This window comes from Cimex lectularius, unplaced genomic scaffold (genome assembly GCF_000648675.2).
Source record: "Cimex lectularius strain Harlan isolate CLEC.00 unplaced genomic scaffold, Clec_2.1 scaffold208, whole genome shotgun sequence".
Taxonomy (NCBI): domain Eukaryota; kingdom Metazoa; phylum Arthropoda; class Insecta; order Hemiptera; family Cimicidae; genus Cimex; species Cimex lectularius.
The window spans coordinates 778,853-901,744 of NW_019392797.1; the positions used below are offsets into that span (position 1 = coordinate 778,853).

Genomic DNA, 122,892 nt, shown 5'->3' on the forward strand with positions numbered 1-122,892 from the left:
GATTCAAAACTAGAGAAGTGATAAAAATTCCTGTATCAACTACCACATCCACCATAAATAGTACTCCAAAATTGGAATTGCGACAAAATTTCACATACTTCAAATATAGCGACATATATTTGGTTGGTCAAAAATTGCTGCAATCACATCGTTGTAACTCAGATTTGGACAGTGAGGTGAAAAATTGGTTGCTTCTGACAACTCCACCAGTCGAGGTAAAAATTGTCTTGCTTGTCCATCATACCCGCCAGTTATTGTGACCTACATTTGCATGGTGAGGTGACAAACTTGCTTTTCAATGGACCATATGTCAGCCATAAAAAGTAATTCTTTATTGTTTGGCGACAGGGGAAAGACGCTGTTACTGAAAATCAGCCAGGAGTGGTAAGAATTGTTAAAAAATTTAGCTGGTTAACCTAAGCAAGCGTCTTGGACCAAGGGCCGACTAAACTATTCAATTTGTATCAATTAACCAAACTCGACGTGGCCGAGGGCGAAATGACGAACGGATCCGATTTCAGACAGGCTAATAAGGTTCAGTGCTGCTGAGGAAGTTTGTGATTAGAGAGGGGCGGCTGTTGACACCTAAGTTTGTCTCCAGAAGTTGATAACTAGTTGAGAGGCGGTCGGCTAACTCGATTTGCCAACGGGTCAACTCTAATGTAAAAGTGGTACGGATTAATTACCTACTTTTCATCAAACATCCATCCACAGACATTTCGCTTTTCCGTAATTGACGATAATATTTAAAATTGCCATAACATCGTAGGAGGGTTTCATTTAAAATTGGAAGGTTTTAAGGCTTACTTTGCAAAAACCTGACAAAAGGGATGATCTTAAGTCGTATTTCTACTATTAATTAACCATATGATTTTTTTTTATACTTATACTTGACCTAAGACATGGACAAAAACAGTAGGGACTTCCCAAATCCTCTTTGGGAGAAAGTGGGTGGGCAGTGGTGTTCAGGATTGCCCAGTCATATTTATTATAATAGATTTAATCTTTTATTGGATTTACAGATTCCTACTAGATTAAAATTCCTCCTCGTATTTTTCTCGGGTGTAGGCGATCATCAGCTAATGGATGATTTGGAGTGGGCGTTCTTCCGCCGCTCTGCACAGTCCACCTATTTCTTCCACACCGGTGATTCACACTCTGAAGGTCTGTCAAGCATAATAATGATTTTCGACCATTTCTTTCCGTTTTCCCACGATTTCCCTCTGAATGGTTAATATAAGGAATTTGTATTTATCTACTACGATTATGTGACGGTGATATCCTTTCTGTTGAGTTCCTTCATCTGTGGAAATAAAGATCTTCCTTCTTCTCTTCCTTTAGACCTGCTGTAGTTAAAATTATCGTGAACCTTTCTCGTTTTGTTGATAAATAGCGCGTAAGGATTGGAAATTGGAATTGGATTCGAGAGAAGATAATTGGATTTTTCTACAAACGACTTTAACGTTCTTTCTGTCAATTTCGTAATTAGTTTCTTTTGTATCTTTTTAATTGAAATTTAATAGATAATAACTTCAGAATGACAGTAAAAAGTAAAAGTATAATAATACTTACTATAATAATAGAGGACAGTTTATCGTCACTACGCGAAGGTGTCACAGACGAGAGTCAAACTATTTTACAATGCATTTGTTATACTATTATCAATTAAAGAGCCATGAGCTTTGCCGGGATTCGAACCCAGAACCGCTAGCGTGGCAAATCGGTCGGACACACTAATCACTCAGCCACCATGAACCCATTGCCTTTTCCATCTAGATAGCTTAGCTGATGCATTTCAACACCAAGTGAACCATTTTCCACTAGCTTAGCGACACGCGGTCGGATGCATAGATGTCGGCCTACTCCTTCGGACTGGGCAAGCGGGAGAGTCACTATAGTCTGTGGATAAGGTGGCTTCCTCACCAAACCTCACAGGATTTACACTGAACCACTTGTGAGCAGAGGTGAGCTCCTATCATGAGAATCTAAACGTGTAATAAGGCCATGTGCCAGGTGCGCACGTTAAACAACTTCATTGTCCTTCTGATGACATTGCGACCCCATGTCACTATATATCACCATTGCTGGTCTTGTTTCTTATGGACCTACATCTTCTGCATCGAACTTGCGAGGGTAACACTCATCCAACAGAGTTGTCTCGCCTCTCACCTCAAAACGTCCGATAACGCCACGAGCTAGGTGCAGACAAAAAGATCCTTACAGTCCTTTTCAAGACTACGAACAGCCAAGGGTGACATTTCACCATACATGTCAGGACGATCTACTGAAATTGCTGTGTATCAGCTTACCAGAGACTTAAAAGAGACATTAGAAGATAAATTATAATAAACTGCGCGTACCTCAACACAGAAGAAACTTTTCATCACGTGCATCAATGAAAGTCTTTCTCGAGAATATACTTATAGACCACATCACATCTCTATGGATTAAGGAAATATGAAATTAGGAAAGCTAAGACAAAGGAAGGAGAAAACATTATCTAGATAAGTACAAAGGATCTCATAGAAAGGAGTATTGCCGCTCCTCCTGTGGATAAACTTGAGTAATTGAATCACAAAGGTATAATATACCAAGGCAATACAGTTGACATAGACGAACTGGGGTTCTAGACCGGCTCGTATGTATCTGTATCTCGGGAGTTATGAGAACATGGCCCACGGCTGGTATGAAGACAATATTGAGGCAAATCCTCCTCTCCAAAATATAAAAAGGACAGCCATGAAAACTTAACATCCATAAATCACAGAAACCTTAAATTAATTTTGAGTGGAAGGAAAAGAACACCAATGACGTACTGCTTCTTGACATCAAAACGGTTAATTCAGCCCACAAATGTTTCAAAATAGATCAAACAAATTTGTCAGTCTGAGAATAAATAAATAGAAAAATAAAGTTTAAAATCCATAAATCTCATATTTAATTGGGGACTAGGAAAATATTTTGCTATCATTTTGACCTCACTACTTAATCTGTTTCTGTAGCAGAAAATTATAGGTTCGTTTAAAAATACTTAAATTATTATTATTTATGGTTTTTTATTTTTGGAAAGAATCCTTTTTTGGATTACCTTTTGTATCAGGGTCAATCAAAATTATTTTAGTATATTAATGTATCCCAAAATTATGAGATATATATTTCTATGAGGGTTGTTGTTTCAATATCATCTTTAATAGGAATATAGAGGTTAAATGACTTTCGTTCATAATATATCTAGTTTCTATAGATTCGAATTGAATTCGACTATTTTATTATTATCAAAATTATATTTGTGGTGATATAAAATTGAAAAACTAATAGGGATTGGCTTGTTAGTGTTATATAATGTTTGAATTTATGTATTTTTTGTAGGATTAGAAACTTCCATCATAAATTTCGTTATAGTTTATTTTAGTATTTATATAATTTAGTATACATTTATTTTTATATTTAGATTATTTTAGTAATAGAAAATAAAATTGTATAAATGATTTAATTAGTATTTTTAAAAATAAGATATAGTAATTCGGCAAATCAAATCCTCGCCTGTTTAACAAAAACATGTCTTTTTGTTTTTTATATAAAGTCAGACCTGCCCAATGAATTTTAAATGGCCGCAGTACTTTAACTGTGCAAAGGTAGCATAATAATTTGTTTTTTAATTGGAAACTAGCATGAATGGTCAAACGAGAGGTCACGATAGCTCAAGTGGTAGAGCAGCGGCGTATCAAGCCGAAGATCGTGGGTTCGAATCCCGCTCGTGCCTTGACTTTTTTATCTCAACTAAAAAACTTAATTAATTATAATATATTAGTTGGTCAAGCGGATCACGAAATTAGTGAATTTAATTATTATTTATGCTAAATATTTAATAATTTACCCTTCATTCGGTCTTTAAACTTTCACAGAAACCAAATATTAAATTTGAATGGAAGGAAAAGAACACTAATGACGAACTGCTTCTTACATCAGAACGGTTAATTCAACCCACAAATGTTTCAAAGTAGATCAAACAAATTTGTCTTTCTGAGAAAAATAAAATAAATAAATAGAAAGTTTAAAATCCGTAAATATTCAAGATCTCATATTTAATTGGGGACTAGGAAAATGTTTTGCTATCATATTGACCTCACTGCTTAAACTTTAGTAGAAAATTATAGGTTTGGTTAAAAATATTTAAATTGTTATTATTAATTATGCTAAATATTTAATAATTTAGCCTTCACTCGGATTTTAAACAGTTTAATCCTCAAACTTATAAAGTTTTATTTAATAATCAAAGTAATAAATAACACGAGATGAAGATGTCTTAAAAGAATGAAAGAAGTAAACGCTCGTCAGGCCATAGGGAACTGTTTTATCAATTACGGCCGCCATTATTTTCATCGAAAAAGTCATTTAAAGATAAGGCGCTTGGAAAATGTTCAATTTGTATAATAATGTTTGGCGTGAAGGAAGCATTTAAGATTCACGAGGGCAAATCACGCAATATTGTCAGCGGCGGGATTTAGATCGGGAAGCGTTAATGAATTTTTTTAATAAGCCAGGTTGGTTACAAACCTTATCTGGATCAAATTTGTAAAATTTTATCAGGCCCATAGAATTTTCCTGGTCCTGATTCCAGTCCCGTGTATCTCGGCTGTAATTTTCATCAAGTGCGATAACTGCCAGGACCAAGAAAATTGTAAGGGGCCTGATAAAATTTTACAAATTTGATCCAGATAATGTTTTTAACCAATCTGGCTTATTTAAAAAAAAATCATTAACGCTTCCCAATCTTAATCCGTTTAGATAAAAATAGAAAAAAATAGAAAATTTCAACTTTCAAAAAATTTTTGGACGAAACCACGACCTATTCACAAGAAGTGGCGGATAGGCGTCCTATATTTTGGAGAGTCGTCCCCTTGTTAGATGAAAATTGTACATCTTAAGTTCAACATCAAGGTTTTTAATAATAATTGAAACGTGCAATTTTATCCATTTGCAGCCTAGAATGAGCTATAAAATCGAATAAACCTTCAAAACCCACAAGTCGTGCGAAATGGTATAACCGACGCCGGATCAAATTTGTAAAATTTTATCAGGCCCCATAGAACTTTCTTGGTCTTGACTCCAGTCCCGTGTTTCATCTAGGCAGTAATTTTCATCATCGTGCGATAAGATCATTTTACTCTTTTAAATTTATCATACCTAAAAGAATTAAAATTAATTTAGATTACCTTCTGATCAATAATAAAGACATATAAGATGGCATATAATTTTTTTTTTAAATCTTATCTCTGTAAGAGAGATCTCAATAGCCATCTCACCATGACTTTCATTCTCCTTCACCGGATTATTTGGTGACAGCATACGATTGAAACGGGTGGGACTGAATATAATTCCACCGCCGTATCCAAAGGCTGAGCCTATTGGAAGATCAATCGGAGGAAATAAGGGCGACTTATTGCATTTCTCAACGCTCCTCGTCATCGGAATGTTAAAGGCTACCAGCTTACTAATACAAGTCGATAGCCACCATCTTTAACATTTCCTCCATAAATTCTTTAGGTTGTCGGCGTATTTCCTCTCTTTATATATATATCAAACTTGGTAGAAATTTGACAATTTTGAATCGCATGCTTACAAGGGGACGACCAGGTTGGTGGGTCACGGATTTGAACCAAAATTTTGTTGGTGATTCTGCACTCCAAAATATCGAATTTGCCACTTCTTGTGATTAGGCCATGGTTTCTCAAAAAAATTTTAAAGTTGAAATATTTCTTTTTTTAATATTTTTATTTCGCCATACTTCCTCAATTCAACTGTGTGAATATATGGTTTAACAGCACTTTTTATGGAGATTGCAATCAAAATATAGTAAAAAAGATCAAAGTTTATCAATAACCAAAACATTTCTAAAATCAAAATATTTTTCCGGTAAATTAGGTCATATTTTTTCTCGCGAAACTAGTGTGAAATTTCGTTTTAGCACTTCTAGAGACCCCTTTTTTTTTAATTTTTGTTTGAATTTCAACTTATTGATTTTTGACTCCTAAAATTTTTCCATTCGTAGCATCATAAATCGTTTTTTAGAGATTAAAAAAATATTGTTTTTGGTCTATTAATTTCATTGTTGGGTAACATCAAAGTAAACATGTTCTACAAATGCGACGCAGAATATTCTAATTTCTTATGATTTCAAAAGATAAATACTGATTTTTCTCAAATTTTAACAAAGATTCTGTAAGTAAAGTCGGTCAGAAAATGGCCCAATTTGGATTTGACTTCATTTTCGTTATTCTACAGTCATGAAACAGTTAGATACTTGCTTTCGCGAAAATCTGTGTAAATTAATTTTTTGGTTGATGATTTCAACATGACTGACGATCATAATTCAAGCTCTAACAGTTTTTCACAATGGGCCGATTTTACCTCAATAGTCATTTTATAACTGAATTAACCAATAAAATCGAACTATTATTTCAATTAAAAAAACGGCATTAAATTCTGATAAATGATTTGGCTATTTTGTGTATTTTCTTATAGAAATATTTTATATATTTTTATGTTACATATGTCGATAAAAAGCTACGTCTCTCTTCTTTCAAATGGTTTTTTGACCTTAAAATCCACTTTTGAATTACTGCCATTTTAAAAATATATTTTGAGAACGACTTCTCAAAAGTCGGAAAATTTTTGATGTGATGTCATCCAGTCCAAAATGCATAAAAGTAAGAGTTTTATAGAAAGTTCACTATTTTTCGTGGTCCGCTTGACCAATTAATTAAGGTTTTAAGTTGAGATAAAAAAAAGTCAGTGTCACGAGCGGGATTCGAACCCACGACCTTCGGCTTGATACGCCGCTACTCTACCACTTGAGCTATCGTGACTTCGATCCCCTCGGGCACAAACTTAAAACCTTAATTAATTGGATGATATTAATTGGTCAAGCGGACCACGAAAAATAGTAAACTTAATGAATTAAAATGAAGTATACTTCACTAAAGCTCTCCGTGGCCATTTCACTTGTCGCCGAGAATCAAATAGATTACACGACATTTGAAAAATGGCAAAAAGGAGGGAAAATTCAAAAGGTGCGGTTGAGATGGGAAGTTGGTTTCTGAGTGGGTCGAGGTCACGATAGCTCAAGTGGTAGAATACCGGCGTTTTAAGCCGAAGGTCGTGGGTTCGAATCCCGTTCGTGACACTGACTTTTTTATCTCAACTTAAAACCTTAATTAATTATTTTACAGAAATTCCCAAGTGCCAATTACACAGTTATTAATAATTATGTAATTTGTTGACAATACAGCAGCTCACTCCAGTGAAACCTGTCAGTTTACAGTAATGAATTTACTGCAGTTTGAATGATGGACTGGAGAAAAAAATTAATTCATCAAAATCATATATTGTGAAATTTTCTCTAAAGAGAAAAGTTAAATTATTCCTATGTTTTACTGATAAAAGTATAGTGATAATGACAATATAGTTTTTAACGCAATTCCTTTTGCAGTCAGTCATTGTTGTATTAGAATTAGGCACTATATTATAATTATCCTCTTACCTCATCATTTATTAGACTTATCACTGGATAAGCACCTGAAAACATTTTCGGAATTTGATATAGATTGTGGACACCCTGTGAATAAAGATTGCAAAAATAAACTGAAAACTAAAAAAGAACCGATCAAAAATATCCTTCAGACTTTTTTTACGAAATTGTATTGAATATGTAATACACAAACCTTGAGAGAAAATATTCAATGTTCAAAAATAGAAAGCCCATATCCCCTGTACTGTTCGAACTTGTGCGCGGGCACGATTTGAATATTTGAATTAAACATCAAAATCGGTGGATTAGTTGTTAGAGCACTAAAATAAGGTGATGGATGGGATTTTGTTTTGAGAAATATGATAATCAATCGGGCGAGATGTACAAAATTTCCCTTTAAACCCAGGCCGACTCGGCCGTGTTTTTGTTCCTTTCACTAATCCACAACTGCCTGTTGCCTGTTATTTTGTTTGCTTTAACTTTAGAACAAATGAATACCTAATAATAATTAATAATAATATGTAAACTAATGGGGAAAATTCCAAAGTTAAATTTTTAAATCGAAGTCAATTTTTTAAACCATCTTGGCCATTATCGTTACTACTGGACATGTTACATTTCAAGAACAGATGTTCAAAATTATGCATGGAATATTTTTAATGTAGAATTTAATTCATAAACCAGACTTAAAAAATAAAAATTGTCACTGTATTTTTTTAATATGTTTTGAGACACATTTTAACATAATTCTGACATACTCTTGTACTTGCTTGACATTGCACCCCCTTGCCAGATAGGGTGTGTGACAAAGTCATGAATGCTAAATTTTCCTGGTGCTATCCTGAGGTGGCACTGGGTGTCTGAGAGATCCCCAGTTTAAAAATCCTCCTGATTCACCAACCTACTTTTCTTATTTTTCAACTAATTAAGGTTTTTAATTGTGATAAAAAAGTCAATGGCACGAGCGGAATTCGAACCCACGATCTTCGGCTTGATACGAGGTGCGGTTGAGATGGGAAGTTGGTGTCCGAGTGGATCGAGGTCACATAGCTCAAGTGGTAGAGCAGCGGCGTATCAAGCCGAAGATCGTGGGTTCGAATCCTGCTTGTGCCATTGACTTTTTTATCTCAACTAAAAACCTTAATTAATTGTAATATATTAATTGGTCAAGCGGACCACGAAATTAGTGAATTTATTTTCAACGTTCACGTGTGTATATCACATGGAGTGTCTACCAGACCTGGTTTACCCTATGTTTCTCCATTATTTAAGTTATTTGCTAATCGAAACAAGGAGGTTCAAATCAGTTCCAACAAGCGGGACCTGCTGCAGTTGGTCCAACTTTGTTGGTCCAGTTTGTTTTAACGAGGGCGCCGGTTATACCATTTTGCACGACTTATAGGTTTTGAAGGTTTATTCGATTTTATAGCTCATTCTAGGCTGCAAATGGATAAAACTGCACGTTTCAATTATTATTAAAAAGCTTGATTTTGAACTTAAGATGAACAATTTTCATCTAACAAGGGGCGACTCTCCAAAATATCGGACGCCTATCCGCCACTTCTTGTGAATAGGTCGTGGTTTCGTCCAAATTTTTTTTGAAAGTTGAAATTTTCTTTTTTTAAATTTTTTTATCTAAAGAGATTAAGATTTGGGTGCGTTAATGAATTTTTTTAAATAAGCCAGGTTGGTTAAAAACCTTATCTGGATCAAATTTGTAAAATTTTATCAGGCCCCATAGAATTTTCTCGGTCCTGACCCCAGTCCCATGTATCTCGGCTGTAATTTTCATCAAGTTATCGCACTTGCAGTCAAGACCAAAAAAGTACTATGGGGCCTGATAAAATTTTACAAATTTGATTCAGATTAGGTTTTTAACCAACCTGGCTTATTAAAAAATTCATTAACGCTTCCCGATCTAAATCCCGCCGCTGACAATATTGCGTGATTTGCCCTCGTGAATCTTAAATGCTTCCTTCACGCCAAACATTATTATGCAAATTGAACATTTTCCAAGCGCCTTATCTTTAAATGACTTTTTCGATGAAAATAATGGCGGCCGTAATTGATAAAACAGTTCCCTATGGCCTGACGAGCGTTTACTTCTTTCATTCTTTTAAGACATCTTCATCTCGTGTTATTTATTACTTTGATTATTAAATAAAACTTTATAAGTTTGAGGATTAAACAGTTTGAAGACCGAGTGAAGGCTAAATTATTAAATATTTAGCATAATTAATAATAACAATTTAAATATTTTTAACCAAACGTATAATGTGTGGTGATTAGTGACCGTTAATCGATATTTATTTAGAAATCGTGAGATGCGGTGTGGTGTGATGTAGGTTTCAGAATGTAAATCCCAGGCCCTGAAGATGATCTCAATAAAGATCGAAACGTTGGCACATAAAGAAAATGTTTTTCTGAAACCTACATCACACCAGACTGCATCTCACGATTTCTAAATAAACAAACTTATAATTTTCTGCTAAAGAAACAGTTAAGCAGTGAGGTCAATATGATAGCAAAACATTTTCAATTTTTTTATTTTTTTATCTAAAGGGATTAAGATTGGGAAGCGTTAATGATTTTTTTTTAAATAAGTCAGGTTGGTTAAAAACCTTATCTGGTTCAAATTTGTAAAATTTTATCACGCCCTTAGAATTTTCTTGGTCCTGGGAGTTATCGCACTTGATGAAAATTACATCCGAGATACACGGGACTGGAGTCAGGACCAAGAAAGTTCTATGGGGCTGATAAAATTTTACAAATATGATACGGCGCCGGTTCTACCATTTTGCACGACTTGTGGGATTTGAAAGTTTATTCGATTTTATAGCTCATTCTAGGTTTCAAATGGATAAATTTGCACGTATCAATTATTATTATTAAAAAGCTTGATTTTTAACTTAAGATGTACAATTTTCATCTAACAAGGGGACGACTCTCCGAAATATCGGACGCCTATCCGCCACTTCTTGTGAATATGTCGTGGTTTCGTCCAAAATGTTTTTTTTGAAAGTTGAAATTTTCTATTTTTTTTATTTCGCTGTTTTTCTTGCTCAAATCAACTATATACATACATCATTTAACAGGATTTTTTATGTATCTTAGATTTCAATAAAAATATTTGTACATAAAAGCTATCAAAGTTTATCAATAATCAAAAAATGTCTAAAAACCAATTTTTTTTTCAAGTAAACTGCCATATTATTTTTTCGTGAAACTAATGTGGAATTTCGTTTTAGCACTTCTAGAGACTCTCTAAATATAAATTTGTGTTTGAATTTACATTTATCGATTTTTTTACGAAGCATAAATCGTTATTTTGCGATTAAAAAATATTCTTTTTGGTCTATTAATTTCATTGTTGGTTAACAAAAAAGATATTCTATGCCGCAGAATATTCTAGTTTAGTATGATTTTAAAAGATAAATCAATAAAGTACTCTTTGTTTTTCCTCCATATTTTAACCAACAGTCTATATATAAGCAAAGTAGGTCAGATAATGGTCAAAACTTGTATTTTTACTTACTTTAACTTGGACAATTTACCTACAGTATCCTGGGTCAGAAGCAACAAAGATAAATCATAGGTTATTGCAACTCATTTAGAATCCGCCTTTACTCCTCATCCAGATATAAATGATGCACCTCGTGCACCTATAATACATAACCTTTATATACCACTTCCTCCTCATTTCCCTCTCAATCTTATACCTCATTCTGAATTTAAGTACTATACATACAAATCCCTGGGCTGTCTTCCATCTGGAATAACTCAGAAAGGTCGATCCTATCAAAATTTTCCTTTCAGTAAAAGTGGAAAAAATAAGCTCTAGAATCGAATTGTACAATAAAAATATGGGATTCTCATTTAAAATAACAAAGTGGAATTTACCATCTAGATGAGAAAGTCACATTAAACGTGTTACCACCAGCGATTCCTAGCTAAAATTGACTTAGACTTTATGAGACCTTATTTGCCTCAAGTTAATCATTTCTGAATTAAATGGGTGGACTATAGAAGTTGATACACCCTGTATATCCTCCAACAGATCTATCAGCCTTCTTCCTACATCCAAAATCCTCGAAAGACACCCTTTAAAATATTTAATACCCGTGCTATATTAATGTTGAAGCATTCCTTCTGATCAGTTAAACTTCATCCAACAAGGTTTAAGAGTTGATGTCTCCGCTCTAGAAAAAAAAAAACTTGAGCCGTTCCTGTGGGTATCCCAGGTTCTTGATAGAGTCCTGCTCCCAGGCTTCTTATATAAACTTTAACGTTGCTTACTCACCCCTTATTACCTTATTCTCGAATTTAACTGACCGCTGCTTCAGAGTGAGTCTTGAATTGATATCAGACCAATATACGCCGGCGTCCCACAAGGGAGCATTCTTAGACCCATACTGTTATCATTGTACTGCTGACTTTTCTTTACATCCCAGCACCATCAATATGACCTCTGCAGATAACATTACAATTATGTCTTCTAGATAGAGATGTTTAGATTTTTTTCCAAACAACCTCCAACATCCAAGAATACCTTGAGGTTATCAAAGACTGGAGCAAAAAGTGGAGTACAACACTGGATGAGGAAAAATGAACCCAGTGTACAATTATACTGATATATAGTCCACTGTACATCAACAAGGAGTTTCCGACTTTCACTCAAGCCAGTTACTTAAGTCACTAGACCTAGACAGCAGACTGACGTGGAATCCCCACACAAGACTTAAGAGAAAACAACTTAATAGAAGACTTGGTCCACTATGAAAACTTTTAGGACATTTTTTGACCTTCAAAACTTAGCTAACTCTACACAAGATATTACTAAAACCACTTTGGACATGCATGGAACTGCAAGCCATCCAATATCCAGTGCATCCAATCCTTTTGATTACAAATCCTCATACAAATTGCTAAAGCTCCTTATTACATCATTATCCTCACTATTCATAGCAACCTCAGTCTTTCTTTTGTAAATGAACTGGGCCAACCTTCTACCAAAAGTTTCACACTAAGCTTTTGATCCATCCTAAAATGTTCAAGCCTTGATATTCTCTCCCATCCTGAGAACCCACAACGTTTTCTTAAATGCCTCTCTCATATTGAGTGCCAGTGTTGGCTGGTTTAACTTAACTTACTTGTCCTGCAAGTATAGTGCTGGCCATAGTGACATTGTTGTTACTGGTTGAAAACAACCCATTTGTAATATAATATACAGGCTATGTTTATTTTAAAAAATTATCATCAACATAATAAAAATTATATGGCATTATTTCCAGAGAGACTTAATGTTCTCTATCAGCGAAACTGGACTCGCCTTGTGACTGAACAGCTGCGTCAGTTAGAAGTCAATGTAATCCAGGCCGTAAGGGCACAGGGAAGAGAGAACACCCTTGATCCTGATCTACAATGGTCTTTCACTGGGTCGCTGCTCTATTCTTTAACTGTAATCACAACAATAGGTAAACATTACAATTTTGAAGTATCTCATGAATTTCTGTCTGATATTTTGCTGATTTTAAGGTTGCGGAAATTTGGGCCCTAAAACAATGGAGGGAAAGCTCGCCACGATGATCTACGCCCTCATTGGCGTACCGCTCATGTTGGTGTGCCTCTCCCACCTCGGCTCTCTGCTGGCCGACATCATCCAAAGTGCCTATTATTACGTTTGCTGCTGTTCAAAGCAGTCTAAGAACAATGGTTTGTTGACATCGTAACATCTTTTTACTGTAAAGAAGTGCTGATTTTTGTCTGTTTGTAGAGAGAATGGAGTACCAGATGGAAGAGAGAGGAGCAAGGATGAGGAGTGTCGAGGTTGTAGGAGGAGGATGCGGACGAGCCGTATGCAGGCTGACCTCATTAGACAGCATGTTAGACTACACTCCAAGATCCAATTCCGTTCACGACAGCGATGACGATGAACTGGAAAACAATAGAGGGTTGACAAATTTTAAATTTCAAGTTTCATATTTTTTTCCTTGTGCTAGAAAGCAAAATATAAAAATATGCGCATGTCATCCCCCTCCATTTTGAGTCATTGGGATTTCTTTTCTCTTTTTGCACTTCAATTTTCAACTATTGTGTTCAATCTCTACTTATGGATTTCCTGGAAGATTTTTATTTCTTTAATGAAGTACAGAATTCTTCTCAGGGGTTTGATATCTAGGTATATATTGCACAGAAATGGCTTGCCCAGATATCAAAGCCTTTTCGTAGCTATTGCTGGGCCGTGGTTACCTGTTGATAATCCCATCTTTTAAGTCGGAATTTACTGTAGCATGTCCAAAAAAATTTACCAGTTATGGTTTTAATTCCGTGCTGTTGGTTGTTTTTGCAAGTAATCTTTTTGATTGTCTCATGTCTTGCTTTCCAGTTCTAACCTAAGACTCCAGCTCTTTAGCTGAAATTCCCTCATGACATGGAACCCATCTTGAAGATGTTGAATATGGAAAATACGAAGTGGATGGTTTTATGTCCCCAAACACTACAGCCTACCTGGCATTCTGTACTTTTCCTGGTTCCTTAGTCCAGTGCAACTGAACCCACCTTAGCATTAGGCTATTTGTAGACCCCAGTTTTTGGGGCAATTTGGCCAGTTCCAAATTAGATTTGAGGTGTACTTGAAGCTTGATAACTTCAATATTATATTTACACCACTGGCTGAAGCCTCATTGCCTTAAATTCCCTCATGACCTGGAACCTACTTAGCATTAGACTACTTATAGATCCCAGGTATTTTCGGTTATTTAGGTTGTTACAGACTAATTTGGAGTTGATCTTGTAGTGTATCTTGACTATTTCATGTTTTGTGTTTATTATTTATTTCATGTGCACATGTTTCTATAGCTAACAGTTTTAATTGATGGATGATTGTGGTGGGGCAGAGGGCCATGTGGTGTTTATAGTTATGCCTCTACCCGTACCATTTCTTATCTTGGAATCATCTATAAACCACTGAACTTTTGTTTTTATTTCCTATTTGCTCTCTTCGCAATAATTATGTTGAATGGTCTGTCAAAGTCTAGTATTTTTTCTGACAAGTCATGTCAATTATTTCAATTATTTTTCTTTGTCGAAAAATTTTCAACTCATATTTGTCATGCTAGCGGTTCTGGGTTCGAATCCCAGCATAGCCCTAGGATTATTATTTGAGAATTAAAAATATATATATATANACTATATAGATAGATAGATAGCAAAGTGGTTCTGATCACTGATCCGTAACACCCAAAATGATAGTTTGGCATTAAGTCCTCCTTTGCAGTAAAACTTCCCTTTTTCTGATCAATTCTTTTAAAAATTTAAAAAATTAACTACTTTTTCTAATTTTTTTGATATTTTAAATTTTTCTCCACTTTTCAAAAGTTTTGTTGCATTAAGTGTACAATTTCTGGAGCAAACGGTATTGGAGAACTAGTCGAAATAGTCGAATACATCAAAACTCAAACTCGCAACTAACACCTCTACCAGTACCTACAAAACTAAAAAGCCAGATAAAACAAATATTTTTTTTCTCTCGATATTTTAGCTGTTTCACCAATTTTCCAAAGTTGTTTTGCTTTATGTGTACAATTTCTGGAGCGAACGGTGGCAGAGATTTAGCAGACATAGTCAAATATATCAAAACTAAGTCTCTAACTCGCAAAGCTGTTGTAGTGGAAAAATATTTTACAGCAATAATTTCGTTGTTTTTCAGAGGAGCGACAAATGACACTCCGAGCCGAATGCCTTTGATATGGAGAGGAGAAAGTCGCCCTGGAACCCCACCACCACCTCCAACTCAAGCACAACCACCTTCGACGAGAACCCGAGTGCCAGCTCTTCTCACACTAGCCATCCTCCTCGGCTACATCTGCCTGGGTGCCTGGTTATACGCAGCTTGGGAGAGGCGTACGTACCTTGAAGGGCTTTATTTCACCTTCACCGCTCTCACAACAATAGGCCTAAGTGACATGGTGCCCGGAAGGGGGATTAAAAGAATAGAAGGCCAGTTGCAGCTTCTGGCCTTCTGCCTATACATATTCTTCGGCCTCGTCCTAGTTGCAACGGCTTTCGCCCTCGTCCAGGAACAAGTAATCACAAAGACGAGGCAGATCGCCATTTCCCTCGGTGTCGTCAAAAGAGAAGAACTCCCCCTATGATACACCGCTCTTACGGCAGTCTAAAGTGTTACTTAAAACAATTGTCGTTCAAATAACATTTTCACCAATCAATGGAGTAATTTTACATTGCTTCCAAAGTTTCAGTAAAAAAGTGTCTTGGCAAGAATGTTTTTTTAAATAATACTGTTTTTGTGGATCAACTGAGGCTGTAAATTTAAATAAAAACAGTGAGTGGATTTAACATATCTTATTTATAATTTATAGGTGAAATAATGTAAATAATAATGTAAATATGTGTGTTGGAATGTTAAAGAGTATAAAATAACAATTTTTGTGAAACTTTTTTTAAGTTTACGTACTTCATATCTGAAAAATAAAAAGTTTTTAAAATAAAGTTAGTAATTAAAATATGTCTGTATAATATGTACTAGTAGGTTTGTATATGGTCGTAATGCCTATAGCACCGCCACTGGAAAGAAATATTTTCAATACTGTCCAAAACAAACTAGTAAACTCTGATTAAAGAACCCTCATCAGAAATGACAAACACATTGCTAAAGTAAGACATAGTAAAATTTAGTGGAGAGATACAGCTACCAGTCACTGGCATCTGTCAAAACACCTACATGGGTATGTTGAATGACGACCCTATTTGTACGTTCTGCAATGAGAGGGAAGAAACTGCCACCCATCTCCAAATGCATAGACATAACCTAGAGTATAGACGTATCGAGAAGCAGCAATGATGACCAATGACCTATTACTTCTTAAGAGATGCATCAAGTCAATTGAACTGATCTAAGAAACTAGTTAAAGTATAAGCCAAAAATCTACAGTGCTTTGGGAATACCAAACCCCCTCTTCCTGGAATCCTTCTCATCACCCAAAGCTTTGAACTCAGGATAGCTACTGGAGCAGTCAAGTCCCATATGCAGAATACACGTCTATTCTGGAAAACGTCCCTTAAATTATATACCCGAACTATTGAACTTGTGATTTTTTCATAAAACTATCTCTTCCCCTTCAAATCTACCTATACAACAGCTGATCTACCAAAATTCCCATGCGGGTGTCCTTACTCAACTAAATACAGATTTATATTCCTCAAGAAGAAAGAAGCAGTTCTAACTATTCCACTGTAGTGCCTAGCAAAAAGTTGTTCTCGCTCTACCTAGACCCAATAAAGCCACTACCCCTGAATATGTATGACTCGTAGACATGAGTTTTTTAATATCAATAGTGGACTCTGTTTGGCTGCTTATGTTTATACAGATAGCTCCAAAAATGTCAACTCAAGTAACTGCTGAAATAATATCAATGAGCAAAGGTTTAAATATAATCCACATAAATGAGGTAATGATGTTCTGATTCCATGTCTCATTGCTATCCGTTAAACACCGTTTTGCAAACAATCTAATAGTACAAAACACAATATTTTCTCTAATACGTCTACTATAAAAGAGAAAAAGTCCTTATTCTTTTGATTACAGGTCACTCCAATATAAAAGAAAACATTGCCAGCTACCAAAGAGCATGGCATTAAACAGAAATCCGACATTAGCAATTAGTCAGCAAGACCCCAGTTGCCTTTTTGAAAGCAGAAATATGGCAATAGTGGCAACAAAATTTGTGTTATGCCCCTCTACAAACTGGCCCACTATAGTGCTCAGAAAGATGACCATCAGTGGTGACCAGTCCCGGGTCATTTATGTCTATCCATGCACTGGTCAATGTTGGGTCATTGTGTGATACGATAGAATTTACTACTCATCTCATTTGCGCAGGGTGGGTACTTCGAATGAGAGAAAACTTTCCAATACCATCCTCCAAAACCATCACACCATCAGCCATGGTGGCTTGTAGTGGCCAACGATGGGCCATTGTGTAGAGACAATGTGTGTGTCCATTATGAGTATAAAATCAATCAAATTTTTTAACTCGTCACTAAGCAAGTCTTGGCCAATGAAAGACAACCAACAACTTCGTAAGCCTGATTTACTTAGAGTGTACAGGAGACAAAATCGAGCCAACAAGCGGTTGGCCTTAATCGTTTGGACTTCAGGCAGTAACTTCAAAAGATTTGACATTGGGTTGGCCCTAAATCCCCCTCACAGTGTAGACTGTAGACCAATCATTCATTGGTTCATTCTTCTTGTGCTGAAAATGCTGGAATGGAGTGGAATAACAAGATTGCAATAAAACTGATCAGATTTTATTGTGTACTGGAATGTTTATGGGACCCTACAAACTGTGAATATAAAAACAAATTGATAAAATTAGACACTTAGAGGGAAATGAGTTAGCTTTAGTGTGAGAAGGTAGTGGGAACAATATGAAAAAGAAATCTTTATTAACATCTTTGTTTCGATATTTTAAAGGTGTACATTCAACTGGCACATGAATCCCCAGTAGCTAATATATCAGTGACCATTAATCTTTCTTCAGGTACAGCTCTTCTAAAAGAGGTGTTTTCTTTGGAAAAATTGGGGCCTACATAATTCTATAAAAATAAAAAATCTGTAGCTTTCATTTGGAAAAAATTGTAAAATAGCCCACATTCAATGCAGCTTTTAGGTTATACATTAATTTTGCCCCACTAGACTGTTCCCTACTTTTGAAAAGAGGTCTGCCAGGGTAGTTTTTTCTTTTTTCTATCAGCTTTTTGCAGTAAAATAATTTAACACACATGCAACTACTGATAAATCCTCTTCTTCTGTCATAACTTCGGCCAGTTCAGTTTTAATTAAAGTGCCACAATATTACCTGTGAATGTATGATTAATAGACAAGTAATACAAAACGGTAGCAATTTTTATGAGTTTTTATAGCCAACTGTGATTCCTCATGGCTGAATCCCTTGGCCACAACCAATTGGTGGTTTGATGAGGGTGAGTCAAGGATGGCCAATATGTGAAGACCAACATTTAGCTGAGATTTATGTGTACCTTATAGGAAAGGTAGAATTGAGAAGGTAATTTGCAGTTCTGGTACAAAGGGTGAGAGCCCGCTCATGCTTTTTTTTTCATTTGTCTATCCATAAATTGAAAAGAGGTGAAAATTTCCTTAAGCAGGTGCTTATTGTTGAGCCATAGGTCTGGGGACACATAGCCTAAACTGCTGAGTGTAACAGGTGCGTCTCATAGATTCACAACTTTTAAGAAATGACAATCTTATACAAAATGGCCGGAAGAAGCTTGAGGCTAGGATGATCTAAAAATACTGTCTGAGATTTATGTGGGTGTCTGACTAGTGTGAAACAAATAGTTGTGGCAAGGCTAGTTATGAAACACCTGTAGTGTTCAGGGTTGATTAAATTTAGTTTTTCTTTAAAAATGAATTTATACCGTGATAGAATTTGTGTAGAATAAGGTGAAAAATCTAGAAAAAGCAGAGGAAGAAGAATTGAATCAGGTGCATCGGTGGCCGCAGTGGTTTAGGTGTTGACACAGTATTCATCACTCTAAGGTAAAGGTCACGGTTGGGTTCGAACCTGACATACTTACAAATGGACTTTTTTTCAAAAACATTGGCATCTTGAGAGTTGTAGAACATCCTAATTGAAATACCTTCATAATAAATAAATAAATAAATTTTTTTTGAAAAAATTGCATCAATGTGAATTCATTCCTTTTCCAAAGTCTATAATCATCACACAAACTAAGGTCTATAATAAATAACTAAATCTAAATAAAAGTCATTAATCAATTTTATTTACATTTTTGATCACAAAATTTAGCAATTATTCCTTTTAAATATATGATTCAATACATATACAACATTCTCATCATTGCTAGTATAAAAAAAATTCAGTAAAATAAAGCCGCGTTTGTCCAGTTTTTACACTTTCTTCACAATCTGAACGACGTCTTCATCGTTGAGGACATGGTCTTTGCCGACTTTTTGAGGTTGGTGCTTGACGGATGAGCCCCATACAAGTGCGCTGTAAACAAATCAAGTTATAGATCTCAGTTTGAATGTTCAAGTCATACACTTACTATTTAAACTCCTTGGCAATTGTACGATGGAGCTTGTTGCAAAAGTCCTCTACACTCCTCCTCTCGGAATGTAAGACTACGGGTGAGTTATAATCAGGAAGCTGCCCCTTGGGTTTTGTGTAGCTGAATAATTTTCAAATTATATAACGATATTTTTTTAACTAACACAACCAACTCACATTCTGGTAAGCTTGAGGTATTCCCACATTTTTTCGAGTAAATCATCAAAGTTCCATTTGTGATGTGCAGAAATGGGCACACAGTGGGGAATTTTGTAAATAATGTCTAATTCCTCAATACTAATTTGATCTGAAATTTCATATTATTTTTCGTTCGTCCGTAGTTGTAATTTTTCTATTTTATTGGCCAAACTTCTCACCTATTTTGTTTAATAGATAAATGCAAGGTACATAAATTCTATTTCCTTCTATTACATCAATAAGATCATCGCTGGTGGCATCGTATCGCAAAGTGATGTCAGCATTATGGATCCTATACTCGGCTAATATACTCTTGACCGTGTCCAAATCAAGCTCCGATTGTTGGACCTAAATATTTTTTTTTTTAAACTGTAATAAATTTATAAAATTTGAGATACAAAAACAGACCATTGTCTGCAAGTTTATCCCTCCTTTATCTTTCTTCCTGAACACAATGTTAGGCGGATCCTTATTCAATCTCAACCCGAAACCCTCGAGCTCATGCTCGATGAGTTTTTTGTGTTGAAGTGGTTTGAGGACATCGAGGACGATGAATATTAGAGAGCAAGTTCTAGCAACGGCAATAACCTGCCTACCTCTACCCTTGCCATCTTTAGCACCTTCAATAATACCAGGCAAGTCTAAAAGCTTAAGAAAAACAAAAATTAATAGCTCAATAATAGAAGAAAAGTTCATATACAACAGCAAACAAGAAAAGAAGGAAAGGGATATACACATAATATTAACAAACCTGAATTTTAGCTCCTTTGTACTTAATGCAACCAGGGACGGTGGTCAGAGTTGTAAATTCGTAAGCGGCAACTTCAGAATAAACACCGGCTAGGGTCGTCAAGAGAGTAGACTTGCCGACAGATGGAAATCCTGATAAACCAGATCTTGAACAAATTGATTTCTTTGTTTGGATCAGTGTTCATTTCTTACCGACAAAGCCTATTCTGGCATCTCCGGTTTTGGCGACGTCGAAACCATCTCCTGGGCCACCACCACCTCCTTTCGGGGTGATGAGTTCTCTTCTCAATTTAGCCAGGCGAGCCTTGAGCAAACCGAGATGGCCAGCTGTGGCCTTGTTCTTTTGCGTCCTGGCCATCTACAATTGTAAAATTGTACTTATAAATGAAAAATGGATTCACACAACTCTAACCTTCCTTAATTTTTTGATATACCAAGTGTCTGTACAATGTCATGTCACGTTGAGTACATGTGATTGGAAACAAAAGTTGGCTTTGGTCTGTACACACCCATATATCGCTCTGATAAACATATCCAGCTGCTATCATATGTGTTGAAACTGCTCAGAGATGTTTCGTATTCTTGAGAGTTATTTTTGACAATCTGAATTTGGTAATAAACAGCAGGACGACGACAACCAAAGTGCTTTGCATCAACCAAATCAAAATACGATTTGTGAACCAAACAAACTACAGACAATCCTTTCTCTTAAAGCATCACCATACATAACATAAACTTTCCTAACAGCCTGAGCTGCGGTTTTCACTTTGCAGTAATTAAAAAAACCATTAAATGACTATGTAATATTTTTCCTCCACTATAATTAGCTGTTCTCAAAAATAAAACAGAATACAGAATTTGAATCTTTAGATACAGGTCATGCGCATGCATGCTTCCTCTAGCAGCATAAACAAAATGGGATGAAAAACTATTCATACACTTGGTTTTTTGACATTTTCTTCTTTAATTTTATTTTCTAATTAAAATCTTCTTTAGACTATAAACTTGATGATTCAACAATACATTTTGTTATAAAAAAATAATTTTTTGAACAAAAAATTATTCGTACACATACAATACTACAAAAAATTAACAATTCACTCTTTTTGACATTTTTAAAATACACCGGTGGACAAAATTAACACACTACCCTTAAATTTTAATGTATTTAGGCTTATTCATATTTTGCATGGCAAAAATAGATTTGGTTGTAAAAATAAGACATTTAAAAACAAAATGTTTACTACTTATTCTTAAAAAAAAAAAAATAGTAAGTAATGTGTGGTGTTTAGTGACCATTAGCCAATGATTAGCCACATCCTACATGTTTTTGTTAAATTTAAACAATGTTTGTAAATCCCAGGCCCTGAAGATGATCTCAATAAAGATCGAAACGTTGGCACAATAAAGAAAATGTTTTTCTGAAACCTACATCACACCAGACTGCATCTCACGATTTCTGAATAATTTAAACAAAGTTTATAAATCCCAGGCCCTGAATATGATCTCAATAAAGATTGAAACATTGGCATGATAAAGAAAATGTTTTTATAATACTTATGTCACACCAGACCGCACCCCACGATCTCCAAATAATTATTGAGTAAAAACAAAACAAAACAAAAAATTTAAAAAAAATAAAAATGTAAAAAAAAACTTTTGTCTCCTTTAATACTTATAATAATTTTCAACTCTGGCATGAATCACGTCAGTTAAATGCCATTGCATTCCTTGGAAAAGATTTCTGGTAAAACCTTGAGCAAGGTCTTTCCCATTCATCAAGAACAGCAGTTTCCAACTCTTCGAGGGAGTTAGGACCTGGGTTTCGCTGTCATATTCATGACGTTAGAAATCTTCCTCGCACAACAACTGATTTAGTTTGGGTTGCCACCCTAGAACATCAATGACCCTCCATACAATAATACCTGATGAAGCAAACAGCATGGGGCGTACGTTTCTTCTGAGCATCTCCATATAAAACTACACCCATCTGAAGATTTGAGGCCAATTCTCACCTCATCTGTAAAGAGAACTCATCCCCAATGTCCAATTCACATGTTCCCGTGCGAATTGAATCCTAGCCATTTTTTGAGAATTCTATCATTATATAAATTCATTTTTTTATCTAAAATTTTCTAGCATTGTATAAATTGATATGTTTTCACATCCTAAATGTATTTAAAATTTTGTTTAAAGTTTAAAAAGTTAAATGTAAACAATGTTTGTAAATCCCCAGCCCTGAAGATGATCTCAATAAAGATTGAAACGTTGGCACGATAAAGAAAATGTTTTTCTGAAACCTACATCACACCAGACTGCATCTCACGATTTCTGAATAATTATCAATTACGGTCACTAATCACCACACATTGTTTAAATTTTACAAATTCATGTAGGATGTGAAAAAAATGAATTTATACAATGCTAGAATTCATTTTTTTAAATCTAAAATTTTCTAGTAGTGTATAAATTTATTTTTTTTTTAATCTAAAATTTTCTAGCATTGTATAAATTCATTTTTTTCACATCCTACATATATTTGTAAAATTTAAATTGTATTACACCAGTCTACACCAGTCCACCAGCGGCATGGGACCCCCCCACAACTTTTGATTTTCCTTTCAACCTACCTCTAATCTGGTAGAGAAACTGGTACAAATAGGGATGATTTGGAAATCATAAGTCAGTCTAGACCAAGGGCTCAAACCAGTGAGTCAAAGACTCACCTCAGACAGGTGAGAAAGACCTCAGAGAAGTAGCCAAGCTCCATTTGGGACTCAGCCAGCCAGAGCCAACGAGTACCAGCCACTCTTCAGTACTAGACGGTCCACATACGAGGGAGGCACTGAGGATGGTGAGGGTACTGATTGCGGCAGGTGTCATTTGGGGTCCCTTTGTTAATAGATTCATCCCAAATTTAGAGTTGTGGCTTACTTGTTAGATTAATTAAGATTCTGTTTGGTTGTGTACATTTAAAAGTCGGAATTGTGTTGAAATAAATGTTTAAGAATAGACTCTCTGGTTTATTGAATTTTATTGAACTAGAACCTTCCCCTACACAAGAATAAGTAGCAAAGCGCTTACTATCAACTACTCTCTTATCGCTTAGAGAAAAGCAAATAAATACAGATTGTTCGGCCGTCGCACTATTACACCGCTTACAATATTTTTATGTAATTCTTTTGTTATATTATTTATATTATTTTAAAATAAGTAATATTAATTTACCATGACAATTTAAAAATTTAAAATGACCCATTTATGCTTAATGGTCTAATTGACCAAATTACTTATTTCATTAATTATACTTTTTATGTAAGGTATTGGTTGAAATGAAAAAGTCGATGTCAAGAGCAGGATTCAAACCCACGACCTTCAGCTCAATACATCGCTGCTCTAACCACTTGAGCTATCGTGACTTTGATCCACTCGGACACCAACTCCCCATCTGACCTACAGCCGTTAGGATTTTCCCTCCTTTTTGCCATTTTTCAAATGTCGTGTAATCTATTTGATTCTCAGCGACTTTTGAAATGGCCATGAGGGCCTGTGAAGTGATATTTCTTTACTTATTAAATATTAATCCTTTTACGGTTAGTGGTCTAATTGTCCAAATTACATATTTCAATTAATTACACCTTTTATGTAAGGTCTTGGTTGAGATGAAAAGTGATGGTTAGACCAGTGGCGTATTGAGCCCAAGGTAGTGGGTTCGAATCCCGCTCGTGACACTAACTTTTTCATCTCAATCAAAACCTTGCATAGAGCATAATTAATTTGAAATTTACAACAACAATGATAAATATGATCTTTTTAGGTATATTTATATAAAACATTTTCTTAAGCTATATTCTTCTCTTTTTTTTTCTTTTGCTTTATCTGGGATATTAAGCCAGACCTGCTTTACATATTGTTTTATACGCAAGAAATTTTTTCCTTTCTTTTCTTAGTTTTGCTTTTATAACATTGTATGTTATATATTGTATACTTCTATATTTAATCATTTTTTAAATTGGATTAATTCCGTAAAATATATTAATAATAACAATAATAAAATAGAAAATGAAAAGCGGTTTTCACCTCGCCTTCGATGGCCGCGATTTTGTCGACGATGGTCGCCATCGCAGGAGGCTCTGCAGTACTTAAGACAAGCGCTGGAATGTGGACGGCGGCGGCAGATGATGGAAATGTGGAAAACTTAAAGGATCACGGATGCCAGAAGCACGCCACGAAATGTGACCAGAAGCACTGTTGCCATAACCTGCCCGGCCCGGCCGCGGTGTCCGCCTGTCCTCTTGAACGCCAACTCAACAATGCTGATGTCGTTAATTACGACATCAATCGGGAATTTAGGCATGGTTAAATGGTGAAAAATAGCTGACCATGATGATCAGAGATGTCCAAGTTACTTATAGACATAAATTGCAATAATTATATAAACAATACTCCTTTTACAATACAACATTGGTTGAATTAAAGTTCATAATAAATAAAGTTACAAAAAAAGTTCATGTTATGACCAGATAACCCTAATTTTTCAATTCGACTTTTTTTAAAGGTTCCTTCATTACTAGATACAAAAAATCTTTATTAAGGGAATTTGAAATTTTTCCTAATGCTATTAAACAATCTTATGCTGTGCTTCCGATCTTAACTCATCATTTTTTCCATTCCTGTTACCTTAAAATACATAACCCACATTTTGAACTTCTCTCCCATCTCATCTTGATTTTCTTCAGCCTGGAAGGAAGCTCTAATGCTTACTTTTCTCAATATTCTTGCTGGTGCCCTATTAATTATTACTTATTATTACTAGCCCTGTTATTATTACTAGTTATCACTGTCTAAAACATTTTATAAGATTTTATTTAAACTAACGTAACTAAATCCTTATTGATTGACTCCCATACCCTGATATCTTCTTTTCAAATCTACCTTCCAAAAAGTGGTGTAAGACAATCTCAATTTCAGCTGGTGTACCCTAAAGCTCTATTCTTGGACCTTTACTCTTTTCCATGTTCCTAAATGATTTAATGATATATTATTAATTTCCTTACCTGATATTATTAAGGAAGGTGAATATTACCTAAATGATTTTTAAGGTTTCCATCTGATATTTATGATATTTATGTCAGACAAAAATTGTTGCTACTGTAAACTGTGAAGAATTTATGTCAGAGGTATATATTGTATTTCAACCACTAGCTATTTTTCGACACGTTTATACCAATAGAAGTAAACACTGGTTTGTTGCAAGTTCAAACTTGTTGCAAAAGTTGGCCATTTGTCTACTTTTCTGCGATTGCAAGTGTCATGTAAACATGAGTTACATAAAAAAGAGTTGTTTAAATTAAAAAAAGGTAAAATTAAAATTTTTATTTAATAATAGTACCTACTTACCAGGTGCCAAAAATTGCACAGCTACAGCAGTCATTCTGCTAAATTAATAGCTTTTCTGAATTTGGTGTCTCGCTTTGGGGGACCAATTTTACAAGCAAGCTTTTCGATTTGAAAATTTGAAAACTGAGTTAGGTCCTCAATACTGAGCTCAGACATAATTCATTGTAGAACCGACTCTCGAACCCATGCATAACGTTTTTTCTTTCTTTTCATCTTTAGAATAATTACTCAGAACACTACATATCCGAGTACACAGGACAAGTGTACACGAAAATATATGTTGCGTAAACAGATTGTATAGTTATTACAAGTTTCACATTTTGAAAACTGTCAGATTCATATCCATGACATAAAATTCTATGTTTAATTTCTATCAGTATGTAAAAGTCAAAAAGATTTTCTGCCCAACACTACATATTTCCAGAAAAAGTGACAGATGTATATGTACCTTTATTTTTTAATTTTTCCCGATTTCATTGCTGATGATATTCAGCTTTACATCCAATGTCCTACGAGCAACATTTCTTCATTTTCCCAATCAATTGTCAAATATATATATATNTATATATATATATATATAAACAAATTATGGATAATAATTTAAATTCACTAATTTCGTGGTCCGCTTGACCAATTAATTAAGGTTTTTTTCTCTCATACAAATTGCCAAAGCTCCTTACTACATCATTATCCCATTATCCTCACTATTCACAGCAACCTCAGTCTTTCTGAACTGTTCCAACCTTCTTCCAAAAATTCACTAATTTCGTGGTCCGCTTGACCAATTACCAATTGAAAAATGGCAAAAAGGAGGGAAAATTCAAAAGGAGCGGTTGAGATGGGAAGTTTGTGTCCGAGTGGATCGAAGTCACGATAACTCAAGTGGTAGAGCAGCGGCGTATCTAGCCGAAGATCGTGGGTTCGAATCCCGCGCGTGCCATTGACTTTTTTATCTCAACTAAAAAAACCTTAATTAATTGTAATATATATATAGCATTTAGATTTAATTTATTTTGTAATTACAACCTTATTTAGACTATAATATTTTACAATTCAACAATACGTTACATGTAATTGTTGTATGCAGTATGCAGAAACACATAGCTAATTTGTAAACATTTTAGCTTTTTCATAAAAAAAATTGTCCCTATGAGATCTAATATCAAAATACAAACTTTGAAAGAATTCAACTAATGGTGTGAACTATTTCATTGTCTCATAAAATGATGTCATTGTGATGACGTTACATCAAATCTTCTAAGTCTCCAGAAAAACTTTTGTCTCTAAGCTTGGATATGTCTATCTATCTATAACCATAACATAAATTGTTATTTCTTTGTGTTTTTCTTTGTAAGTGTTGATCATGTGCTCAACATGAAAATTTGCATAGTGTGCTCAAAAGAGGATTCTTTGTATAAATGCCCAAAGTGTCTGTCTCCATAGTAAGTATACTTATGTTTAACTATAATAATATAATATAAATTATATTGCCAAATTTAATTTTTTTTTTTTTCAGTTGTACATCATGTTGTTTTAAGAAGCACAAGTCGGATGGCTGTGAGGAAGCAAAGAAGATCGTTTGTCCAGAACCACCCAGAAAAAAGTACAAACACTTCACAGAAGACACAGTACCGATTGAAAAACTCGAACTACTGAGTAAGATTTTACCAACTATTTTCCGATAAACGGCTAAACTTGTTTTTACTTGCGCAGAAACCAACAAGAAACTCCTGGAGATATTGGAAAACCATCATCTTAGGCGTATAATGGAAGATATCGACAACGCGAGGAGTACAGAGGACAGCAAGCGTCTCATACAAGACGCAATGGTCGAACCGATTTTCGTCGAGTTCGCCGATGAATGCCTACGAGTCGTCGAGGATGTATGATTTCCCAACACTGAAAGTCTTAAAGTGTGTGATTGTAATTAAGTTTATATATAACTGTGATCATTAGAATTGTATTTGACAAACTTTTTCTGTACAAATAAATGTTTCTTAAATGTCTTCTTTTCATAGATTTGAGCAATGATATCTTAGAAAAAGGGCAGTTTGTGTAAAGGGAAAACGCACTCTGAAATTTAGATATAAAAAATACTTTTTTGCTTTTTTATTCCTTCCAAAATATAAAACATTCAATAAACAAAATAAGCAGAGACCCCACAGCTAATTTTTTATTCATTGTATTAAAAAAAGTATATCCTTAAGGGATGAAATGTCTAAATTTGCTGAATTTCTAAGAAAAATTTGGAATGGAAAAAATATACCTTGAATAATGTGAAACTCCTCCATTGATGGACAAAATAAACGCACTTCCCTAAATTTGAATGAATATAGGTTTATTCATATTTTGCTTACCAAAAGTAGGTCTGGTTGTAAAAATAAGACTTATAAAAAGAAAATGTTTATTAATTAATTCTAAAAAAAGTGGAAAGAACAACAAAAAAGTAAAAAAAAACTTTTTTGTCCCCTTTAATATCGAGTATTTCCACCTCTAGCGCGAAACTGACAATAGTTAACCTATTATTCCTATAGGATGAAATGTCTAAATTTGCTTAATTAAAAAAATAAAAATAAAAATTGGAATGGAAAAATTATACCTTGGATAATGTGAAACTACACAGATATACATAATAAAAGTACAACCTAAATTTGAATGTATTTAGGTTTATTCATATTTTGCGTACCAAAAATAGGTTTGGTTGTAAAAATAAGACATTTAAAAAGAAAATGTTTATTAATTAATTTTGAAAAAATGAGGAAAGGAACAAAAAAGTAAAAAAAAACTTTTTTGTCCCTTTTAATACCGAGTATTTCTACCTCTGGCACGAAACTGACAATAGTTAACCTATTATTCATATGGGATGAAATTTCTAAATTTGCTTAATTTCCAAAAAATGGAATGGATAAATTACCTTGAATAATGTGAAACTACACTGATGAACAAAATAAACGAATCACCCTAAATTTGAATGGATTTAAGTTTATTTATATTTTGCATACCAAAAATAGGTCTGATTGTAAAAATAAGACATTTAAAAAAAAGTTTATTAATTAATTTTGAAAAAAAGAGGAAAAAACAAAAACATCAAAAAGTAAAAAAAAATTTTTTGTCTTTTAATACCAAGTATTTCCACCTCTGGCAACGAAACTGACAATAGTTAACCTATTATTTCTATGAGATGAAATGTCTAAATTTGCTTAATTAAAAAAAAAAAAAATTGGAATGGAAAAATATATTTTGAAAGATGTGAAACTACTTTCTTGGACAAAATAAATGCACCATCCCCCATACTTGAGTTTTCAAAGAGGATTATACCTACATACAGTCGACTCTTGATAATTCAAAGCCCAAGGGACCATAAAATAAATTTAAAAAAGTGGAAATAGATCAACTGGTGAAATGAACATTGTTATGCACAATTTAAAAAAAAAATCATGAAGCTGTTTTGTTTCAATGTGGCTTGACATCCTTTTGTCAAAATGATTTTCCAAAGTGGTCAGTGCTCAGAACACATTGAGAAAACACTGAACTCTGAACATAACATTCGAAGTAACTTTAGGCTGCATGGAAGTAAACAATACCTGGAAATTTAGAGTAACTTTACATGTGAAAATTGGAATTATAGAGAGGACATGGCTCCATTTTGATTTACAAAATACTCTTTCACCCTGTTATGAAAACTATTTCATATTAATCAAAATACACAGATTTTTTTTCTATTTATCAAAGGGATCTGCTGTGGAGATCATGTTATCAATAAAATTCGAATTACCAAGAGTCAACTATACTTAGTTTCTTCAAAGGCTTTGTCTTTTAGGTTGGGTGCTTTTCGATTTAGCTAGGTCCTATCAACCCCTGGAGTGTCGGTGCTTTTGAAAAAGTGCCCATTTGTATGTTAAGTTCGAATTCAGGGCTGCCGGATTCAAGCACAGCACCCTTACCTTAAAATGATAAGCCTTAATCTTTGCAGCCACCATATTTTTCTTGTAGAGGATATTAGAAATATATGTTGTTCTTAAAACTACAATATGATGTTCAGAAAATAGAAATGACTATTTAAAAATGAGTACACAAAAAGAATTTTTTCCCGCTAGAAAGACATATTTTTAGAGCCCTTTGGTAGAATGTTTTTTCTACTCAATAAAAGGTCGCAGCCAAGACGGGCCTAGACCTGCCATTGAAAATTAAATGTTTTTCCATTTGGTGATTCAAATTTAATTAACTATAATAACATGAGAGTGAAGTGAAAAAAGGATGAATTCAGTGAAAATAGGTTTAAGAATAAAATAACTCTCTTCATAAAACAATACATTCAAATTTAATATTTACAAATACAATAATATACAATTAAAACAGTGTTCACTTAAAAAAAAATTAATTAAAACTAAATAAACTGATTTGTCTCATTCCCTTCAGCTTTTTGATTGATCGGTCAGACGACCTGACCATGAAGTTCTTTCCAAGGAAACTCAACTCGTAGTCCCCGAGTCTCAGTTTGAACTCGCAGGACATTTTCGGAATGTCTGAAATTAAACAATATAAATTAAAGTCAGTTTTATACAAATAACAACCTATAAAATATAATTTGTTGGGTTCATGATAAAATATAGTTACTTCTTAAAATGTTGTCCTTTCCGAGTAATTTGAGCATGTTTCTTGTTTCGAAGACAAGAATACCCTCGACACCGACGAGGGACGGGCATGTTGATTTGGAAACTTTGATGTACGCTCCATGATAATCGGCCTTCCACAGCTGCTGCATTGTTTCGTCATAGTTTGGACTCGTAACATCGCCAAACGTGCTGGACACATTTATGAATTGAATAAATTCGAAATTAAATGGATAATTTTGTTTATTTACTTGCTGTCCTTAAGGTGCCTCAGGCCTAAATAGTTTTCCATGTAACTATTCCACATATTGTGCAGAGGGATCAGGTCTTCGTATAAAAGCCCCGTTCTGCTTAAATTGTACAGACCTATCGCTTTCTTCTGAGTATTGCTCAAGCCAGAACTCTTAGCACAACCACGTCTGTGAATACGCTTCTTGAAAACCTGTTGTGCTTTTGAAAGTGGAAAACGCTGCAAAGAAAAAACAAAAAAAGATACATTTACTATTAATACGATTCAAACTATTGAAACATCAAAGTAAAGAAAACCATTTTTTGCAATTTTAACATGACAAAAACCTTATTGTCAACACTGTATCAGGTTGTAAAAAAATAAATCTGTAGCATTTTTGAAATGGTAACTTAATGAAAATTTCTAGTTCTTAAATAAATTTCATTTTATAATTCCGTCCTCTCAGAACTCAGGTTTTTTGGACAAAGAACTTTTTGGTGTGTTTTCTGTAGTCCAGTGTAGTCTGCAATCTTTCACTATTATTAAGTTAAAATCTGAACGGGCAATGTCATGTGAATATGGTTGTTGAGGTTGCACACCTCAGCTCAGTTCCAACAGTTTCTGGAGCGTCTGCAAAGATATGGGGCGAATGTTATCCTGCTGTAAAACAGCCTTGCAATTAGCCAATGCCTGTCGTTTTGGTCAATTGCTGACTTTAATTAGGAGAATGCGGTAGCCAAGTGGTTAGCGTGATAGACCCTTGGCTCATAGATGTTGCCCCTGGTCATTTTTTTTTCAAGCAACCCCCTCTCCTCCCAAAAAAAGAAAGAAAAACATTGCATATATATATATATATCTCATCAAGTTTCTTGGCTAATATGCAAAGTTCATAAGACCACTAAAAAAAAAATTCCTACATTTGTGAGCTATATAGATTAGAATTAACGGTTTGGGAGGCCTTCTGAACCAAGCAAACCACTTACAGTACACTTTCTCTAAAAGCATCACCATATACATCATAAATTTTCCTAGCAGTCTGAGCTGCGGTTTTCTCTTTGCTGTAATAAAACCATTAAATGATGAACATGCACTTTGCACACCTTGTAAAAATACATGATCACAAATGAAACCGACAAATAAAATCATCTTAACCTTTTTGGACTGTGAAAAAAAAAATTAAACTGCCTCAAAACATGATGGTATAAAACCATATTAGCGGAAAACACTACAGACTTGTACAAAACAATACTTCATATGTTACCTTTCTGAGTTCTCCTTCCAATTTAAAGAGGTCTTTCTTGCTCAATTTGTTCTCGAAAAAAGGGCGAACAGATTCAAATTTGTCAATTCTGCCTTCCTTGTCATTATTGCTCTGTGTTGTCGAGCCCTTGACATTTGCCGGGGCCTGAGGTTTAGGTCCTTAACAAACCAGGTAAATTGTTAATTAAACCAATAAAAATGGTAAAAAAATAGTCTCTTTTGATTGATAACTCAAAATAATACAATGAAAATAAAAATATAATGAACAACATAATAAAAAAATAAAATAATGAACAATAGGACAAAATAAACCATTCCGAGCATTTAAATATAAGAAGATTCAATTTCAAGATATTTTCTTACTTTTCATCACGTTTGTCATTTTCTGATAAACTGATCAATACAATTCAAAGGAAAACTGTTATTTAACCATCCGACTGGAAAAAATGTTTGTAATGATTAGCTCTAATTTGGCCTGTTTTAATAAATAAATTGTGAATATAGCAATGATGGACAAATTTAATGCACCACTCAATTTATTTAGTTTATAATACATTATCTTTCTACACTAATTACAGGTAATTAGGAACTATCATAGTCCAAATAAACAATAAATAATGTTTTGTTTGTGTCATTCCTTTAATTTTGTACTGATTAATCTCATTTGCATAAAAAATAGTATTATGGCCTTCCAATCTGCTACGCTTAAATATAGCTTTCAGTTAATCTTTTTCCTTAATTGATTTTGTTAGATATTATGCTTATTACTAAACCTTTTTCAATGGCACCAGTCATGCATTTGAGTGAGTATGACAGTGGCAGGGTGATAAATTATTAGAGGTAGGATACAGCCAGTACGAAGTCGCCAGGAGACTAAATCACTCTATAATTAAATTTGACGCTTCACGCTTGAAGGCCAGGACAGGGTCAACCCAGGTCTATGAACTAGGGAGACTACATATATTTATCCGCCATCAGGATCTACGAACTGCAGCATTACGGGAAATCTGATGACAAATCCAAAATGTTTTGATTTCCTCCAGTACTGTAAGAAGAAGGCTAAATGAAAATAAATTCAGGGCCCGCCACCCAGTTGTGGACCTCTTCTTACCACAGCTCAGAAAATGATCAGGCTTCAATTCAGGGAATATGTGAATTGGACATTGGGCAATTGGGGATGAGTTCTCTTTACAGATGAGGTGAAAGTTGGCCTCAAATCTTCAGATGGGCGTAATTTTATATGGAGATGCTCAGGAGAAAGATACGCTTCATGCTGTATCCTTCCTCAGGTGTTATTCCATGGAGGGTCATTGATGTTCAGGGGTGGCATATCCTAGGACGCCCGAACCAAATTGGTTATTGTCTGAGGAAGATCTCTAACTTCACAGAAGTACTTACAAGACAACATTCGCCGAAAGCTTGGTGAAACACAATAGTGATGTTCTTTATTCACCTGTAATGACCTCAAGAAGATCCAATACAACATCAGTTTAAACTACGTAGGTCGATCAACGTCAACTATAATTGAACGATGTTATTTGGTTAATCGGACCACGAAATTTAATGAATTTCTTCTATGAATTGAAATGAAGTACAAACTATTCCAAAATGTTTTCTTACCTTTCATCGCAGTGTCTGACATTTTCTGCTAAACTGATCAACACAACTCAAAGGATCATAACAAAGTGAATTAGTGAAAGGAACGGAACGCCATAAGTTTGACCATTTGCATTTACAGTTAAGTTACCTTCTTCTTTATCCTTTTTTAGTCACGTGGTATACATTACTTTTACCTGCCAGAAATATATTTTTACTTAAAAAATAATAATAATGATAAATTTTCGTAGGCTTTTAATTATAAAAATGTTAATTTACGATTGAAAAATCTTAACGATTCAAAAATCTAAGATTCTTTAAATTTCCGAATCTTTTAAGTGATAAAACAACTTGGCGTGTCTATAACCGGGGAGGTTAAACGAGTGCTTCATCTCGCTACAGTGTTTATTTTATCCTTTAGTCCTCCCAGTCGGTTAATTCAAAATGCCATTTTGAACAGAGTTTTTACAAATTTTTACAACGAGGAGGAACTTTTCTTGCCAACGGATTAATTTTTAGATGGCTCCGAAAAACGAGGATGATGATCTGACAAGCGACGCCGACTCTGGTGAGTTCAACGGATTCAACAATTATTTTTGTCCTTATCCTTCATATACACAAATGGACAAAATAAACGCACTGCCCTTAAATTTAATGTATTTAGGTTTATTCATACTCTGACGGGCAAAAAATTCCACCCACTTGTAATATAATTTGACTTGTATATTTTTTTAATATATTAATCAGTTTCACGTTTTTTAACGTTTAATAATTGAGTCTTTGTCTAAAAAATAAAAAAGACGGGCAGATAAAATTTATTTTAATTAGATTTTCAATTAATACATCAATATCGCGTATTTCCTCCTCTTGCCTTAATTACATCTCGAAGACGCGTCAGCATATTTTCCACCAGCTGGATATGTATCTTTGCAGGAGTTTGGCCCATTCTTCACGAAGAGTCCGTCCAGGATGGTGGAGTGTATCAGGAAGTGATAGACGTGCTCTTATTCGTCTTTTGAGGCTATCCTGTAAATGCTCGATTGGGGTTCAAGTCTGGAGAATGGGCTGGCCAGGCAAGACCCTGATATTTTGCTGTTGAGTGTACGTTTGTACTATGTGAGCGATATGCAGATGGGCATTATTGTGTATTATTTAACGCGCGATGTTCCAAAATTTCATCCATATAGCAAGTGGACGTCAAAGACCCTCCACGAACAACAACCAACTCTGTGCGAGTCTCCATTGAAATTCCCGCCCACACCATCACTGGGCTACATTGAAAAGGTTGGCTCTCGGAAAAATTACTGGCTTTGTACTTTTCATTTTGCTCTTTCTACACTCTTTCACATCGAAACGAAGAGCAAATCTACACTCATCTGTAAAAAGTACAGCAGACCAATCGTCCAAAGACCAATGGCTGTGTTCTTGAGCAAATGGAAGCTGAGAAACTCCATGTGTTCTGGTCAATTCTGGTTCTTTTATGGGGCAAAAAGCCATCAATCCATACTTATTCAGTGTGTTCAGAAAATTGGACACCTCGAACTTCCTGGAGCTGATGAATCTCTTGAACACCAGAAAGGTGCCGGTTTCGCAAAATTCTCAAAGTAAAAAAACTGGACATCTTGTGGTACTGTTACCTTAGGGCGTCCAGCACCAGGCCTTCTATGGTAGGACCCAGTTTCTCGAAAATGTCTAACGGCGTCTCGCAGAGTTTTGTAGGGAACTCCGATGGCAATAGCCGCATACCCGATGGAACGTCCATCATCAGTAAGTGCCACACCACGCACAACATCCTCAGCATTAAGTTGCATTAAGTTGAAATTAAGAAAACAAAACTGAAAACTAAACAGTTTATTGCGTCAGGTTAGAAATTAAACTAAATAAATATTTAAATTCCGTAAAAAAGTAAACATTAAAAAATCCTTTATCTTTGTTTTTGATTAAGGATTTAGTGTGTTTACGTCTAATTGAGAGTCCCAATTTAAAACATAGCATAAACAAATATTTATTGACAAAAACAATGAGACAATTAAGGGCAGAATTTCCTTTTATTGAGAAAATGAAAAAATCATTTGGGTGGAATTTTTTGCCTGTCAGTGTATTTTGCATACCGAAAATAGGTTTGGTTGGTCTCAAATGTGTACGCTTGGGTTCAAATCTGGACTTCGAGCTGGCCACATCAAGCACTCAGTTCCAACCTCATTCACTCATCATTGAAAGCTCGGCAAAAACTTAAAGAATTGTTCTGTTGTGACCTCACCGAAGATCCTTTTTCCATGTCGATATATAAAATATAGTATAAAATAGCCCATCTAAAGATTTGAGGACATCTCTCACCTCATCTGTAAAGTTAACTCGTCATAAATCAGTTATAAGTTAACTGTCAGTTTACTGGAACGGATTTAAGTAGGACAATGAATGGATGAACAGGAACTACAAGTTCTACCCTATAGGCTCCAAGAGAAAATCCCACAACTAACTTAATTGCTTAAAACAGCTTGAACACTTAACCAAGACTGGATTAAAGCTTAGTATCATCTTCATAAAAAGGAAAGGTGTTTACACTAAGATAAGAAGTTAGTAAGTGGAGAGATTTCCCACGTTCATACTGTAAAGTTGCATTACAGTTGAACCACAAGCCCAAATAAATAAGAATAATTTAAAATCATTAGTAAAATAATTAGTGTTTGTTGTTGTTATACACTTTATTGTCTCAGATCTGACAATTTACTTCGACTTTCTATGTACTTTTTGGTGTGCTTGAGTAGTTTTGTTATTGTGAGTGATTTTTTTTGCAAGTTTGTCAGCCATTTTATTTCTTTCAATTGCACGCACACACCTTAGTTTTCCCAGATCTAAGCTAAATTTATATAAATATATTATTTATGTTTTTATTTGACAGGAAGTGGCTCTGAATCAGACAGTGGAAGTGATTCTGACAAAAGTAGAAGCAGTAGCCCTCAAAGAACAGCTGCACCCGCTCAGCAAGCCTACAGCAGTGATAATGAAAAGGAACCTAACAGTCCTCAGAGCAACCGTTCAGGCAGCCATCCCGGGTCCAGATCTGTATCTAGGAGCCCTCGTCACTCTCGATCGAGGTCAGCCTCAGGAAGTCCGAGAAGATCTACATCCCCAGCTGATTCCAGGTCTCCATCTGGAAGTCCCAGGAGGTCTGCTAGCCCCACTGGCTCTGGCTCGGCCGCTTCACCCGGTTCTAGGAAATCCGTCAGCCCACGAGGATCAAGGTCTCGGTCTGTGAGTCAAGCAAAATCGGGAAGCCGGGGTGGTTCACGGTCTGGTTCGGGCAGCCCGGAAGGTTCCAGGGCTTCGAGGAGCAGGTCTAGGTCTGCATCAGGCAGTCCGAAACGATCTCCAAGCCCAGCAGGTTCGAGATCGGGGTCTGGAAGCCCTCGTAAATCTCGTTCGCCTGAATCGGTCAAATCCGGCAGCCCTAGGAGGTCGCCGAGCCAAGAGTCAGCAAGATCAAGGAGTTCCAGTAATGAAAAATCAAAGTCGGGTAGTCCAAAGTCTGGAAGCGAATCACCTAAAGGTTCGGTGAAATCACATAGGTCAAGGAGTGGATCTCGAAGTAGCAAAGGATCTCATCGGTCAGGAAGTTCGAGGAGTCGCAGTGGCAGTCCTTCTTCTCCAGCTGTCAATGGCGATAAAAGAAGAAGTAGGATTTTATTACTACCATACTTCAGTAGAAATATTTTTAAAGCTAATTTTTAAATATCAAAATTTTAAATTGTTAATATTTACTTTATTATGGAAATTTGCAAATGAAAAATATTAAATAATATTAAACTAGGTGAAGACGAAGAATCAGATGAAGGAAAGTCATCCAGTGCCCAGAAAAGAATCTTGTCGCATAGTGAAGATAGTGGCAGGTATTAAATTATAGTTGGTTTTTGTAAGATTAACATTAATTAATTTTATGTAACAGCAATGTCGATTCACCCAAAGCGAGGAAGAAGAAAACGAAAGCTATAAAATCAGGTAGTGAGGGGAGTGATGATGAAAATAAAGATTCAGGTAAAAATCAATTTTTAAATGTTTAAATCAAGGTCTCTCAATTTAATCTGTCTTATTTGCTATTTTTCAGCAACTGCTGAAGCACTTTTTGGTGATGCTGATGACATCAGTTCTGAAGATGAAGGGAAAAAAGGCAAAACTAGCGACGTTGAAGATATAAGGGATTCTGGAGATGAGAGGCGGGGAAGTGGAGACGAGGAAAAAAGAAGTGATGCCGAGGTAAGCACATTTTTTTATTAATTGATTGATAATTGTGAGTTGATTGATTATTTGGGTTTTTTAAATTTTTTAGGATAAAGAGGAAGAAGAAGAAAAAGAGGATGATCCGACACCAGAAACGAGGATTGATGTCGAAATACCAAGGATAATATGCGATATAGGCCGTGAACTCCATTTTGTCAAACTACCCAATTTTCTTTCTGTCGAGACGAGGCCCTTTGGGGCTGACACTTATGAAGATGAAATAGACGAAGAAGAGACTCTGGACGAGGAAGGGCGTGCTAGGTATAAAATAACATGTCTTTCTGTTTATTTTTCATCCTAATTGTTCTCTACACAATTGTGCTGTACCCAGGCTGAAGTTGAAAGTAGAAAATACGATCAGATGGAGGGAGAACTTGGACAAAGATGGTAACACAATTAAAGAAAGTAATGCCAGAATAGTCAAGTGGTCTGATGGCAGCATGTCTCTCCACCTTGGAGGGGAAATTTTCGATGTCTACAAACAGCCATTACAGGTAAAAAACTAAAACGGAAAAAAAATTTTCTGCTTTACGGAAAAACATTGAATCATGAATGCATGACCTAACCTAATCAGTCCCTAACTTAACCTAGTCAGTCCTTAACTCAACCTAACCCAACATAAGTCCCTAATTCTACCTAACCCCTGTCACTAACTCCACCTAACCTAACCTAACCTGTCCTTAACTCTATCTAACCTAACCTGTCACTAACTCCATCTAACCTAACCTAACCTTAACTCAACCTCACCTAACCTAATTATTCCCTAACTACCTAACCTAACCTGTCACTAACTCCAACTAACCTAACTGTCCTTAACTCTACTTAACCTAACTTGTCACTAACTCACCTAACCTAACCTTTCCTTAACTCAACCTCACCTAACCTAATTATTCCCTAACTCTACCTAATCTAGCCCAATCCATATGCTCTACCCTGTAACACGAAATGACCATACAAACAAATGAGTATCCATCCAAAAACATATACATGTTAAAAAGACAAAATGTAATTTTTGGTTCTTTTTAGGGAGATCATAATCACTTGTTCATCCGACAAGGTACAGGTTTGCAAGGCCAGGCTGTATTCAGAACCAAGCTTACTTTCAGGCCACACTCCACGGAATCTTTTACTCACAAAAAGATGACGCTATCACTTGCTGATAGATCACAAAAATCATCTGGTATCAAAGTCCTCTCTGAGGTCGGACCAGACCCTGACCAGCATAGGGATGTTATGATTAAGGTCAGTTTTTAGCAAAAGAGTGAAAAGTATGACTATGAAATTTATCATTAAATCGGTCAACAGAAAGAAGAAGAAAGACTTCGAGCGACTGTTAAAAGGGAAAGCAAGGCTAAAAGAACACGTGAAAGGGGGACTGGAAGACCTCTTAACACCTCATACCTTGAACCTGACAGGGAAGACGGCTCTGACGATGAAGGGGCTATTTCTCTCAATGCTATTAAAAATAAATACAATCAGAAAGGTACACTTTTTAACAAATCATCACAAATCAAGACTATATGTTTTTCCCTCTCTCTCTTTAGGTGATCATAAAAAACAAAACATTTACTCTTCTGATGATGAAGGATCAGACTTGGAAGCAAGAAGACCTCGGAGGATAGATAAAATAAGAGCATTGAAGGACTCAGATGATGAGGAAGAAGACAATGAAAATGCAAGTGCTGCTTCTGATGAATCTTAAGAATGAATGCTCAACTTTAAAACAGACTAGTTTGTTGTACAGTTTTTATTTCAAGATTATTGTGTTTTTTATATTAAAAACAAATAAATAATTATTTTTATTGATTTCTTAATCATGTTCATACACCTTCGGCCTTACAGTAAAAGAAATTTCCTTCTATCATTAATCAGACTTGTATTTTATGTATATTATTTATATTTAGAATTATTTATATTTGAACTTGTAATGTCTATTTTAAATAAAATGATAAAGTGGATCTCCAGTTTGGTGGATGGGTTTACCTGGAAAATGGATTTTTCATTTTTTTTTACATCAAATTAAAACTAAAGTGATTTTTGTGGCTTGATATGTACTTATAAAAAAAGACTAAATAAAAATAGCAAGCTGGGCCAGACACATCCCTTAAGGTGGCGAAATTCATATAACAGATATATGATCAGAAATGACTAAAATTTTGTAAATGTTTTACATTAAAAATTTTTATAAGGGTATTGGTGGCCGCAATGGTGAACCGTATTAGGACAGTAATTATTTGGCCATTTCTTATTATCCTGGTCTGCTCATTCTCACTGTTTCGTCATCTTAAGTGGTGAATTAGTACAAGAATCTTTCATAAAAAATAAATATTTTAAAATATCTAACATTTTGACCAAAATTACTTAAAATCAACAATAATCAAAAAAGATACATAAACTCATGCAAAAACTTTAAATTGAGAGATTTCCTCTGGAGGTTTGCCGGGTGGTAAACCTTATTTGGTTGTTTCCCAGTTTCTATTTATTTCCAAACTAGTTTTTGTGACAAAATAAAAAATAAGTTTTAGTTTTGGTAGAATAATTAATCGGTTGTTAGGGTAAGGGCAGGGAGAGACCAGCGATCGACCCACTATGGAAGATGATACAAAGACAAAAGTTGACACACCAAAACAAGGATGGGCAGTTCCAATTTGCCAAATAAAATTCAACTTGTTAACAATTAACAAAATTTTAACTGGTTCGACAAAAGTTTCTACCAGATAATAAAGGAATTTCAGGCAAATGTTTATCCTAAATACATCATCATTGGTAATATTTTTATGATCATTAATGTAATACAGCTGCAAAACATCAACAGAAAAGGTAGAATTCTTTATAGACCTGTCATGACAGCAAAAGTCCACCTTTCGGAATCAATATAGGTGTAAAGCAAGGCACCGTGATCAGTCTCTTTCTATTAATGTTATTTTTAAATGGTTTGGAAGACTTCCTGAAGGGATTCAGATTGGATATGTTCATACTAAATTTCTATCGTATGTCGATGACTTGGTAATTCTAGCCTACTGTCTTGAAAACTATAATTGTAATTGAATTGTAAGAATGTAATTTTAAAATTAAACTGAAATAAACCTAATGTTATGATTTTATGCAAGGGAAGGAGGTCTGCAAGGTTAAAAAGTGATGATCACAGATGGCTCCCCAGGCAATGCAGCTTTCTGGCTTATTGTACCTTCCTAGTTTCCTAGTTCAGTACAATTGACTTAATCCTTCTTCTCCATAAAATAAGGTCATTTACTCGCTTCTACAATTTCATCCATTTTTTTGCTTTGTATTCCAGGTTATGTCTCCATTGAGTGGTTGCTTTGCATATGAAGATGATTTACAGGTGGCTGTTTCTTCCCCCTCATTGCATAACCTAGGGTTGAATATGCCCATGTTATCTAGATGTTTGTTCAGATGCTAGTGACTGGTTAATAGTCCTATCACTCTTCTGAGCCTGACTATCCCAAGTATAGGTTCAGGGCATATATCCTCTGGCTGGTATGCCTGCTTTTTCTTTACCCAAAATTACTTTGTGCCCTGCACCCAAGATATCAGGATTTGGAGATTTTGGGTTTATTCACCGACTAGTTTTGTTGTGATTTTTTTACATGCTAATGCTTCTCAATAGCTGCTTGGCAATCTTATAAGGATTTTTTTTACCAGCGTAACACCTTTTTACATTTTCTAGGGCACAAGCATTGATGGCATGTATTTCTGCTTTAAAGTCCGAAGTGTACTTCACTATGAGTTTGAGTGCTCATATTTTGGGCTTGTACAAAGAACACCCAATCCAGTTCCTTGGTTTGTTTTAGAGCTTCTTTTTACAATATCATTGTATCTGACGCTCTACTGAGTTCTTCCTCTCCTCAGCAGAGGCACAGAGCATTCCTTCACATGGGAAACATGGGATTTTATGAAGGTTAAGGCTTCATTAATGGCAATACTAAACAAGATCGCGCTCAGAACACTGCCTTGTGGGAATCCTTCCTCTTGTGACTTTCTCAGGATGCAGATCCACAAAGTACTCTAAAGCTTCTATTATTGAAAAAAATTGTTTATAAAATTGAGAAAATTGCCATTTATTCTGAGCCATAAGAGGGAGTTCAAAATCAAGCTCCTCAACGTACGATCAAAAGGGTTCTAAAAAAAAATCGCCAGGAGTTTGTGTTTTTCATATGTGATTTGATATCTGCATTCCTGTTTAAATAAGTGGGACAATGATGTAACGTGCACCGTTCTACATCTCCGAAACACATTCACTTTTAAGCCCTTGGAATTAAATTATTTACGCAGCCGACCGGCTTTGAATTCGATTCGGTTTGCTAGTAAATAAACTAAAAAATGATGGTGTCAAACAACAAAACGCAACCGAGGTACAAAACCACAGAGAATAAGCAAACATGGAGATGCCACACTTTCTCCTGCGCGAAGAAAAAAAACAAAAACATATTTGCTGAAGATACTGCAAAGGTGTAAAATATAATTACGGAGACCGTTCTTTAAGTCCCACCCAATGACCAATTAGGTAAAAAAGCTCATGTCTTTGGTTTTTTAAACCTGAAAATTACGCAGCAAAGCAGTTTTAAAAGAAAAACCGCCTTATTTCGACGAAAAGAAATAAGATTAAAACATGTAAAATTTGCCAAATTAAAGAAGCATGTGGGCTTCACTCATCAAAAATTCAAACTTCTTAGTGGGGAATGTAACACTTCGAAGGCGTGGATGCTTTTAATCATCTAGGTACTTTCTAGAACTCAAAAGATGAGGTACACGATATAAGCAATAGGCTAGGAGCAGGAAATAGATGATTAGGAGCATCGAGCACATTCCGAAATAGACGATTCTGAGGCCAATAGTCAAATACGGATCGGAAACTGGACCCTCACCGAAGCAGAAGAAAAATAAATTGCCGGCTCTCAAATTTTTTAAAAAGTTTTATTTGTTTTTTAAGATGCCGAATGTCTGACAGACCGATGCGAGGTTAGCGATGGCAAACCAAGATTATTAAGGACCAAATTACTTTTTTTGTTGTTGCCGTAAAATTAATCTGTAAAATTGTTTATACAGTATGTTTCGTTTAATTTAAGGTGTTTTTAGTGAGTATTCAGGAGCAGGTTTTTAGTTCATTGCATGTGTTTTGTTTACAAAATATATTTTTGGAGAACTCTGGTTAGTAGATGGTTTTAGGTACATGTTTGTGTTTCTGTTCATTCTTTAGGGTTTGGTGGCCATGCTAGAATAATTTTATTATAGATATACATATATATTTTTTAATTTACACACGTTCGCGAATTTGAATGTTATGATTAATTAATGAAAGAAAAGTAACTGAACACCTGCTCACTTATGGTTTTGTAAAAACAACCTACACCTTTGGCGATATGGTTGATACGCTTGGGATGAAATTCGTATGGGGCCATCTAAAACCCAACCCGCACAATCTCTGAAAATTTCGTAAAAATTGGTCTCATGGTTTCGGAAATTTGCGGTTACAAATAGACAGACAGACATGCGCGGGCGATACGGTTGATACGATTGCGATGAAATTCATATGGGGCCATCTAAAACCCAACCAGCATAATCTCTAGAAATTTCATGAAAATTGGTCTCATGATTTCGGAAATTTGCGGTTACAAGGAATTGACAGCAGACAGACAGACATGTGCAGGCGATATGGTTGATACGATTGGGTTGAAAATCATATGGGGCTATCTAAAAACCAACCCGCATAATCTCTGAAAATTTCATAAAAATTGGTCTCATGGTTTCGGAAATTTGCCGGTTGCAAGGAATTGATTATACACAGGCACGGAGCCAAATTTATTCAAAAAGATCTGAAACAGAAAATGCAAGTGCAAATTTTGATTTGGGAGGGCAAAAATCTTTGACTTTCCGCATGAATCCTTACCTTCGGGAATTCGGAAACAATAGTAGTATAATAAAAAGAAAAAGAAGGTCATAATCATAGTACAAGATTAGTTTTTATACAGTTTGTATGATGTTCTTGGTTCTGACGATGTAGTCGGACTTTGTCTTCAACACAGTGGATTTTCCGATAGATGGATGATTTTTCTTAATTTATTTTTTGTTTTGACTGAGTTTTGATATCTTTTGCCGCAGTGGGTTGGGAGAGTAATCTTTTTTGTTACGTAGATTGTAATGTTCTAAAAGGGGTCAACGTTTGGTTTTTATTTTTATTTGTTAAAATTTACATACAAATTTTTTCAAATGGGTAAACAAATTCGTGATTATCTTAAACGATATTTTTCAGATATAAGGGGTATCAGCGGAGTGGGGCAGTCCGGTATTTAAATAATAAAAACAAGGTTGTTGGGCAGTGGCAGTTTGAAAGATTGGCTGTAAACATGTTAGCTCGGTGGTCGTTGGGCCTCGTTATCCCTCTGGTCCTGGTCTTCGGCAGACAGGAAACGGATTACCGTCTGCCGAAGGATGTCGATTCGATCCGGTACGAACTTACGCTAAGCCCGGACTTGAACTTGTCGATTTTTGACGGTAAGCTCGGCTTCATTTTCAAGGCGCTTAAGACGACCGACGTGCTCGTTATGAACTGCAAGGATCTTGAATTCGTCAACGGGAGTATAAAGTTAGTGAGCAAAAACGGCGACGAGATGCGACTTGCCTCCGTCGAAGTGAACCCATCACTTGAGAGATTGTACGTCAAGCCCCAGGAGCCATTGATGAAAGGGGAGTTTTACAAACTGGAAGTTGAGTGGGTTGGCAAAATTTACACAGATGGAATAGGTCTTTATTCCATCAACTATCTCGGCGAAGGCAAAAAGAAAAAGTAAGTTTTTTTTACCATTCACCATTCCGCCATTTCTTAGACAGTAGGGATATTGTTTTGGATGTTTATCGACCTGCCGCAAGTTAAGTTTGGGTGATCTTTAGAGGTCATATGGAGCAAGTAAGGACATTAGTATTAGATAAGGTGTAGTGATAATTAACTTAACTCCTTCCTCATGCCCACCTGGTTAAAGGAGAGACTAGATGAGGTCTGGGGTTGTTTTCTTCTTTAAAACTTACTTCCATTTAGGTACTCTAATGAGTCTCCCCTAGCTAGTTTCCCTTTACAATAATGTAGAGGACGCTAGCCTGGATTGAAGCTAATTGTGCATGTGATCTGTGATTGATATTTATGACATTGATTTTTTTTAAATACATATTTACAATTAGATTAGAAAGCTACAACAAAATGGAAGAAAATAACATAACTCGGTCAAAACAAGTGAGAACATATTTTTTGCAAAAGAAAAAGAAAATCGGTCATAACTCAGAAATAGTCGATCCTATCAAAATTTTCCTTTGGCATAAAAAAGCTCGAGAATCGAATTGTACAATAAAAATATGGGATTCTCATTTAAAATAAAAAAGTTAATGTCATTTCCCAGCTAGATGAGAAAGTTATGTAAAATCGGTTACCACCACGCGATTCCTAGCCAAAATTAATTTGGGGTTTGTATAAAACCATTTTTTGCTAAAGTTAATCGTTTCCGAATTAAATGGGTAGACTAAGTAGTTGATACACCCTGTATACAATAAATTAAATAATTACATAAATAATAATAATAATGCTTTATTGAACTTAAGAAAGGAAAAAAAGACAATTTTGATTTCAAAGCAGTTAAGGACATGGATCTTGGATCCGTCTGCCAGAGGTCGTTGATTAAACAATCAGAAACGAAAAAATACACAATAAAATAAGATAAAAGTAAAATAAGATAGAAGTTATAGCATAGGTAATAAAATAAAAAAAGGAGAAATAATAACTGTCAAAATGCGAAAGAGAGACTAGAAAAGCAGGTTATACTACAAATCAAAAATTAAACTCCTTAATTAACTCCTATCTGTAGTTCCATGGATGCCTAGCTTAACGAATTAAGGGCCGCGAATTTGAGCCACTCAAAAACCGTAACAGGTTAGAGTGAAACATCCGATGCAATAACCGAATTGACGGTTTTTTTCAAATTGGGGTTTAGTGCAGAACCAGGGATGAGCACTCCGCCAAGAAGTGGGATACAGTTTCAATAGATCGCGAATTACACAAAGAACAGATTCTCAATTCCCCTCTGATCCAAACAGCCGAGTTTAAGTGCAAAACCTCACTTCTTAGCTTAAATAGCCATCACAACTCATTGAGACAAAGACGGTCAAAATTATCTTCATGAAGGTCGAACAATGCAGGAGAAATTTGTACTTAATTGTAAGTACAAGGACTCATTACTCCTTGTAAAGTGAGAGATGCTAGATGCTTGGGCACGTGACCGGCATTCATCGTGATATTGTTTTTTAATTTGATTAATAAGAACTAAAACATAATTATGCCAGTCACAGAGGTTGTCTAGGGATATGAGGAAGGGCAAGTTGTACTTTTCAAACAAATATTTCCAGCGAACCATGCAATATTAGTCTTTATGACCGCCAACGATGTTATTTTTGTGTATCTAGTATCGGGAGACATCAGGACTTTCACAATATATGAGTTGTGAAGCTTAAGTGTATACACCAAAATTAAATCCATGTTGGTCTCTAAATATAATATATAGTTTGGTGTACCAGATGGCAATGAAAATAATTTTCTTACAAAAAAACGTTGCACTTTTTCTATTGTTTCGAACCTCTGGTAACCCCACACTTGACAGCCATAGTACAGAATTGCACGACTTATCGCCTTAAAAATATTAAACGACTTTAATAGGGATAGTTTTTTTGAGTAGGAAGGCTGACCATGTGTTATTAAGCCTAAATTACCTAATTTAGCCACTGACGCTTTCCAAGAGAAGTGCTTCGTCCAAGAGAGTCTCAGGGGTAAATATAACTCCTAAATATTTGTTTACAATCTCGATGAGATTGCCCCTGAAAAAAAATTACATAAATAACACAATAGGCAGGACTAATTACATGAATAATTCAGTGATAAAAAAACATTTCATACAAAACTACAAAAATCAATAGATAAATGAAAAATAAACTCTAAAATGAATTACGTAAATACTTAAAAATTACGGACGATGCTGTCGTTAAACAACTTGTAAACCCTGAAACAATTTTATAATTGTCTGATCATTTTTTAACCCTGTACGAAGAAAAAAAAGAAGCTTTTCCATAGTACATAGTATCTTACCTGTAAACTGTGTTAGACGAGTTCGCGTGGTAATGTATTTAGTAGCGTGAATGCTTCGCGTACAACCCTGTCATCTTTTACTGACATACTTAGTGTACGGTGATTCAGACTCTGCAGAAGGGATTGCTTAGGAATTAAAATATTGAAAAAAGATTAATGAGCAATGAAATTATTTGGGTTTATAATTTGCGCATGAGTGGGGTTTAAATGACTTGTGACCTCCTGATTAAAAAAAGGCTGGGAGTATGTATGGCCAATTATTCAATTAATTAAGGTTTTTAGTTGAAATGAAAAAAGTTAATGGCACGAGCGGGATTCGAACCCACGATCTTCAGCTAGATACGCCGCTGCTCTACCACTTGAGCTATCGTGACCTCGATCCACTCGGACATCAACTTCCTATCTCAACCCCACCTATGAGTTTTCCCTCCTTTTTTGCCATTTTTCAAATGTCGTGTAATCGGTTTGGATTCTCTAACTTTTTTTCATCTCAACTAAAAACCTTAATTAATTGTAATGATTTAATTGGTCAAGCGAACCACGAAATTAGTGAATGTACAATTAATAATATACAAATAATAATGCATTAGTCAGTTTGTACATTTCTTTCCCTGTATGAATATAATTCATTTAGAGTTAGTTTTAGAGGTGTATTTTTTCACTAGATTATTTATTGTGCTTGCGTTTTAGTCGTTGTTCTGAGTTATGTTTTTATTATTTGTAGTTCGGGTTTGTATTTCTTATTGGTTAGTGGTACTGATTTAAAGACTTATGTAATTTTTTTGTTAACTCATGATATTTCTTCCTACGGTCTGCTGGGTGATGAACCTTGATAGTTTCGATCTTACCGATCAACATTGCCTATCTTCACTGGGTTGGTCTGTCAAGTTTCTGTACAGACACATTGAAGATGGGGAAAAGGTAAAACGCGTTTGTCAGACCAAGCCAGCAAGGATAGGCCGACCAAGATGACCAAATCACAAATTTTTTGAGGTTAGTTGAAATGAACTGCTTGTCGATAGTTCAGGAGACAAAAGAAGGTTAGAAAAGCGTTCAGCAGCATAATTAATAATGTACAAATAATACATTACGTAAAAATATATTTATATAGCTATCGTATTTAAAAGATAAATTTTTAAGGAGGATGTTGGCGAGTCAGTTTCGACCCGTTCACGCTCGAAGAGTCTTCCCGTGCCTCGATGAGCCATCATTCAGGGCGCATGTCATTTTGAAAGTTATCCACAATCCGGACTTCAAGGCGGTGTCAAACATGCCCATCTTGCATACCAAGAGAACACTGTAAGTTTCAAGTAGATAATAATTCCTGTACAGTCCAGTTATCCTCTGCAGTTTCAGCCCTGGCACGCTGACGACAGAATTCGTAAAGACACCGCCGATTCCTGTTTTCCTCGTCGGTCTGATACTTTCACAATTGCCAGAATTCGAAGGGGAAAACGGCTTTTTCGCCATGGCGACTCCGGAAAATTTCGAAGGGATTAAATACAGCGCAGAGATCGGGCCGAAAATGGTCGCGGCCATGGAGAGTCTGACAGGAATCTTATACCCGCTGAACAAAACCCACCAAGTAGCTCTTCCCAAACTCAACCCAGTCGCCATGGAAAACTGGGGCCTTTATAACTTTAAGTAACGAGCCTTATCGACTTAAATATGACAAAAATAATGTAAAATTTCACGTTGTTTAAAAAGGGAGAACAATATACTGTACTTCAGCGGTGAATCGCCGACCATGCAAAAGCAGACTGCGGCTAGGTTTTCCGGTCATGAAATCTGCCATTCATGGATGGGAAACATGGTCTCTCTCGAATGGTGGGACCATCTCTGGATGTCCGAAGTTTTTGCCATGTACTACGAATACCTCTTGCCAGACATGGTTCTACTTCTTTTTATTATTCATGGGGCTTTAACATACAAAGATCTGATTAAAAAAAAAATGTAAGGTCATAGTACTAAACCAATGTATAACGTTTCAGGTGAATCACTGTTGGCGAATGGAAGAGCAGATGGTGATAGACCTACAACAGGCTGGACTTCTGCAAGATTCACTCCCAGTGGATCCGCTTACCACCAAAGTTCTAACACCGGAAGAAGTATCTAATAAATTCTCTGGTGTAACATATACAAAAGGTAAATTTTTGTATAAGAATTTTCTAAGGAGATAAGTGATTTGTCTTCTTATGATAGGGCCTGGAGTTTTGAGGATGGCGATTCATATTTTGGGCTATCAGACATTTCTTCAAGGATTCAGAAAGCTTCTTCATACGCTGTGAGTTTTTAATTTTCCTTTTTATATAAAATAGTATTTCTTGCACATTTTTATTATATTTTAGTAATGAAAGTGATATGTAAATTAGACAAGTGTTTATTATGGTACTTTTTTATATATCTGTTTTAGCGCCTATAACAGTTTGTCAAGTCCAGATGCTCTTTGGCTTTATCTTTCCTCCGAAGCCAAAAATCTTCCAGCAGATATGGCGACAATTATGTCAAACTGGACGGTTTTTCCTGGATATCCTCTGGTGAACGTCGCCGTTACTAAAGAAGGCTTGCTTCTTTCTCAGGTGGGTTTTTGTGTTTGTTTAATGGTTTTAGTTGGTTTATATTCGTTTTGTTTCCATTAGTCGAAGTTCACTCTCGAAGAGGTCGCAGGGTCGGAGCAGACTTGGTGGATTCCGCTTAGTTACACGACAAAAACCGAGTGCGACTTTGTATCTGCTAAGCCGAAAAATTGGTTTAATCCTGAACATAACATGGCACTCATTAAAACCAACTTGAAACAAAACGACTGGGTCATTTTTAACATTCAATCGGCAGGTGAGCTAAACAGTACAGTTTGATCATTTCCTCCGTTCAACCCTTCGCTCACAGGATTCTACAGAGTGAACTACGATCTCAACAACTGGAATTTAATCAAACGGCAGCTTTACGAGGATTCGGAGAAGATCAGCCCTTTGAATAGGGCTCAGTTGATCGACGATAGCTTGAACCTAGCCAGATCGAGTAAGCTTTCTTACGATATGGCCCTTTCCCTTATCGGCTACTTGGCTAACGAAACAGACCTGATCCCTTGGAAATCAGCCATAAGAGGTTTTTCATTTCTCAGAACCGTCCTTCGGGAATCTCCTCACAAGAAAAAGTTTGATGTGATTATATTCTTTTCAATTTTTTTAGAAGATTTTATAGTTTATTTAATGTTTACAGTTATTCTTAAGCCGTCTTGTCGACAAAGCGTTCGAAAAATTCGGTTGGGACGAGGACAAGAGTGCCACCCACGCCTCCAAGATCAACAAGGAACAGATTGTACGCTTTGCCTGTCAGGTTGACCACAAAAAATGCGTTGATAAATCGCTCGAGTTCTCCAACAGCCTGATGTACGGAAATTGGCAAAGGTGAAATCAAAATTTTAACTTTGATGCACATGTTTACTATGTCCAACATCAAAAATTCTTGTTCTTTAATTGATCTGGATAAGTAGATCTCTACTTAAGTCAAAAATACTTAGGACGGAACAGATTCTGTAATACATTTGCTAGTTTTGCTCAATGCCTGGTCATATCAAAGAAAAATAATAACAGAAAGTATTAAAACTCTATTTTGTGAGAAAAACGGAGGGATCTTTTTATAAATAAGATTTTCAATTTTGCAAGGCAAGTAGACATGTTTAGCAAGTGCGTATTTTATAATAAAAAATAAATGTTTTACAAATGGGCAGATATTTTTCAACATGCATCGAAATTTTTAAACATTAATGTACGCTTGATATCAAAAATCTTCATGTTGTCTTGATTTTGGGGTTTGAGGGTGGGGTTGCTGCATTGTTTGCTTAAGTCCAGATTTCTACATCGCCTCTTTATGCTGAATTACTCAAGAGTGAAAGGCATGACTGGTATCCTACCAAAATTAGATCTCGATGACATGACAGACGCCCAGCCATCGTATCCGCAAAATATTTGTACAAAAATTACAAGAGATGAAGGCATCGAAAAATCTTCAGGTCAAAGAAATAGCCTGAATTGTTTAACCAGAGGGTTGCTATACCACAATACCACCAATTAAAGGAAAAAACAAGCAAACAAAAAAATAACGATCTCTTTATAAATACGATAAATAAAACTAGAAAACCAAAGTCAAACAAAAACAGCACGTTCCGGCTTTTCAGTCAAGCCCAAACAAACGAGGGTAGGCAGACCTACAAATAAAAACTTTCAAACATTTTAAACCTAAATCTTCAACAGCTTTCTGACGTGCAGATTTCTAGAAAATATTTTTGAAATGACTCCTTTTTGAAAGGTGCAATGTTATTTTTCCCTCAACATCGAAAAATAATTTTATTTTTTCAAAGTAATTTGATGAATGCATAGAATCGTTTTTGTGGAGAGGGGTCAGAAATTCCTGGGGCGATGAGGGAATCGAACCCTGACGGCGGGATTTACGAGTGAAAGTCTGGCGCTCTAAACCAAATAAAAAACGTTCTGGAGCAGAAATATAAAATTTGAGAAGTAATTTCTTAAACTATTTTTTGAAATATTATAATCTAGCTGTACATTTCATTTTCTTCTAGATTTCGGGACATCATTGTCGAACCCTTCGTACATAATAGGAAAAAATTTAAATTTTTAAAATTCCAACTTTTCCTTTACAGCTTGTCTGTCGACGTGAAGGAGACCGCCTTCTGCACCGGCGTCGAAAAAGGAAGCAGTGATTTTGGTGAAAAGGTCTTCTCGTTTTACAGTGATTCGTCAGGAGCGGAAGCTGCGTTGTACCTTAAAGCGCTTACTTGCTTACCCTCGATCTCTGCAATTGACAGGTTTGTCTTCAAAACTGTGAAATTAAGTTTACTCACCAATTTCATACGGATTATTTCTTATTTTGGATAAGTGATAGTCGAACACGACTTGCTTTCTTTTTTGCTCGTTTTAAATAAATAAGTTGATTATTTCACTACGTAATACCCTAAAACTACAAATTTTTATTCTCAGATTATTTTGATTGTCGAAAAAATAAGCTTGATACGTTTTCAATAGGATACTTATATCACGAGTGGGATTTGCGGACGTATCTACGTGGAATTCCATGTTTTCCAGTTTCGCATCAAGGATGGAAAACGCTGGGAAACTTTTGACACTCCTGAACACGCACCGGTCTAGGATAACAGAAAAGTACTATTCATTAACATAAAATTCTAGTATCCATTGATTATAAAAATTTTTTTTCAGCATCGGCGTTTCACAATTTGTCAACCACTTGAAAAGCTTGGTACCCTTTTTGACAACCGAGTCCCAACGGGAAATCGTAAGGAAAGGATTTTTAAAATTTTTTCCAGAAGGTAATAAAACTTTTTTTTACAGCTTGAAAATTTAAATGTACAATATTCAGGTCTTGAAGATGCCTTGTCTGCCCTGAACAAAACAATATCATGGAGGAATACGTTCCTTCCACGTATAACGTCATTTTTAGACAGAGAAGTATAAAGTTTAAGTGATTAACGTGTAAAAGCATTTTATAAATAAATTGTACATATTTACTTTTGTAAATAATTTTCATTCGTTTATTAATATATTTTAAACAACCTGATTATTAACAAATTTTTTAAATAAAAATTGACTATAAAATGTGATTTTCATTTTCTCTCTATCTCCCTCCCTCTAAACTATTTTTCCGTTTTTCTATTACACTATTGCACACAAAACAAAAAATACACATAAAACACACGCCCACACGAACACAAACGATGTTCTAAAATTTCCATTTTTTAGGGAAATATTATTAATTTTTGTTATATTTGTTAACTTTCTTTCGTGTGTGGTGATTAGTGACCATTAGTCGATGATTATTAGGAAATCGTGAGATGCGGTCTGGTGTGACGTAGGTTTTAGAAAAACATTTCTTTATCGTGCCAACGTTTCGTTATTTATTGAGATCATCTTCAGGGCTCAAAGTGTGTGTTTTCTGTGTAATTGTTCAATTGAGAGTGTGAGAGACTCTCAACACGAAACACAAGTATGGCAAAAACAAAAAGTTGGCACAAACACTTTGAGCTCTGAAGATGATCTGGATAAAGATCGAAACGTTGGCACGATAAAGAAAATGTTTTTGTAAAACCTATTTCACACCAGACAGCATCTCACGATCTCCGAATAATTTCTTTTGTGTTTTGATTCTATTGACTTAAAAAATAAAAATAAAATTTATTAAGGTCTGCATTGCATAAACATCAATAGTCTTTACAAACCAACCTACAGTTTCTGTAATTTGGGTCTAAAACAACGCAAAAGACATTGTTTTTGTTGAATGTATTTTCCTATGTTACCATACTTTTCAATGAATATAAGCTAGTTTCAATAATTTATATTATGTTTTTTTTTCTAGAAAAATATCTCATTTTTGTAAATAAGTTATTTTAATTTAATTATAAATAGTTCAAAAGCAACCTAATTTTTATTTAAAAAATTCCAAATTTAGTTGTTGCATTTTCAATTTGTTTTAATTGTGCAAGAGGGGGTTGTGGCTCCATTGATTAAGGCTTTTTTTAAACGTCCCACACAGGTCTCGGGTTCGAATCTCAGCAGCTCTAATTTCGAAACTAAAGAATTTACAAATAGGCATTTTTCAAAAACACAACCACGGGTGTTGACGACCTCAGCAGTTGTGAACTTGCACTCGTATATTTTCTCCGCTTAATGGAAAAACATTGAATAATTTATATGTAACCAAATCATACATAAGCCTAATATTAAAAATTATCATATCACAGCCCGTCTCTAACCGTAACGCTAACCTTACCCAACCTAACCCTAAACCTACCTTACTTAAAGCGTCGCACAAATTCCCAGTTTAACTCACAATCACAATTACGTCATTTTTGGTTGATAAAATGTAGTTCCTGTGCAGTTTTGCAAGACAATTACTCAGTTATCAGAACTGAGCATCTAGAATCTCTTTTCTGATGGTAAAGTGCATCAAACCTCTTACGAGATTTGATTGAAACCTGACGTTTCCTTTCTTCTGCTCTTTGAGATATAGAAAGTACTTTGTATTCTAATGGATAATAAAAAATATCTTTTCTTTATATTAACTGTATTGTTCTCAAGTAAATAAACCTTATGATAATGAGCGAAAACTGGGGTTAATACCTAACGCTAATAGTAACCTAACCTATCCAACTTAACCTAACCCTACCTAACCTAACCATTCCCTAAGTTTACCTAACCTAACCAAACCCATGCGGAATTGCCGGCAATGCGAAATCGATTCCGCGAAAATGGTCCGCCACAAAAAATTTATTTATATATCCATGTTACAAAATAAATTGTGCGATAAATTAACGTTATGTACGTAATGGGTTTGAATTTGTTAAAATTTGAATCCTTTACTAGACATTGTGGCTTCTGAAACATGTCGGACGAAATATTTTGTTGCACTTATTTTACTTACGAGGTATTGGCAAAAATTGTACAATTCGTAAATACGGTAAATACATAAAAATAGACCGGAAGACTTTAAAAACTTTCCATAGAGTCATTTTGTGCATTTGGTTTTTAAATAATTAACTTTTCACTTCAGCTATCTAAACCACTAGGTCCATAATATTTTATTTTTCGTTTATTCGTTACAGTCTTGGGTTAGTTTAAATCAATATTACTGGTACTGTTTTTCTCCGTTGTTTAACCGTTGTACTTTTGGGATTACTTACTTATGGCCCCCAATGTATATAATATTTATACTATTTTATAATGTACCTAATACTTAACAACTTTTAATGGTTAAAATTTTGTTAATGGTAATAGCGAAGTGTAACGGAAGCTAAGAGATTTTAAAATAGAAAAACCAGACAATAGCAGGACGACGAATATAGACTGGTTTGTATGAAACACTTTGCCAACTCGGATCGTTCTTTTGCTTATGATATAACAAATTCGGTGTTGGGATTGGCTTATAAACATCTTAGGAAAAAAAGGAGTAACTAAGGATACAAAAACATAAAGACAAAAGTTCGATTTCTCCTTTATTGGACTCGATGCAAAGTCCGCATTAACATCGCATGCTTCTTCTAAAACAAAAACAAAAAGAAAACAAGTAATTTCTGAAATTCAGATTGTTGGAAGAAAACAAAAACATGCAACATTCCGATTAATTTATTTTATTATTTATTTAATAATTAACATCCACATTTTTTGCATGGCCAATGTTACGGGCAAGTTTGCCCACATGCGAATTGGCAAATTCGAGCCAGTTTCCCAGTCCGGTTCTTTATAAGAATATTTTATTAAAACCTGTTCCACACTTTATATTATTAACAGCGCCAGTCCAATCGTCCTAGATTTTCATGGCCAGGCTCATTTGGACTTGAAGCGATGCCAACTTGCCAAATTTGATAACTTGACGTGACTTCAGTGTGAACCTGCTGCCATTAAACGCTACAATTTATCCAGTTACGACTAATTAAATGGTTAAAGTAATTACATAATTGTGATAAATATCGACAAACTAGTCTCTTCAGTACGACTTAATTCCTTATATTTCAATACAATCTTTATTTGTACCGCCATATCATTTTAGAAAAAAACACCAAGATGATAATATTACTAGAACAACAATCAAAAATCACATTAAAAAGATTATTTTATTTTCTTTATAACTGAACAGTTATAAAGAAAATAAACTGTTTATTGTATTTTACATAACCAATTAATTTACAAAACATCTACTATTACTACTGAGGACAACTTTTCTACTTTACTAACCACTACCAATCCTCATAATAAACAATTAGATTATTATGTATCTTGAGGACGTGGAAAGATGTTATATCTTCTTTTTCTCGACTTCTTTCGGCATTTGGAAATACGTATTTTTATGAAAAATAAAACGCTGTCCATACATATTTATTTTACTGTGGATCGATTCAGCGAAACAAGATACTCGAAAAAATTTGGCAGCATGCTGAGTTAATTGTAGAGATAATAAAGTCCCTTGGAAATTAGGCCTGATTATATTTAAACGCAGAAACTGTTTCGTACAATCTACAAAATTTTAACGGACTACAAAGTTGAAGGATGTCATAAATCATCTCAATTTTGGTACACCAGGCTGTTTCTGCCTTTCGCTTAAAGACCGAAGTTAAGGAATAATTTTGTGTTATGTCATAATTTTGGGGAAGTGTATCATTACGAAGTTTTTTGTTTTTGCGAGTTTGGCTAAGGCCCGCCTTAAGATAGTTTTGTCGTCTGTGTACTGCTTGAAAGCTTCCGTGAGTAATTTTTGTTATAGTTTTTGTGTGAAACGCGAACGCGGAAGTCAGAAAAAACGAGAGAGCGAAAGAAGGAGGGAGCGTAAGAGGGAAAAAGAGAGAAAGAGAAAGAAGATAGAAAGGAAAGTTGAGAGAGAGAGAGAGAGAGAGAGAGAGAGAGAGAACAGAGTAAAAGTGAGAGTGTGTTTGTGTGTGAGAGAGAGGAGAGAGAGTGACAAATACACAGAAAGACAGAGAAAGCGAGAATGAGAGAGAAATTTAACATTTCATTTACATCAGCTCGCAAAATTAGGTCTCATGAACTTTTCGTTCAGGGAGAGGGAGAGAGAGAGAGAGAGAGAGAGAGAGAGAGAGAGAGAGAGAGAGAATTATGCTTAAATTTTTACAACCCGACTTTCGTGTATAATGTATGTGTAGTAAAAATTCGCCGTGTTTGACAGGATGGCATATAAAAACAATTTTTTGGAATAACTGAAAATTTTAAATAAATACTATATTTAAAAAAAATCTTATTGATAATAAACATACCGTTTAAATATTTAATGTTTCCTTCATAAATTGAAAGACGAATTGTATTTTGTCAATAGTGCATTGATTTTTAATGTAAATATTTTTCTTTTTATCAGGAAACATATAAATAAATATGAAAGTTAGTTTTCAATGAGATCAGTATTCATGGTCGAAGATGCGCTTCCTCCTCAGTTTGTAGTCCCAGTGTGGCCTAGGGATCGACTTCACGTATATATCTACCTCGTCCAAAGGCTCTTTCTCTCCTTGCCTGAGGTAGTCGTAATAGGCGTGGACTGTTCTTTCCTGGCTGTACGTCTCGATGGCGCCCGGCTGCAGAAGACGCACAGACGTGCACGCGTATTCAGGACGCATTTCGTAGAACCTGACCAAGTAACAGGCAGCCATGACTCCGCTTCTGCCACGTCCGAGCCGGCAGTGGACAGCAACTGACTGAGAAAAAAAATGTGTTCAGATTTCCTATGTTGAACTTCTACAAGCTAACAATCAGTGGATATCAACCATTTATAAAATCAATTAAGCTCAATTATTGATTCTACCTGGACTATTTTTTAATATTTTGTTATACGTATGTGGTGTTTAGTTACCGTTAATTAATGATTATTTAGAGATCGTGAGATGCGGTCCGGTGTGATGTAGGTTTATCAATCCCAGGCCCTGAAGATGATCTCAATAAAGATCGAAACGTTGGCACGATAAAGAAAATGTTTTTCTAAACCTACATCACACCATACCGCATCTCAGATCTCTAAATAAAAATTTTGTTATACCTTGATGTCAAATAATGATTCATGCTTTTTTCGTACATATTCAAGTGGATAAAGAATACAAATAAATATATTAAAAATAAAAACAAACTAGAGCAACCCAGAAAGCTCGGCCTTGGCAGTAGACTCAGCACAGTGTAAATAAAATTCGCCTGATAAACCTGGTGCTTTTTTATTATTAGTCAAAATAGTAGAAGGTGTGGGCAGTTTAACATAAAAGGAAATCTTGACTGACCCATCCAAATAAATATAGGAAGAGACGTTTTTAAGAAACACAGAAACTTACAGATGGGCTTTATTGTGCTACATAGATGGATCCAAAACGAAACAGGAGTGACGGTACGAATTATAGACCCAAATTTTGACCTCTAAGCCTCTAAGCCCCACATTGTCACCACAAAGCTGAGATTCATGCTTTAGAACTTTCATGCTATTGAAAGTAATGGCTTAAAAGGTGCATAGTTATACTTATTTTCAGACTAGCTCTCTATTTCTCTCCCTCTATCTCTCTCTCTCTCTCTCTCTCTCTCTCTCTCTCTCTCTCTCTCTCTCTCTCTCTCTCTCTCTCTCTCTCTCTCTCTCTAAATGATAATATAATATTATATTTACAAATATAATGTTGATTTAAAATGTAAATGGTTAAAAAACATATAAAACAATATTATTTATATTAATGTAAAAGTGATAGATTTCATTCTAAAAAAATATCTATCTTAATTAAAAATAAATAATTTATTTACAATTAATTAATCTTTAATTAAGGTTTCTGTTGAGATAAAAAAAGTCAGTGTCACAAGCGGGATTCGAACCCACGACCTTCTGCTAAATACGCCGCTGCTCTTCCTCAATTGGTAGTATTTAGCCGAAGGCCGTGGGTTCGAATCCCGCTTGTGGCACTGACATTTTTATCTCAACCAAAACCTTAATAAAAGAATAATTAATTGAAAATAATTTATTTGGTCAAGCGGACTACGAAACGTAATAAATGTAATAAATCATTTCGTTTAACAAGAGAAATGCTATTTATATTAACTAAAACCGATCGAATTAGACCTACAAGTAAATATAAAAAACTGTATAGTTTAAGAAGAAAAAATAATTCATAACAAAACATATATACATGCATGTTGTTTTTTAATTAATAATTAAAAATATGTCTTAAAAAATCGTCTAAAAAGTATTTTAAAAAATGTTTAATCAATAAAAACAAAAATGTTTATAATAATTATAATGGTAGAGCAGCGGCGTATTTAGCCGAAGGTCGTGGGTTCGAATTCCGCTTGCAACACTTGCTTTTTCATTTCAACCAATACCTTACATAAAAATTCATTAATTGAAAGAAGTTATTTGGTCAATCGGACCACGAAATATAATCGAATTAATTGTAATGATAATACCGATAGAATTATAATAAATGAAAAGGGTTGAATGTAACAAAGAAAAATTGTTAATCATAAAACGGTAATTCTTGTGTTTAGATTTAAAAGTACATATTATTAATAAGAATAAACATAGAAAGATTGGATCAAGTTCAGAAATAAAAAGTAAATCATATTGACACGAAAAAAAAATTTACAATAAAATTTACAAAAGAAGAACAACTAACTTAAAAAATAAATGTTTATATTAATAGTAATAAAAGTGATAACTAATAGTAATTGAACCTGGGTTTAAATATTAATTATAATATGTATTAACATTTTTTTATTATATTAATTGTCAATTGAACACATTTAGTTTATAGGATAATTTTATTTGTATATTATTTCTAACTATTGAATTTAATTAAAAAAGAAATGTTATATCAATTAAAAATAATTGGTATTTATAATGAAACCTATGAGAAACGTTGCGTGCATAATTGTAAGAAAGAACAGTATTGTCCTAAATTTGTGCACATAAAAAAAATAAAAGGTGAGTTAATTTCAATTCAGATCTTTCTGTCTTTCTCTCTCTCTCTCTTTCTTTCTTTCTCTGAATCTATCTATTATCTTTACCTACATATATTACATTCGTACACATCTTTCTTTATATTAATTTGTCAGCCTATAAATTAATATACAAAACTATTTCTATTCTTCACTCTCCCCCTCTCTCTTTCTATATTTTTTCTTTGTTTCGTTCTTTCTTTCTTTCTCTGAATCTATCTATTAATTTGTCTCTACCTACATATATCACATTTTCGTTAGAAAAAGTCTATTTATATTAATTTATCAGCCTATAAAATAATGTACATTACTATTTCTCTCTCTCTCTCTCTCTCTCTCTCTCTCTCTCTCTCTCTCTATTTATCTATCTATCTCTCGCTTTATTTTTCTTTCTTTCTCGGAATCTATCTATTAATTTATCTCTACCTATATATATATATATATATATATATAACTTTTTTGTTAGAAAAATCTATCTGCCTTTGTATTAATTTACCAACCTTTAAATTAATGTACATAACTATTTCTCCCTCTCCCTCTCTCTTTCTTTTTCTTTCTCTCTTTCTTATACTAATTATATTTATTAATTTATCTCCATCTACATATATTACTTTTTTGTTAGAAAAATCTTTCTTTCTTTATATTAATATGTCTACCTATAAATTAATTCTTTCAATTAATTCTTTTTATGTAAGGCCTTGGTTGAGATTAAAAAGTTATTGTCATGAGCGGGATTCGAACCCACGACCTTCGGCTAAATGTGCCGCTGCTCTAACCACTTAAGTTGTCGTGACTTCGATCCTCTTGGACACCAACTCCCCATCTCAACCTACAACCTTTCAAATTTGGCCCCTGCAACCCCCTTTTTGCCATTTTTCAAATGTCGTGTAATCTGGATTCGATTCTCAGCGACTTATCAAGTGGCCAGGGGAGCTGTTAGTGAAGTGATGCTTCTTTTACTTGTTAAATATTAATCCATTTATATTGAGCGGTCTAACTGACCAAATTACTTCTCTCAATTAATTATTCTTTTTATGTGGCCGAAGGTCGTGGGTTCGAATCCCGCTCGTGACACTCACTTTTTCATCTCAACCAAGACCTTACCTCAAAAGAATAGTTAATTGAAAGAAGCAATTTGGTCAATTATACCACTAAACATAAATGGATTAATCTATAAATTAATGTACATAACTATTTCTCTCTCTCTCTCTCTCTCTCTCTCTCTCTCTCTCTCTCTCTCTCTCTCTCTCTCTCTCTTCTTTATAATGACAGACACAGACACACTCTATCTTTTTCATTTTTGACATAAATCAAAATTAGCAGTGCATACCTCCTTGTTAAAATGTGCAGTTTTGCAGATGTTTATGAAGTTTATTATCTGGCTTAACGTCGGCGGTTCGAATTCGAGCACGTCGATCGGCGTCCACCTGAAATGGAACGGAAAATGCTCGAATGGAGGCTGTTTTTCAGGAGACAATGACACCAGATGGGTGATGCCCTGTTGGACCAGATAAAGGATGTTCGCCTCGTTCTTTGGGTAGCCCATGATGACCAGCTCGTTCTTGACGACCCATTTGAAGTTCCAGGGGGGCAAAGGATCCGTCATTTTGACACGGTGTTAACAAGCCGGAGACCCAAAAGAGACTGCAGATCCGCCGAGATAAATCCGACACCTCGGCCATTAGATCAGTGCCAAATTCTCGAGCGCCTGTTCGCACTAACAATAAGTTAATGATGCCTCATTGAATCGTGGACATCTCACCAATTGTCCTTAATTTTAAAACTTTCCTTTATATCTAAAGACTATTAAAACTGTCATAATATTTAAACCTAATTAATTATTAATTAAAATTATATATGTTATCTGAGAATAATAGTTAATAATAATAATAGTTTATTAAATTTGTAAGCAATTTTGTACCGACTTCCTTCCCCACCCCTTCAAAACCAAACATATATAAACATAAAACAGTAAAATCTCACTGGCACTCTCAACACGACACGCAAGGATGGCACAATTACACAGAAGACAAACACTTTGAGCCCTGAAGATGATCTCAATAAAAGATCGAAACGTTGGCACGATAAAGAAAATGTTTTTCTGAAAACTACATCACACCCGACCGCATCTCACGATATCTGAATAATTTCCCCCAAAGTTCTATTAAAGCTTAATTGGATAGTTTTATTTTTTCCGTAACGTTTAACTGTGATGTCAGTGAGACCCCCAAATATTTATATGTTTCAACTATTGCTAACGTTTTATTTTATTTCGATTGGTATTTTATTGATTTAAATATCATAATTTTTGATTTAGCAGTATTACCTTTCCATTAGTCTCAATACATTTCTAAATCTTCTATCATTGTTTGTAACGCCAAACGAGTGTCTGCAATACCACATCATCGGCATACATTAACATTTTCCTATCTCCACCTCCTTATCACTTCGTTAGATCATCTAGAAATACAGCAAACAACGAGGGGGTTGAGGATTGATCCTTGTTTGACTCCAGACGGTGTTGAAAACCATCCCGAAAGTTCTTTTACCATTTCACATTTTGTGCCTTTGTAAAGTCCTTGCAATGCCTTAATTCATTTATAAGATACATCTAGATTACTCAGTTTAAAAAATGGAGCATTCCGATCTACAGAGTCAAAGGCGGCGGAAAAATCAACAAAAAACGTGTTTATTGACGAGAGGACTCTCCGCGAGTGGAGAAAGACCCACTAAGTGACCCTGTGCCGGTTCAACGTGAGTTCAACCAAAACCCCATCACTCTAACACAGCCAGTCAGGATACGTTACTTAAAAGGTACAAAAGATAAAACTTACAACCTGCGAGTGGAGAATGAGTAGGAGAAGTAAGTACCCTGTGCCGGTTCAACATGAGTTCCTTCCTCCTAAAGGTTCCCGTATGTACTCTTTAGCCCTTAAAAGAACATGAGGATCTTTAACGTCCGTACCTAGCCTTTCGCCCCTACCGAACGTTTTCATTCTCAAGATGAGAGATGACGCACCTCCACTCACGCCTGGAGGGGCCGAGACGGACTTCATTCTCCGCTTGTCCATTCCGAGTGGATGGGGCTGCATTAAGCCCCAGACCGTGTGCATACATCAGCTTTGGTCGTCGCGCCGAGCTCCCTAGATAGAGAAGGCAACTCTATCTCCCAGAATATTGGGGCTCCTCCGGCCTTAGAACTACCAGATTCGCTCCGGCCGCGGTTTTGTTTAAAGTGGAATGTCTAACTACCCGATAGAGGAACACTGCCCTCGGAAGGAAACCGATAACAGAACCCACGGACAACAGGTTCACACTAAGTTCTCGCCAGGAGCTTCACCACTAAGCCACTACGATTCCATTCCCATGAAGCAAAGTTTAGACTTGAAACATTTTCTGCTACCCCGTAGTTCAGATGGTTATGCACCCTCCCCCCGCCTATGCAGACAGGATCTGGTACTCTAACCCTAACCCGCCGTCCGCTGCCGATCCGAAGGCCGACACGAATCCAGCTTGTGCTTTAGAGAGGTTGCCACGCTCTCAAGGCTACACTATTATGTTGCGTCTAGATACCCCCCCCCCCTTGTATCCAAGGGTTGGAAGAGGTCTCAAGGAAATTGCCGTAGGACCTGGATTGAGAAAGGGAAGTGACCGAGGACACGAGGCTTACCTTTTAGGGTTGCACCACCCGCCTTGGCCCACTTTGCACCCATTCCCACATTTAATTGGGTATGGCTCCTCCCTGTTGGATAAAAGAGACGAGATGGCCGTTCAAGCGTCGAACGAATCGACCGCCTATTTCGAGACTGTGTGACCGCCCGGCACACGTCGGTTTAAAGTGACGAGTGGATTCTCCGCGAGTGGAGAAAGACCCACTAAGTGACCCTGTGCCGGTTCACACACCGGCTGAGTTGAAAGTTGTCCATTCTCAGATACCTTCTCCACATGGGTGAATTCAGGGGGGAGAGGTGGTCAAGCTCTCGAGGGTGCCTGTGTAGGAGGCTTGGCAGGCCGACCTCCTCAGGTCGAACCCACTCCACCCCCAAAGTCCAGCCGCCTCAGTCAGTCTTTGCAACTTCACTGAATGAACAGTTGCGATCCTCTTTTTGTCCAGTCTCCGAAGAACTTGACAGTGGCGACAAATAGGCAAGAGGGCGCGGGAATGGGATAGGTTGTTAGTTGCACTTCACCGTTCCCCATCCGCTACCCCGTGCGTATTCGAGGGACTCCGTCAGCGTAGTCTCAGCCTCCTCGAACGCTATACGCTTCGGTGGTCCGATCCTTCGTATCCCGCGAGGCCGGGGTTTGCAAAGAAGGTCATACGCACAGGCGTCGGTGGATAGCTGCCTCAACTTGAGTTCAACCAAAACCTGATCAACTCTAACAAAGTCAGTCAGGCTACGCTACTTAAAAAGTACACATGTATGTACATAAAACCAACAACCCGCATCTTGAGAAAGACCCAGTAAGTGTCCCTGTGCCGGTTCAACATGAGTTCACCGACTCTCAGGCCAAAACCTATCATCAACTAACTCTAAAAAACACCAAGTGGGTGAGCAGTTCTTCCTCATATTTTGTACATGGGCATACACATATGTTAATCCGTCTGGAATAAAATTCATAGGGGATCATTTATAAACCAACTAGCACACGCTCTGAAAAGTTCATAAGAACTGGTAACATCGTTTCCGAGTTTTGGCGATAACAAGGAATTGACCACAAACAGACAGGGAACCAAATTCGTTCAAAAAGGTCTGAAGCGTAAAATGCGAGTGGAAATTTTGGATTTGGATGACAAAAATGTTTTAGATGTCCCGCATGAACCTTCGATAGTTTGGAAGCACAATAAAATATCGTACAATGTTAACGAAAGATGTGAGAAGTTATGTAGAACTGTTAACTCTTTAGAAAAAGAATATTATAAAATGAAAAAATATTTCTTTAAATATTTTTTTGTATTTCTATAGTTTCTTAAGAAAAATACAAGAGTAAATGTAGTACATAAAAAGTTAGAAAAAATTTACGTTTCTAATATGGTCAGTGCTTTTTGCATTTATACATCCGCCTGATTTTCTGCACGTCCTGGTGCGAGACGCTCTCCCTCTGGCCCAGTTTGACGCCTGTCTTTTTCGGAACGATGGTCGGCTTCTCGTTGACAGAAAACGCGGTTGCAGAGTAGTGCATGACGCTCGAGTAATCGTACGGGATGCCGAGGTCGTCAGTCTGCGATTGCTGCGCTTTGTCGAAGTTGTTCTTACGTCCTGGAGACACAGAAACCTTTAATTATACCACCTTTTGGATAACAAAAGCAAATTTGAAATTTCGCGTAATTTAAACAAAAAATGATAATCCGATCGACAGACTTGATCATATCTTCCTTCCAGTATTTATACCAAGCTAGTTGTTGGTGTAGTGATGGCAGACCTGTCCTTCCCACATAGTCCTTCGAAAAACCAGCAAATATGAATATTTACTTCATTCATTATTTTTATGAGATTTTAATTACAACTGGTATAATTTTTTTAATAATTTATCTACTAGAGCAAGACGATAAGCAAAAAGGTTATCCGAAGGATTATTTAAATTGAAACATTCATCGATAGAAAGATCTATCGAAAATTATTGTGCAAATAGGGCAGATTATAAAAACCCTATGGGCAGCCGACTGAGTAATTATTCGCGATTAGAACAGTCGACTTTTTCCTATCGCCAGTATTTCCGGACGTTGTCTCACTTATTACCTGGTTCTATGTTTTCAAAGTGGATTGTGACGAAGTTGTCCCTTTCCCAGCGGTTCTGCTCGTGAAGGAATCCGATGGCGTGCATCATCTCGTGCATGACTGTGCCCTTCTGCACGAGGCATCCGGGCGACTGCAGGTTGAGCTCTTGAGCACCGCCGACCCTACCGACGGAAGACCAACAGCCGGTGTTCTCGCTAGTTATCAGGAGATAATCTGCCTCTTTCGTCCTGGGTACAAATCTGAAACAGCGTTATCGACTATGAACTTAACTGGGACAGCATATTAAGGTGTAAGTGTAAACCAAAAATAAGCCAAGTGTAAAATAAAAATAAGTCTAAATCTGGCTTGCACAAAACGAGAACTGAAGAAAACCCTTTGGCTAGCCGAATTTCCGAGTCTAAGCAGCTCATTGAGTATGGATGTACTCTTGTGAACTACGTTAAAAACAGGAATTAACAGCAACGTTACCGAAGTTCGACATTTTGGTCATCCCAAGTTAAAAAGACTTACACTTCCTACATCCTCCAGATGTCTGCCCCAAGCTTATATACAGGGTTGCAACAAGCTCAAATGGCTGCTGCCTGGTAGGCGGAAAAATTGCTAAAGCAGTGGAAGTGGAAACATTCGTTAACCTGGCATTACCTGCAAAGGCTTCTTTCTGCTACTTCAAGTTTATAAATATTCCTCCGGAGTCTGCAGTGTCTGATCCAACTATTATTGAGTCCTAACACGCCCTAGAATTAGCAATGTGCCGTTGCTCTGCAGTGGTTCTTTGATGAACTTTTTCGCATACCTAGTCCTAGAAGCAGAATGCCTAGAACACAGAATGCGCATAGAAGTCCTAGACTATAGAATGCCATAGAACCGAGGACTTAACCCATTGTCTGATGAATCTACGATTTTAGCAGTTTGGTACGCCGCAAAAGGGTTCTGTTCTTATGGTTGTCCTCATCGAACTTATCTTGGGCAATTTATCAGCCTCTTCGTATAATAGTGAGTTTTTGTTTCCCCATTTCCCAATGTCCCAATGTCCAAACTCAGCCTGCGTACGATCTATTATCTTATTTAAGTACGTATGAATTAGTATTCTATGCTGCTATGAACTTTAACAGCAATGTGTTTTTTCGACCTGCCTATCCTGACTGCTAGGGTCTGCGAAATGCGTGTAGGTTTCCCGCGTACCCAAGGGGAAATCTCACGATGTATTAGTAATATTAATAATGTTGAACTGGTTAATTAATTATGTTAATTAATAATGTTAATTAATTATGTTGGTTAATTAATAATGTTGAAATATTTCTTCGTGAAAAACTGGAGATGCCGAAACGTGACTGATGACCAACCAGGAAAGCCAGACCAAAATGATCGGAAACAACCAAACTACTGGATCTCCTACTGGGTCCGTGTACAGTTGTGAATTTCCGTTAGACGGACCATCTCGTCAAGTAGACCCAGTGCCTGTTCAACTGTAATTTTAATTTTTGGGTAAAAAAATCAATGTCATATATGGGATTGCGATTCGAACACGCTCTTTGGAACTATACCCTGAGCGAACAACCCTCACCAAGACTGGCACAATCACTGCTGCAACTGGAGAGGGCTAAACGCAGAGGAATGGTAAGACTACTAACCGGTCACTGGCATCTGAGAAAACATCTACACAACATGGGCATATACAATTATGATCCCAACTGCAGATTAATAATGAGGAGGAAGAAACAGTCACACATATCATCTTCGAATGCGAAGCAACACCTCAATGGAGATTCAACCTAACATACGAAAAAACTTAGGGAATGAAATTAAAGCAGCGACAGTCAATGACCTGATACTTCTCAGGAGAAAGATAGAATCTATTGCCCTGAACTAAAGAACTAGGAAGGTACAATAAGCCAGAAGGCTACAGTGCCTGGGGAGTACAAACCCCGCTTCCTAGTATCCTTATTACCATACCATACCATACTATACAACAAATTAATAAACTAGCAATATTTTATGAATTTTAATATTTATAATGTGCAATTTTTTTCGTTTCTGATCGTCCTAGTTTATTTTGATCTAAACGATTTCAATTTACCAGATTACAGGTATATCCTGCAGAACGACGAAGTTAATATGATAATTTTCTGCAGCAAGATTAGGCGAACGTGATATAGATAGTTAAAATGATTTTACCTGATACAGGTCAATTTGTGGTATTCTTTCATGGCGGCATCGATGGTCGCTCTGTCCTTGGCGTTGAAAGAAGCTCCAAAGACGTACGGGATGACACCTTTTGGCCATCTGGCCGACTTCGCCTTCAGCCCATTCCTGGATTTAGGCGAGGGGAAGAGTATGTCTCCTTCGGCGTAGGCCCCGAGTTCTTCAGGGTTGTTTTTGTGGGATGGGAGCCACCTGGAGACGGCCTCACCCGTTTTGTTGTCGGGCCCTTTCCAGAGGTTGTCACCGAAACCGTTCAGATACTTCATGATCCCAAGATCTTCGTCGTCTTCTCCGCTGTCGCTGATGAAGTTGCTGAAGAAGCCAGGCCGACCGGCTACCAAACTGGCGCCTATCAGTATAACCACGAAACTCCGGTGCATGTGCATGTCTCGTTTGCTGAAACGACTCGACGTCGCCCATTTATAACCGAATTATCTCGCGTGGCCCGTTCGCTTAGATATACCCGAAATATCAACGTCCGGTCGGATCCGGAGAAAAATACAATCACCTGAGTGTTCTCATACATAGTTATCAGGAATCCGATGGAAATTAATAATATGTTTTCTGGTTGACGAATGTCCAGTAAAAATGTTACAGATAAAACTGAAAGACGGGTGTCAACTCCGTTTGCGATATCTTCCTTAGCGTGTGAATAGCCGATACTGACAAACCTGGAATAATCTTTAGATTATACACATCCTGTAATTATAGGAGACAATGTTTTGTTTATATACGCGATAAAAGAGCCAAACACAGGTTTGTGTTGTTTTCAAATAGCTAGCTAGTGTAAAATACTATATTTAATATAGAATTACTAGGTAGGAGTGCTGTACACTTTCGCTTTAATCAGGCTAAACAAATTTTTAGTTAGGTTTCTTGCCTTCCATTAACATGACGACTATTGTTCAATTAATTATCTTTAATGATAACATGATAATTGATATATCATTTGGGATCCTGCATATATTCCCCATACCGTGTTTAGACTTCTAAACCCAGAGGTTTGCCACTACTATGGTGCAGTATGTAAATGAGTACTAAATGAACAAATATTTTTTGTTAAAAAAACTCGAAAATGAAACAAAAAGCTAAAAAAATTGAAAATCAGATGACCAGAAGTATCTGAAATAAATGTTTAAACGTAATAACCACCAGCGTCTTATGCGAGATCATCAACTTCATGAATGAATGAATAATAGTATTTATTTACATGCAATACAACAAACTCAAAATATGTTACAAAATACATGGACAACAGTCCGTCAGCCGGAGTTGATGTGAGCAAACACAGAATAATAATAATAAACATACATGAAATAATTAAATTAAATTAGTCTATGAACATACTAAAAATACTGCGATTAAATTAAACAAACTTACAAAAATTAAATAAATGAATAAATCAAAAATAATAAAAATAAAGCAATACTATAGAAGAAAATCGAAGAAATAGTAATAATAAAAGCTAACAAAATAAAGAGATATTGTAAAACATTAATAATTAAAGTGTTGGACTAGCTCGAATCTGTAAGTCCAAGCATGGCGAGCAAATCTGATGAGAGGACGACACAGACGGCCATCATTTAACATTGCTATGAGTGCGGGCCTGGTCAGCCTCGCCAGGCCAACGTGCAGGTCGCGAATCTTGCAGAATCGAACATTCGGCGACAAAATGAAATGTGTTTTCCACCGCTCTGGAATTACATAGAGGGCACAATTCAACTACTTTTTCCATCCATGAAGTGTAATTTAAGAATAGCAACTCGCACTTCAATTTAAATAGCCAGCGGAGCTCTCTAAACGACAGACCACACGACCGGTCCGCAATCAGGCTGCATATGCCCGCACAATGATCAAGTTCCGGATATAATGTAAAACGGGACGGGACTACAGCTTTTTTCTGAAGCTCCTCATGGTGTGCAGATTTCATTTTACTCAATAAGGTGGCCAATTGGCCACTCCATAATGACATGTCTTCCACAGTCAATTCACAATTATATCTCTGAGCCAGATCAATCCAATTCCTAAACCAGAAAGTTTTGGCTTTTATTATTTCCAAGGCAGAGATTCTTGGCAATCTATGAGGAGGTAAGTATGTAACCTCGCACTAACATGTAATTCTAACATGTTTTCTTCTTTCCTGCTATTTAGTTTTTCTTTTTTCTTTTCTAGAAGTGGCAAGGATAATGAACTCAAAACCTTTTTCTTTTGCTTTTATTCTTCCACTATGCATTTCGGGGCCATTTTCCCGGCTTCTTCTTCTAACCCTCGACGGGACTTGCTAATAAATCGGACACCATTTTTTTTTAGCCCCAAGTTTTTTGCCAGAGTGTGTACACTGATTGATTCTGGACGAGAAGAAATTGGCGTCATTGAAGTTGAAGCACTTGGCACTGGTTGCTGAATGCTGCGTATGGGACGGATTTTTCCCGTGGGAAACTTCAATCTGCTCCCTATGAGCATTTATCCCAGCAAAACCTAACCGCGAAAAAAAGGTCATGTTCCAGAGCCCATCCAGAAAAAAAAAAAAAATGAGCCTATCAATGTAGTGATATCTACACTGTGGCCAAGACCGTTCTTTTTTTAGCCCTTAACATGAGAGAACTCCAAAGGAAAAGTTCTAGACACCCTCCCCAAAACAAGGCGACGTCCACGATGCTGTAGCGGACAAAAAAGTATGCTATCTCAACAAAAACCTAATGCTGAAAAAAGGCCAAGTTCCAAACCCACTCCAAAAAAAATTTGCCTAACAAAGTAGTGATGTCTATATTGTGGCCAACCTCACTTCTCTTCTATTTTTATGAGCAACATTGTTATTTTATTTCCTTAACATTTGGCCAGTTTCTGAATGAGCAATGAATCTGGGACTTTTTTTCTTCTGAGTTCTACCTCCCCTTCGCCCACCTCTCTTGTGTGAGCACACATGGTCCTGACTTTTAATCGTGATATCGCTACTTTGATAGGCTGACATTTTTTGGGAGGGAGTCTGCAACTTTTATTTTTTCTTTTCAGTTTTCTCAAGTTATGGATTAAAAGAAAGAACGGACTTGCCGACAGTGTAGATATCATTACATTGATAGACTAATTTTTTGTGTGTGGGTCTTGAACTTGGCCCTTTTTCACGTCTCGTTGGGATATCATACATTTTTGTTCGCTTCAACATGGTGGACTTTTTTTTCTTTCTTTTTTTTTTTTGCGAGAGGGATCATAGTTAATCAGATGAACTCCCTGGAGGCTTATCAACCTAGACAAATTACGCTTTGGCCATACGAGAATATTGAGTTACCAACGTCTAATAAAACATTTGACAAACTTAATCCTTGACTTGACTTTTATGAATGGTATGGCGTAAGCCAAGCAGAGGAAATTGAATCTGTGCGTATGACATGAAACTTAGTCGGAATCCGTTCTGTCATGCACTAAGCCATGCGAGGACGCGAGGACTTCATCTTGATTTTATGTATAACGAGCGGTTGTCAATGGGGAGCAGTAATTTAAGAAAATTGCAATATTCAGATTTTTTCTTTTACTCACTATAAAAAAAAACCTACCATTCTTCAAATTTCACGGTTCTACCTATACGGGAATTACGTTATAATTTTGATGGTCAGTGAGTCAGTCAGTAACAAAAATGCAAATGTTGAAATTCTCCCCTTCCGAAAAGGTTTGATATTAAGTGCTCAAATTTTTATACAGTCCTAAGCGACCTAAGCTTAATTAATGTTTCAAATTGCAAAAACCCCTCTTAAGAGAAAGTAGAAATATGAGGGTGAGAAAAACCGAGTAATACCTTTTCTAGAAAACTGCTCAATCGATTTCTATTTATTTATTTTATTCAGCGTATCAAAGGGTTTATTTTGCTAATACAGTTTTCCGATTAATTAAGTAAAACATTTTTTACAAGTTTTGGAAAAAGACCTTTTAATTTTTGGCAGTTTGTAAAAAAGTAACGAGTTGGTTTTAACACTTTTCTTCCTAGCAAAATAAAGTTTTTCGGTGATAAACATATACAAAAAATTAGTACAACTGTTGTAAATTTGAATTGTAAAAGTTCAAGTTGATTTGAAAAAAATTCAATTAGATTTCAAAAAATAGAAAACCTCTTTTCTGGTAAAAATTCAATTTGATTAGAGAAAAAGATCAATTTGTCAAGTAAAAGCTCAATTTGATTTGGAAAAACTGAATTCGTCTGATAAAAGTTCAATTTTTATTTGGAAAAATTTAATTTGTCAGATTAAAGTTGAATTTCGTTTGGAAAAGATCAATTCGTATTGGAAAAAATTAATTTGTCTGGTAAAAGATAAATTTATTTTGTTATTTCTAAGTTAAAAGTTAAAAAGTTATTTCTATTATAATAAGTTCTATTTGAATTTTTAAAAATTCAATCTGGTTTTGAAAATTGCAATTTTTTTTAGTAAAAGGTAGATTAGATTTGAGAAAAAATTATTTTTCCTGGTAAAAGTTCAATTTAGTTTGGAAAGGTTTAATTTGGTTTAAAAAAATCGATTCGTTTTGTAAACGTTCCATTTGACTTGGAAAAATTCGAATTTTTCTAGTAAAAGTTCAATAGCATTTGGGAAAGTTCAATTTGAATAGTAAATGTTTAAATTGATTTGAAAAAAGTTCAAATAGAATTTGTCAGGTGTCGAATTTTATTTGGAAAAAACTTAATTTGTCTAGTAAAAGTTCAATTTTCTTTGGAAAATGTCCGTTTTATTGGTAAAAGTTCAATTTGATTTGGAAAAAAATTTATTTATCTGAAAAAAGTTCAATTTTTTATGGAGAATTCAATTTATCAGGTAAGAGTTAAATTTTTATAGAAAATTCAATTTTTTTAGATAAAATTTTAATTTTTTTATGGAGAATGCAATTTATCAGGTAAAATTTCAATTTATCCGGTGTTCAATTTTTTATTGAGAATTCAATTTGTTTGTTAAAATTTAATTTTTTATGGAAAATTCAATTTGTCAGGTAAGTTCCTTTTTTTAAAATTCAATTTGTGTAGTAAAAGTTCATCTTATTTTAAAATTTAAATTGTCCCGTAAAAGTACAATTTTTTATGAAAAATTCAATTTGTTTGGTAAAATTTAATTTTTATGGAAAATTCAATTTGTAAGGTAAAAGTTTTGAAAAATTCAATTTGTCAGGTAAAAGTTCCTTTTTTAAAATTCAATTTGTCTAGTAAAAGTTCATCTTATTTCAAAATTTAAATTGTCTGGTAAAATTTAATTTTTTATGGAAAATTCAATTTATCAGGTAAAAGTTGAAAAATTCAATTTGTCAGGTAGAAGTTTCTTTGTTAATAATTCAATTTGTCTAGTAAAAGTTTATCTTATTTTAAAATTTAAATTGTCAGGTAAAACTTCATCTTTCTTTTAAATTCAAATTGTCATGTAAAAGTTCATTTTTTAAATTTAATTTGTGTGTAAAAGTTCAGTTTTTTATGGAGAATCAATTTGTCCAGTAAAAGTTGAATTCTTTTGGAAGAATTCAATATCTGATAAAAGCTGAATTTATTTGGAAAAAGTTCAATTTGTATAGTAAAAGTTCGATTTAATTAAAAACATTTAGTTCAGTTTACTTTAGAAAATATCAATTTGTCTGCTATAAGTTCTATTCGATTCGGCAACCTAAAAATTGTTTGTAAAAAGTTCAATCTGATTTGAAAAAAGTTCAATTTTTATAGTAAAAGTGCGATTTAATTTAAATAAAATTAGTTATAACAAGTTCGTTTTGAAAAAAAAATCGTAAAATTCGGTAAAAGTTTAATTAAAAAAACTCGTTTGCCTGGTATAAGTTCAATAAAAAAAATATTTAAAAAATCGATTTTTCAGGTAAAAGTATGTTCTAGTTGATTCCACAACCTTTAATTCATTGCCAAAAGTCCAATTTTGTTTGGAAAAAAATTCAAGTAATTATGTGGTACATGTGTTAAAATAAAAAAAAATAATAATAAATATGAGAGATCATGTTTCCTTTCATTGTTAAAAGTTATTCAATGCAATAAATATTTTATTTCTGTTCAATGAACTATTACAATTGTTAAAGTTATATAATATTTAACTGAGTATTAAGTTGTTCTAGAGGCATCTCCGTTGGTCAGTATAATTGTATTTACTTATAAAACAATCAAAAAAGTGCTTTTATATTTATATTTAAAGTATGAACTCGATTTATTTTTTTTTGTTTGTTTAGGGATGAGTAATATTTAAAAATGAAGATAATCGTTTAGCCGATGTCTGCCAGTTGTGTGAGAGCCTGTAGGAGAACCTGCCGTCTCTAAGCCTCATCCCGGTTTTCAGGTTAGGTAAACGGAAACCTATCTCGAGTCGAATCGAGTCCACTTCGCGTCTTTAAGCCCAAAGCCCCCAGAGACAGAGAGCCGTTTTAAGCCAGAACTTCAGAGATGGCAGAGCCCGAGCCGGACGATCCGATGAACGAGGATCAGTGGCTGTACGGCGATTCGACCGGAGACGTGGAGCCGCCGAAGCTCCCGCAGGAAGAGGAAAAGGAGCAGAAACAGGAAAAAGAAACGGAACAGGAGAAGGAACAAGAAACGGAACGGGAAGAGGGAGAAGCAGAGGACGACGAACCGCCCCCGACTGAACAGCCGGAAGGACAGCAAACACCGCAGGTACTCTCGGTGTTAAGGTTTGAATCTCTGCCTGTCGACTAATCTGTTTCCTTAGCAGGGAGAAGAACAGGAAAAGGAACCCTTGGAAGAAGGAGAACAGCCTGATCAGGGCAGCGATCAGATTGAGAAGCCGTCTGAAGAAGGTGGCTCTCCTAGAGAAGGTTTGTATTTATTTTTTCAAAAGGGTTATTTTACTGCTCATATTATATTGTTTAATTCTCAAATGTATGTTATGTATGGTTTTTTATGTTGAACTGATTGATGCTGACCTCTTTACTTGGTCTGTCAGGCTCAATCTGACAATAACATGCGAATGCACTGAAAAAGGCGTTAGTTTTTTGTTTATTCAGGCAAAAATGATGGGAAAACCATCAATAATACAAACAAGCTTATTAATTCTGTCGTAAAGTTTGTTTGTATAGTGGGGTGATGAACCTGTAATTTGGTCATGATCTTTTTGGTCTGTCAAATTTATTTCAGCATTTTCCCATCTTCAGTGTTGAGTTCGTGTGATTTATGTGAGGCAACATTCATTTATAAGGTTGTGGGGGATGGGGATACATTGGCGCTATCTTTGTTTGTCGATACCTTTGATGGATTAAGTTCGGTGGAAGATAAGCAGATCAAAATGATTGGTAACTACCTAATTATAATTTTTAGCTTGGTCGTTTCTTATTATTTTGGCCGTTCATACATTTTTTGTCTTTTCGCTCTCTTCAGAGCCAAACTACAAGTGATCACCTTGCAAACCATGAGAGAAAATCGCTTAATATTGAAGTGTAGTATTTTGAAATGAATGCCACCGATCACTTTACTGTGTACATATATTCTCGCTGGTTAAAATTTTACGCACATTATTGTCGGTATCTTTGGTGGATTAAATCTGAGTGACACACCAACAAAGTGACTATACTCACCTGATCGAAATGGTAACAACCAAAGTAAAATTTGTAGTTTACTCATTTCTTATTACTTTTGTGTGTGTTATTTCTATGAAATAAGTCTCTTTTGTAACGTCATGAGGGATGGCATGCAGGCGTTGGCATTATCTTTGTTAAAATTATATTGTATAAATTCCATTTGGTTTTGAAAACTCAGTTTGTTTAAAAAAAGTTCAATTTGATTTAGAAAAAATAGATCTGTTTAGTAAAAGTTCAATTTGGTTTAAAAAAAAATCAATTTGGTTTAGTAACAGTTAAACTTATGTTGTATAAATTCAATTTGGTTATGAAAGAGTTCAATTTAACTGGTAAAATTACAATTTCATTTGGAATAAAATTCAACTTGGTTAAAAAAAAAATCTCTTTACATTGTACAAGTTCTATTTGGTTTTTACAACTGTCAATTTGTTTTTAAAAATGTTCAGTTTGATTTGCAAAAATATTTGATCTGTTTGGTAAAAGTTCAGTTTGATTTAGTAAAAGTTAAAGTTATATTGTATAAGTTGCATTTGGTTTTGAAATAGTTTAATTTATCTGGTAAAAGTTCAATTTCATTTGGAATAAAATATAACTTGGTTAAAAAGTAATTCAATTTACATTGTAAAAGTTCATTTTGGTTTTGAAAAGTTAAATTTATCTGGAAAAACTCAATTAGATTTTGACAATTGTCAATTTTTTATTTATTTAGAAATCATGAATGCGGTCTTGTGTGATGTAGGTTTCAGAAAAACATTTTCTTTATCGTGCCAACGTGATTGAATATATAAAAAAATATATTTTGCATTGTATAAATTCACTTTTCCACATCCCAAATGTAATTGTTATATGTAAACAATGTTTGTAAATCCCAGGCCCTGAAGATGATCTCAATAAAGATCGAAACGTTGGCACGAAAAAGAAAATGTTTTTCTGAAACCTACATCACACCAGACCGCATCTCACAATTTCTAAATAAATATCGATTAACGGTCACTAATCAACACACAATTGTCAATTTGTTGAAAAAAGTTCAATTTATCTGGTAAAAGTTCAGTTTCATTTGGAATAAAATTCAACTTGGTTAAAAAATAATTAAATTTACATTGTAAAAGTTCAATTTGGTGTTGAAAAGTTAAATTTGTCTGGAAAAACTCAATTAGATTTTGATAATTGTCAATTTGTTGAAAAAAGTTTCAACTTATCTGGTAAAAGTTCAGTTTCATTTGGAATAAAATTCAACTCTGTTACAAATAAAATAATTAAATAAAAATAAATAAATTTGCATTGTAAAATTCAGTTTGGTTTTGAAAAGTTAAATTTGTCTGGAAAAAGTTCAATTAGATTTTAACAACTGTCAGTTTATTAAAAAAAAGTTATTTGATTTAGAAAAAATTGATCTGTTTGGTAAAAGTTCAGTTTTGTTTAAAAAATCAATTTGGTTTAGTAACAGTTTAAGTTGTATTGAATAAGTTCCATTTGGTTGGGAAGGAGTTTAATTTATCTGACAATTAAGTTATAAAGTTCAAATTCATTTGAAATAAAATTAACTCAGTTAAAAATTAATTTGAAATAATAATCAATTTGCATTAAAAGTTCAATTTGGTTTTGAAAACTGAGAATTTGTTAAAAAAAAGTTCAGTTTGATTCAGAAAACAATTCAACCTGTCTGGTAAAAGTTAAATTTGGTTTAGTAAAAGTTAAAATTGCATAAGCTCCATTTGTTTGTAAAAGAGTTTAATTTATCTGGTAAAAGTTCAAATTCATTTGAAATAAAATTAACTTGGTTAAAAAAAATTGAATTTTCATTGTAAAAGTTCAATGTAGTTTTGACAACTGTCAATTTGTTAAAAAAAAGTTCAATTTAATTTAGTGAAAGTTAAAGTTAATAAAATTTAACTTGGTTGAGAAAAAAAATTATTATTATTAAACAAAACTTCAATTTGATTTAGAAAAAATAGATCTGTTTGGTAAAAGTTAAAGTTTATTGTGTATAAGTTTAATTTTATTTAGAAAATTTATAGTTGATTTAATTGTAATTTAATTTTGATAATTAGCTGGTCAGATTGACGCTGGCCAAGATGACGAAGATGAAGAAGATGACGATGACAGTGAAGATGATATAAGAGTTACAATCGGCGATATAAAGACAGCACCTCAGTATTCAAATATTAATATAAAGAGAGGAGCTGTATTATCATCAGGGGTGGACAAACTGAATAAAGTAACCAGCTTTGTTTAGTGCAGTTTATGTTTTATGTCTGGTTTGTAGTTGTAAATTTGATTTGAAATTTGGCAGATACAACCTGGAAAATTTTCTATTGAAGAATTTGAAAGCATAGGAACAATTAATGGCCTACCAGCTCATGAGTTTAGCATTGACGCACTCGAGGAAAAGCCTTGGAGAAAGCCTGGTGCTGACATAACAGGTAAGAAGTACAATTGATGTATATTAGTTCAAGAAAAAAATAAAAATAATGTGTTTCAGATTATTTCAATTATGGTTTTAACGAAGACACATGGCGGGCGTACTGTGAAAGGCAGAAACAAATGAGGGTGCATGAGTCGGGGGTTGGTCTCGGTGGACTTGGTGTTTCAAGAACCAATCAGGCTCTAACAATCATCAATGACAATTCAAAATACTCGTCATTAAACAATAGTAATATTGTTGTAAATAATGCTTCGGCCACGACTACCGGCGTGATGTCAGCGGCTCAGCGCAAAGCAGGGCCGCCTCCTGGGCCACGAAGGAGTGGTGTAATCGACGTCATCGGTGTTGGTGGAGTGGCTTCAAGGCGCACCACAGACTCTCCACCGAAAGAAAACGTCATCCAGGTGTGTTATAAATTTAAAATAATTCTAGTTGTCATTTAGATAAAGTAAATTTTAAATGTCCTTTAGAATAATGAAGTGGTGGGATTCTAAACATTTATAAGCTATTTAATGATTGTGGTAATTCTAGTTCCTGTTGTCAATATTTTTTAACCCATTTAATGCGGGACCGAAATCTGAGACCTTCACCCAGCTACTGATTTTTTTTTCCATGAGACTTGATAGGTTGATTCTATCTAGATTCTAATTATTGGCAAATGATGTTTTACAACTCAAAAGTGCATTTTTGTAAGGTTTTAGTTCGTGACTCCACATTGGAATCAACCATAAGTGGCAAAAGTCTGAGTATGCAAACCCACAACTCAATATCTTTGGTCTTATTTTATTAATTATTTAGAATTTTTGTTTTTTAAATCATGTCAAAAATTTATTTTGACGACTTTTTCTCCACCAATGTGTTAATGAGGAAAAATATTTGCTGAACAAAAAAGAAGAAAAACACTTATTTTTAAATAAGAACAATTTTTTCCCTCTAATATTTACAGTTGTTATAATCCGTTTTTTTTTTAATTTTTACAAAATTAATTTAAAAAGAGAATAAAATTATTTAAAAAACAGCAACACCATATTTACTATAATAAAATTGTATATTTACTATTTTTTCACTCATTTGAATTGTTTCAAATAAAAAAGTTAAAAAAGAATATAACTAAAATAAAATTAAATTAAAAAAAATAAAAACCAAAATAATGAATATTTTTTTATTACTTGCATGATATAAAATTTTTGTTTTCATGAAATTAAAACAAAAAAACATGTTTAATGCATATGTTGCATGCATACATCCCCGGCTTGTTGCAACCCATCCAGAAAATGTCCAAATGGTCCCAGCTGTAGTGATTCTGAAAAAAATATTATTATTGCACATTGTAGTAAAATAAAAATACAAATCAAAATTTAAAAATAACTGTGACGCAGTTGATGAATTTTGTAAAACAATATTTACCTGGGTCATCCTGGCTTTCTTCAATTACATGAAAACGGAGGTAAAATAATGTGGAAAAACGTTTTGAAGTCTCAGAGAGAGGGGCTTGACTTCCTCTGTAGTCACTTGCATTGAATGTGTTAAATATATTGAACATAAAACCTATGTTTTGTAATTTGGTCATTGCCGATAATCGCGGTCTGCCTGTCCGCTATGTGTTGGTCTGTCAGACACGTTTCATTGATACATCTATTTTTATAAAATGCAATTATGCCCTGTCGAATTTTCGACCATATCTCACATTTGCATAAGCTGAAAAATAAAACAATTAAAATTACTTGGAATGTAATCAAAGCCATCACAAATACAGATAAGTTGAAAATCACTCTCCATGACGTAAAAACAACATGTAAACCCATCGTAGGTGAGAAGCCTAACACTACAGATCAAAACAGGAATGAGAGGCAGAACAAAATGATCAGAATCATCTCTGATATCAACCATATATCTCAAGAGGAATTTTAAAAAATCTAATAATATGTTACTATCTTAGATCAGTTATAAATGGATACGAACAGGATTACCACAATCCAGCTGCTATGATATTCCATAATTAAAATTTTGTTAATTGAAATTTCTTGACATAAGATTTTTTGTTTAGTTGCCTGCCCCTGCTGGGAGGGATTTTGTTAGGCCGCCGACAAATATCTTACAAGTACTTGCAATTTCATTTCTGTTTGGCTTTAATTTTCTTTCCCTTCATTATCGAAAATCGACTGAAAACTTGATAGAAAAGCCCTTGCTGAATAATAGTACAATAATAGTCGATGTAGATACTTTTGCTTATATTTCATTGGAAAACTGTTGACGTACGATCGCAAGAAATGATTTTTAGAAATGTTGAAGGTTGGGTGAGTATGTAGATTCACTTTTTTTAAATGGTGGTAAACGCTGGTGGTAGATGACATCATTTACAAAAAGTAAAAAACAAAAACAAACATATTAAGTAATAATAAAAATAATAAAGTATATTTAGTATTTAAAAACTTTTATAGCAAGTTTGCACGTCTATCAGTTTGATACTATTAGAGGATACATAATGTACAAATTAATCAAAATTAATCATTTAGATTAATGATATATATGCTGTTATATAATTTATTAGTCCTTGTAAAATATCTATGCACAGAAAAACAAAAAAATAATAATAATGTTACAACTTTTGCATGGTATTTCATTTTATATTAATTTTTCTCTCTCTCTTTCTCTTATTTTTCCAAGAGAATAGGACATTGCACAACAAAATTATATGCATCTTCTTTACCAGACATAGAGAATGTGGGACATATGGTTTTTATTTTTTAAAAATAAAAAAAATCCTTGTCATACTTCCTGATTACTGTGAATGATTCCGTTCTAACATTAGGAATGGCCAAGGAGACTGACAAAGGGAGCTAACAACATGGGGTCACTAATATTAACAAAACTTTTGTTTGCAATACTAGATTGAAAAATAAATAGACATGATGATCGACAAATTAAAAGAAGTGAAACAATCAAACAGTGGGCCATGGAGAGAATGGATAAAAAACAGAGAATAGTGTTGACTCGACTGTGAATAGGCCACACCAGACTGATGTATGGTCAATTCCTTATTAATAAAAGCCCATGGAGATGTCCCCTGTGCAGCATACAAGCAACCGTTAAACATATACTGATCCATTGCAAACAATTGGCACGCAACTGTGGCCTTTCTTCTAGTCTCATAGCAAAAATTAAAACAGCAGTGTCTGCAGCAAAAAGTTGATTGAATCCCTGATGCAAACAAATATGACCACATGTAATGTTTTTTCCTACCTGAAAATGTATGATGCTGATGATGTATTTATTAGCGTGAGTGTTGAGTAAGTGTGAGTTGTGGCAGAATATAGAGTACCCCACAGACCCACCAAACTAGGTTAGGATTTTCCTATGATTTGGCCCACTAAATTGGGTTAGGTGTTTTTAGGCTGGAATGGGGGCACAGGCAAAATATTAATACCCCTGTGGCTCCCCAATTTTTAGTTGTAATATGGCATGAAAACTTATAATCAAAATGACTGTATTTATTAGTGTGAATGAGGGCAGGCCTTCAGCAGAATATCAATTACCTGAAACCCACGAAAATATGTTAGGCTAAGTATCAAGGTTTAGGTATATATTAGTTATAGAGCCTTTTTACCATGTGTGAAGGGGTAATTATTATGAGTAGAAATCAAGTCCCAGAAGTTTCATCAGAAAGATGCTACGCTTACTGCAGGGGAAAAATGTGAGATAGTGGTAATAGCCCTGGTAGCTAGTTGGCTGGTGAGAGGGGGGATGGGTGTATTTACATAACTTTTCAAAAAATAAGTTTTTCCCTTTGAATACCATTCAACTTTTTTCTTTGTTATCTATAAGAAAATAGTATGCAGAATTGTATTAAATGAGATTAGATGTATGTAAAGTTGCAAAAAGAAAATGACATTTCTAATAAAAGTGTTTCAGGTGTGTTTTAAGTACTCTATAAAGCCCTTAAATACAACTTTTTATGGCACACAAAAAAATAGCAATTAGGCTGGATTAGCAGGGCAATTTTTTCCCTCCGATGTCTTGTTCCACTTTAAAATGTATAACTCCAGTAGATTTTATCCAACTGTACAATAACTGTTGGAAACCTTGATTATTCTACATTGAACAATGTTTAGATTTTATATCATTATAAATGAGAAAAATATAGATGAAACCGACAAAAACACCTCAAACCTTTTATTTTATATCTCTTGTTCTAATTTATTTACAGAAGCGATGTTTGTGCTATTACATGTAGTTTATAGGGTTCTAAACCCCCATAAAGTTTCCCTTGGGGTCAGTTGAATAGTTTCAAAGTTATCACCGTTTTTTTTAATGATTTTTGAAAAAAATTAGAAGGGGGATGAAAAAATTGTACTGTTAGGTTATCGGGGTACAAAAAACAAATATTAACATCATTTCTTGCCATAAAAATAAATTTAACATACTTTACTTTGTTCGATCACGTCAAACTCGTAATTGGCAGCTAGCCGTAGCATGGGTATCGTAAATATTGAAAGACATAATTCATGACCAAAGTCACATTACGTTATTGTAGGTTATTTATTATTTATTACTTTTTTTATAATAAGAAACAAAATTGATATTGTTTTTTTCATCCCTAAATACCCCTGAATACAAATTTTTAGGAAAATTAAAACAAAAAATTGTTTTCCTCAATATTTTATTTAGTCTCCTTTTTTAAAATAAATAATCACAAAAATGATAATAACTTTAGAACAACTCCACTGAAAATTCAAAATAAATTAGAACGAGGGATATAATATAAAAGGTTTAAGGTGTGTTTGTTGATTTCATCTGTATTTTTTACACTTATAATGACATAATACGTAAACACAGACTGCCTGAAAGGAGAAATATTCTCCTTTCAAACAGTTGTATAAACATACAATTTAGATAAAAAACAGAGGAGTTAAGCATTTTTAAGTGCACCACGGGACATCAATGGAAAAAAAAGAAAATTCCTATTTGGGGGTTAAATGGTGCTTAATTTGAATCCGAATTTTTTTCTTGAAAAATTTAGTGTTTTGACCTACTTAACTACTGGTCATGTCTTTTGGTTTTTGTAACTTTTTATATATTTCTTCATATGTAATACGATCCTGCTTATAATTTTCTTATCCTATGAATAAAAAAATCAAATCGACTGATTGCTAATAACCTTGATATACATGAAAAGCAAGGGCAGGAAAAATTACTTAAATTACCTGAAATATTCTTTCCCTCAGCTCCTATGGCCCATTGACAAGAATGCAAGGACATGTCTCTAATAATTTTCGAACTTGTATCACCAAAACATTCAAAAGTTTCTTAAGGCAGTTTATAAAATGAAAAATACAGAGTAAAGTGGGCTTTCAATTTTTGTACAATTTACTATAGCATTACAACCTCTAAAAATGTATTTATAATTTGATAAATTTATTAAAATGTTAACACAAATATCAAGCATCGTATTCTATTGATAACTTGAGGACATCTCAACATATTTTATAATATATATTGCAAAAAAAGTAGACAAATATTGCTACATTGAAAGCTTTTTGATGCATATTTCATTATTATATAATTTTCCTCTTAATTAATAAGTTGATTCATTGAATATTAGTAGAAGGTCTGGCTCATAGTTAAAACTTTAAAATAGCATGGATTGTTATACTTACTTTACGAACTGTACAAACCAAGGTTTATCAATGAATTGTACATATGAATATTTATATTTTTAATATTCTACAGTGAGTTTTGTCTTTATCCTGGGGTTTAGCATGGAATTAATGAGCATGAAATAACGTTTATCTTCAATTTAAAAAGTTTTGAATCCATATTAGATAAATTTGTATTTAACCCTTAACCTCGGCAATGTGTCATATTCCATACAAGGTGTATTTTATTTATTTATTGTAACTTGTTGAAGTAGTGAGGAGCGGTCAGGTATGAAGTATTAAAAAAAAACATTTTTTAATTTTTTTGTTGTTGATGTTTTTCTAAAATATACTCACTACTTCAACAAACTATTGAGCAATCGCTAAATAACACACTTTTGTGAACACACTTCTAATTTAAAATTTGGCTGGTTTGAGTGTCTGAATCTAACTACACATTGGTTTTCAGCACAACTTTGCTACAACAAGCGAACCATAATTTTTTTCTGCTATTTACTTTTCAGTTACTTTTGGGCAACAATCTTATTTATTTCTCGGCTCATCCTTCAATTTTAATTGCCAAAATAATTTTTTCTGTGTTAAAATTAACTTACTTCTTGATATAACATTTTTTAATGTTAAAAACTATAAATGTTTGTTTTTATGACAGTTGCTTAATTAGACTGCTTAGCTTAGTAAGTCTTATTTTATTTAGTTTCATACCGTGGTATCTCGGGTTCTAAAGCAAGGGAGAGAATTTTCTTTCCCTCCTAAAAAAAAAGGTGTGGATTTTGATGTTGAGAGTGGGAAAAGATAAGCTGAGGATGACGAGATGGAAAATCAAAGCCAAGAACGTTCAAAGTCCTTGAATCGGAAGAGCATAAAGTTCTTGATTGTGAAGGGCATCATTTGGCTGTTGATAACTAACACTAATGCTAGTTGTGCACATGGAGGACACATGCCACGAAAAAACAGGCTGGCAGTGAGTGTGAGGTATTAAGGGTCAAGGAGGACTCGAGACCATTGTCGATTAAGTTGACGTGGCGGCTTCTCGGGTTGGGATGAAGTGAAGGTTCAACCAGTAGGGTTAGGATGGATCGAGAGGCTGATGAGAAACTTGTAATCAGGATCAATTGATAAAAGGAATGTTGAAGTCATTGTGGGTAGTGAAGTTTGTGATGTCTGAGGACTTTCTATTGGAAAGGTTCGATGCAGTGGATATTGGATGGCTTGACAAAACCCCACTCTGTGTTCAAAGTGGTCGCAGTAAAGGTTAGGTTATTGTTTCGGTCCTGAAGTCTTCGTAGTTGTCCAAGACTTCTGTTCATTTTTTGTCTCTTAAGTCTTATGTGGGGATTACACGTCAGTTTGCTGTCTAAGTATAGTACTAATTATTTGACTTGAATATATTGGTATCTCTTTGTTTTTGGAGTACAATGGAGGGCAAGACAGTTTTTTGTGAATGTACACTGAGTAGAGGACAAAATAGCACTATTTTCCGTGTAGATGGTTTAGGATGGTATTAGGGTGTATAGGTCAGCAGTATAAATGATATAAAGTATGGGACCAAAGATGCTTCCTTGTGGGACGCCGGCTTACTTCTGTCTGAATTCTGAGGATTGCCACACCTCACTCTGAAGCAGAGGTTGGTTAGATAGGATTTCAGTCGGTAGGAAGGGTTTAAGTTTAAACATGCCCAGTTGCCAGACCCCATCATAAGTCTGTGCTACATCCATGAATACACCCAAGCAATAATTTTTATTGAGCAGATAGTGCGACAACTGTGAAACCTTGTATCGTGGAATAATGAGGATGGCCGAATAGGTAAGAATTAATGATTTTATGAGTACCTAGGATGGGTTTTTAAGCATTTTAAAAGGAGAGTTGAAGGAAGAAGGCTGATGGTCTGTAACAGATGTGGTTGGAAATTTGTCATGATAATAATGATGGAATATTTCCATAAAAGAGGAAAGTGAGTGGTTGGAGGATGACATTATGTACTGTGGTTAGGTTGTCATTATTAAAGTTATCCTAGCTTATAACAGCTTTCCTGACCCTGTCAGCCATTTATTTTCACAGCTAATAGTAGTAATAACCTTGTAGGAACCGTTATAATTTTTTGCAACTTTGAGGGTTAAATTTATTCAAATTAAAAAAACCACAATATTTTGTACATAATTAATGCTTAATTAGGTATGGCTAGATCCGTTTGCATCCATTACATTGATACATTGATAAAATCTCATCATTTTCGAGATTATTGTTTAATTCTGTCTAATTATACAGGTTATGACTGCTGATAGAAGAGATTATGGCAGGAAGGGATTCGACATGTCTGTTCCTCCGCCTGGCTTTGAAGCGACACAACCCCCGATGGCTCCGGTAGTGCCCAAGTATGTATTTTATTTTTTATTTATTTTTTTAAACAACGCCTTGTACGTAGTAAAGAAAAAAATACAATTGGTACAAATTTCCTAGTTCAGAAGAAAACTATATACATTTGTATAACAAAACTACAGGCACCCTTGAGGTAGATTCTGTTTAAGGGTCGTCAGCAATACAATGGGACAAAAAGAAGGGCTGAGGGAAAACTAGAACATGGGGAACATAACATTACTAAACATGGCGAGAAAAAAAAAAAAAGTAATAACAGTTAAAACTGGCAATAATAGATTAAACAAACATGAAAAAGTAAGATTTTCCTTTTTAAATAGTAGGTACTTATTTTTCGTTTGGTTTTCAGCCACATACTCAAATAGCCAACATGACTTTTTCAGAAAATGTTTTGTAGTTTCTTTACCTTGTAGGGACCAACTTATGCCCTACATAGAGAAAACAATTCAACATAACTGTTAACAATGTTTTCTTATATTTCGACCTCAACAGTTTAACTTATGATTTTTCTTTCTTGAAGGTGGGATAATAGGTCATCTCAAAAAAAAACCACAACCAGTTTTTATTCACTTTTCGAATTTCTTTTAATCCTTCCTCAGGTGAGTTAACGCAATGGTTAAAACAGTGGTCGTCAATCATTAATATTTTATAACAGTTTATTTTAAAAAAGAGCCAGTGTGGTACATATTTAAGTCTTTCAGACTCCGAACAAATGTTTTAATAATTATTCAGAAATCGTGAGATGCTGTCTGGTGTGATGTAGATTTCAGAAAAACATTTTCTTTATCATGCCAACGTTTCAATCTTTATTGAGATCATCTTCAGGGCCTGGGATTTACAAACATTGTTTACATTTAACAAATACATTTAGGATGTGGAAAAGTGAATTTATACAATGCAAAATATATTTTTTATATTCAATCAAAGTATTTTTACTCACTCAAAGTGTTTGTCTTCTGTGTAATTGTGCCGTTTAATGTTTTAATATTTTGAACCTGACTAGCTAGTTGGGTGGATGGATGGTTAAAACATTTGTTCAGAGTCTGAAAGACTTAAATATGTACCACACTGGCTCTTTTTTAAAATAAACTGTTATAAAATATTAATGACTGATGACCACTGTTTTAACCATTGCGTTAACTCACCTGAGGAAGGGTTAAAATAAATCCGAAACGTTGTGGATAAAAACTGATTGTGGTTTTTTTGAGATGACCTATTATCCCACCTTCAAGAAGGAAAAATAAGCATAACTGTTAATTTTGGTTGGGGCAACACGCTATTTATATAACATCTCGTATCACATTTAAATTTTTTATATTTGTCGATATAATTTCCATCTATTAAAAAAACAACCTCACAGTTTGGAAAAGGTAAAATTATGATACAGGTAAAATGTGGTGTTCGAGAAAGAGAGTTTTTTTGTATTTGTATTTAAAAAACATTGCATGAATAATTTTTTCTATTTGGTTGTGGTTTTTTTTGCAGTTTTATGTGCACTCCCCCAGCATACCACAGCATATTGAATTTGCAATTGTATGAGGGCGTAATACACTGCTCCACAAAAAATGAGTGGTACACTTTGACATGTTGATATTTTTTTATAATTTAGGTATTCACTAAAATATTTGGTTAGTGGGAAAATAAAAATATCTCAAAAATAAAAAAATTAATTAAAAAAAGATATCTCTTTTGTGAACATAAAACAATATAAAACAAGCTTAACTATCTTTAGTAGGGTGTTGCTCTTATTACACACTCTAAACTTCTCAGCATGCTCATAATTAAGCTTTTAACGACTTCATAAGGATTTACATCCCAAATCTCAACTAATGTAGCTTTCAGCTCAGCTAAGACTGTAGGAGGGTTATTTTTCGTTTTACCCAACACCTGAGCTCATTCCAAAAGTACTCGATGTGCTTCAAATCAGGAATACCAACTACACACCATAGCAGAACCACCTCAGAATGACCTACTTCCGGTAGTGTAGCATTGGCTGTAGAGCTTTAGAGTTGCTCGATAAACTCGAAGATGTCCATCTGGTAAAAAAAAAGAAAACTGGGACTCATCTGAAAACATAACATTCCTTCATTACTATTTCCGTCCAATGTCAGTTCCCTTTGCAAACTCTAAGTGACGTCAGTCTCTACTGGTTGCTGGCCTTATGGGATGTAGAGTCTCCTTAGTTTTTCAGCGCTAACGACACATCCCGCACTGTTCAAAATCTTTGAGACGTTTCAGAAGCAGTGTAAAAACAATATTTCAGAGTATGTCGTCTGATAAAGTGGTCATCATCTGGTCCCTTTTCTCCTGGGCATCCTGATTCTGATCTCCGAGTACACCTTGCTATCTCCTGGTACCACTGGATGCCTGATAACTGACGTTTTAGGCAAATTTTTAAATACTTGTAGCATAACGCTGATTTCTTCCATCCTCAACTACTGCAACGGCATGGGCAACTTGCTCGCTGATGATTTTTGAATCGTTTTGTTTTGTGCCACCAACACAACTGTGAATAAAGGCATTTTTATAGGATTAAATTACCTTGATGATTTACATTGTGGAGATTTTAAATCAAATTATGAATTAAATGGTTTTGCCTCACTTTCAGCGACAAAAACAAAAAATAATTTTTTTAAGGTAGTAAAACAAAAAATATGGTCAGAACATTGTCAAATAAATAAATAAATAAAAATTTCAGTTTTTTTTTTTCTTTTCTTTTGTGGTGCCGTGTATATTTTAAGTAGCAAGGAGGTGTTACATTTGTTACATAGAAAATAAATTTATCTTAAACCATACGAAAATCATTTTTGTATTAAATTTACGAGAGTACCATTTTTAACAATCGTATTAAGGCCTAGATTTCTTGGACTTGATCCACGCATTTTTAAAAATTTGTTTAGTTAAAACAATTAACGATATTTTAACTAAGCATTTTTTTTTTAAATTTTAGTTATCCACCACATGGAGGGTACAACCAAGACTTCTACCAAGATGTCGATCATTATTATCAATCATACGAGCCAGCTCAAGACATGCAATGGAACAGCCAGGTAATTTTTTTTCGAATTGGATATGCATGACTCGACTAGCAGTGGATTGATTGCCAGCTTGTAAATAACAAAAATAAATACATTTGCACTTTTCTTAGGGTTTTGCACTCACCTCATATCGATTTTTTATTTATTGGTTCCATGATATTTAATTATAATTTTTTTCTTTGATTAATATTCGATTATAGGTAAGGAGCTCAAGGCATCGTGAGAAAAAGTCCCGTAATTCCTCTTTAATCCCTGATCATTCCAAAAGATCCAAGCCTGACAAATATATGCATGTTAGTAATCTTAGTGATGGTACTTTTTTTTAAATATTTATTCTTTGTATTTAGTTTCAGTTGGGTAAGGCTGACGAGGGGCTAATTTTGAATCGAAATTTCTTAACACTTTTTTCGAATTTCAGAATCCTCTGAATAAAGACGATCTACCTGGTGGCATGTCGATCAAACAGGAGCCGATGGACAAAAGCTTCAAAGACAGGGAAAGGGAAAGGGAGAGGCATAAAGAAAGGCGGGTTTAAAAATAAACTTTTAATTTTAATCTTTTAATTTAAAAAAATCTAAGAATTTATTATTAAATTTTCCAGGCATCGTCATCGCTCCCGAAGTCGAAGCGTCGACAGAGAGAGAAGAAGGAAGCACAAAAGCCGAAGCAGAAGCCCCGGACATAGGAGCCACAAGAAAAAAAAGTCAAAGAAATCCGACAGAAAAGACAACAGTGACTAAAATTGTAATGTAACTACAAAACTGTTCTTATTTTGAATAATGTATTTTATTGCGGTCGGTTGGTTATCTGAAAATTTCAAATTTGTTTCATTATTTTTCCTTTTTTGTTTTAATTGAATGTATATATTGTATTAATATATATACTCAGACACACACTCACTCACATACACAATAAAGATTCACACATTTGTATATGTAAGTGTATAATCTCTTTTAAAATAATATTGGTGATGAAATTTCATTTATGTATAAATCTTACATTTAAAAATATACATTTAATTATATTTATGTAAATTGAATTTTGTGTTTATTCGTATGTAAAAGTAGATTATAAATTTTTATAAAAATATATTTATACGTTTCTTTATTTTGCAAACCTCCTAATGAATATGCAATTTTATTAATTTTCAGGAAACTTGTTTGGATTCAACTTTTTGGAGGCTTCTTTATTATACAAATAAAATAAATATAAACTTGATAAAAAGTCTTTCATATTTATTTTCAAAAAAAAAAAAAAAAAAAGGTATAAGGTCAATATTGTGTGGTCCTTCATTCTTGATCCCATGATTTAATTTTACAAGTTTTTTTTAAAAGTTTTTTTTTTTTATTGCTATCTGTACAAAATGTACATTGTGTAGTTATGTACAAATCTGACAGACTTTTCAGACCAGGAGGCAGTGGGGAGAGAAATCAGCAAGGGCTGGGATTCTCTTTTATTTAATTGGATTGGTTAAGATAAAAGACTTATCAAAAGGTGATGAGGCCATCATCGTTTCGAACGGCATGGAGGATTGTAAAGGTGGTATGTTGAAGAAAGAGTTTGGGATATAGTGGGTTAGGGTGGAGGGATAGTTTAGAGTGAAAATCAAGGAAGCATGTTCTGACAAGATCTTTCACGAACGGGATTTTAAGATTTTTATGGATCGTTTTTGAGGATACGGCGGAAAACATTAGATGGAAAGGATTGAATTCTTTGGAGGTTAGATGATTTGTCCAAGCCCCACAATTCGATTCTTAAGTACAGATGGGAGTGATGAGTGTTTTGTAAGCACATGTTTGCTTAGTGTTGATTTCAGCTGCAGCAGGTTGTAAGCAGTTAGTTTGTTATGTATGCTAAGTGTTGATTTTGGTTTCAGTAGGTGTCTGAGTAGTTCAAATTTTTTGTTAAGTTCTTGTCATTTTAATCTTCCAAGTCTGCTATCTACATGGAATAAATATTTAAAATGCTATGGACAACCTGATTCGATGGTGGTATTATTGTGTTGTTAATGTGCACTGATGGGCAGGTTTGACGAGCATAAACGTAACTTGTTGGCTTTTTGCTCGTTCAACCTGATCCGCCACCTGTTCCATCAGTCGATAATGAGGTTCAGGTGTTGGATTGCTTCTGTGGATAGAATAGGATTGGAGTGTTGATAAGATTGCAGTGTCGTCCGTGTAGGTTGAGAGTTGTGTGTTTGGATGTATCGTTGTTTGCAGTATGGATGGTGTAGAGGATTGGGCCTAGGATACTTTCTTGTGGAATGCCCATTTTGATTGGTGTAATGGGTGATGAATCTGTGCCGATTCTTTCTTTAAACCAGATAGGAAGGACTTCAGGATAAGATAGTAATATGAGGAAGGAATACGGCTGACCAGTATTGTATGTTTTCTAGAGCCGAAGATATCTAATTTAAAATCTCGATGATTATTTCTTACACCTTTTGGTCTCTTTCAGATAAGGCAGTGTTTCAACTAAGTTGCCTGGTTGACTGTCATGTGATGTCTGCTACTGTCCGTGTGACTGTCCTCCATCACCCTTTACATCTCTTATCTAATTAACCTAATTGAGGTCAAAGAGACACTCAACATTCTACATCAGCCATCTTTCACTGCACATTCACGCCAATACTCCCACCACATGCTAGGTACAAAAAAACTATCAATAGTATATTCAATAAAACTGACCTATTAACATCAAACATGGGGTCCCAGGTACTGCTGCCATGCTCAATCACAATTCCCATATCAACAGGCATTCCTACACGCTCTCTATATAGAGCCAAAGGAATTTCATCCTTCAATACGTGGGACTCATCGAGCAATCTTTCTCTTTATTAGGTTGAATTAAATTATGTAGGAGCTGGCCTCTTTAAGACCTGTCCACCGTGACCAGTATTGGTCTATTGTGCATCTCCATTTTTTAATCTAGAGCTCCTCATTAAGCTTAAGGCTTTTTACAGACCCCAAAGCTTTTTACAGAAACCCCAGGGCTCCCTTGTGTATCCTTCAGGCCCTGGCATTTCCTCTCCCAGGATTAGAAATATCAGCCTATACATGCCTTTGCACTAACAGAGGACATATTCATGTTTCTTCTTCTTGGCAATATTTGCATAGGCTTGTTTTTGCCACACCGAGTCTATACATATGCCTCCAGAGTCTGCAGTGTCCAGTCATTAGTCCATTTTTGCAAAATAACACATACATGGGCTTTGGACCAAAATCAAGTGTCTGTGTTAGCCTCACATGGCCTATCCTTAATTGGGTGAGGATGACCCTTCTTCTATGAGTCAGGTCATCCAATGGCCATCTATTGACATTGCTCTTGATACACGAGAGCTTTTCTGCCAATCCGGCCCACCTTCTTCTAACCAGCTTAATTTTAGCACCTGAGGGCCAGATCATGGTGGTTAAGCCCACAGGAGCGTTTCGTTACCAGACCTATTGTCTGGGTGGTACTCAGACAACAGTTATTGTTTGTTGAGATGCTTTAGTTTATGATATTTCTTCAGCAAAAGCACCATGAGGGTCGATGAAGAACGGACCACATAACCATGTTGAGAGAGTCGGTGCCGACCAGATAAGCAAGAGCCACCATTGTCTCAAATCACCTCAAGCACGTGCCAAATCGCATACAGTTCCGCTGTGTAAATGCTTCAGTTCAGTAGTATTTCTGTTATTATTCTGTCATTGCTGCCACATCTTTTTTCTAATTTGATTAATATTGAGGTTTAAATCTAATTGATATTTTTATAAATAATAGGTTCCAATAAAAAGACAAAACAGGAAATTACTGAAAAGTTGTTTTATTATGAAGTAGTAAATTTTATAGAATTTGTACTAATATTGTTTTGTAGCTATAGAGACTAACAGTAAAACTTAACTATTCTACAAGTAAGAATAATATAAATATTTAAGATAAATACAATATGAAATCACTTTAAAATGTACAATAAAACTATGTAAACACTTATAAATTTTGTGGTAATCTAATAATTGAAATGATTTGTCTTTTGTTACTCTTGTACAATTTCTGTAATTACATTATTTGTTGCCGAAATAATCACAAAACACAATGAAAACAAACATTCTGTGAAGATCCAGACTGCTGAGTGCATAAAGAAATTTCTTACCAGCAAGTTTTTCAACTGACTTGGGAAGACGTTAATGTGCAATAAAAACTATCGACCATATTAGGTGGAGGTCGTTACACACCATTAACAATTTTCAATCTTTCTTTATACCCTAGTGTAATATTTTCAATAATTCTGAATATATAATTGGCACAAACTAGAAAAAGTTAATTTAATTTTCTTTTTAAACTTCTATAAATTTTAAGCTAAAGTGCCGTTCTTGTTTTTATTTGTTTATTTCCTCCTCCGACTTTTAGGTAAGTGTCTCAAATGCTGTTTGTGCTTATTATTTTTAAAACAAACTTTAGACCACTACTCAATAAGGATATTTAAAAGTTATTCACAGTTTCAGCTTTATATATGCCAATTGAGCAGCAAGAATTCAATTCATAATACAATAATAGCTTTAGTACATGTGCACATATATTGAGCAGTGTATACTTCAATATATACATACATATACTTAACGTGTACTATCAGTTAATAAATATATTAAGAGATTTAATATTAGTGAATATAAAACAGTAAACAATTAGTTTTTTAATTTTATTTCCCAACTTTTGACTGTCACCAACCGAGTGTACCTTCCCTGAGTACCCCCGGTTGCCGTAATTTCAGGAAGCTGTGACCAAAAACGATAATCCTGGAACAATATTATCCTTCTATGTACAGCTTCCTTAAAAACTTGACTTCACATTCAAAAATTTTTTTTTTTAATTGAGTGCTAAAACTTTAAGAAAGTAAGGGATATTAATAATTTATCTCCGTAACTAACAAGGAGTAGTAATATTATAAATTACTTTTGCCTTATAATACACAAAGAGTTAATTATAAGAAAAGCAATAAAATTATTTTGTGCCTTTTTTTTTTTAATAGAAAGATAAACACTAATTCATAGACACACTGAATATTAATTTTTGTACCAACTAAACTTAGCTCAATAGTTTAAGGTTCTTAGGCACTAATAAACTTCAAAATTGTGAAAAAAATAAATATGTGATTTTTCAAGTTTCCATCTAGTTTAAAGCTATTAAATGGCATAATGTAATTAACTTTTTGTAGTTATATTATTTGACTGGTCAAATTACCTAAAAGCCAAAGATTGGTAGGCTATGGGAACCAGCCAATAGAATATTATTTTATTCTAATCTCAATAATCACTCTAATATGATTAAAAATTCTTGTTAATAGTCGATAGCAGTAACAAACCGTTTCTATTCTGTCTAAACCTTTCATCCACCATCTTTTCTAATCAAATCTCTACACTCATTGAATATATATTATTAGTCTTTGCTTTAAAAAAGTTGAAAGAGCTTTATTTAAGTAACTATCTTTTACTAAATTGACTTATTTCAAACTAATATTCTTACAATTTATTCATTCTCACATAATTATAAATAGGTTCTGTTTTGCTCTAGTTGGGAAAGCAAAGAGCTGACTAATTTGTTAAAATAGATTCTTATTGTGCTTCATTATTAGAAAAAATCAATTTAAAAAAATATGAATAAACCAATTTTTTTTTAAACTCTAAAAGATAGAAGTATTCATGAAAAATCTCCACAAGTGGTTTTAAGTGATTGATATTTGCCACAGCACATAAGCTTCTTGAAAAGTTACAATTGATATTCTGTGCCCAAGTGCGAAATAAGTAAAGGCTGGTCCCAAAGGCTTAATGTTTAAGATACGAAAGCAACTGCGAAGTAGAGACGGATTTTTGCCAGCTCGTCAACTCACCCTATAGCTGTAAAAATAAAAAACGCAATTAAACAAGATATAAAGGTAATTCGATAATTCTCTAATTTTAACGTAAATTACAGGTGAAAATTGAAGTATTAAAATTGACTCACATGCAGTTAATACAACATGCATTTTGTACAAAAAAAAGTTTAAATAAATTTTTGAAAAGTGTATAAGGGATATTACAACATTGAGAACTTTCATACACAAAATACATTTCTAAAAAATAATCTAAATGAAAATTTCTATATACTTTTAAAACAAGCTTTTTACAAAGCACATAGCTAATAATAATAAAAAAAGAAAAATTGCTAATCGCCTGCAACGCAATTTCTACCACTTGTAGTAATCAAATTTGCTTAATTTATGAAATGTTATAATAAAAAAGTAACAATATTGAAGCCCTATTGAAAAATACACTTCTCATTTAATAATAATAATAATGATAGCAATATCTTTTCAAAAGAAGTCATATCTTTCTACTGGCTCACAGTTTGATTTTTTTCAAATTGGTGCTACTTCACTTTGAAATTGAGTGAATTATACACTCGTTTATTAATTTACATATTTCTAAATAATGTTTTATGAGGTTAAAAATTTTGCCATCTTGGTCTAAACGCCAACAAAAATTTAAGTTTGTGTTTAAACGGAATGCTTGTAAAATCTTAAATGCAATTTTAAGATTTGACCGTAAAAAATGTGAGATATAAACACGAACTTTATAGTAATGATTCAGTTGTAATATCTACTTTCATGGAGTTTCATAAATTAATGTTTAATAAACAATGGGTAATTTATTTTTCAATAAATATAAATTTTTACATTGTGCAAGGATTTTGTATTTTTTCTGATTTAAGTTCATTATTGTGTATATTTGTGTAATAAATGCAGTGGAAATTGGCAGTTTTTTAAAGCATGATTACAGCATGGTAAATTTCACCATCATGAAACTCCTTATATTAAAAGAAACATGGTTTATGATTGAATGAAAAGCATGAATTTTCACTACATTTGATAATGCATAAAATCAGGTAAAACTACACATAAAATTCTTAACATTTAAATCACAATGCTGGAGAATTATGTAGCATAATGAGCCAGGGATTCCGTGTTGTCTAATGAGTGCATGTCAGTTACGACCCAGTGCAATAGCCCGTCGGAAAGGTACAAATCCAAAAATGAATCGTTTTAGGGTTGAACACGGAGATGCATAGGCTATTACACTTTGACCGGTTTACGTACAATTCGGCAACATCTCAACATCGTGACTTGGCTGAACTGGTTGGGGTTGCTGGGGTGGCTGCTGCACGTTTGTCGTTGGGGACTTTGCCGAGCCACTGCTGCTCCTCGAGCCACGCAGTGAACCCCTAGGAGATACTCGAGACCCTAGGCATCCAACTTTACTTACTCACATGTTCGTTTCTTTTCTTCTTATTCAAATAATTGTTCAATGATCAAAATAGTAAACCTGTCCTAATATAATTTTTATTTTAAAACTTTTTTTTAAAAGGAAAACTAATGTAATCTGAAATAACTAAATTCTAAACAAGCATTCAGAAAATTATTATAGTAAAGTACCTGATTCTTTTTGTTTATATTTACAGAATTTCTAAAAGCAAGAGATTGTATAGTATTAGGCAGGAAAGTTCTAATAGATTGAGTCTATTTTTCACAATTTCAACTTGTACATTTTGCACAAATAAGATAGAGAAATGTCTAGTAAGAAAGGATAGTTGCAGGCTAATCATCGCTAATGTGAAATCTAATATTCTACTTTCAAGAAAATTTCAGAAAATATCACACATCGTATAGAGAGCCAAGTCGCCAGTTACACACCATTCTTGCCTCCCCACAAAACTGAATTTTATTTTTTACTCTCTAAATTCACTATTTCGTGGTCCGCTTGACCAATTAATATATTACAATTAATTAAGGTTTTTAGTTGAGATAAAAAAGTCAATGGCACGAGCGGGATTCGAACCCATGATCTTCGGCTAGATACGCCGCTGCTCTACCACTTGAGCTATTATGACCTCGATCCACTCGAACACTAACTTCTTATCTCAACCCCACCTTTTGAATTTTCCCTCCTTTTTGCCATTTTTCAAATGTCACGTAATCTTTATTGTTTACTACAAACTTTATGAATACATAATTTATTTTTCAAACTGATTAAGTCTTCAAAAGTGCTGGAGAGAAAAAAAAATGATTATGGTAAAAATAAAAAATTCAAGTGTCCCTGCAGTAAATGAAAACATGAAATAAGTGCAAACAGAATTTATTAACAAACAAGTGGATCTGTATCAATGATTATATTTATTCCTAAATACCAATGATCAATGATTTAAATAATAATCAATTTAAATAATAAAAAATACAAGAAAAGTGATTTGTGATTTATGTGCTGTTGCTTGTGGACTAATACAAAGAAAAACTACACTGTGCAAACAAAATAATCATAAATAATTGACTGTAATAAAAATTGTTGAATGGCATTGAATAAAATTTATAAAGAATTTATTATGTTACACTCCTTACTTAATTCTTTGCTTATAAAAAAGAAAGTAGGCCAAACAAGAGGGATGACCAATGTTATTTACTCAGCTTCCTCATGAATTATTATTGCCAATATGTTATATATAACTTATTATGTTTTATGTATAAGTTTTTTTTTCGTCTCAACTCCCTTGTCGGTTATTTGTTTTTCTTATATTGATAAAAACTCTGTTTTGATTTACTAGTATTTGTGGGGAGGATAAAGTCATTGGAATGAGTCCATACAAAAAGTGCTACAAGTTGCATGTTTACCCTGAGATTGAGCGGCAGGAGATTGGGGTCTGAGGGAGGCCAAACTTGGCTGCCTGCTGGGCGCCCCCTTGCTGCCTCTCCTCTCACCGGGAGCCTTGTTGTCCCGCAGGAGTGACACGTTCATTAGCCTGGGGTTCGGCGTGTTGAATATGGTCCTGTTTTCTCTCCATCGTGCCCTAAAAATTGAAACATGAGAAAGTATTGTTACATAGTAGAAAAAGTTGATTAAAACAGCAAACAATAATTGAAAATTAAATTCTGGATAATATTGTACAACAACAAAATCAACAGTGAAGCGAGTAAACAAATACTTCCAGAAATAAGGCAAAAATGATCTGAAATAACAAACACTGACATTTTTAGTACAGAATAAAAGGTTAACATATGCAAATTGAAATAATACCTATAGAAGTTTAACAATTTGAAAATTATAAGTAAAATTACAGTAGTAATTGCAACAATAATAATTGGCTACAAGATAATGATAATTTATTTGTAAGGCTTTTTTTAAAGGTACATGCTAGAAAATGACTTTTCATTCCATATTTGATCATCTTTGATCATTGTGACGAGGGTTTGAACAAAACTGGTGACATCTATTCAACAACCCTGTTGAAAACATCATGAATGTATTTCTGTTAATTAACTTTCTAGCTGCTTTGAAACTTTTGGTACATTTTCTCCTGAGAATAATTAAAATGGTTCTTCACAAACATATTATTACTTACAAAATTAAGTAAATTAATTAATTAGAGGTTAAAAAAAGAGAAGGGGAATTGCTACGTCGCATGCATACGTAAAATTTTAATTTTTATATGCTTACGCTTATAATATTACAGCTTTACAGAATATTAGAAACACCAAAGTAAAAATTAAATGTAACCCCAATTTTGTAAAAAAGTTATTGATCCCATTTCTTTTTGTTTGTTTATTGACCTTATGGAAATGAGTACAAACGTTTTTGTACTCATTTATTTATGATAATATCGATCACTATTTGTATTCGATGGTTTATTCATGACTTATGCCCTTGGCAATGAATGTTGAAATATGCCTGGGAAGTGTGGAATAAGCGGAGGCTTTTCAATAATGATGATTGATGATCAAAATGTCAATATGAGTTTATTAATGCACTAAGAATCAACAAAGTTTAGTTTGCCTTAATTTTCTCATGTTTATAAGAGCAATGATAACAAACAATTTTATGTAAACAAAAAAAAATTTGGTATAAGTTTATTTAACATTCTTGCTACATGAAGTTTTGCTTATAAGGTCAAAAAAAAAATTAAAAAAACAACAACTTGAAACTTGTTTTGAGGGTGCAGCCCATTAGCCGTCCTCATTAATTTAGAACCTTTTATGATATAAAAAAAATGGTTAAAGATAAGATTGAAGAAACTTTGTGTAATATATTACAATTAATTAAGGTTTTTAGTTGAGATGAAAAAAAGTTAATGGCACGAGCGGGATTCGAACCTACGATCTTCGGCTAGATATGCCGCTGCTGTACCACTTGAGCTATCGTGACCTCGATCCACTCGGACACCAACTTCCCACCTCAATCACACCTTTTGAATTTTCCCTCCTTTTTGCCATTTTTCAAAAAACATTCGAGTCATTATTTTGTCTTTACTTTGTCATTATTTTTGTCCAATTTAAAATCCGATTGCACCACTGTTTTCAGCATAAATCGTTGAAAATGTGTCCGAATGTATAGGGTCTTAGTTGAAATTTTGGTGCTGAGCTGAGCCTGAGGTACCCTGTATAATTTTTCTCCCAAAAAGGCAAAAATTTGAAACTAGACTAAAAAATATTAAACATGTATTTTTGGCCATTGAAAAATGGCACAAAGGAGGGAAAACTCATAAGGTGGGGTTGAGATAGGAAGTTGATGTCCGAGTGGATTGAGGTCACGATAGCTCAAGTGGTAGAGCAGCGGCGTATCTAGCCGAAGATCGTGGGTTCGAATCCCGCTCGTGCCATTAACTTTTTTTCATCTCTACTAAAAACCTTAATTAATTGTAATGTATTAATTGGTCAAGTGGACCACGAAATTAGTGAATTTGTGTAATATTGTGTTACCGATGTACCATGTTATTATTTTTAAGACCAGATTTTGGATGCTTGTTGAGATAGTGGTAAAGGAGCAAACTGACACCCATAGGTTCAGAATGGTCATATCACTCTCAAGAAGTTTTCATCCAGTATTAAGCTGAGGTACTTCTTGGTTTTATCCAAAGAAATACTTGCCCATTAAAGTTTATTGGTGAAGTCATCATTTACTCGTTAATAAAAATTTCACTGATGTAGATTCACATATATTCATTTTAATCTCCAATTGGATGTGGTTTGCAGGGCGTGGACTTGTGCCTTTGTTCAAAATCAAGCAGATTGTACTTTTGCTGTTTTCTAGTGTAGGGTAGTCAGTGGATAAGAGATGTAACAATGGGCCTAAGCCGCCCTGTGGAACCCAAACTCTTATTTTTTCTATTGTGGACAACAAACTTACCAATTTATTTATTTATTTTTTTTTTTTTTAAATTAGCAATAAGGCCTGACGTTCTATTATTTCTAAACTGTATCCACAATTTCATCAGCCATTCTATGGAGATGTTGAAGGCTTGCATTGTAATTCCCTAAAGAGTACAGGTGCCAGAAGTAATTGCAGAATAAGTAATCCCTTGAAGATTTTTGAGAAGGGAAGGAGTAACTGTGGGCTTCTCTTTTTGATTTTCCTAGTTTGTAACTATGATTATAACTATATTTCTCCAGTCTTTTGGAAAAGAGTTAGATTTGCATTAGAAATACAAAGGTCTTTTTGAGGTAATACTTTTAATAGAGTCTGCACTATATGGTCACAACCAGAGGCTTTTTTTGGAGGGGTTCTCATTAACTTGCTCCAGAGTAAAGAATGTTAGGGAGATAACTGTACAGGTTCTTTTAGTTGGTTAGTTATTTCCTTATATTAAATTACAAGTTTCCTTTTAAAAGTTTGTAAAATGTTTTGCAATCGTTTTCCAAGGAGTCCGTCTTTCTTTCTCCTCTGGTATTTTTGATTAATGGAAGTTGTAATCAATTGTATTTGCCTATTTTTGGACGAATTATATTCCAACATTGCTTTTGAAGTAAATTAATTTAAACTTTAAGAAAATTTAAGTTTCAAATTATGCGAGTTTCTTTAAAAACTTCCTAACTCAAGTCAGGAAGACTGGTATGAGTAACCTCACTTTTCTATGCACATAAACAATGAAAAACAAAATTTTGAAAATTAACCATTAAATTAAAATTTAAGTATTGCCAAAAATGTAGGAATTTTCAATATTTAAATAAATGATTATTTAAATAGTTTTCAGAAAAAACATTTTCTTTATCGTGCCAATGTTTCGATCTTTATTGAGATCATCTTCAGGGCCTGGGATTTACAAACATTGTTTAAAATTAACAAATACATGTAGGATGTGGAAAAAATTGAATTTATACAATGCAAAAAAAAAATTTTTTTATATTCAATCAAGTGAGTTTGATTGAATATAAAAAATATTTTTTTGCATAAGTTGTTAAAGGTTGGACTACTAATCATAGATCATATTCCCGTCTGGTGTAAACGCCTTTTGTCTAATGAGAAAACTTGATTAAATTGAAAATGCCGTTAAAAATGTAAAATGCCGCAGAAAACGGCCGTGCTCCATTTTCTGTGATTACACCGACCTATTAACGTTGCCGACTATATAAAAACGCAGTTATAAACTTTCATAATAAGGTCTGTTTGAGCGACACGCCATGGCTGAAAGTAAAGAAAAAGAAAACAAGACGTTGAAAGAAAAATAATTAATATTCTTGTTATTACATTTAGAAGTAGTAGTGTAGTTCTGGTAAATTGCGAGACAAATCTACTATCTGAAATGAAACTCGTCTGATAGACTTAAGTAGTTAGAATAGACAGAACAGGATGACCTGAAAACGTCCACTTAACAATTTTTAAATGACCAAAAAACGTTTTATTTAATTTATTTGTTTTTATATTTAATAATAATATAAGGGGGTTATCGTTGCGGCCAGTTGTTTGGGTAAATAAAGAAGAAAATAATTTATTAAACAAAGGCTTAAAATTTGTCCCGAAAATAGAATTAGATACAAAAAAAACTATTATCCCTTGGTTCATCGGTATATTGTAACTTAAATACAAATATAAAATATAAATGTGCTGAAGTAAATAAACAAAACTTGGTAAATTTAAACGTCAGAAAATTAAATACCCCAAATACAATAAAGGTCTATTGATAAAAAGTTAAAAAGTAACAACAACGTTATTTTAAAAGACGATAAAAGAAATAGAATAGTTAACATTGAACATCAAAATTGCGTTTCTAATGTTGAAGAATTTCTAAACAATAACGAGTGTAAAGAAATAAAAAAAGATCACACCTAAAAATTAAAAACTTGATCCATTAGATTTCGCGGTTCGATTGACCAAATAACTTCTTTCAATTAATTAATCTTTGAAAAATGGCAAAAAGGAGGGAAAATTCGAAAGGATGGGTTGAGATGGGAAGTTGGTGTCCGAGTGGATCGAAGTCACGATAGCTCAAGCGGTAGAGCAGCCGAAGTTCGTGGGTTCGAATCCCGATCGTGACACTGACATTTTTATCTCAACCAATACCTTACATAAAGATTAATTAATTAAAAACTAGAGTTCAAACGGCCATAAAAAACAGTAGTTATTCTCAAATGACAAATATGCAGTTAAAACTAATACCAATGAACCCGAAACCCCAAGGTTATACGGTATGGTCAAAATTCACAAGAAAAACAAACCTTTAAGATCAGTAGTGTCCTTTTATAATCCCCCATGCCAAAAACTCGCAATTACAATTGATAAAATAATTAAAACTCACACCAATTTCAAACCTACATTAAACAATTCTTTAGAATTGATAAAATAATTAAATAACATCAATATACCTAAAAACTGTGTCTTAGTGTCATTTGATGTCATCAATTTATTCACAAATATCCCCGTTGAAGAATGTACAAAACTCATATAACAAAAACTTACGGAGACTTCTATTAATGAATTTGTAAAAATTGATAGAATAGACCTCTTAAATACACTGATAGGCCAGAAAGTCCGCCCAATTGATTTTGTTTTCATTTTCTCGTTAAAAGAAAATTTTGCCATTAATTTGTCTTATTGTTTTTACCAATAAATATTGTTTATGCTATGTTTTAAATTGAGAATATCAATTAGAGGTAATCATACTTAATCCTTAATCCAAACCTAGGATAAAGGATTTTTCAATGTTTACTTTTTACGGGATTTAAAATGGTTTTTCAGGCTCATTTGTATCCGGAGGCAATAAACGGTTTGGTTTTCATCTATGTTTTCTTAATTTAAATTTTTAAACATAAAAATGCAATTTAGTGCTGAGGATGTGTGCGTGGTGCGTGGCACTTATTGATGATGGACTTTCCATCATGATGCGGCTAATGCCATCCGAGTTCCCAACGAAACTCTGCGAGAAGCTATTAAACGTTTTCGAGAAACTGGATCCTACCATAGGTGGCCCGGTTCTGAACGCCCTAGGATAACAGAACCACAGGATGTCCGTTTTTTGGCTTTGAGAATTTTGCGAACCGGCACCTTAACCGATTCAAGCGATTCATTAGCTCCAGGAAGTTCGAGGTGCCCAAATTTCTGAACGCACTGCTCGAAGAAGATAAAATCAGTATGGACTGATGGCTTTTCGCCAGAATTGACCAGAGCACACAGAGTTGCATGGCTAACATTGGTCGAAAACACAGCCATTGGTCTTTGGATGATTGGTCTGCTGCACTTTTTACAAATGAGTGTAGATTTGCTCTACGATCTCCAGATGGGCGTGAAAGAGTAATTTTTTCCAGAGCCAGCAATTTTAATGTAGCTCAGTGATGGTGTGGGCAGGAATTTCAATGCAAAGCCGCACAGAGTTGGATGTTGTTCGTGGAAGGCTTTGGCGGTCACTCGCTACGCACATGAAATTTTGGAACATCACGCGTTGCCTATCCTTGTTGAAATCAGCGACAATCCTATTCTAATACACGATAATGCCCGTCCACATGTCGCTAGCATAGTACAAACCTACCTTCAATAGCATAACATCAAGTTCTTAGCCTGGCCAGCCCATACTCCAGACGTGAACCTCATCGAACATGTATGGGATAACCTCAAAAGACGAATAAGAGCACGTCTATCACTTCCTGATACACTCCACCATCCTGGACGGACTCTTCGTGAAAAATGGGCTAAACTCCAGCAAAGGGACATTTTCATCCTGGTAGAAGGTATGCCGACGCATCTTCGAGATGTAATTAAGGCAAGAGGAGGAAATATGCGATATTGAAATGCTAATTAAAAATTTAAAATAATATTATCTGTCCGTCTTTTTTTTAAATTAATTTTTTATTTCCTTAGCAATTTACATTTTTTAACTTTTTTAGACTAAGACTCAATTATTAAACGTTAAAAAACGTGAAACTTTGATTAATATATACAAATGTATACAAATGAAGTTATATTAAAATGGGCGGATTTTTTTGCCTGACAGTGTGCCTACTATCTAATTATTGTAAATTCAGTATAAATTTTATGAAATGAAAGGGTTACCAATGGGGGTCTCCATTATCCCCAATTTGTGCCGAAATATTCATGGATAATTTTGAAAAAAATCTTTTCTAATCAAACAACGAAATAATGTTTTAAGAAGTCTGTTCTTTTTTGGCTATGCATATGGTCGGGAACGTTATAGGATCTCAAAGAATACCTCCAATTAGATCTTTACACCGTAATATAAATTTTATATTGGAAATTAATAAAGATGTTACAATTAATTAAGGTTTTTAGTTGAGATAAAAAGTCAATGGTACGAGCGGGATTCGATTTTTATCTCAACTAAAAACCTTAATTAATTGTAGTATTATTGGTCAAGCGGACCACGAAATTAGTGAATTTAATAAAGAAGGTTGTTTAAACTTTTTAGACCTAGAACTGTCCATATTAAACAACCTAATTTAAATAGTCGTATATAGAAAACCACAACTACAGGCACTATGATACCAGCGGATTCTTCTCACCAATCGACCCAAAAAGCTGCTGGTTTCATTTGGTTCATAGACCGTATATTAAAACTCCCATCAACACCTGCTAACTATTAAAAAGACTTACAAACCATTAAAAGTTTAGCAAAAAACAATGGATATCAGGAAATATTTATTGATAGGTTGCTAGTCAAAAGAATAAAAAAATTAACTTTAAAAGGAGCAACAATAGAACTCAGCCACCTCACCACAAATGAACCATTAGGTTTCCGTTGTTTACCATACATTGGTGCCAGAAAAATTAGGTAAAGTTCTTAAATAAGAAGGCTTAGAAGTGTTCACTTAGAAACATCCTCTCAAAACCGAAAGACAAGGTAGACAACTTGGCAAAAAGCGGGGCTTACCAATTTAATTGTAATGATTGCGACATTAAATATGCAGGACAAAGCGGTAGAGAAATTAACGAGTTACTAACCGTTAGTAGGGATTATTTTGTTAAAAAGATTAAAAATGTTGTTTGGGTCTGTTCAGAATGCTTATAAATGCAAGAAAAGGACAACACTTCCGTTCCACGAACATTCGACAAGTCTGTTAAGTGTGGTCCAACCTCTTCGTGGCGATGGGGCGGTTTTGAAGAAGTGGTTTGCTATTAGCGTTGCCACTTTGGCCCCCATCCAATTGAGGCCCCGGTCTAGGGGCACAATTTCCTCTGCCGCCCCCAACTTCCGCGCTATTACACCGAACCTTCCTGGTTTGGGGGCAGTCTCGCTTTAACGAACAAAAGTAGAAAACAAAAGTTTAAAACTGGACTGCATAAAAAGAGCCATAAATTGCCATTGACGCGATTTGGCGAAAACATTCTTTTCACTAATCGGTATTAGAATTCTCGAAATTTATGAAAATTCTATCTATTTAGACTTTTATCTATTACATCGTGAGATTTTCTCTTGTGGCCTGCGAGGTGATGAACTTGCAATTTGATCGTTACCGATTATTTTGGTCTGCGTATAATAGCTGGGTCTCCGCCTGCAATGTTCTGCCTGCTTATAACCCTGACCATACCAGCGACCGAACTTGCGAGTTTACTACTTGTGGCTGAAATCTATCGTGTTTTGACTAGTAGCTTGATTCACTCTTTTGACAATAGGACTGAGAACATAAAACACAGACCAATCAATGAAGATATCGAGAAGAAAAAACATTACTGACAGATTAAAACAGCGGGGGAGCGAAACTCCATCCAGCAAACGATCCAATTCATGAAATCAATTGTGTGAAGTTGTGTAGCTTCATCCCTCTGATCATCAATTGTTACTGATTTTGCCAACAGGAGGGAATAATACACGCGTCTGACAGACCTAAACAGCGAGACTAGGTAGACCAGCAATAAACTCAACGACCAAATTATGTACATTTAATTTTAGTACTTGTCTCGTAGCTTGATCCCCTCTGATCAGCGGTTCACATCGATTTGGCCGACAGAATTGAGAAAATAACAGACAGATCAACTGCGTGAAGTTGGCGGAATGTTGAAACGCGACTAATAGACACAACATTTTTTCCGAAAATCGGAGTGTGTTGTTCAGTTTATTTTAAAAAGATAGTTCCTACGCACTATCTTCGTAAAAAGATAGCTCCTACTCACAGTTGTTTTCAACAGTCCGGATTTCGAGCCTACAGCTCATCATCAGGTTGTAGAACTTACAACTTGTACAACTTACTGTGAGTAGGAACTGTCTTTTTAAAAAATCGGAACAAATACTCAAAGAATCGATGCGCTCAAGTACAGGGTGTCCTTTTTAGATGGCCCAGCTGAATTTCAATTGAACCAATGATCCTATCACAAAAACAAAAATCCGTCTATAATATTTTTTAGTCTAGTGTCAATTTTTACCATTTTTTTGGAGACAATAATATAGGGTACCTCAGGCCCAGTTCAACTTCAAAATTACAAATCCTGATACATTATTTTAAAGGATTTTTTACGCTGAAAGCAATGGTGCAATCGGATTTTAAATTGGTCAAAAAATGGCCAAAAGAAACCGGCGGCGTAATTTCGACGAGAAACTGAATATTTTATATAGCTCACGAAAATACGAATTCCTCTCTCCGAAATGTTGGAAGGGTGTTAAGTTAAAAAAAAAATAGAGATGTACTCTGTAGAGATGTAGATCTGTTGGACTCCTCGGCCACCCGATTTAACTCTACTTGACTTTTTTCTGTGGGGCCATGTAGAAAACAGGCTCTACGTCAATCATAACCTAGCATCCTCAGTTGAAGAACTGCGGCAAGGCTGGAAAATGCTTGTCAATCCATCTCTCCTGACTATCGCTTTGGGCACTGGTGAATTAAAAGTGATTAAAAAGAGCAAATCTTTGCATCTTTACGCAAGGCAGGCAGTTCGAACATGAAATGTGGTTAATAAATAGCAAATCAATTTTTTAAAATGTTTGCCATAACTTGATTATTTGGAGAATGCGAGATGCGGTCGGTGTGACGTAGGTTTTAAAAAAACATTTTCTTTATCGTGCCAACGTTTCGAACTTTATTGAGATCATCTTCAGGGCTTAAAGTGTTTGTTTTCTGCGCTGTCATAACTTTGTCATTATTTTTGACCAATTTAAAATCCGATTGCACCACTGTTTTCAGCGTAAATCGTTTAAAATGCGTCCGGATGTATAGGGTCTTAATTGAAATTTTGGTGCTGTACTGAGCCTGAGGTACCCTGTATAATTTTTCTCCCAAAAAGGTAAAAATTTGAAACTAGACTAAAAAATATTAAACATGTATTTGTTCTTTCTTTATTTTTTTCGGCTGAAGAGAAATTCAGCCGGCCCATCTAAAACGGACACCCTGTATTGAACCAAAACCCCCTTCTATTATTTGGGACGTTTTTCTCAAATTGGCAATACACGTTTTATGGCTTGCTAAAAATTCCATCAGTTTAGTCTTGTTTACTCTGCTAAAAAGATTATTTACATTTTGCTTGTTGCTAGTGAAGTTTCTCGCGGCTTGATTGCCTCTGATCTTTTATTCGCGGTGACAACAAGTGTGAGAAAATAACACATAAACTAACAAATGAAGATAACGAGAAGCCCCCAGACAGACCAAATTAGCGAGTCTAGGCAGGCTAGAATGACCGCAAACGCCATTAACTAAATAGCTTTAGATGTTTAATTATTTCACCATCACCTCTCGCCTATTATTAACTTTAACTTCAATACATTACATTTTAACACACAGAAAAAATGTACGGTAGAAAACCAATATTTCGGACCTAACCAATATTCAAAAAACAGAACAGAAGACTTGCTGTAATCAACTATAGTTCTCATAGCGCGTAGCTATATGCTTTTTATGTAGAACCCAGACATATAATGTCGTATTGTTTTTCTCTAATATTTATTCCTTTATGTATTTTTCCGTATGCACTGGTTGGAAACCCAACTTTGTCCTTTCAGGCCAATGTTGTTTAGTTCATTCAATGTTCTGTTGGCCAAAACAAACCAGCAACAACATATATTTCATTGTTACAAACATAATCAATCTCGAGTAAAGCAACCAACGGCTTTAATGCAATATTCAATTCAATCCTGATATGTTTAGTACATCCTATCCGTATAGATTTCCCAAAGGATTATCTGCTACTGTTTATTAAAGTTCCTCTGAAAGTAAAATAACGATCGGTTTACTATGATTTGTTTTAAATTAAAATATTTTATGATATATTAGCACTTTGCTTGGATGGATCACTCGTCATGGAATTACGCAGAATTACAGAAATGCAATATTTCGAGTGAGTAATTATTTAATTGTAATTTGATATTTTAATTAGGGTTTTATCAGATTGCCTCATATGTTACTAGATATTATTACAACTCAAAAATTAATTAGTTAAAAAAAGTTGTTTTCATATAATAACTTTGCGGAGGTTTGAATGCAACAAAGGGAAAAGTGACAGGGACGCTTCCCCCTTTCCAAGGAAAGCTACAGGTGAAAATTATTAGTTACGAAAGTTCTATTTGTAAACAATTCAGAAGTTTAGGAAAGATATGTTTATTTGGGGGTCGGAATGAGATGGATGTTCTGGAGAACTAAGAAAATATGCTCTAATAGGCAGATTAACAATATTTATAGAAGATGAAACCGTGTTTAATTTAATCGGCAGGTACTTAATAAGTTCCATAGCTTACTTTAATACTAAATCTTTATCTTTCGAAGAATTAAGAAATTATTTACATGGAACTGGCACAATTAAAACGTATAATTAAAAATGTAGTTTACTTACTGATTTGCTGATTTATATAAGCTTAAATATGACTTGCATGTATGAAGTTGAGCCTTCCACTTCACGCCGTCCATCGGCAATTCCAGCTTTTGTAATTTACAATAAATTACCGACAGGCTTCGAGAATCACCCAGATGGCAGTTGGGGGTCAGACCTAGGTCTTATACATCCTACCAAAGTTGTGCTTCGGGTTCTAACAACACCTAAGGTCATTTCAGCACCCAACGTAGTAAGTTCTTAAATTCAAACACGTATACTCTCTCAAATGCATTTTTTCTTATTTACATACCATTTAGTTAGGGTTTCATTCATTCCCGCATACTCGGTCATCCTAAAACGGACTCTGAGGATCTTTAACGTCCGCACCTGGCCTATTCGGCCTTATCGGACGTTTTGATTCTCAAGATGAGAGCTGACGCACCTCCACATACGAAAGAATAGAGTTACTACCGCAGCATTAGTGTAGAGGCAGCTCTGCCCCGAAGGGCCAAGACATTTGCATTGAGTATCAAACCGTATGCCGCGCACGGGTTGTTCTTACCATAGCCGAAATACAACAGCCCGGTCTCCCCCGCACTCCCTAGACAGGGAAGCCACTCTATCTCCCAGAGTATTGGGGCTTCCCTAGCGTAGAAACTTTCGGATTCGCTCCAGCCGCGGTTTTGTTTTAAGTGAAATATCTAACCACCCTCTAGAGGAGCACCGCCTACGGTAAAAATCTCTGTCGAGCTCAGCCTACACTTACCATGCGCATTCGAAGGACGCCATAGGCTCAGCCTAGGTGGTCCGATCCTTCGCTTCCCCAAGCGTACCACGCCGGTCATACGCACAACAATGCAAAGCATTCTCGAGTAGGAGAAACCGATTCACTACCCGTTCCCATCCGCTACTACTCACGCATTCGAGGGACTATCATCATAATCATCGCGTCCTCAACGCCTATAAGCTGCCGTCCGATCCGCCGTACCCCTTGAGGCCGGGTGTATAACGGTGGTCATACGCAAGTTTCACGAAGGTCTCGGGCAGAAGACAGCCTCTTCTCTAAGTTCCCGCCAGGGGCGTCACCACGAGCCACCACGAAACCATTCCCATTGTAACAAGGGCTGATTTTGGAACTTTTGTTACCCCGTGGTATAGATGGTCATGCACCCTCCCCTGTCTTTGCAGCCAGGATCTGGTACACTGACCGTCGTGTGCCTCTAATAAGGTACCCGCCGCTTGTGCTTCAGAGAGGTGGCCACGCCCTCTAGGCTGCACCTTTATTTTGCGCCTGGATACCCCCCTTGTAACCAAGGGTTAGGAGGGTCACAGGATAGAATGAAGGAATCTAGATTGAGAAAGGGCCGTGGATGAGAACAGCCGTTTCGGGGTCTCGAGCCTCAAACCACACTATACCACCCGTCGTCGCCGAAGTGCCACATTGAAAGGGGCCGCAGCTCCCAGCGTGGATGCATTGAGTTAGGATGTGGAGTATTCGATATACCTCTATCACCCTTTAACCCTATAATGTAACTCACCTAATTGAGGATTGATGGGCTACTACATATTCCGCCGTTGACCCCTCACACATTCACGCTAATAAATACAATCACGCACAACACACGCAAGAGGTACAAAACTAATCATTATTGCTACAAGAAAACACCTCTGTTTCCTCCAAGAATCGGAACAGGTGTCACAGATACTGGCTGCCGTGCTCAAGCTCTATTGAATCAGTCGTTTCAGAAACTCGTCATCTCTAAGAAATCAAACTTTCGGAAAAAAGTTTTATTTTCTGAATGTATATTTTTTAAAAGTTTTTTTATTTTATTTTCTGGTTTATGAAGTTGTTTGAATTGGCATTCGATTTTTTTTAAACTGATCAGAAGTACGCTAAATATTGAATACAATTTGGACAGGACGGGTTTCTACTGAAACAGACACAAGAAATTTACAGAATTTTTTAAAATTCTAAATAAAATGCGATGAAAATCAGAATATTGTAAAATCGGTAACATATTCTTCAACTGGGCTTGAATGTCCAAAATGGTCTACAATTGTCAAACTTCATCAACTAAAGGATTCCACTGTTTCCTAAGTTTTGGGCCAGTTGAAGGTTTTTCTCCAGAACTGTTGACTACTTTTTTTGCAGGCAGGCTGTTTTTTATCTTTCGAAGGTTGTTCTCCTTTCTAATGTAGATTTGTATTCTTCGATTTGGGTTCGCTGGTTTTTGAAGCTGATTTGATTAGGTGGGGCTTTGGATACGTTAAAGGTTGACTTGAATAAGCCTTCAATGAAAGGCAAAGCCTCAATCAGCCCTTGTCTCGAGAAGAGTAGAGAAATTCTATGTATTTTGAGTTACTGAAGCTACACAGAATCCCATCTTGTCCTGGACATTTATTCTTCCAACTTGAACCTGTTTTTAAAGTAGCTTACAAAATCGGGATACAACGGGTTTCTGTTGCAATCTGTACATCTACCTAAAATAAATCGAAATAGATTTTTTTTGGTTATGACGAGTTTCTAAAACGTCTGGTTCAATTCCCATATCGAGTGGCATCCAACGGGCTCTCTGTATGGAGCCAAGGAATTGAACCCTTCAATTAGGTGGGTCACAAGTAGCAATAAATTGTGGTTTAGTTATACATTTTATATTTGTTTGTTTTTATTTTATTTGTTTATTTTTATTAAACAAAATTATATTCTACAAAATGGATTATTTTATATTAATTTATTTTTATAAACAACACCACAGAGTTCGACCACGAGTCTGCTAATTAAGATTTTTAGTATTAATGATGAATATTAAAGAATTTATTTATTTATTTTTTTAATGTGGTGGATACCAGGAACTGGAGGAGTTTCCCCTGAGCATACAGCTGTACAGACCTTTCTGGCTATATTTTGGGTTCGGAACACGTGCGTGAATTGAATGTTAATTACTATGATTATAGTTTACCTTTCATAGAGCTTTTTAATAATTTTTAAAAGTTTTACGGGATAATTTGGTGTATAGGGGGGGGGGGTTGGTTTGAAAAGCGGTACCGCAGGGACGGTATAACCATTAGGGAATTGAGTCAGCTTTTGTCTGGAAATATCCATCACCGTATTCGGAGCAGCATGATAATTTTTTTCCTCGCCCCTCCGGAAGTATTCTCTCTCGGCCTATCTATTTTTTTTTCTTATATGAGAACAAATGGTTAAAAAGCCGCAGATAATGCTTCACACACAGGTGACCATATCTCACGTTACCGGTAACAATTCAACGATATTTTATATACGTAAATAATGCCCTTAATAAGTAAATTATTTGTACGAAATCAAAGTAATGTACGGGCGGAGAAAACATTTTTTTTTTTTTCATGGACCATTTTTCACGTTATCTCCAAAAGACAATATGCTAAACTTTAAAAACAACTTCAACACTACAAACAATAGTCAATAGTAAAAAATGTACTTACTTGCTAAATAATCTTAGGACGACACAGATGATGACAAACATGAGCGCCATACCGACTAACACGCCTATCATGGCCGGATCGATGTACTGGACAGGTGCAGGAGGTTCGTAGCTTGCTGAAAGATAAATTAATAGATTAGCGAAATCACATAATAATAAAAAAAGTACCAATTAGATTATCTATTAAAAGTTAGCGGCGAAAAAGAATAAGTTTTTATGCTTTGATAACGAAGAAGGCATACAGGTCGAATGGAAATGAAAAGCTTTGTGTGGAAAGCTCTTATCGTCCTTTTACAGAGTTAATGTTGCCGACGGTAATGAAATGGGGTTGCCATTAATCTAGGTTTTACGTCTGCAGTGCTCCGACAACGCTTTCCAGACTCGGGCATCCCTCTTTCTATATTCAGACAACATCGGGTAGAAATTTTAGTAATTATTAAGAGAACTCCCCTCCCAACAAGGGAGCTTTATTGACTCTAGTGATATTTTTACTTAGAAATAAATGATGATTTGGAGATCTGGACTTAAGATCCGGGTTAGTTAGTAAACATTATAGATTGAAGAAAGGGAGAGAAAGGAGAAAGAAGAAAAGAAGGTGGAAAGGAAGCAGGGAGGAGAGAGCAAGAGAGAGTGAGAGAGAGAGAAAGAAAGAAAGAGAGAAAATTACTAAGTGAGAGAAAGAGAGAGAGATTGTCATAGAATGGGCAAAAGAAAAAAAGGGCAAAAGGAAGGAAGAAAGGGAAAGAAAGAGAATGTTGTAAATCGATAAAGCAGAGACATAGAAATAGAGTGTTATAGAATGGGGAAATGAACGGAAGAGGAATAGGGAGAGAACGAGGAAGAGAAAGAGGTAGAGAAAGAGAAGAAGAAGAAGAAAAATAACTTTATTCTGGGACTGGTGTCCCCTAAGAATAATTTACATGAAATAAATAAAAGAAGTTCCTTCTATGAAGTTAAAAAAAAAGATAGAAATCTTGGCACAATGTATACCAATAAGGCAGGACAGAAGAAAAAATTACGAGAATATCAAACAAAAATAACAAATGTTAACGTGAGGTCTCTGCTTGGAGGGAGAGGAGGTGATTATACAGGTGGGATTTAAGTAGGTGGGATTAGAGTAGGATGATTTCATCGAGGATAGGCAGCGTTCTAAAATTTCATCCACACAGCGAGTTGACGTCATAGACCCTCCACGAACAACAACAAACTCTGTTTGCCTTTCCATTGAAAATCCCGTCCACACCATCACTGAGCTATGTTAATAGGTTAGCAACGGAAAAATTTACAGCCGTCGTACCTTTCATTTAGCCTTCTCCGCACTATTTCACGCCCATCTGGAAACCGTAGAGCAAATCTACACTCATATGTAAAAAGTGCAGCCGACCAATCGTCCAAAGACCAATGGCTGTCTTCTCGACCAATGCGAGACATGCAACTGGTGTTCTGGTCAATTCTGGTCCTCTTACGGGGCGAAAAGCCATCAGTTCATACTGATTTTATCTTCTTCGAGTAGTGCGTTCAGAAATTTGGACACCTCGAACTTCATTGAGCTAATGAATCGCTTGAACCGGTTAAGGTGCCGGTTTCGCAAAATTCTCAAAGCCAAAAAACGGACATCCTGTGGTTCTATTACCCTAGAGCGTCCAGAATAGATGGCCATCTATGGTAGGATCCATGGATACCCGCTCATAAGGGGCACTATGGCAATGAGGAGGCGGACAGCCTGGCCAAGGAAGGATCAAATACTGCGTTTGTCGGGCCACAACCAGTATTGCCCCACTCTTTAAGCACAGCGAAAGAGAGTATAAGTTGCTGGGGTATGAAACAATTCCTTAAAGAATGGAATATGTCCCCCGGAGTTTCTGAAGGAAATCAAACCTAAAGAAACGAATGGTTGTTCTCTCACTCTAGGAGGGGAATTAGGAGGCTGATAGGTATCCTAACGGGCCATTGCCCCTTGAGAAGACCCTTTTTGCCGCTTCTGCGAAACAAAGGAAGAAACGGCTCGACACTACCTTGCAGAATGCGATAGGTATGCTAGGGAAAGATTTGATACTTTCGAAGGAGAGGACATAACTAAAACACTCACCAGGATAAAATGGTCCACAATCTTGGGGTTTGTAAATAGGTCCAAAAGGTTTATGCAGGACTCGTGAGCCGACCAGGTCCCGGACCTTTTAGGGATGGGGTACGGGCCTACCCAGGCTTTTAACCCCTCTGGTCCTGGTCGCCCGCCCTGCGTAATATATATGGTAGGATCCAGTTTCTCGAAAACGTTTAATAGCTTCTCGCAGAGTTTCGTAGGGAACTCGGATGGCAATAGCCGCATACCTGATGGAACGTCCATCACCAATAAGTGCCACTAAATGGCATTTTTATGTTTAAAAATTGAAATTAAGAAAACAAAGGTGAGAACTAAACAGTTTATTGCTTCCGGATTCAAATGGGTCTGAATAAACATTTTAAATCCGTAAAAAGTAAACATTGTAAAATCGTTTATCCTTGGTTTGGATTAAGGATTAAGTATGATTACCTCTAATTGATATTCCCAATTTAAAACATAGCTTAAACAAATATTTATTGGTAGAAACAATGAGACAAATTAAGAGCAAAATTTTATTTTATCGTGAAAATGAAAAAAACAAAAACAAATGAACGTTTTCTCTTACATTATGGTTATTTTTATTTGGATTGGTGAATTGTCAGTTTGTGTAATCAATAAAATATGAAAAACTATCCAGAAGAGGATAAATCTGTTATTTTTTTGGACGTATCAACCTTTTACTTCTATTTTGCAGTATGTAAGAAAATTTTTTTTAGAATTATAAATTGAGGCAAGTATTGTGTATATAACTGCCGATGGAAGACCCAGGTGGATAAATCGTCGAGAACGGAATAAATATCTAACCATTTGTGACTCCGGTTTTATGGTAACGGTATAAAAGCTTATCCAGCTTCAGGCCGATTTTCCTCCAAAACGGTCTCTGCAAAACACGAACGGAATAAAAGGCGAGCAGGGTTGAAATACGGCTCCGAAGTCGGAATTAAATTCCAATCTTGGACGTGGGGGAGCCTAAAGCGCGTTCTGGACATCTCTCTCCCTTAATTTAGAACGCCGACTTCCGACAATGCTAAGGGCATTGTTATAATGTACGGATCGGGGATTTTAATATTCGCAAGGGTCTGTCCGTGTTTCATTAGCATACAAATGAGAAGGTAAATGCGCATCTCTAACGATCAACGCCACAATGAATAAAACCGCCCGCCTCCGAAATTTTTTTCGTTTGCAATTATTTTTCTTTCGTAAATGAGGAACGCTATAAAAAGAAATAAAGCCTCTCTTACATTTTCAGATTGACGTAAACGGTTTTAGCCCTTCAAAGCCTTTTAGCCCCGACTAATTTGAATGTAGCACATCAATAGACCGGTTCTATGCATAAAATTTAAAAACGACAGAGAAATACTTTCCAGAGGTTCAAAGTTTTATGATAAATTAAGTTCCGGCATTGCGAATTCTTCAATGTGCTTCTTTTTTGTTACCCCAGCTTACAACCGTAGAACCACTGGTGTAAATTGTGAGGAAACTAACCGAGGATGCAAACAGGGTGTCCTGTTTCTGTAACCTGCGGAAGCTCAAAATAAATTATCCTACAACTGAAGCAATATTTTTTACTAGGCGTCGCCCTATCTGTAGGGACAAAATTTCTGTAAACGGCTTACCGATTGTTTGGGAAGAAAAAAAAACAGTTTTTCACACTACACACTACAGAAGTGTAACAGCCTGATGAAAAGTCCACATTTAAGAACATGCTCGGGTTGGAATCAATTTTCAAATTTTAATTTATAAGCATTAACAATTCCCCATCATTGTTTGATTTTAAATTACATGTCAGATCTAAAAATCAGTATAAGGTTGTTCTTTCTCAGAAGAAAAATTAAGGTTGAATCGCCACTGAAAATAATTGGCAAGTACTATAAATCCACATTTAAGAACATGCTCGGTTTGGAATCAATAATCAAATTTAAATTTGTAATCATTAACGATTCCCTATATTTTAGAAAAGAGACTATTGGTTTATAGTAACTAAAGTATGATATGAATGTTCTTGATTCTAATTTCTCAAGGAATCTACCAAAAACGGCATCAACGGTGCTTCCTGATTTAGTACTTTGGGCGTTGGTATCATTCAAATAATTAAGGTTTTTAGTTGAGATAACAAAGCCAGTGTCACGAGCGGGATTCGAACCCACTGCCATTCGAACAATGGCAAAAAGGAGGGAAAATTCAAAAGGTGGGGTTGAGATGGGAAGTTAGTTCCCTAGTGGATCAAGGTCTCGATAGCTCAAGTGGTAGATCAGCGGCGTATCTAGCCGAAGATCGTGGGTTCGAATCCCGCTCGTGATACTGACTTTTTTATCTCAAGTAAAAACCTTAATTAATTGAAAGATATTAATTGGTTAAGCGAACCACGAAAACTAGTGAATTTAGTTGGTATCATTGTTTATTTTTAAATTACATGTCAGATCTAAAAATCAGTTTAAGGTTGTTCTTCCCCAGAAGAAAAACCGCCACTGAAAATAATTGGCAATTACGATAACTCTTTATCAATACATTCATAAATAAGCGTATTGGGGGAGTCGGTGGCCGGAACGGTTTAGGCGTTGACACGTAGTCATCACTGTAAGGTAAAGGTCCCGGGTTCGAATCTAGCGGCCCTACATTCGAACCCGATATACTTACAAATGTTTTTTTTTTCAAAGCACCGGCACCCTGAGGGTTTATATGACCTCTGCTGTCGCGAACCCTCGTAAAAAAAGCGTGTCATTGGAGTAGAATAATAATGTTTGATATATAAATGTAATTATGATGGAAATAGTTTCGTTAGGAAATAAATACATGGCAACTATTAAAACAGTTCTTCCGTCATCATCTAAAAAGCACTGAGCAGGACAAATCTCTCCGACTGACCATGCGCTATTTTCAGGGACTATATTAACTTAGCGTGAATTACTTTCGAAGTTTGAAGTGAAAAATAAGCACTTGTTGAAATTTTTATAAATAACAACTCCACCAGCTACCAGCAAAGTTCGTTTGAACTGACCGATGCAGACAAAATGTATATATTTTGTGGGATACACTTTCATCATTATACAGCCCTGTTTCCGAAAGTATTAAGGAATATGATTTTAGCAAGACTACATCTGATAAATCCTGTGTGTGTGCTCTTAGAATTTGACAATTAACTGGCAAAAATGAAAACCCATTTTTTTTGTTATTGATGAAATTCTTCAATGACGACCTAATGTTCGATAGTTGATTGAGAGTAAGACTACCTAATTCCTCTTTTTCGATGATCGATCAATAACTATTTATACATTGATATGTACATACATGCCTTTTATTTAAATTATTTATCTGTTTAAATCACTTAAATTTATTTACTCAGACTATTCATTTGATCTGTATATTGGTTATATATTGATTTTTAAACACTGATTAACTAAATCTGGCTTGGTTATTTAATTGTAAATTGTTTGTATATTGTTATATATGTTTTTACAATTCCTGCAATATCGCCAAATTGTACCTGATTTAAATTATATTTATTCCATTTGTTGTGGTTTACTTAATGTTGCCACGAGTTTAAATTAAAAGTCAATGAAATTAAATCTGGGGTTTAAATAGAAATATAAATAAAACGGGTTGTAATAGTGCTCCGCTATTTCCCCTAAAAATAGCAAATGTAAGGATATATGCATATGTATGTAAATTGTGTTAAAATAAACTCTATTCTATTCCACTAAATATGCATCATTTCATAAACCGAAACACGTAATTGCACAAAAAAATGAATAAAATAAAACTTGCCTTTTGTCAATATATGCTTTTTTAACATCTTCAAGGATGTAAGCAGGGAGAGGTAATGAAACAAAATAAAAATGCAAGTCTGATAGACCAAAGCACCAAGGATGGTATGACCACTGTAATCAAAAATACTAATTCAAAATTTCACAAACCGAAGCAAGTAATCTCGTAATAAACGAATTTTTTTAATATGGCAATTCTTGCTTGTTTTGTTGCTTTTGATGTTTATCGCCATTTTCAGTAGTTTGTGTGTGTGTGTGTGTGTGCGTTATTTTTTAAGTTATGTCCTTTTTATTCAGTCTCCTTCAGACAAGCGAGGACAGGCCGACCAAAATACATTTTCGACACACAGCAATATTAACATTTATAATAAAAATTTTATGTATAAGTTCTGACATTTTAAAAAACCTTCCAACAGAGAGAAATTTTGCGTCAATACGTCGGATATGTAAGAACGGCAATTAACTATATTATAACTTTTTTTTTTTTAACGCGATCTTTAGTTAATATAACTATTTTGTTACTTGTAACGTGATTTTCGTATGTTCGCAATTATAAATTGATAACATTGTTTTTGTATGTCCTAAACAAAAAAAAAAGTGTTTTTCTTTTTGAATTACTGTATTGATAATCTTTTTTTGTCATTGTAGCGCCTTGAGAACGCCTAAATATAGAGTCGAAAGCTTGGCAATAAAACAAAACCTTGCTGTTTATCTTGACAAAAAACCCGATAACTGAGAGCAAAAAACTTTGAAACATTTGAAAGTAAGAATAAAACAAAACTTTCAAAAGGTTCAAGGTTGTTATGGTCTGTCGAATGGTTTCGGCGTTTCGTCATGCTCAGTGACGGTTTGTTGCTTCAGCCTCTTTAAAACCCTGATCAAACTACAGATTCGCCAATTCATTAACGAAACAAGTTATACAAAAAATAATAATAAATAGGTGTTTTGGTTAGTCAGATGTGTATTTTTTCGTTACGCGATCTTTAGTCGTCGGCTAGGTTATAAGCAGGGTGAGAATAAACCAATGAGCAGGGGGGGAAACCTGTCAGAAGTGCGTTTCTTTGTAATTTTCAGTAGTGGTTTGTTGCGACACCCGGTTTATATCGCTGACCAAACTATATATTCATCATCTCACAGTCAGCGTGTATTTCCATTTTGTTATTTTCAGTCGTTGGCCAGGGTTATAAATGAAACCGACATTTGAAAGTACAAAAAACCAACAATTAAGTATCGACCATTTTTTTATTTTCGCACAGTTTGGATCAAGGTCCGGTCTTGAAGAAATTCAGTTGCTACTGCCAAGCTTTCGACCTATTTGAAGGTCACCATTAGATCAAAACAGCATTGAATACATCTACAGATTGACATATTTAATTTTTTACAGGCGATCTCAAATTTCCTTGAAGACCGATTCAGTCCCAATATTGCCAAGGACTGTAACGCTGGTATGTCGCTTCAATCTGCTTATGTCCATGATCATACGACAAATTCTTTTTACAAATGTAGGAACCATGTCGCCATAAGCGAACAAGCTGCTTCATCAAAGTTCATCAAACCTCAATGATAGGTCTTCGTTATTTTCTCAATCCTGTCCTTTTTATAGTTTCGACGACCAAAACAGGGAGAATAATCAAGCCGAAATGACAGGAACAACCGAACTACAGGTTCATCTTATTACATTTTTTCCTTCTTCAAAAAAAATTAATAAAGCTTAAAAGTGGCGGGACGAACCGAGAAGAGAAGCCCGAGAAGCAGGAAGCAATTCGCGGCCTGCAAGATTCTGATCGGGGTGGCATTGGGTCAGAGATTGGAAAAAAAAGAAACGGAAAAAAAGCAAGGAGGATCAGTTGGGGATAGACGTTCCGAGGAAGAGATTGTCTCCGCTAGCAAAAGAGAATATTGTTTTTAAAAAAAGTGAATGTGTGTGTGTTGTTTGTGACCCGATCGAAGAGTTGTTACGAAGAGGAACTGGCTGATCCCGGCAAGTGAGGAGTGATCCCGTGAGTTGATACATTTCAAATTTATCATCAGGCCTGATAATTCGGGACTAGAGACGTTAATTATAAGTTTCGGCCTTTCGATAGTTTTAATTTAAAAATATTAGTCAATGAATTATAAATAGAATAGTGTTATTAGTATCAACGTAGTTTTTTTTGTTATTTTTTTTATATCGTAGTCTAAACCCTAAGTAAGCTAAATACCCTAACAAATCTTCTTGTGTTAACGAATTAAGAAGCAGGAAGAACTTCATAATTTAGCTCCCAGCATCCTGGTTGGAAGCGCCATCAGGAAGAAGAGCGCCAGAAGCGCTGCATCGCTACCCTTCTTTCCCCCCCTTCTTCCGATCGTCCTACTTTTCTTTTCCTTTTATCCCCTGGTTTCGGTATTCATCCTTACCCAAAAATACCGTGGCGCTCAACACGTATAAAAAAACTTCCACCTCATCACCGACCATCACTTGTCTCTCCCTTCAACACGTTCCCCCCCTTCTCCACTGAGCTACCGCCAACGTACGTGCAGCCGCAGTAAGGAAGCTGTAACAATCTCCCTGAAGGGTAAACTCACAGAACATATTAATATAACAAAACTTAGAACTTCTTGAAAGAAGGTTGTAAAAAAAAAAAAACTTTCGAGAGGTTCATTGGATTTTATATATGAATGCCTTTGCCAATCCATGCTTATAACTATTGTAGATTGTGAGAAGCTAAAACGCGCCTGACATACCAAAACAGCCTTGGTATGGAGAGTCATACCGAAATGGTGACCGTCACACTACAGCTTACAAAGCATTTAGCAAAATGTTACCTTGTTTGGTGTAACTATAGAGGATGTATGAAAAAAGTATGAAAAAAGAAAGTATAATAAAAAAAAGAAACAATTATACTGACCCACACATTCTATTTTGTTGTTCTTGTTAAGAGTTGGAATCATTTCGAACCTGCAAGCGCATCTTCCATCCCTGCACTCCGTCTGGTCGACCCTGTTTTCGCATTGTTCTGTGAAGAAGCACGTCCCGTTGATGTCTACCTCTGTAACAAAAGAAACGGTTTATCCATTTAATATAGAATGGTTCGGGGTAAATTTGACATTGGCACGTATTGCACGTTGTACAAATTAAATTATGGGATATCTATTGGGATTCAATAGCCTCAAGTGTCAAACGCACTCTCTTTAATTAATTATTAACACGTTCGCTTGAGTGTGATACGTTTGAATTCGATAAACATCATATCTAATTTAATAATCAAACTGCCATAGGGATTAATTGACATCTTCCCTCGAGAAATCACAAAGATTGGTTTTACCGAAAACCTGGGAAAGTATAATAATCATATTTTGATTAAATAGTGTTATGTATTTTTTACTAATTTTAATAGTTTATATGTGGATTAACTCATTATGTACTAAGAAGAGGCGATTTTTGCGTTTGTCTTGTCTCGCGGTGACGTTTTTTTAAAATTTTAATTGGAATATAAAGAAAAATAGATTTTCGATTATTAGGTTATTTTACCTTGTCTAAACATCATTCTAGACAGTTGGCCACCTAAACGAGCAGAATGAGGAAGTATAAACACATTTCTCCCGGTAAGAGACTCAAGTTCAAAGGGAAGTTTTCTCGAACTCTAAGCATTTCCGAGAACCTCCTTGTATTTCCCCTTTTTCTTCTAGATAAAAGGAGCCGAGGAAAACTTTATTTGACCGTGCACCTTCCAGTGGGGGCGAACTTTCTCTCAATCCCTGCCTTGTAATACACTGGGGGCTAAGGGCCAAAACAATTTGCCAACTTTTATTATCGTTTTGTATAGTTTTATCTAAGGGTGTCAAAGCGGGGATTGTTCGACTCTAGTCGTGCCCTTCGGTGTATATTTCACGGTTTAACCCAATAAAGATGTTTCGTTCCTCATTATTCGAACTTGAGAAAATATGTTTTCCAATAAAAATACAGAAAAGGAAAGGGAGTATTCCTCAGAGAGATCCAATGGTACCGCAAGGGAAAACAGAATGGAATTTCACCTTTTGGTATGACTGTATAAAAAGTTACTGAAGATAGATTGCTCCGTCCATTTAAATATCGTCGAGCAAGCCTCAACAAAGCGGAAATATATATTTTAGTTCGATATTTATGAACGTTTTTTATATATAATTTATTTGTAGCTTACACAAATAAAAATAAATACTACAAATGTGTGTTTAGTTTTATTAATTAATGTGTGGTGATTAGTGACCGTTAATCGATAATTATTCAGAAATCGTGAGATGCGGTCTGGTGTGATGTAGGTCTCAGAAAAACACTTTCTTTATCGTGCCAACGTTTCGATCTTTTATTGAGATCATCTTCAGGGCCTGGGATTTACAAACATTGTTTACATTTAACAAATACATTTAGGATGTGGAAAAAGTGAATTTATACAATGCAAAATATATTTTTTATATTCAATCAAAGTATTTCTACTCACTCAAAGTGTTTGTCTTCTGTGTAATTGTGCCATTCTTGCGTGTCGTGTTGAGAGTGCCAGTGAGATATTGCTGTTTTATGTTGATATATGTTGGATTTTCAAGGGGTGGGGTATAGAAAAGACATTTTTGTATAAGGCGTCGGCTTCTTTGAGGTGAAAAGAGCCGACGACGGGAAAAAATGTTGGTAATGGTTCGGTCAGATTATCCTTTCAGGATTATATAGAAAGGGATAAATAGGAAAAGGAAAGCTAAATTGTTGGACAATTAGACTATTTGAAAAGTATTTGATGTGTGGAATGTAATGCAATGATATATGTATGTTATCTATATTGTATTTGGTTAATTATATTGGCGTAGCTGCGACTGAGTTTACATGTATCTGTTCTGTAATTGATGCTGTGTTTATCTCTTTTGATGTAAACCATTTCTAAGAAATTACGTTTATGTTTGTATTGTTCTGTATGTAATATTTTTGGATTTTTGAAGTCGAAATTGT

General features: G+C 34.9%; 10 protein-coding genes and 1 non-coding gene across 19 annotated transcripts in view; 6 read left to right on the forward strand and 5 right to left on the reverse strand.

Annotated features, from left to right (window-relative positions):
* Nucleotides 1-15,783, forward strand: part of LOC106664836 (TWiK family of potassium channels protein 9-like) — a 392,977-nt gene extending 377,194 nt beyond the window's left edge. For all 3 annotated transcript variants that reach the window (XM_014390855.2, XM_014390852.2, XM_014390853.2), the window contains exons 3-6: nucleotides 12,823-13,005; nucleotides 13,067-13,243; nucleotides 13,305-13,482; nucleotides 15,240-15,783. In XM_014390855.2, the coding sequence (XP_014246341.1) occupies nucleotides 12,823-13,005; nucleotides 13,067-13,243; nucleotides 13,305-13,482; nucleotides 15,240-15,684 (983 nt within the window). In that variant the 3' untranslated portion in view covers nucleotides 15,685-15,783. The remainder of the gene's footprint in view (nucleotides 1-12,822; nucleotides 13,006-13,066; nucleotides 13,244-13,304; nucleotides 13,483-15,239) is intronic.
* On the forward strand, nucleotides 7,114-7,186 carry Trnak-uuu. The gene has a single exon. It is a non-coding gene; the product is annotated as a tRNA-Lys (tRNA).
* A 3,549-nt stretch (nucleotides 15,784-19,332) lies between the features above and the next one.
* LOC106664950 (GTP-binding protein 128up) lies at nucleotides 19,333-24,861 on the reverse strand. The gene is made up of 8 exons (XM_014391058.2): nucleotides 24,670-24,861; nucleotides 20,782-20,947; nucleotides 20,591-20,721; nucleotides 20,248-20,487; nucleotides 20,019-20,187; nucleotides 19,819-19,948; nucleotides 19,640-19,762; nucleotides 19,333-19,584 (listed from the first exon to the last, which is right to left on the reverse strand). The coding sequence occupies exons 1-8, from the start codon at nucleotides 24,709-24,711 to the stop codon at nucleotides 19,482-19,484; spliced, it is 1,104 nt and encodes a 367-aa protein (XP_014246544.1). The 5' UTR covers nucleotides 24,712-24,861; the 3' UTR covers nucleotides 19,333-19,481.
* A 2,444-nt stretch (nucleotides 24,862-27,305) lies between these two features.
* On the forward strand, nucleotides 27,306-27,995 carry LOC106664808 (zinc finger HIT domain-containing protein 3). Its single transcript, XM_014390822.2, has 3 exons — nucleotides 27,306-27,431; nucleotides 27,506-27,645; nucleotides 27,703-27,995. The coding sequence occupies exons 1-3, from the start codon at nucleotides 27,364-27,366 to the stop codon at nucleotides 27,876-27,878; spliced, it is 384 nt and encodes a 127-aa protein (XP_014246308.1). The 5' UTR covers nucleotides 27,306-27,363; the 3' UTR covers nucleotides 27,879-27,995.
* Nucleotides 27,996-30,318: 2,323 nt separating this feature from the next.
* On the reverse strand, nucleotides 30,319-33,859 carry LOC106664916 (ribonuclease P protein subunit p29). 2 transcript variants are annotated; one of them, XM_014391000.2, is made up of 6 exons: nucleotides 33,203-33,428; nucleotides 32,865-33,136; nucleotides 32,093-32,250; nucleotides 30,854-31,071; nucleotides 30,607-30,794; nucleotides 30,319-30,515 (listed from the first exon to the last, which is right to left on the reverse strand). In XM_014391000.2, exons 2-6 carry the CDS (start codon nucleotides 32,884-32,886, stop codon nucleotides 30,367-30,369), a joined length of 735 nt encoding a protein of 244 aa, XP_014246486.1. In that variant the 5' UTR covers nucleotides 32,887-33,136; nucleotides 33,203-33,428; the 3' UTR covers nucleotides 30,319-30,366. The 2 variants fall into 2 exon arrangements, with proteins under 2 accessions (XP_014246486.1, XP_014246484.1); XM_014390998.2 differs by lacking the exons at nucleotides 32,865-33,136; nucleotides 33,203-33,428 and adding an exon at nucleotides 33,712-33,859 and having other exon boundaries at nucleotides 30,320-30,515.
* A 180-nt stretch (nucleotides 33,860-34,039) lies between these two features.
* On the forward strand, nucleotides 34,040-39,771 carry LOC106664915 (another transcription unit protein). Its single transcript, XM_014390997.2, has 10 exons — nucleotides 34,040-34,255; nucleotides 36,590-37,363; nucleotides 37,499-37,577; nucleotides 37,634-37,722; nucleotides 37,793-37,941; nucleotides 38,015-38,226; nucleotides 38,297-38,459; nucleotides 38,992-39,207; nucleotides 39,271-39,448; nucleotides 39,510-39,771. The coding sequence occupies exons 1-10, from the start codon at nucleotides 34,207-34,209 to the stop codon at nucleotides 39,665-39,667; spliced, it is 2,067 nt and encodes a 688-aa protein (XP_014246483.1). The 5' UTR covers nucleotides 34,040-34,206; the 3' UTR covers nucleotides 39,668-39,771.
* A 4,512-nt stretch (nucleotides 39,772-44,283) lies between these two features.
* On the forward strand, nucleotides 44,284-52,694 carry LOC106664911 (aminopeptidase N-like). Of its 2 annotated transcripts, none has more exons than XM_014390992.2 (14): nucleotides 44,284-44,770; nucleotides 48,248-48,406; nucleotides 48,458-48,751; nucleotides 48,815-48,998; nucleotides 49,099-49,252; nucleotides 49,310-49,391; nucleotides 49,521-49,686; nucleotides 49,747-49,939; nucleotides 49,994-50,268; nucleotides 50,327-50,514; nucleotides 51,768-51,932; nucleotides 52,150-52,284; nucleotides 52,342-52,417; nucleotides 52,474-52,694. In XM_014390992.2, exons 1-14 carry the CDS (start codon nucleotides 44,331-44,333, stop codon nucleotides 52,594-52,596), a joined length of 2,634 nt encoding a protein of 877 aa, XP_014246478.1. In that variant the 5' UTR covers nucleotides 44,284-44,330; the 3' UTR covers nucleotides 52,597-52,694. The 2 variants fall into 2 exon arrangements, with proteins under 2 accessions (XP_014246478.1, XP_014246479.1); XM_014390993.2 differs by having other exon boundaries at nucleotides 48,464-48,751.
* A 2,419-nt stretch (nucleotides 52,695-55,113) lies between these two features.
* Nucleotides 55,114-61,261, reverse strand: LOC106664956 (dual specificity protein phosphatase 23-like). 2 transcript variants are annotated; one of them, XM_014391062.2, is made up of 3 exons: nucleotides 60,929-61,261; nucleotides 57,126-57,335; nucleotides 55,114-55,175 (listed from the first exon to the last, which is right to left on the reverse strand). In XM_014391062.2, the coding sequence occupies exons 1-3, from the start codon at nucleotides 61,202-61,204 to the stop codon at nucleotides 55,131-55,133; spliced, it is 531 nt and encodes a 176-aa protein (XP_014246548.1). In that variant the 5' UTR covers nucleotides 61,205-61,261; the 3' UTR covers nucleotides 55,114-55,130. The 2 variants fall into 2 exon arrangements, with proteins under 2 accessions (XP_014246548.1, XP_014246547.1); XM_014391061.2 differs by lacking the exon at nucleotides 55,114-55,175 and having other exon boundaries at nucleotides 56,904-57,335.
* Nucleotides 61,262-64,592: 3,331 nt separating this feature from the next.
* Nucleotides 64,593-68,218, reverse strand: LOC106664955 (astacin-like). The gene is made up of 3 exons (XM_014391060.2): nucleotides 67,515-68,218; nucleotides 65,340-65,578; nucleotides 64,593-64,859 (listed from the first exon to the last, which is right to left on the reverse strand). The coding sequence occupies exons 1-3, from the start codon at nucleotides 67,925-67,927 to the stop codon at nucleotides 64,636-64,638; spliced, it is 876 nt and encodes a 291-aa protein (XP_014246546.1). The 5' UTR covers nucleotides 67,928-68,218; the 3' UTR covers nucleotides 64,593-64,635.
* A 5,170-nt stretch (nucleotides 68,219-73,388) lies between these two features.
* Nucleotides 73,389-89,809, forward strand: LOC106664909 (pre-mRNA 3'-end-processing factor FIP1). 3 transcript variants are annotated; one of them, XM_014390985.1, is made up of 12 exons: nucleotides 73,389-73,639; nucleotides 73,737-74,175; nucleotides 74,231-74,336; nucleotides 77,150-77,316; nucleotides 77,392-77,521; nucleotides 77,581-77,927; nucleotides 85,446-85,552; nucleotides 88,504-88,603; nucleotides 88,792-88,884; nucleotides 89,010-89,116; nucleotides 89,193-89,335; nucleotides 89,743-89,809. In XM_014390985.1, exons 2-11 carry the CDS (start codon nucleotides 73,948-73,950, stop codon nucleotides 89,329-89,331), a joined length of 1,524 nt encoding a protein of 507 aa, XP_014246471.1. In that variant the 5' UTR covers nucleotides 73,389-73,639; nucleotides 73,737-73,947; the 3' UTR covers nucleotides 89,332-89,335; nucleotides 89,743-89,809. The 3 variants fall into 3 exon arrangements, with proteins under 3 accessions (XP_014246471.1, XP_014246474.1, XP_014246475.1); XM_014390988.2 differs by lacking the exon at nucleotides 89,743-89,809 and having other exon boundaries at nucleotides 74,234-74,336; nucleotides 89,193-89,583; XM_014390989.2 differs by lacking the exons at nucleotides 88,792-88,884; nucleotides 89,743-89,809 and having other exon boundaries at nucleotides 89,193-89,582.
* Nucleotides 89,810-93,583: 3,774 nt separating this feature from the next.
* Nucleotides 93,584-121,085, reverse strand: LOC106664886. 2 transcript variants are annotated; one of them, XM_024228016.1, is made up of 5 exons: nucleotides 120,827-121,085; nucleotides 112,072-112,186; nucleotides 97,269-97,444; nucleotides 95,703-95,846; nucleotides 93,584-94,464 (listed from the first exon to the last, which is right to left on the reverse strand). In XM_024228016.1, exons 1-5 carry the CDS (start codon nucleotides 120,867-120,869, stop codon nucleotides 94,454-94,456), a joined length of 489 nt encoding a protein of 162 aa, XP_024083784.1. In that variant the 5' UTR covers nucleotides 120,870-121,085; the 3' UTR covers nucleotides 93,584-94,453. The 2 variants fall into 2 exon arrangements, with proteins under 2 accessions (XP_024083784.1, XP_024083785.1); XM_024228017.1 differs by lacking the exon at nucleotides 95,703-95,846 and having other exon boundaries at nucleotides 120,827-121,070.
* Nucleotides 121,086-122,892: the final 1,807 nt, after the last annotated feature.

Bases quoted from the DNA above. Each gene is read 5' to 3' on its own strand.
- LOC106664915 (XM_014390997.2), top strand. From the start codon at position 34,207: ATGGCTCCGAAAAACGAGGATGATGATCTGACAAGCGACGCCGACTCT. The intron at 38,460-38,991 runs GTAAAAAACTAA...GGTTCTTTTTAG, and splicing joins TCTACAAACAGCCATTACAG to GGAGATCATAATCACTTGTT. The intron at 39,208-39,270 runs GTCAGTTTTTAG...ATCGGTCAACAG, and splicing joins ATAGGGATGTTATGATTAAG to AAAGAAGAAGAAAGACTTCG.
- LOC106664950 (XM_014391058.2), bottom strand. From the start codon at position 24,711: ATGGCGACCATCGTCGACAAAATCGCGGCCATCGAAGGCGAG. The intron at 20,948-24,669 runs GTGAAAACCGCT...TTACAATTGTAG, and splicing joins TCGCGGCCATCGAAGGCGAG to ATGGCCAGGACGCAAAAGAA. The intron at 20,188-20,247 runs GTCTGTTTTTGT...AAAAATATTTAG, and splicing joins GGATAAACTTGCAGACAATG to GTCCAACAATCGGAGCTTGA.
- LOC106664911 (XM_014390992.2), top strand. From the start codon at position 44,331: ATGTTAGCTCGGTGGTCGTTGGGCCTCGTTATCCCTCTGGTCCTGGTC. The intron at 48,999-49,098 runs GTTCTACTTCTT...ATAACGTTTCAG, and splicing joins AATACCTCTTGCCAGACATG to GTGAATCACTGTTGGCGAAT. The intron at 50,515-51,767 runs GTGAAATCAAAA...TTTCCTTTACAG, and splicing joins ATGTACGGAAATTGGCAAAG to CTTGTCTGTCGACGTGAAGG.
- LOC106664955 (XM_014391060.2), bottom strand. From the start codon at position 67,927: ATGCACATGCACCGGAGTTTCGTGGTTATACTGATAGGCGCCAGTTTG. The intron at 65,579-67,514 runs GTAAAATCATTT...ACGCTGTTTCAG, and splicing joins CACAAATTGACCTGTATCAG to ATTTGTACCCAGGACGAAAG. The intron at 64,860-65,339 runs GTAATAAGTGAG...CTGTGTCTCCAG, and splicing joins CTTTGAAAACATAGAACCAG to GACGTAAGAACAACTTCGAC.
- LOC106664916 (XM_014391000.2), bottom strand. From the start codon at position 32,886: ATGACTGGTGCCATTGAAAAAG. The intron at 32,251-32,864 runs GTTTAGTAATAA...TGGTTTGTTAAG, and splicing joins GACTGGTGCCATTGAAAAAG to GACCTAAACCTCAGGCCCCG. The intron at 30,516-30,606 runs GTAACTATATTT...GTTTAATTTCAG, and splicing joins AAAGGACAACATTTTAAGAA to ACATTCCGAAAATGTCCTGC.
- LOC106664808 (XM_014390822.2), top strand. From the start codon at position 27,364: ATGAAAATTTGCATAGTGTGCTCAAAAGAGGATTCTTTGTATAAATGC. The intron at 27,432-27,505 runs GTAAGTATACTT...TTTTTTTTTCAG, and splicing joins CCAAAGTGTCTGTCTCCATA to TTGTACATCATGTTGTTTTA. The intron at 27,646-27,702 runs GTAAGATTTTAC...TTACTTGCGCAG, and splicing joins TGAAAAACTCGAACTACTGA to AAACCAACAAGAAACTCCTG.
- LOC106664886 (XM_024228016.1), bottom strand. From the start codon at position 120,869: ATGATTCCAACTCTTAACAAGAACAACAAAATAGAATGTGTGG. The intron at 112,187-120,826 runs GTCAGTATAATT...TTTATCTTTCAG, and splicing joins CAACAAAATAGAATGTGTGG to CAAGCTACGAACCTCCTGCA. The intron at 97,445-112,071 runs GTAAGTACATTT...TTCAATTTTTAG, and splicing joins GTCCTAAGATTATTTAGCAA to GGCACGATGGAGAGAAAACA.
- LOC106664909 (XM_014390985.1), top strand. From the start codon at position 73,948: ATGGCAGAGCCCGAGCCGGACGATCCGATGAACGAGGATCAGTGGCTG. The intron at 74,176-74,230 runs GTACTCTCGGTG...CTGTTTCCTTAG, and splicing joins AAGGACAGCAAACACCGCAG to CAGGGAGAAGAACAGGAAAA. The intron at 89,117-89,192 runs GCGGGTTTAAAA...TAAATTTTCCAG, and splicing joins AGGGAGAGGCATAAAGAAAG to GCATCGTCATCGCTCCCGAA.
- LOC106664956 (XM_014391061.2), bottom strand. From the start codon at position 61,204: ATGACGGATCCTTTGCCCCCCTGGAACTTCAAATGGGTCGTCAAGAAC. The intron at 57,336-60,928 runs GTATGCACTGCT...TTTTTTTCTCAG, and splicing joins CTGCACATTTTAACAAGGAG to TCAGTTGCTGTCCACTGCCG.